The 139,194-nt window shown below is 39.4% G+C and overlaps 1 protein-coding gene across 1 annotated transcript; it reads right to left on the bottom strand.

Annotated features, from left to right (window-relative positions):
* Positions 1-25,516: 25,516 nt before the first annotated feature.
* LOC126280654 (elongation factor Tu, mitochondrial) lies at positions 25,517-75,408 on the bottom strand. The gene is made up of 11 exons (XM_049979782.1): positions 75,246-75,408; positions 73,581-73,633; positions 68,347-68,509; positions 68,096-68,262; positions 47,044-47,184; positions 45,615-45,759; positions 45,397-45,510; positions 45,200-45,304; positions 43,089-43,240; positions 39,043-39,188; positions 25,517-26,402 (listed from the first exon to the last, which is right to left on the bottom strand). The coding sequence occupies exons 1-11, from the start codon at positions 75,280-75,282 to the stop codon at positions 26,216-26,218; spliced, it is 1,410 nt and encodes a 469-aa protein (XP_049835739.1). The 5' UTR covers positions 75,283-75,408; the 3' UTR covers positions 25,517-26,215.
* Positions 75,409-139,194: the final 63,786 nt, after the last annotated feature.

Consider the following 139,194-nt stretch of genomic DNA (forward strand, 5'->3'; position numbering starts at 1 on the left):
GTTATGTTACTGGTATGTCTGTTCTGAAGCTGAAGAAAAACATTCTACCAGTGTTACATGGTTTGGTTCCGGTATTGCATTGTTTCGCTTCTCAAGCGTTACATTTTTGAAGAATAAGTAATGACGCGTATTTGGGTGCACGAACTTCCACCGATAGGACAAAAAATGGCCGCGATAATTATTGTGTTTTGCCGACCGCTGGTGGCCTAGCGGTTCTAGGCACTTCAGTCTGGAACCGCGCGACCGCTACGGTCGCAGGTTCGAATCCTGTCTCGGGCATGGATGTGTGTGATGTCCTTAGGTTAGTTACGTTTAAGTACATCTAAGTTCTAGGGGACTGATGACCTCAGATGTTAAGTCCCATAGTGCTCAGAGCCATTTGAACCATTATTGCGTTTAGAGATCTCCTTGACAAGGCCACACCGCAACTGTTTGATTGGAAGAAAAGTACTTTTGCTTCAGGCAGTGTCAAAAACTGGGCGCATGGTGCAAGTAACAGACGTGAGAGAAAATGAGCGCCGCCATTGCTCAGTCAATTGACATGTTGTAAACTACTGCAGAGAAAGAAGATGAGTGTTCGGCAATTACACTCCTGGCCATTAAAATTGCTACACCACGACGATGACGTGCTGCAGATGCGAAATTTAACCAACAGGAAGAAGATGCTGTGATATGTAAATGATTAGCTTTTCAGAGCATTCACACAAGGGTGGCGCCGGTGGTGACATCTACAACGTGCTGACATGAGGAAAGTTACCAACCGATTTCTCATACACTAACAGCAGTTAACCGGCGTTGCCTGGTGAAACGTTTTTGTGATGCCTCGTGTAGGAGGAGAAATGCGTACCATCACGATTCCGACTTTGATAAAGGTCGGATTGTAGCCTATCGCGATTGCGGTTTATCGTATCGCGACATTGCTGCTCGCGTTGGTCGAGAGCCAATAATTGTTAGCAGAATATGGAATCGGTGGGTTCAGTAGGGTAATACGGAACGTCGTGCTGGATCCCAACGGCCTCGTACCACTAGCAGTCGAGATGACAGGCATCTTATCCACATGGCTGTAACGGATCGTGCACCCACGTCTCGATCCCTGAGTCAATAGATGAGGACGTTTGCAAGACAACAATCATCCGCATCAACAGTTCGACGACGTTTGCAGCAGCATGGCCTATCAGCTCGGAGACAATGGCTGCGGTTACCCTTGACGCTGCATCAGACAGAAGCGACTGCGATGGTGTACTCAACGACGAATTTCAAAACGTCATTTTTTTCGGATGAATCCAGGTTCTGTTTACAGCATCATGATGGTCGCATCCGTGTTTGGCGACATCGCGGTGAACGCACATTGGAAGCGTGTTTCGTCATCGCCATACTGGCGTATCACCCGGTGTGATGGTACGGGGTGCCATTGGTTACACGTCTCGGTCACCTCTTGTTCGCTTTGACGCCACTTTGAACAGTGGACGTACATTTCAGATGTATTACGTCCCGTGGCTCTACCCTTCATTCGATCCCTGCGAAACCCTATATTTCAGCAGAATAATGCACGACCGCATGTTGCAGGTCCTGTACGGGCCTTTCTGGATACAGAAAATGTTCGACTGCTGCCCGGGCCAGCACAGTCTCCAGATCTCTCACCAATTGAAAACGTCTGGTCAGTGGTGGCTGAGTAACTTGGCTCGTCGCAATACGCCAGCCACTACTCTTGATGAACTGTGGTATGGCGTTGAAGCTGCTTGGGGAGCTGTACCTGTACACGCCATCCAAGCTCTGTTTGACTCAATGCTTAGGCGTAATAAGGCCGTTATTACAGCCAGTGCTGGTTGTTCTGGGTACTGATTTCAAAAATGTTCAAAGGTGTGTGAAATATTATGGGACTTAACTGCTAAGGTCATCAGTCCCTAAGCTTACACACTAATTAACCTAAATTATCATAAGGACAAACACACACACTCATGCCCGAGGGAGGACTCGAACCTCCGCCGGGATCAGCCGCACAGTCTGTGACTGCAGCGCCCTAGACCGCTCGGCTCTGGGTACTGATTTGTCAGGATCTATGCACCCAGATAGCGTGAAAATGTAATCACATGTCAGTTGTAGTATAATATATTTGTCCAATGAATACCCGTTTATCATCTGCATTTCTTCTTCGTGTAGCCATTGTAATAGTGTATTACGCTACAAGACGTCAGCCATCACAACAGTTCTATTCACGTCATTCAGCTGCAGATGATTATGGTCGACCTGTGGAACGAATCCCATCACTGTACCCTGGACGAGGTTTGTCCCCAAAACACTGTAATCGTTTGCCGTCACTGTACAGAGGTACCAACCGCACACCTAGTTGCTGAATTCAGGAAAACTAAGAGAAGCAACCATATACGGAGGTGGAGCTGCCACAAATGAAAATCCTCCATGGACGGCAGTTACCAGTGTAACGACCCAGCCTATTACAGGATGCTACGCAGCAGGATGGTTCAGGGAGAGGGCAGATTTACACAGGCATGTATAGTTATACAGTGGTAGTATTGACACGCGTTTATTCTAGCAGCCTTATACAGCACTCCGACTGTCCTCATAGCCACATTGGGTGTGCTCGCAAAGACAGCCGATCGCAGAATGCGCTGACGCCCCGATCCATTGGTGATATCCATTGTCTTGGGTTGCGACGCCTAGTAGCCCACCAGCAGGCGCTGCCATGCGATACACAGCCGGTGCAGAAGGAGCGGGGGCCGTCCAGGTCCTCTGGAGTCTTGCCAGCTACACCCCCCCACGCTTACTCGTGGCCCTCGTGTCGTTCGCATGGGTGCAGTAGGCGACACCAGATGTCCGTTGCCGAGCAGCAATGCCATGGTCAACTGGTCGACCCCCACTCCCGCTCAGGGCACGACTAAGACGCGATGGCTGATGGTGTCTAGATGACTAGAAGGCCACGAGGGCGCACCTCAGCCAGAGGGATTCCGGATCGTAGACAATTTACTGACCGTCGGCCGAAGTCCCTCAGAGGGCTGATGCTGGCCGCTACGCCACAGGTAGGCACACGTCGCCAGAGTTCGAAGAGTCAAACAGCGTGTAGGTTGTCAGCCGGTCTAATTCACCAAATGTGGATCGTGGTTTCACAGACAGTCAAAAGCCTGTCATTGTCTCTGGTCAAAACGCAGTCAGAATGGCGGCACGACTGAATGCTTTGAGCCCCTAAACTCGATTGTTTACATCCTTATAGCTATACTTCTGATATAGTCCTACTGGAGGGGGATGAGTAAGTTTTCTTCCTATTACTTGTCCTGTCTGCTTTTCCTAGCTCGCCCTGCCCCGCGCACAGATGTCTCGGCCCACTTACATTTGCAACATGTGAGTTTCTCACAGAACGCAAGGGACTACGTTACAAAATATTACTTCACTCTTGATCATACTACATTAGCGGTCTCGTGCACTCGACTGTTGACTGGTGTCACAAACCCAGTCAGGCCAGAGCGTTTTGTCGTCTTAATGTTAACAAAACCGTCCATCAGTTTACTTGATTAAAACATCGGTTGGGTTGGCCACTACTGCCTAGCTGCAGTACGAATAAAACTTCAAAAATTGACGATTCGTGCGCCGAACTTTCCCGGACAGGCCAATTTATCACGATATCGCATCGACATCATTAACGACGGCCAGTCTGTCCAGGCTGTAGTCGACTCGGGGGCTTCCTTTTCAGTTATGTCGAATGCTTATCGTCATCAGCTGAAGATGGACGGTTTTTCTAGGTTAGAAGGCCTCGGGAAAGTACGGGATGGGCTGCAATCTCAAAGGGTGCATGGCAAACACAGGACGGGCTTGGATCAAGGAACAGTCGGAATTCTAGTTGTAAATTGTTGTAGTTGTGCTCGGAAAGTCCCTGAGCTTCAAGCGCTGATAGAAAGCACAGAAGCTGAAATTGTAATAGGTACAGAAAGCTGGCTAAAGCCTGAAATAAGTTCTGCAGAAATTTTTACGGAGTCTCAGACGGTGTTCAGGAAAGATAGATTAGGCAGAATTGGTGGTGGAGTGTCTGTGTCTGTCACTAGTGGTTTATCTTGTAGTGAAGTCGAAGTAGATACTCAGTATGGGTGGAGGTTATACTTAACAGCCGAACTAAGTTAATAATTGGCTCCTTCTACCGACCCCCAGACTCCGATGATATAATTGCTGAACAGTTCAGTGATAATTTGAGTCTCGTAACAAATAAATACCCCACTCATACGGTTATAGTTGGTGGGGACTTCAACCTTCCCTCGATTTGTCGGCAAAAATACTTGTTCAAAACCGGTGGTAGGCAAAAAACATCTTCTGAGATTGTCCTAAATGCCTTCTCCGAAAATTATTTTGAGCAGTTAGTCCATGAATGGTTGCGAAAACACACTTGACCTCTTAGCCACAAACAATCCAGAGCTAATAGAGAGCATCATGACTGATACAGGGATTAGTGATCACAAGGTCGTTGTAGCTAGGCTCAATACCGTTTCTTCCAAATCCACCAGATATTTTATTTAAAAAAGCGGATAAAGTGTCACTAGAAGCCTTCCTAAGAGAGAATCTCCGTTCCTTCCGAACTGACTTTGCAAATGTAGACGAGATGTGGCTCAAATTCAAATATATAGTAGCAACAGCAATTAAGAGATTCATACCTCATAAACTGGTAAGAGATGGAACTGATCCCCCATGGTACACAAAACAGGTCCGAACGCTGTTGCAGAGGCAACGGAAAAAGCATGCGAAGTTCAAAAGAACACAAAATCCCGAGGATTGGCTAAAATTTACAGTCGCGCGAAATTTGGCACGGACTTCCACAACGAAACATTGTCTCTAAATTTGGTAGAAAATCCGAAGAAATTCTGGTCGTATGTAAAGTACACAAGCGGCAAGACGCAGTCAATACCTTAGCTGCGCAGTGCCGATGGTACTGTTACCGACGGCTGTGCCGCTGAAGCGGAGTTATTGAACGTAGTTTTCCGAAATTCATTCACCAGGGAAGACGAATGGAATATTCCAGAATTTGAAACACGAACAGCTGCTAGCATGAGTTTCTTAGAAGTAGATACCTTAGGGGTTGCGATGCAGCTCAAATCGCTTGATACGGGCAAGTCTTGAGGTCCAGATTGTTTACCGATTAGGTTCCTTTCAGATTACGCTAATACAGTAGCTCCCTGCTTAGCAATCATATACAACTGCTCGCTCACCGATAGATCTGTACCTACAGATTGGAAAATTGCACAGGTCGCACCAGTGTTTAAGAAGGGTAGTAGGAGTATTCCATCGAACTACAGACCTATATCATTGACGTCGGTTTGCAGTAGGGTTTTGGAGCATAAACTGTATTCAAACATTATGAATCACCTCGAAGGGAACGATCTATTGATATGTAATCAGCATGGTTTCAGAAAAAAAAGTTCTTGTACAACGCAGCTAGCTCATTATTCGCGCGAAGTAATGGCCGCTATCGACAGGTGATCTCAACTTGATTCCGTATTTCTAGATTTCCGGAAAGCTTCTGACACCGTTCCTCACAAGCGACTTCTAATCAAGCTGCGGACCTATGGGGTATCGTCTCAGTTGTGGGACTGGATTCGTGATTTCCTTCCAGGAAGATCGCAGTTCGTAGTAATAGACGGCAAATCATCGAGTAAAACTGAAGTGATATCAGGTGTTCCCCAGGGAAGTGTCCTGGGACCTCTGCTGTTCCTGATCTATATAAATGACCTGGGTGACAATCTGAGCAGTTCTCTTAGGTTGTTCGCAGATGATACTGTAATTTACCGTCTAGTAAAGTCATTCGAAGACCAGTATCAGTTGCAAAGCGGGATTTAGAAAAGATTGCTGTATGAGCCGGTACTGTGTGGGTCAAATCTGATCCAATGGATCAGTTTCGTTCTACAATGCTCTACCCGCTCAGTGCAGCAGTCGAGCCGGCCAGGAACCCTACTAGCCAGTTGTGCGATGGATGTTGGAGTGATTTTAGTAATCGTGTAATTGGCCTTGGCCTGCTACGTGTTTTCCGGGTTGTATCCGAGACGACTGTACCAGTAATGTTACGAATTTTGCTATGCATCTTTTTCACAATGGCTTGGAAACGACAGTTATATACACCCGAGGCAGTTCTAGCTGTGTTCCATCGCCAGGAGCATCATTCAGACCCAAGAGGACAGTGACCCAGACCTAGAACGGTCTGTCTCAGTATCTGAAGATGGGAGTCTTACGAACAGTGGTATGGAAGAAGAAGATACAGAAGAAAATATTTTCCACTGTGATGAAGTGGGTGAAAGATGTAGGAGTGAAGAAGAAGGAACAGGGAATAAAAGTTAGGTATGGACGAGCAAACACTCTGAACCGACGAGCCTTTACGTTCAAAATATTCAGGAACCCCTTCTTCAAATGTGATTACTCACCTGCGTGGACCTAAAGGGAAGGCGCCAGGGCTTACAGACGAAAAAACATTATTATTACTTTTTAAGAGCGTTGAAATTATAGAAAACGCCGTTCGCCATACTAATAACGAAATAGGACACTCAGAGCTCAAGTACAGTGACCCCAGCATACATCCGACAGACATAACTGAGATAAAAGCTTTCGTTAGTTTCTTGTTCATGACCAGTGTCTTGAAAGATTCTTGCTTATGCCAAGATATGTTTTCCAAGATGTTGGGACCACCGATCCTTAGTTTTGCTGTATCGCAGACAAGATTTACATTCCTTCTACAGAATTTGAAATTGAATGATAAAAGTAATGGGGATTTGAGGAAGGCTACAGATAAATTTGCTGCTTTTTGAAAAATATAAAATACTCTTGTAAGTCATTGTTTGCAGTATTATAGCCCCTCAGAGAATTTGAAGTGGATTGAACATTACTGTTTCCGTGGTCAGTGTACCTTCAGAATGTTTATACCATCAAAACCTGTTAAGTACAGTCCAAAAATAGTTTCATGGTGCGACACCAGAGCGTCCTATTTCATTTCAGGCGTCCCATATATTGGAAAATAGCGAACAAACAGAAAGGATGATTTATCCATACCGACTCAGTGTATTCTTAGACTTACTGACTCAGAGACAGGGAGCAGTCGATATGTGACAATTGATAAATGGTTCACTTCACATGAGTTGGCAGAGAAACTGTCTTGAGAGAAAATTTACGTTAGTCTGTACACTACGTAAAAATAAGCGTGAAATACCACTATCCATGTTGTGGAACTGAACAGCCCGTCTATCATGACAACAAAATGTTGGTTTCTTTCACCCCTAAAAAGATTAAAAAAGTTATCCTAATGTTAACAATGTACCACAATGGAACAATAAGCGATAAGTCAAGCATGCCAGAGATTGTTGAATTCTAAAACCTAACAAAATGTAGAGTGGACTTGCTGGACAAACACTGCAAAGACAAGACTATCAAGCTCGAAGCACATTGCATCTGTGAACAGTTTAGTTTTATTCAAAAGTAATACGAACCATGATTCATTCCCAGTACGTGCAAGAGCAACGTTTCTAGAAAATCTCGCGTTGGGTTGGATCAGAGGTAGAAGTTCCCAAACTTTTTTCCTAGTAGACCACTTTCAAAGTTTTACTTTTTTCGGTAGACCCCCTGCTGCTATATTTCTACTATATTCCCAAAACTCCTAAAAATGTCACAGTCGAGTCCCAACCCTAAATTCGGAGTGGTAACAATAAAAAGAAAAAAAGCACATTTTCTTGTGTCCTATTTAATTAAATAATACTTATGATTATATACTAATATGATAAAAAATAAACATTGATAGCGTACTAACCAAAAATCGACAAAACATCAACAAACAGTTTAAACAATAGTCATAATTTTGATGAGACGAATGTACTTGACCAATTGACAGCACATTATCAATATTTGGCTTCAGTTTTGTAAGGAATAACGTCAAATCTCCCCGTTCTGTGATGTTCAATCTACTCCTTTTTTTGTTAATAGGTTGGTAACTAAAACTTTTTTCAACCAGATATGATGAGGGGAACACTATCAAAAATTTTCTCGCAGTTTCCCACAGCCCAGGATATTTTTCGGGTATTTCAGCCTGCAGCCAAAATGTTTGATAGCAGTTCTTAAATTTCACCTTCAGCTCCTCGTTGCTGTGAAGCTCAAGTAGCCTCTCTTGTAATACCACATTCGCCATTTCCGTTTCATCAAACGGATTTATGATCCATGGTGGTATTTCCATTGTCAGAATATTTTCAAAACTATTTTTGAAGTCATCATGCAGTGTAATTTGTTGAGCATATATCCGAATATCCTCATCAAGACATTCTGCCTGTAAGAAGTTTGGAACCTGGGAGAATTCGTGCCGACTAATATTTTGCTTCATAAATTTCAATTTATCAAGAAAAGTCGAAATAACACCCTTCGTTTTTATTAAATTTAGGCTGTCCCCTTGTAACTGCAAGTTAACGTCACTAAATTTGTTGCACAAATCTGTCAAATACGCAATGTCTGCTTTAAATTTGATCAAATTTTCTTTTAAATTTGAGTCTATAGGTTCCATAAATTCTATAACAGATTTGAAAAGTGAGTAAAATCTTGATAAATATGCACCTTTCGACAACCACCGTACTTCAGTACGTAAGAGCAATCGTTGGAAATCTTCATCATTTTCATCGCACAATAGCACAAATAAACGTGTATTCGACACATTGCTTCTTATTTTGTTAACTGCGTTAATCACAAATTGTACGATTGGTGCAATTTATTACACAAATTTTTTGCTACAAGGTCTTGTCGGTGGGCGACGCAGTCTAGTTAGCCCTGGTTATTATTCTTTTAAGATGGCTTATAAACCCAAGATGTCGCTCGAACGTGGCAGGAGCTCCATTTGCTACCACCGAATGAATGTTTGTAAATGGAATCGATTTTTCCTTGAAAAATCACTCAGGACATTAAATATTGATTCGCCTTTAGTGTCCGTTTTCAAAGATTTCGCGGAAAGCAGCTCTTCATGGATTTCTTCATCCTTAACAAATCGAAAACATGCCAATAATAATGCTTCTTTATCAGGTAAAGTCGACTCGTCCAGCTGAATAGAAAAATGATTGGTTTGCAGATCATCACACAATAAGTTTTCAATAGCAGAGATCATTTCATCAATATGTCTTTGTACAGCGTTGTTACTTAAAGGAATTCTTTTGAGTATGTCGGATGGGGGCTTGTGCATAATAGTTTTTAAAATCTTTTCAATAGCAGGTAAAATTAACGGTTCACCGATGGTGTGTGGCTTTCTGAGATGTTGTTAGATACCTGCATGCCATCATCGTTACTCTGAGATGTCGAAACGAACATACTGTCCACAGCGGGTCTCTTTTATTATTTTACCTTCAATGTTGAAAAGTATTTCAAATCTTTACCTATTCATCAGGATGACACCTTCTGAGCTTCGATGGTTTCATAGAGTCATTGTTCAAAACATTGTTGCATAAAAGACATATAGGCAATCGTTTGTCTGCTGTTGATGGAAGGAAACCAAATTTCAAATAATCAACATGTATTGTCGACATTTCTTCTTAGATTCGTCCATTTTTCGTATCAGTTGTAATCTGTAAGGAAAAAAATAATTGTGTACGTAATCATGAGGCGATTTTAAAAGGATATAGCTATTTTAACAGAATAGAATAGAATTAATTATTGCAAGGAAGAAACCAAAAGGCCAGCGGAAAAACTGTTTTCAATTATAGAAAACAATAAACTGCGAAGACTCATTGCTTAATCGTCAAAGCTTTAGCAGCCACGAGATTAAATAGCCGGTTTTTAATTAATGATTAAAGAAAATATATACCTAATTCACGAGACCAATGCTTCGTTTCATAAGCATAGATTCTCCTTATTAGTGGACTGTATTGTTGTTTACTTGTACTGCACTCAATAAGGGCAACGCCCTATTGTTTAGTACTGACTCTTATTGTTAATATAAACAATAGGACTGAGAAGCTTGAAAAGCTATTTATTATAAATTTAGTATATCCCTAAATTTATGTAACAACCCAGTATTCAATAAACTGGCATTGTGCAAGGCATATGTAAACGGATATGACCGTCAAAAATGTTGAGCGTTACGTGGCGTGATCGACTACGGTTTGTCAACTTGGCGGGGCATTCGTTAACTAGCTTAGTCTTTGTGTCTGCTAATGGTGGGAACATGCGTTACGTTGCACTTGTGCTTTAACACCCTATAGAGGTTTTCACAAAAAGGCTAACCTATTTTATTGTAATATAAAATATTTTTTGATTAATTACGTTTTAATACATTTACATATATTTTGTGTCGTTTAGCATTAGCAACTACGAGGACACTGACATATGTAGAAACATGCAGATCAATCATAAATATCTCTTTTAATGGATCGCCACTGTCGCGTAAATAAACATTTTTATAATAAAAAGTACTAGAAGTTCAATCTTTCTTGGCTTTTTGTTCTTTTATAGAAGTATCGAATAATCGCTCCTTCCAATATTTACTTTTTGTTACGTAGCTACTACACGCAAACAAATATAAAATGATAAAAATATAAAATAAAAATATGAATAACAAATGGGCAGGTACTTACTTATTTCGGCACTGGCAAACACTGACATCGATTCACTCACACTTTTATTCTCAAAATTTCGGAAACAAATGAGTAACGTTTTATCGTTGACATTCTTGTTTATATTAGTGAAGCTTGCAATTACAGTACAAATCGTATTTAGTCCCTTTGCACGTCTAAGCTGTTCGAGCTCTGATTTCTCTTATTTTATTTTGATGATCATTCCTGCCTATGTAGGTTGGGCTCAACAACATATTTTCGCATTCGGAAGAGAAAGTTGGTGACTGAAATTTCGTAAATAGGTCTCGCCGCGACGAAAAATGTCTTTGCTTTAATGACTTCGATCCCAACTCGCGTATCATATCTGCCTCACTCTCTACCCTATTACGTGATAATACAAAACGAGCTGCCCTTTTTTGCACCCTTTCGATGTCCTCCGTCAATCCCACCTGGTAAGGATCCCACACCGCGCAGCAATATTCTAACAGAGGACGAACGAGTGTAGTGTAAGCTGTCTCTTTAGTGGACTTGTTACATCTTCTAAGTGTCCTGCCAATGAAACGCAACCTTTGGCTCGCCTTCCTCAGAATATTATTTATGTGGTCTTCCCAACTGAAGTTGTTCGTGGTTTTAACACCCAGGTACTTAGTTGAATTGACAGCCTTGAGAATTGTACTATTTATCGAGTAATCGAATTCCAACGGATTTATTTTGGAACTCATGTGGATCACCTCACACTTTTTGTTATTTAGCGTCAACTGTCACCTGCCACACCATATAGCAATCTTTTCTAAATCGCTTTGCAACTGATACTGGTCTTCGGATGACTTTACTAGACGGTAAATTACAGCATCATCTGCGAACAACCTAAGAGAACTACCCAGATTGTCACCCAGGTCATTTACATAGATCAGGAACAGCAGAGGTCCCAGGACACTTCCCTGGGGAACACCCGATATCACTTCAGTTTTACTCGATGATTTGCCGCCTATTACTACGAACTGCGACCTTCCTGACAGGAAATCACGAATCCAGTCGCACAACTGAGGCGATACCCCATAGGCCCACAGGTTGATTAGTAATCACTTGTGAGGAACGGTGTCAAAAGCTTTCCAGAAATCCAGAAATACGGAATCAATCTGAGATCCCCTGTCGATAGCGGCCATTACTTCGTGCGAACAAAGAGCTAGCTGCGTTGCACAAGAACGATGTTTTCTGAAACCATGCTGATTACGTATCAATAGATCGTTCCCTTCGAGGTGATTCATAATGTTTGAATAGTTTATGCTCCAAAACCCTACTGCAAACCGACGTCAATGATATAGGTCTGTAGTTTGATGGAATACTCCTACTACCCTTCTTAAACATTGGTGCGACCTGAGCAATTTTCCAATCTGTAGGTACAGATCTATCGGTGAGCGAGCGGTTGTATATGATTGCTAAGCAGGGAGCCATTGTATCAGCATAATCTGAAAGGAACCTAGTCGGTACACAATCTGGTCCTCATGACTTGCCCGTATCAAGCGATTTGAGTTGCTTCGCAACCCCTAAGGTATCTACTTCTAAGAAACTCATGCTAGCAGCTGTTCGTGTTTCAAATTCTGGAATATTCCATTCGTCTTCCCTGGTGAACGAATTTCGGAAAACTACGTTCAGTAACTCCGCTTCAGCGGCACAGCCGTCGGTAACAGTACCACCGGCAATGCACAGCGAAGGTATTGACTGCGTCTTGCCGCTTGTGTACTTTACATACGACCATAATTTCTTCGGATTTTCTACCAAATTTCGAGACAATGTTTCGTTGTGAAACCTATTAAAGGCATCTCCCATTGATGTCCGTGCCAAATTTCGCGCGTCTGTAAGTTTTAGCTAATCTTCGGGATTTCGCGTTCTTCTGAACTTCGCATGCTGTTTCCGTTGCCTCTGCAACAGCTGTAGAGCCTTCTTCTATGACTTTAATAATTTTAGAGCCATATTCTTCCATCTTCCAAACATACCGTGATAAATTCACAATTTCCAGCTTGTCAGTTTTATAGGCTTTGTTGAAACCTCTATCTTTCTGACTTGTGTTACATTCATTCTGCCAACAAAACTCAATGGGTGGCTGGCAAATGACATTTGATACAAATGTGCTGCTGTAATCTGGAATATTATCATGTTTCTTATGAAGACTGCTGATAGGATTTATGAAATTTTCATTATATTTACTCAAATGTATGTTATGAGGTAGTTTTCTCCTTAACTGGACATGTGGTGCCTGTATTTCTGCGAATTTAGATTGCCCAATTACAATTTCAGCGTGTTCCTGTTTGAATGCCTCTCATGTTTCCATGATGGACATGACTAAGTTACAAATATGAACTGTTGTCTTCTCATTATTTTCTCTAATCACTATTGTGTCATTCCCACCTGGTGACTGGCAACTAACGTGGCTGCAACGGTAGATTCCAGTTAGCACCTGTCTAGGAAAAACTTAAGTACACGAAAGTGCCTCATGTTACATAAAAGTTCTTGCTGTTGTACTATATTATTTATCCTAACCTATAATTTACATACTTCAGTTTCATATTGTTTATGCAATACATTAGGGTACATAACTGTAATACAAATAATGATATACTAATTATTACCTGCCAATTTTGTGAAATAAAGATCCAAAATTCACACTCTTATCACATGAAAAACATGTGGTCTTATAAAAATGCCTACAAATTATGGAAGGAAAGCAATAATGAGCAACAAATCATTTTTGCCATACAATAAAAGTCCAGCCCTTTTAAACAATATATCAAATGTAGCAAATTTTAAATTTTTAAAAATCGTTTGTCCTACTTTACATGGAATATCCCAAGCAATTTTTGGCAGATGGAATGTGGAATATTGTTGTGATTTAATTTGACAAGCTGAAATGGTGTTGATTCTGAAAACGAAAGCAATGTCCCATAGAATTATTTATTAACCAAATTCCGAAACATAAAATGTAATTATTGTTGAGTAGACTTAAGCTACCATACCTATGAATTTTGTATTAAGATACTATTAAAACAAAGGAAAAACCTATGTCTTCAGTTTGAATTTTTTGAGATGTGTTGTGCCTAGACAAGCATGGATCCATATACTGCTATTTCAGGCATATTGTGAGGGTAAACATCGCTTCCAACTTTTTTTTAAACTAGAAAAAAATGGACTACTATTTGAATAATTTGCCTTTTTCATGATGCACTGTTAGGTATTCATATTAAGCAGGTGGGAGTGAGCTTGGAAGTCACAGCTGAACAGGACTGCCAGGTTAAATTATAAAATTACCGAACATTGCCTGATGAAAGGATCTGCTTGTCTAAGAGTGAATTCAATAAAACAGTAAACACCAAAAATTATGTATGCTATTTACAGCTTTCAACATATTTTTATTGCCCTTACTGTCTTATAAGTCACAAATTTCAATGAATATATAATTTTGCTTTTACCATTTCGACACTAAGTTTGTTTCTAGAATCAGGCCATAAATAATACATGTGACTCTTTCCACATAGGCATTATTGCATGGAGTCACCATTATCGTTTTGATAATTTTGAAAATCACTGAATAAATTGGTAATATGAATGGAATTGTAAAAATATAGGACCACTCATACCTCAGTACTGAACACCGGGCTGAAATACCGAACAGTTCAGAAAAAGCGAAAACCTGGCAACGCAGCTGCTGTATGTAGCTAGCTTAAACAGTAGTCTTACTACTTGTAACTGCTACCTTGCTGCATATTTTTATGTAACCTTATGTGACCGCAGACCTCCGATATCCGCAAGTCTGTGTGTCAGCAAATCTCCGGACACCATTGTATCTACTGTGAGAATACCCCCAAGACTTATTTTTAGAAAAAGAGTACTGTAATTGAAATTTATGACTTGATTGAATATTTCTTTGTAGGGAAGATGTAGGATCTTATTTTGAATATGGGCTTGAAGGAAGTCTATGTGATTATTCGCAGCTGAAAAGAAAATGTCCTTCAACTGTTAAAGACAATGGCAGAAAATGGAATTTTATCTACTCCAAAATTGTACATAACACAGAATATATCATAGCGACAGGTTATTTAAGTATCAAGAGTGGGGGAGAGAGGATGAAATGATTTGCTTTCTAATATCTAACTTCCCACCAGAATGCAAATGCATTTTAGTGATACAACACAAATGTGTTTCACATGTCAGCCATGTTACACCCTTTAATGACCACAAGCTTTATTCTTGACTTTGAAACTTTTTCTGTTATAAAACCCAGATTCATGTACATACTTTGCTCTTGGTTGATAGCAGTCTGTAGATGCCAGCTTCACTACATCTTGCTTATCATACAGTATGACTAGTGCATCATTCCCATATTGTCCAAGTTCATTTTGCAGCTGTTGAAGCCACAGAGCTTCCAGTACTGCTAATGTCATTGACTGTATTCTGCTTCTGCCGTAGAAGCAAACTCCATGCAATACTAGCCATCCAGAACAGAAAAATGTAGCCAGTACAGGTCCTGTTATCTGCTGGATCACAGGTCGAGTCTGCATCACAATAAACAGTTATTTTTGTGGAGTCTTCTTCAGTGAAACACAGTTGTAGAACTTCGGTTCACTTAAAATGCTTTAAAACTCATTCCACAACAAGCTTTGTTGATTTTGTGGGTCACTGCAATGTTGATTTGTTATCATCATATGAAATATCTGCTCTTTCCACTTGTGAAGGGTTGTTCAATATAAAATGGAAATTAAAACACCTGCAGTCATCTGCACCAGTGCCCCTTATATCAATTTACTGTTTTCCTTGAACAGAAGTTCTTCCTGAGCAGAATGCTATTCTATGGGTCTTGTAAAAGCTTTGTTTTTAAATCTGCAATGATTCTTGCTTTCAATTACTATTATCATCAATTTGTACATTTCACACAAACTGGTGAACACAGTGTACCAAGCTACTCTTCACTGACTTCACATTTTATATTATTTTTTTTTTAAATTGTGAGCAGCTGAAATGATTTTTTTCAGATAGTCAACAACACTATTAGACAATTCTAAATAAGTGGCAATAAGACTGTTGAATAATCCCATGTGTGTTTATAAACCACTCCTTTAAAAGCTTGCTCTAACTTCTCTGAGATCATCTTGTCTTGAAGGTGTAACTTCTACATACACCTAAATGACTGGACGTGATAGTAAAATCAGCTTCGATTTAGCCTAAGTTTCTTTCTTTTGAATAGTGTTTCTACTCACCCAGTCCCAGAATTCTTGTTCTAAACACAATTGTACTGAGAACTTCCAACTCACTTAATTTAAACCTTTGGTAAGCTTCTCAATATGGAATTGATTTTGCTTTAAACTTAACATCTTTCTGTGTTAAATACAGGAAGAGAAAAAGCATAAAGCTTCACATTGCAGCTGAAGTTACATTGTCAGTGCCAACTCGAAAGACATCACATCTGATGCTTTTCACTAATCATCAGTAACCACAAACCACAATTTGCTACCACAAAGGCAATTGTACGCACGGTCATTTCCAACTGCAAATAAATGTTTTCTTTAAATGTTAAAGGGGACAGAAAATTTAACTTTATTTATTCCCAAGATGAAACATAATAAAGATCCTAATGTCACAGGCAATGAATATTTTTGTATACTCTGTAATTTCATGGTTGGTTACTTGGTTGATTTGGGGCAGATGACCAAGCCGCGAGGTCCTCAGTCGCATATAATTTCATGAGCAACTGCAATAGCATACATTGATGTGCATTTCATTATCTAATAAGAACCAATTGCAGATGCAAAATTAACTTCAAGCGTTACCAAGAAGAATGTGTTGGAGTCTTTGCTCTTCATGTTGTATAATAATGATCTGGCAAACAGTAGTAATAGCAGTCTAAAACTCTTAGGAGGTGATGCACTTACCAATATTAAGTGCAATCTGAAAAAACTGCACAAATTTTGTCAGATCTTGCTAAGACTTCAAAGTGGTGCAAAGACTGACAACTCGTTTTAAATATGTAGAAATGTAAAACTGCACAGTTCTCAAAACACAAATACAGTATCCAAGAATACAGCAAGTCATAATTAGAATCAGCCAACTAATACAAATACAAGGGGTACCCAAAAAAAACTGAATTTTTTAAAGCTATATATTTTTCAATTGTTTACAAAAAATCTTATCTCCTTCAAAATACTTTCCATTACAACTAATACATTTGACCCACCGGTGCTTCTGCTGTTTGAAACATTTTTTGTAGTCATCTTTAGAAATGGCTGACAGCTCCACCTTCTTTTTGACTTCTTCAATGTTGTCAAGTAGGTGTCCTTTCATTCCCCATTTTGTGATTTTGTGCATGGAAATAAGAAAAATGCACACGGAGCCAGGTAAGGTATGTGGGAGTAGACTCCTGCTGCCACAAATTGGGTCTTTATTGACAAACACCATTGCGAAATCTTCTTAAAACTTTCAAATCAAAGGTCAGATTGACGGTCTGACTGGAGGGACAACTCTGAATGAACTACACCTTTGGCATCAAAAAAGCAAATAAGCATTCTTTTGATGTGATTTTTGAGTTTCTCCTGGCGTATTTAATAGTCAAAATAACCACGGGTGTACTGCCGGTCTACAGTGTCCAACGGGCACAATATTTCGGTGAACTGACGGACTGAGCTCCTGTGGACGTGCCGGCACAGAGATCCGTATGCTATGGGTGCTCAGAGGGAACTGGGTTTGGTTGTGGCGGTGGCCGATTTAAATACCCTCCGCTCGCGGCGTACTCCATCGTCCACGCCCCGCACCACGGTCGCGCGGTGGAACAGGTTGCGACAGTGCCTGAGATGACGTTGGTGTGATAGCTCTCTCTGTTGTGGTCGTCACAACTATACGTTTGCTCGATTTACTCTTGATTAACCCAATCGCTGGTTCCCAAGCCTTGCTAAGATTATAGCCACAGTCAAGGTTTATGAGGTCATCATTGGTACGAATTTCGATGGCCTCTCTAACAGTGCTGACCCAGTATCTCGACGTCTTTACCAGAATCCTTGTGTGTTCATATTCCATAGCATGATTTTCCGAAAAACAATGTTCAGCGACCGCCGACTTGCTCGGATACATCAGTCGAGTGTGCCTCTGGTGTTCATGGCATTGATCCTCAACGGTACGCATCGTCTGACCAATATACGACTTGCCACATTGACACGGAATCTGGTACACGCCGGCCTTCCTCAAACCGAGGTCATCTTTGGTGCTCCCCACCAGTGCACGAGTTTTATTCGAAGGACAAAACAAAGTTCCAGTCCGGTGTTTCTTCAAAATGCGGGCGATTTTCCCCGAGAGTGCGCCTATATATGGAATAAACGCAGTGCCTACCTCCTCCCTCGTGATTTCATCCATCTCCACAGGTTGTCCTGTAGAGGTTGGGCAGAGAGCGCTCTGGATGTTTTGATCATTCTTTTGATGTTCGATTTGACTTGACGACATTTTTCTGGATTGCGTGCAGATAACATCTTCCACTGGCTTGTCTGTTGCTTTGCCTGTGGGTCGTATCCCCAACATTAAAACAGTTCAGCAGCATTTTTACCGAGTAGAAAACAAAATTTCACAGCACCTGTCGTTCACTTACACAAGCCATCATAAAAAGAGAAAACAATCACTGCAGATTAACAGTACAAGCCAGGTCAACAGAGGTGGCACTGAACTGACAAAGGGGTGGCGCTTTACGCAGTGGCAGAAATGCGTACAACACGAGCTCTGCCCACGGCAATGTTATTCCGTTTTTTTTTTTTATTTTTTATTTTTTTCTCCCCTTGCACCTGGATGTAACAGTTTGTGGAGATATTATCTGGAATGATCCAACAGAGTCAAAGCAAGTAGCCAAGTTGAGTTCAGTAATAGGATACTAGGGAAATGCAATCAACCTACAAAAAATGTTGTTTACTAAATATTCGTGTGACCCGTCCTAGAATATTGCTCAAGCATGTGGGACTCGTACCAAATAGCATTAACTAAATGTACCCCAGGATGGCTCTGTGAATGATCACTAGTTTGTTTAACCCATGGGAGAGAATCACAGACGCCAATTATCCTGTGAAAGCCTAGACACATAGTTTCAAGAACCAGTATTAAGTAAGGAATCCAGGAACATACAATAGCATCCTTCATATATATTTGCAGGAATCTTGAAGACAAAATTAATATAATTATTGTGTGCATGAAGGCAAAGTCATTCTTCCCACTTTCCATACACATTTGCAATGGGGAGAAACCTTAATGAATGGTACAATGGGAAGTACACACTGTTATGCTCATCACAGTGATTGACAGAGTATGGACGTAGATGAAGACCTTGCATAGTACTGATTTCTATAAAGAAATAGTGACTACAACACAATAAATGTAAAACAAAGCTTATATTTACAAGCAGAAAGTGGTAAATGAAGTTTCTGCATTTGTATGTTGAAAGGGCAATGGGTGAAGTATTCAATGACTAGTGTAATACACTGAAGAGGCAAAATACTGGTACGCCTTCCTAATATCGTGTAGGGCTCCCGCAAGGACGGAAAAGTATCTCAAAACTACATGGCATGGACTGAACTAATGTATGTGGTAGTACTGGAGGGAACTGACACCATGAGTGCTGCAGGGCTGTCCATAAATTCATAAGAGTACGAAGGGCTGAAAATCTCTCCTGAACAGCATGCTGCAAGGCATCCCTAATATGTTTAATAAAGTTCCGGGAAGTTTGGTGGTCAGCGAAAGTCTTTAAACTGAGAAGTGTGTTCCTGAAGCCACTCTGTACCAATTCTGGAAAATTGGGGTGTTGCATTGTCCTGATGGAATTACCCAAGTCCATCGGAATGCACAATGGACATGAATGGGTGCAGGTGATCAGACATCATGCTTAAGTACACGTCACCTGTCAAGAGTCATATCTGGACTATAAGAGGTAACATATCACTCCAGCTGCACATGCCCCACACCATTACAGAGCCTCCACCAGCTTCAACAGTCCCCTGCTGACATCTGTCTGCTCAATAAAATTTGAAATGAAACTTGTCCAACCAGGCAACATGTTCCCAGCCATCAACAGTCCATTGTCATTGTTGACAGGCCCAGGCAAGGCGTAAGCTTTGTGTCATGCAGTCATCAAAGGTACACAATTGGGTCTTTGGCTTGGAAAACCCATACTGATGGTGTTTCGTTGAATGGTTCACACTCTGACACTTCTTGATGGCTCTGCACTGAAATCTGCAGCAATCTGCAGAAGGGTTGCACTTCTATCATGTTAAACGACTCTCTTCAGTCATCGTGGGTCTCGTTCTTGCACGATCTTTTCCGCCTGCAGCAATGTCAGAGATTTGATGTTTTACTGGATTCATGATACAATGGTGAAATGGTCGTGCGGGAAAATCTCCACTTCATCGCTACCTCGGAGATGTCCCATCACTTATGCACCGATTATAACACTTTGGTGAGCATACTGTAAGACCTTCGGTACACACACCATCAGATTATTTGACTTGTCGCTCTAATGAAGTAGGCTAGTGTCAATAATATGTCTCGTGGTCTTATTGTGGTGTGTTTATCTTCTACCATTAGGTTAGACGATAGAAATGCCACTTGCACGCTTAGAGTAGCAGATTGATGGTGGCCAACTTTAAACAGAACTTGATTAGTTTTAACATATATTAAAATAATAAAAAACATAGACATTACGTAACTTATTCTGGATGCTATTTACAATTGACAATCTGAAGTTCCTTTGGTCTCGGTATGTTAATCTTATTCTCACATATCTCTGATACTTGACAAAATGTCTATACATTTTTCTTCATGGTTATGTACAGGAATATGATAATCTTATTAGGCGCAGACTGAAACTTGACTATAGACTGATACAGACAAATGCAGACTGGTACAAACTAATGCACACAAATGCAGACTGACTAATCAGATCCGCGAGGAGGAAAGGTTCTACGTGAGCAGCAATCTCATTGGCTGCGTTACATATTAATACGCGGATTGGTGGAAGCAGAATTTGGTCCGTCTCTAAGGCAGTACCATCTCGTAGTGCGGAGATGGACGAGCGCTGCACCTTCGCTGTTGTGCTTAGCGGGGCGCGCTCTAGTGGGAAAGTTGAGTATGCGCTGACTACGCGGAACTATGTACACAACAAACACCATGTTCAAACTCACTTAAATCTTGATAACCTGCCATTGTAGCAGCTGTAACCGATCTAACAACTGTGCCAGACACTTGTTTTCTTACATAGGTGTTGCCAATTGCAGCGCTGTATTCTGCCTTTTTACATATCTCTGTATTTGAATGTGTGTGCCTGTACCAGTTTCTTTGGCACTTCCATGTATAATACTACATAAAGACACACACAAAACGCAGAGACTGACAATATGTTACAAATGTTAACGGCATAAAAATACACTCATTGGTGCTACTGGAATCAAAGCAAAAGCAGAAATATTTTATTCCGTACATTCCTTGACAAAGGAAGATTCAGTACTACTACACCAGTTAAATTCTCGTACCACTGCTAGAAACTCTAAGATGTGATATAATAGGAAGCACGCTTGTCCTGGCATTTGAAAGTGATTTACAGAGGATGGCTGCAGATACACATCAATCTTAGTTGCTTCTTGAAATGGTTAGTGCATTGAGTAGTAATTGCTTCTTCCATAAAAATTTTGATTTGTGACACTAAAAAAAAAGTTTGACAGGTGTTGGTTACTACACAAGGAGTTTCCAACACACTGCACAACCTACACTGCAATGGCCGGGTTGAATGTGCAAGATGAGTTGGCAGATGTTAAGTATTGTGGAGGGTGCGGTGAGTATGACCAAAACACTGAGTTGTCTTCCAATGTGACAGTATCATTCTGTCACTTGGACAATTTTCAAAACCCCAAGAAATTCCAGAACTGTGTTATGAGTGCACTTCTCTGTTTGAACAAAGCAAATACGAACATCTGCATAGGTCTGATTGCAATTGTGTTTTACAAAGCTTAAATTACACTTTCTATTTAATCTGCCTAAATCTGTTGTTCATTCATGACAAACTTTGGCAGTTAATTTCTTACAATGATTATATTATAGGTGACTGGATACAATCTTACGTTCCTGCTCATAATGCAAAAATGGAAGCACGCAAATATCTCGGACATATTATTCACTGAAGTCCCAAAGAGGAATAACTTTTTATGCAGATCTATAATATCTAGTGAAAACCAAGGTATCTTTTCCAGCAAGCAGAGAGATGCTGCTGCAGATGATAGGTAATATCATTCTTCTGTTGCCTCTCAAAGAAGTGGGAATAAGGTTTGAAACTGGAGATACCTGTCGTCTTTCATTGTCATGAACTTGGTGAGACTTCATAGTTCACTTATATCTGTAGATTCTCTCATCACCACTGTTTTGTACATATGAAAATACCATTTGTTGGGGCACAACTCACAAATTAACTACAAAATATGCACAATAAAGAGGTAAGAACCAAAGTGTAAAGGTATCCCCATGTCTGCATCAATAACTTTAAAACTGAGATGTGTAAGTGAGCCACGAGTAGATTCAGCTGGACAGTTTTTATCTGAATAAGCCCTGTCAAAGAACCGACAGTAAAACCTTTTTATTTTGGAAAGTTTGCATGTTACTGGATATTCAGCACACACGGTGGGTTGGCTGCTGTTGCGGGTGCATTGCACATCGCCAGTTCCAGGGGCATTGAAATATGTCTCCATTGCAGTTTCAGGAGGACTCTGATGCAGCAGTTAGTAATAGGTAATCTTGTGTAAACATTTTCAGCTTCATAACCTGGTCTAACCACAATATAATCCGTTCGTCATAAGAATAAACCTGATGAAAACAAACAACCATGATGATTGGTCTGAAGCCATAGCGCACATACACTGGTGTCGTTACGCTCTTGGAAGTAGGTCCTACTTATACATAAGATATCTTATTACTACGTTATGTTCAATGAAACTTTAAGATACTCAAATGTATTACCAGCCATCAGCATTTTTCTTAGTCGCACTTTAGCTACATAGTTTTTATTTCAAAAATTGTGAACAGTCACAGCCTCTGCAGCGTTGTGCTCAGATTGTCGCACTGTTAATGCACAGTATGAAAATGGTTGAGGCTGCTTTCTGTTCTGTAGTGAAACACATGTGGAACACGGTTAAAAAGTGCTGAGAAATAGGCCGTTCTTAATATTTTTCATAAATTTACAGAGATAATCGGCTTTGATGCTATCACACGATTGTAAGTAATGCAGGTGATTAACAAACGTACATTGAACAAGGAGCGCAGTCGGTAGCATAATGGAATGTCAGCCAAATGTGGTAATTCATGTGTTGGTTCAAATCTCTTACATTATTATTTTTTCTCATTCAATTTGAAATACCTACATCTCGTAATTATTAAACTCATCTTTTTTTATGAATAATGCACATCATCTTGTTTCTAATTACATACTGGACGCAAAATTCCCGTTTCCATTTCATGACAAATTCTTAATTATCAATGTTTTATTAAAGACTGCTCATCAAAGTTGTTTAAATTAAGAAAATATAATTTAATTTTTAAAGCAAAAATGAAAACCAAATCCTCTATTTGTACTGTATCCACAGTTTCATACCCCAGTGGTAGGCAAGTACCGTAGAAACATGAACAATCATTTTCACAGCATCGACTACACCATACAAATGCTGCATTTTTACATTTGCAACTGTACTATTACAATATGAACCCAACAGAACTGATCTGGAGCCAAACTGTGGGATTCGGCCTGAGAAGTACCAAGACTGTTAAGCTGCCAGACATACTGGAACTAAAGCATGCAGTTTTTTCACACATCACTGCTGAATGCTGGTGAGATACAGAACGGCTCATCATAAAAGAAGAGAAAATGCTGCGCGTGGTTGGCTTTGTGGATTCTGTTGTTGGTAGGCTCATTATCAAAGTAGCAGGTGACACTTCCAGAACTGAAATGTATTTCTCCGATTCAAATAAGGAAGCAGCTAAGAGATTACCACACAACTGACTAAGTAATACCTTCAGTGGCTTCAATATTTAACTGTACAGTGAAACCCTTCAATACTTTCTTACGTTACTCACAGCTTATGCAGACAAATTACCCTGTGGTTAAGTCAGGAATTTTCATCATTCTTGTTTTTAATTACAATAGTATGTTAGCTAAAAATGATAACGTGTTGTGGTTTTCGTCTAGTTGTCAAAGGAACGTATTTTGGGAGATTTGCAGTGTATTATTTGATTCAAGCTGTATTGCTCCTCTGCTTGTCTCTCTCTGTGTGAACTGCAGTGGGCCACGTCACTGCATGCTAGCTGTACCAGCTCACTGGCCAGTGCTGTCCAAGTTAAATGCACCAGTGAATCTGTTGTCCCGTATTATCGCTAAGTCGATGTGCACATAATGCACAGCACAAAACGTACCCTTATTATCATACTCGACTACTCGACACAGCTTGGCTGCAGTCCCAAGTGAAATTGAAATCCAATGAGGTTCCAGCAAAAGCAGATGAATACATAGCGCAATGTTTACACCAGGTTTATTCTTATAATGATTTCTTTATGTCGACTTCTTTATTTTGAGAAATAACCAAACACATTACAACGCAAATAGTCATTTCCTTTCAATAGTACGATTGCAGACTGGTAAATCTAATAGAAAAGCCACCATGGCTATTTCTCAAAATAATATCCATTTAGTTCAATGCATCTGGTCCACTATTTCAATTTCTTCAATCGTTTAGAAAAGCAATCGAGCTCAATCTGTGCACACACTTATTTACAGTAATGACGATTTCTTAACATGAGAAATCCTTCCCTCCAAGCCACTAGTCGATTTCTTAGAGCATAAATGTCAACGAGGCTAAATCTGGGGAACTGTTCAGATGGGAATTAGTTCAAAGCTTGTGCACTTTGGCCATGCCAATGCCTATGTCCAAAAATACAGATGTACCATGCCACAAACACGTTTTTCTGATGGCTTTGATCATTTCTATTTTAATTTCATAAACGAACAGTGTTGTGTAACATGAGTCGTTGGAGCTGCTGGAGGTACATCTACATCTACATGACTACTCTGCTTGGCCGAGGTTTCATCGAACCACAATCATACTATCTCTCTACTATTCCACTCCCGAACAGAGAGCGGGAAAAACGAACACCTAAACCTTTCTGTTCGAGCTCTGATTTCTCTTATTTTATTTTGATGATCATTCCTACCTTTGTAGGTTGGGCTCAACATATTTTCGCATTCGGAAGAGAAAGTTGGTGACTGAAATTTCGTAAAAGGGTCTCGCCGCAATGAAAAACGTCTATGCTGTAATGACTTCCATCCCAACTCGTGTATCGTATCTGCCACATTCTCTCCCCTATAACGTGATAATACAAAACGAGCTTCCCTTTTTTGCACCCTTTCGATGTCTTCCGTCAATCCCACCTGGTAAGGATCCCACATCGCGCAGCAATATTCTAACAGAGGACGACGAGTGTAGTGTAAGCTGTCTCTTTAGTGGACTTGTTGCATCTTCTAAGTGTCCTGCCAATGAAACGCAACCTTTGGCTCGCCTTCCCGACAATATTATCTATGTAGTCCTTCCAACTGAAGTTGTTCGTAATTTTAAGGTAGTGGTCTTATGTGTTGTGCTTGTGCGTGTGCGAGAGAGAGAGAGAGAGAGAGAGAGAGAGAGAGAGAGAGAGAGAGAGAGAGAGAGAGAGAGAGAGAGAGAGAGAGAATGGCATAAAAAACCTCAACAACTTTCAGTCTGCAGAAGACTTTTTTTTTTGTTGACAAGCAGAATGTAACATTCAGGTCTCAAAAGCCACATGGTAGCACACAAGGACAAATATAATTCTATTACTAAATATAATCGAAGTCCCAGACAAAATAGGAAAGGGCAGAGATAGATAGCTCAGAAAACAGCTTATTGATAATAAAGTGGAAATTTTTATATACTCTGTCAAACAGTACACATGCCAGTTTTAACATTTATAGACTTGGAAAAGCTGAAACAAGGTCCATTTACTGTGACACAACTTAAATGTAAGTGCAATAACTACCACAGAAAGTAATAAATTCCATTACAAGAATAATATGAGTTCACATTACTTGATCAAAGAAACATATTTTCACAATAATGCAAGTTATTCAGAGATGAAAGTTTGTCATCAATGTGTAGCTAATACATCAACTGTTTTAATGGAAAACACAAAATTCTGAAGTTTTTCCTGATGTGATAAGTTAACACAATACATGAAAGAAATGGTAGCTAAACCATTCCTCACAAGACTTCGAATTTCCCAGGCTCATATAATCTTAATGTGTAGCTCAGAATCAGAGATGCTAATGCACTTTTAAACAAACATTACATGTAAAAAACTGTCAGTACACAACTATGATTCGTGAACAATTCACAAAAGAAGCAACAGGTAAAACACAAAACATTTCACAATATATGCACTCTTCAGAACATTCACTGTCTTTTGCAATTCTTTCTGGAACATTTTACAGTGACTGGAGAATTACGTAGTAATTCATATGTACAATGGCCACTTGAGACTGTATGTTTCAGTAGAATCAGTCTATTTTGAATCTACATTAATTTTATTAATGTCTGTGTTATTTATTTGCTTTCTTCTGCAAGCTTATCACGTGCCTTCTTTCCTCCTGTTAATGCCATCCTTTCTTTTTCTGAAAGCCGACTCAGTACTTTTGTGATAACACCCGTTCCCAGTGTTGCAGTTCCATCTCTGAGTGTGAACCGCTGTCCTTGTTCTAACGCCATTGGCCTGAACATTTTCAGCTCCAACCTGAAGAAGAAATCAATAATACATGTAATGCAATATAGTCAGTTGAATCTGTCACACACACACACACACACACACACACCACTCACACTCACACACACACACACACACACACACACACTTTTTCATGCTCCTGAGGGTACGTGAGAAGTTGCCTCGTGAAACAAACATGTAGTGTAAATGACACAAGCTACCAAAATGGTGTCAAAGATCTTCAGCAGGGTGGGAGACTCAAAACATTAATATTATAACTAACGGTAAAAATAGTTATACAGTCAAAACCGATGCTAATAACATCAAAGGGATGAACTGTTTACAGTTGATACAGTCAACAGTCACACGAATCATTTCTCCCCCCCCCCCCCCCTATTTTTTTTAAAAGGAATTTCATCATCTCCAAATATAAACTGTCCTTGAGTTCAGATAGTAGCAGAAATACAGTACACTTACAGTATATGTGGAGAGAGACTTAAGAGAAAGATGTAAAAACCTTCAATAAATGAAGAAAGCAGTAGCAACCATGTAAATTGTTCAACACTGTCGAATACTGTTTTGGATAATGGATGAGATAAAATGTTGAGCATCTTTCAAAACTTACTGTAAGTACTGTATAGCACAGTACTCATTCATGACAACTTTGTACCATTTACTGTTTTACAAAAATCAATTAACACTACTAAAAATGAGAAGCCAATATTTTATACATAAATTACATGAAGGTCTATGCTTTCTCCCATGTTTCACTTTATAATGTTGTACAAATGTGATATACTGTACCTAACACAATGGAAATATCTAACACAACCACAATACAATAACAAGTACACTATTATTCTACATCTGTACTCTGGAAAAATCATGTCATATGTACTGGACTTTAATTTTCTAGTTTTCTACAATCACAGCAAAGATATTACGAATAATACGGAGGTGCTGAGTCGCAATAGGCACAATAAAACACGTGTGTGTGTGTGTGTGTGTGTGTGTGTGTGTGTGTGTGTGTGTGTGTGTGTGTGTGTGTACACTGCTGACAAAGGCTTTAATAGCCGAAAGCTACGATTGTGTGAATCTTTTTATTGTGCCTATCGCAACTCAGCACCTCCGCTATATGGTGAGTAGCAACTCTCCTCCTCTCGTATTGTTACATTCCATTCTACATTTTCCCACTGTTTGACAGCAAAGATAGTGTTGTTTAGTTTTGTAACCAGTGGCTTAAACTTTAAATTGCAATACAGTAACACATCCTCAGATAGTTATCAATTTAATGTGTGTGTATGCATTTAGCATTTGATGATGCATTCATTTTAACATCTCATTATTGTCACTTTAATAAAATAATCTTTGAAAATAAGAACTTTTTCTAAAGTTTTCCTGCACTGAGAGCTTTTCGTTAAGTGATGGCCAACACACTACTGTTGAGCATTTTCATGTCCGTCAATCATTCATTTAATTTGATGTCGGCTCAAATTTCTTCTTCATTCTATGAGGCATACATGGTAAAATTATTGTCTATCTAGGTGAAGTCCTCTATTTCACTAGCTGACAAATATGGACAAAGTTCTTTCACTAATTCTGCTGTGGCAATTTCGTACCCATCTGCACCATCAGCTGTTGCTGATTGTGTCACCCTCACTGTGTTACAGAGAAAAAAGATCTCAGAATCCTATTTATTTAAAACAATTGGAACTTGTCTTTTGGGTGGTATTTTCCCGTGTTTCCAATATCAATAAAATTGCACGAAGGTGTTGAAAACTGCTTCTTTACCATCTCTGACTTTTTGTAACATGGTCATTACTTGATGTTTCCTGTACTGATTTGTTGGAGTTTTCTTTGGTCCATAGGTTTTATGGGGTCTGTTAGGAAAGTATCTGGCCTTTGGCTGTAGAAAAAAAGTTGGTTTACCTGGAGAATTGGACAACTAGCTACCCTCAAAGTTGTTCCCTTGGGACTCAACACATTTTACCCAGCAGTGCTCAAAAAGCTTCTTTTGGAATGAACATTACCTTGGCTCTCGCTGCTGCCATATTGTCCTCTATTGTCCAATATCGCATTTCTTTCAATGGCCTCTTGAGTCTGAGGAACAGCCAGAAGTTGCATGTATCATGAGTAAGGAGCCTGTTGAAGCAGAGGGATCTGTTGTTTACACAAAAAAAAAAAAAAAAAAAAAAAAAAAAAAAAAAAAAAAAAAAAAAAAAAAAAAAAAAAATATCTGTATCAAGTGGGAGGAATGTGCTGGAACACCAATTTCCTGTTGACTGCAAGTCCAGTCACTTGCACCACACAGCTTCACATAGGTGACGAAGGATATCCCTGTAGTAATCTCTGGTGATTTTTTTTACCCTGTGGTGTACCACACTGCAAGAGTCAAAGAAAGCAGTCAGTATCACACTGATGTTGCTACGCACTTAGCAGGCCTTCTTTGTTCCTGGTGACGAAGAATGCTTCCACTGTGACAACTGGGATTTGGCTTCTAGGTCATACCCATTATGGTGTTCACAAAATTGAGGTCACTGTTTGTGGAGTTCAGCATGTCCTGTGACATTTCAACGTGAAAGTACTTTTGCTCTGCCGTAAGCAGCTTTGGCAGGAATTTTGCCAATACACTTTACACAGCCAAATCTCCAGTCACAATGGAATGTGTTGAAAAAGTGTTGATGCTCAGCTCTCTGATAATCATGATGGTCCTGCACTGCCACAGGATTCACTTTGGCAATGACATGGTCATTTCCTCATGTTGATGGCCGACTAGAACGTGGCTTGTTCTCCACTCCATCTATATACAGCTATCTTTAAACCGCTTGCACCATACCTTGCCCATAACATCACCACTGAAAGATGTTTCAATCTTCCATCTTCCGAATGGTTTCCAACTGGTTGTTGCCCAGTTTCTGGCAAAAAGGGATGCAGTAGCACTGCTCTAGTTGTTTCGTTATTTCCCTTGCAATCGAAGACCAACATGAGCACTACATACTACCTAACTCAACTGCTGCTTGCCAGCAACTGACCCTAATGACATATGGGAAAAAATTCACGCATGCAGACAAAGGTTCAAGGTATGCTCCCATGCAGTCATCAACCACAAGGTAATTTTTAATTTCTTTGATTTCAGCTGAGAGTCCCAGTTACACTTTTCAAAAATTTTAGATGTCATTCCAGGTTTTACATTGTTTCCATCAACTACAACTAGGGTGTGAATGTTTTTAAACACTGAGGTTTTCTTGCTTTTCTAATCACCAAAGCTTTTCTTTACATGATTATCGTGTTATGGGGCAACCATAACTGATTCTCTGCCTTTAGACATTTAGACTTGTCCACCTTTAAATTTCAATATCTTATCTCGTGCCATGTAGCAAAACAAGCCAGTTTCATCAGCAATTAATGTATCATTTGTCTAATAATCTTCTCACAAAGCAGCCCACTTCTTAGATAGCCACTAATCTGTTATGCCATCCCGTACACTGGCAGCTTTGCTATAAATTTTCCCAGCAATATTATCACGACGAGCTCGGAAATGTATTGCAAGATAAAGAACAACTGAATTTCGAATTTCCCACAGACACTCAAATTCAGTGGATTTTACTTGAATAGGTCCACTGATGGTGTGTTATTTGATCTTTGCTTCTTAAACCATTAAGTAAAGTTTCATCAGTATCTTTGTGCTCAGGTGATATCGCTTACTTTATTTTTAAAGCACTGTGTTAAAAAAAGATTGGATTTCCTCTCTGTCCTTCCAAATCGTAGAAATTGTTGAAAGTGAACCACCCATTTCCTTTACGATACTGACATATATTTCCCCATTTTCTAATTGTCATATTACAGTATGTGACTTCTTCAATATTATATACTTTCCTCTTTTTAGCGACATCTTTAAGGTGGTACTTGGAGTGACTATTTATAACACACATCAATTTCAAACCAAGAATCTACAGAAAACGAGTTTGAAAGTAAGTTTTATATTGTTGTTAGTAATCCCCAAATATGTAACGAACAAAAATGAACAGTGGATATTATAGCCAATATACGTTGCTGACTATGTAGTAAAAAAGATTTTATACAAAAAGTTGCAATAAGTTGTTGGTGTACTAAATGATTCTTCTAAATATAGTATTTACAAAGGATTTAGACGGGGCTTATGGGTTTCACTGTTATGTTAACTCAACGGTTAAAAGCGATGTTACTATAAACAGAATCAACTGGACTTTCAAATTAAGTAACAGGCAGGTACTTTACCAGTTACCATAAGCAGCTTCCTTTGATGTTGGAGAACCAAGGCAAACATGTCTAACAAATCACTACCAGTTTCAAAACAGGAACTAGTTGCAAGAGTGGGGACAGGTCAAAGAGAGGGTTGTCACATGGGGTAGTAATGATGGTCTGTGTATTCTGTGAGGCTCTATACGCTGCACTATAATTACCATTTACTGGAAAATTTAAGGTTGTTTACAATTCTGACTGACAAAGTTAACTGTAATTCACTCGGTATCCACTGCTGGATGAAGACCTCTTCTAGACTTTACCATGCATTATGGTCTTTAACAATATGTATCCATGTTGCTCCTGCACACTTAATATTTAGTGTGTTCTGCCCACCACCCATTACAATGTCTAGAGTTTTTTCTTACCTCTGGTAACACAGCAGATTACTTGTTTGCACCACCCAGCATACATTTATACGGCTATGTCATGCTTGCTTCCATTTAATTTTCATTACAGTCATAATTAGGTCTTCCAATGCAGTTTGTTCCTTTATACTCTTAACATCAAAAACAGCACACAGAGAAGGGATCATCAAATTATAATTAAATTTATTACATATAATGATACAGATGAAACATTGACTTTATCCCAAAATCAAGACATGTAAACGTACAGTACATACAAGTAGACAGATACAGCACAACATGAATAACTGGCTGCACCATCTTTTGTTGCAATACATGCCGCAACACACTTCATCTCGCATTTCAGCTGGTCTCGCACATGCTCTACAGGGGGCATGTCCAGGGAGCATGGAAGAGTTGGAACATGGCATAGGAAGTCTTCAGCAACTAACTATATGAGGACGAGCATAGTCTAGCAGGAAAAGTGCCGCTGATAGACTGTGTGGGAAGGTCCCACATTGGGGTTGAAGAATATCCTCAACATAATGCTGGCCTGTTGAGGTTCCACATGACCCAATTAGACAGGACCGGCTACTGTGGGCTGTGGCCCTCCAGACCATTACTCAGGCTGTGTAGATCATGTGATGTGCGACAGCATGGGTGGAACTGTACTGTTCACTAGGTTGCCTTCACATCCATATGCAGTCATTATCCATCCCAAAATAAATCCGGATTCATCACTTAACACCATATATTACCAATCTGTGGCTGCCCAAGTCATTCTGCTGTGGTACTACTAGACAGCAGTTGTTGATGTCTCAGTGTTAACAGCAGTATACGACAAGGGCATCTGCATTGCCAATTTGCATCTGCAAGTGTCTGGAAATGGTTTGTATAACAACTGGCACCCGTACAGCTGCCTGTATTGTGGAGCAAGTCAGTAGGATTCCTAATCACTTGCTGCAAAATCCTTCAATCACCAACTTGTCTGAAGAAATGCTCCAAATGATCGACCTGATGAGCCACATAATTTGTCAAGCAGCATACCAATGATTAGACCCTTCTCAAATTGGCTTATCTGTGAGAAATGTAATCTACCATATTTACCTGGCATTGTGCACCACTAACATCCTCCAAGTTGAGTGCGATTGTCACATGTATGACTTGTCCACTATGCGCCATTTAAATAGGGGCCCTGCTCGATTGCAGTATCACTGCAGATTCTGTGGGCATGCACACTGGCACCAAACATGGATAAATTGCAAATTGAATCTCACAGTACTTATTTGCAAAGTTTAGCGTTTGTACCTTTCTTCCATCTGGGTGTGTTATTTTCAATGTCCGTGAGTGTATATTGGTTTTGCTGTGTCCCCTGGTAATCACACAGTGTTAATCTGTACTACTGTATTTTCTTTTCAATGTGCTTACTGTACATTTTAATCTAACATTTTTTCAGGCCTATTTTCATACTTTTTTAAATATTTTTTCTATCCATTCGTGAAATTTACCTGATCTAAAAATAAACAATACAGCATCATCTGCATGGTGAAGACGATTCAGATATGTTCCATTAACACATTTTCCTTCTTAATTTTCCCAGTTTATGGATTTGAAATCCACAAGGACTGCTTAGAAGGATTTTGGTGATATGGAATGTGCTTGTCTGAATCCATTTTTAGTTTTTATTCTCTCACTTTATTAAGAAAGTCTTTAATATACTGCTCTGTGCTCAGTGTCTTGTTTCTCAAGGCCTGTTAGCACGGTCTGAATTGAGTTGCAAGCCTTTTTGAAAATATATGAATCTCAGACAAAATGGTGATGTATACTCATAATTATGGTAATTATTTGCAAATACTCCATGACACTATAACTGTTCTAAAGCTCGCTTGCCCCTTTTGCCTGTTACAACCTGGTAATCCCATTTTTGTATGCAGATGGTGATAAAATGTTACAATATCTCTTACATTAAAATTGTTTGTCTCTTTTGTATTGTGAACTAGAATAATTACAGCATTGTTTGAGTTTTTGGAAATTTTCTTCCTTTTATATTACTTTGTCTTCAGCTTTAATCTTTCCTGTTAAAACACTATCACCTTCAGGTGTATTCACTACTGAACAGCAAATAGATTTTTATGAAATTTCTGGAATTGTGTTATTCTGATTATTCACTATCTGTGTTTCTGATTCATATCTTCAACTATACAAACTTTAAATGAAGCACTGCATGCTTGTACAATGTTGACAGTAGTCTTAGTTGCCGTGACATCTGCCTTCTTACATGGTTAACAGTGATGTCCAGCCAACATAACTGTTCATAATCTTATTGCTTTCAATTATTGCAGAACTAGCACTCCTGAAAGAAAGGATACTGCGGAGACATGGCTTAGCCACAGCCTGGGGGATGTTTCCAGAATGAGATTTTCACTCTGCAGCGGAGTGTGCGCTGATATGAAACTTCCTGGCAGATTAAAACTGTGTGCCCGACCGAGACTCGAACTCGGGACCTTTGCCTTTCGCGGGCAAGTGCTCTACCAACTGAGCTACCGAAGCACGACTCACGTCCGGTACTCACAGCTTTACTTCTGCCAGTATCCGTCTCCTACCTTCCAAACTTTACAGAAGCTCTTCTGCGAACCTGCAGAACTAGCACTCCTGAAAGAAAGGATACTGCGGAGACATGGCTTAGCCACAGCCTGGGGGATGTTTCCAGAATGAGATTTTCACTCTGCAGCGGAGTGTGCACTGATATGAAGAGCTTCTGTAAAGTTTGGAAGGTAGGAGACGGATACTGGCAGAAGTAAAGCTGTGAGTACCGGATGTGAGTCGTGCTTCGGTAGCTCAGTTGGTAGAGCACTTGCCCGCGAAAGGCAAAGGTCCCGAGTTCAAGTCTCGGTCGGGCACACAGTTTTAATCTGCCAGGAAGTTTCATATCAGCGCACACTCCGCTGCAGAGTGAAAATCTCATTCTGGAAACATCCCCCAGGCTGTGGCTAAGCCATGCTTTCAATTATTGTTCCTCCCAAATTTTAATGAATCTTCACATATTTTTAAGATATTTACAAATTCAGTATACTTTATCATATTTCCATTATTATTTGCTTGAAGTTTTCCTCTTTAATATCTAAGTTGTTCAATTTGAGATTTTCTAGTCTGTTGCTTCCTTCCAGATTTTTCTGTTTCCTTAAGCACCTTTTTATTTATAACTGCTCCTTTTATCTACATTTGTATAAACTGTGTTCCCTAAGATACTGAACTCGTGAATTTAACCTTTTATTCCCTCCTATTCTTACAGAAAGTCTCAATCTGTTCCTGTCTAGTAAGTTTATTTCTTGCTAGCTTTGTATCTTATATAAGTTTATGATCATTTTAAATTAAAAAATGGATTAGGTACCTTAACTGTCTTTTACTGACCGATAAAACTTAATTTCAACTTAATTTTCATTTCCATTTGTTCCTTGCCTCATCCACCTATTTGTTTTTCTGAGGAGAAATGTGTTAAGGCCAAACATTTTTTTTTTCTCATAAGATTCTTCTGACGTGATGTGACATTTCTGGTATTATATCTCAAGTTTTCCACTGAAACAGCTTTCATTACTTTTTGCCAAGCTCCTGCATAAAAATTGATCATTATGTTTTAGTGTGATTAACATCAATTACCTTATTCCTCTGCTGTAGAACACATCACAATTTTAATTACACCTGGTACGAATGTTTTACTGCACTTCTGATAACTCCACTCTGTTCAACCTTATTTTAACTTCTCTTTCAACTACACTAACCTATTTTCGGTATTTACAGTACTACAATTTATTTCCCTTAAAACAGAAGTTGCCGGATTTTCATAGGTCTCAATTTCTATTTAGCCAAATAATAGTTTGGCAGGCCCCATGGCCATAAGTCATTTCTCCAATTCTCTCAGTCCATTACTCCAGTATTTTTTGCCTGCTTGGAATACTAATTACCCAGAAATTTGCAGGGCCTCTGGCAACCCTATCTATGGTACACTACCTTGCTAGAGCCAGAAAGAGTATGGAAATAGACTGTTAAAACTTTGACAGAGCTACACTCACAGCTGTCTTTGTGCTGGTCTGAGGGGGTCCTAAATCTCAAAGATTCAGATCAACACAACCAGTTCACATGCTGATCATGAGCCAAGCCTCCAATAAATAATGTCATTCAACAGTAACTCAATATTTCTGTCACCTGCGATATAGCTATCACACTGATACACGGTTTGTAAGTAACATGAACAAGTGAGAAGCATATTCATATTTGTTCTCCATAAAGTTGGCCATCATTCTGTTGCAGCACACTATGATGACAAGGAAATTTGGTACGAAGTGTTCCAATTAAGATCTTGAAGGCAGGCAACTGTGACCCAGTCAACACGTGGATTAAGCCAGACATCATGTCAATGTGTGGCAAGTCTCCCATAACAAACCACTGATGCAGCAACGCACCAACAAGTGCTGCATTACTTCAGCCACAGATAGTCAAACAAATAGTCAATGGGGCACTGTTTATGTGCATCATTGCACCCACCAGGCAGAGTCAAGCTGGCAACTGATCAGTGCCCAGTGTGCTGCTGAACCATTCCAGCAGCTGTAGACCTAACTTAATGTTGTCATGTAAGTTCTTAGTTTAAGAGCTCTCCTATGGTCTTTAGCAGGAAAGTGGTTTGATGTCCACAGAGTGCCTGAGTTGTGTCAAAAGTTTCATTTTTCCTTTCTGTTTCTGCTCTGCACTCCTGCAACTTATACTACTTTCTTGTAAGGCTGTTGCAAACTGTAGGACAGCACTGAAAGTGCAATGTACATCAGTATTACAACATTACCTTATGGTTTGGGTTTTTTGTCTTTGTATCATGTGACACTGACTAGAAAGCCAGCTAAGACACTGAAGGCATCATGCGGATCTGATGTAAGTCACTGCCGGACTTCATCATTTGAACCGCTCCAGGTCTGTCGAGAAACAGTGCTCGTGATAACAGAAAATCTGCCTAGTATAACTGTCAGAAACAGTATAAGGAGAACATACCATGTACTAGGGAATTTTATGGAGTATGACAGGTGTGCTAAGAGAGGCAGGCAGTAGCTGGGTGAATGGCTGTAGATCTGTAAGTCTATGATATCAAAGAGCTCCTGCAACGCGATGCATTGGATTAGTCTTTCGAGATGTGAGGTACATTTTAAGGTTTAATTGATAGTTCTCTGTTCTTTTGGGCAATATAACATAACTATAGTTACTTTGTTATGGCTTGCTTAATTTTTGTAACTAGTTTAGATTAAGCTGCTCTTCTGAATTTGTGTGTATATGTTACGGGTAGGTCTATGGATGCATTTAAGAATGATGAGATTCAAACTGTAGATTGTGTTTGCATTAACGCAAGAAGCCTGCCTAGGAGCATATAGGGCACTTTTCCTACAGTTAAAGTACGTTAAACGAAATGCTTGGTGTGACGTCCAGTTACGGGGAATGCATTATACTGCAATGTGCATAGTGTAAACTTGGCATGCTTAATTTTGTCTGGTAGGGAAGTACTGATGTTACATTTTGCAACAAGTCAATCATTTTGCGAAGTGTGATAACTAGGTTACCTTAAGTGATACTTTTTGCAGGAAGTATAAGAGTCAAAAACGGTAGCACACGGCAAAGAGTGGGTATGTAGTTTCACAATAATGTATGATGCCTACCAGAGCTCACCACTGCTGCCCTTATGATATTGTTTACCGCTTTGCCAAATGGACATGTGATTGTCAAGGATTGTAACTGCTTTATGTACTAGCTTTGCCTAGAGATGCAGTGGGACAGCGAAGGAAACATTGCAAAAGCAGTGACCAGACTTTGAAAAGTAAACCGAAGCATAAATGGTGTGGTCAAAAGTAAGCAATGGACATAATGTGTAATGGCATATATTAACTATCCTAGTGTCACCTCATAGGAATTGTGCATGGTTTTCAGAATGAGCCAGTGAAGCCAAACTAAATTTGGGGACCGATTTCTCTGAAGAGGAAAGATGTGTTGTGGCACACTGCAACATCAACAAAATTTGGAACTTGGTGTTCCAATTACAGTCCCAAAGGTGCACAACTGATGACGCAATCAACACATAGAATGCGCCACACATTATGTCAATGTGTGACGAGTCTCTCATAACAAGACATTGACACAGCAATGTACCAACTAGTGTTGCATTCTGCTCCAGCACCCTCTGGGCAGCTGTTATCTGCCAACAATTTGTATGTTGAGATCCTGAGTTCGGACGCTGCGCCACTCTGTCTCTACACCACATGGCACTATGGGCTTCGCTAGCCACCACCAGTTCTCAGGGAGGATGCCCTTAGTTACCAGCAGCCAACTCCGCTCCTGATGCACCAATATCACCGGGTCATCATACTGCCCCCAGACAACACACTGCCATGCAGCATCGCTTCCCTTGTGCTGTGTGATTGATGCCTGATCACAGATCAAAGCTATGGAACGTGGATGTCATGATCTACGCTGCCCTGCAGCCATGGGACAAGGGCAAGCACTTGTAACTGCTCTAACTTACTGGATTAATAAAGCAATTACATGCACACCATCTGCCTTGCTGCCATCACCTTCTCCTTTTACTGGCCTCCTGTAGCCCTTGACAACCTTTAAATCCCCAATGCCCAGATGGGATACCCGACCACTAGAAGAAAAGTCTCTCATCCCTCCATAGCAGTCACTGCAACCTCTCAACCCACTGTATATTGGGTTCTATCTAGTTGTATCCCTCAGTCCTCATTAAGATGTAATTAGGTGCTCAACCAACACAGCTTACAAGAATCAGCTTAAACAGCTGAGTTACTATTACTGAGACATAATACAATGGTGTTGGGTCAACAATTGTTTGAGATTGTGTTAACCTACTACCTCCGTTCAATGACTGTTCCATGTCACTGAACATCTTGCCAAAACTGTTCAATAGTAAAGAATTTTAAAAGAGTCAATTACCATCCCTTCAATTCCTCTAAGTCTACCTCCATACTACTTGCATTACTACATCACGTCTGAAATAAAAATCTGTTCCACCTTTCCCAATATAACTGAAACAAAATTCTGCTAATATGCAAATTTGCATGTAAACGATATTTACATTACAAAGCAACAATAAATTAGCTTTAATTAGACAGCGAAACAGTGTTCTCTTTAGAAGACAACTATATGCAACAAAGCATTCAAGACCTCCCACCTGCTACTTATTCTCTACATTTCAGCATAACTGCTGTACCCTTCATGATCAACTACAAGCCTTATGTACTGATTTCTAAATTTATTCTCACAATTCTTTCCTTCCATCATTCCCTCATTTACAGTTTTCAACAGCAACACACAAATATGTGCACAAACATTTCATTTCTTTAATTATATTCTTTATTATGCTTTTTTCTCATTGTCTTCATTCCTTATCCAACCAATCCAGCTGATCATCAAAACCAAGTTTTGCTGTCTTCAATTGCTTTCATGTCCTTATTTTCGATCATCTATGCTCCAGAACCATCGGGAACTGACAAAGTATATCTTGTAGCTGCAGAATTCGGACATATGGTCTAAACATTACTCATCTATGGAACCTGTGCAGTTCCTTCACGAGTGAATGGGACCGAATCTGTCTGGTAACAGGCTGAGAAATTAGACTACAAATTTGCTACGTGCTGTCATAACATGAGAATAAACAAAATCAATTGTGGTTAATTGCTTACTTTTCATTATTTCTTAAATTCTCACAGGCTATCCGACCTCTACGGATAAAAACGATGACTTTATATAATGCTGTAGAAAGACACTTTTCTCATCACTGTCAGGATATGATTTAAAAAAAAAAAAACTCCAAACAGACGAAGAGAAAAATCAACTCGACATAGCCACATTAACAGTATTTCAGTGAAACAAAAATGGGAGTTTTGCAGGAAGTTAATCTATTATATTTTAGAATGGAGATATACTATGTGCACCATTACAATCACAAGACTGAAGAAGAAAACACTGAACAAACATTCTCACTTATTACTTACTTTGCGTCCTCTCCTGGCATTACCATTTCCTTTTCGGGTATTACAATTTGTGATGCAATGTCCCATGTCTTTGAGAACATCTGCAGTTGAATATATGACATAAATGGCTTATGTCTTCCTCCTTCCTCTTTGCTCAGAATGTAAACCTGGACATCAAAGTTCATTCGATTACCAACTGGACTATATTAGAAAGAAACAAATATCCATACTAAATGTAGGTATTTGATAGATAACTGATGAACAGCTGGCCAAGCATCAAACATAAAAAGTTGTTACAATCCAATCATACATTTCATAATCTCCTGCAGAAATGAGCTGTCATAAAACGCTGATGCAAATAAAAGCTAGCTCCTTTGAAGAACTTTTGTCATGAGATCTTTTTACTTTTGGAAAGTTATACAGGGTGTGATTCAAAAGTTTCAAGACTTAACTCAGAGCTCTAAATTTATTGGACATTACAGCAGACTAAAATTCTTCAAAATATGATCCTTCGGCATCAACACAGCACTGCCAGCACGTCTTCCACCATTCGTAGCCCTTCTGGAAGGCCTCGGGTGTTATGCTGTCTAGGGCTCTTGTCAAAGCCTGCTGGATGACATCAATGGAGTTGAATCACTTCTCTTTTAGGCCTGTCTTGATTCGAGGGAAGAGGAAAAAGTCACCTGGGGCCAAGTCGGGGTTGTAGGGTGGTGGCATCAGTGTTGTAACGTTGAACTTAACCAAAACTTCGGCAGCGGCGCACTACGTGTGAGCGGATGCGTTGTCATGGTGGAGAATCCAATCACCCTTGATCGCTGGGCAGATGCAGTGAACTTTATCCCTCAAGCGGCAGAGCACTCACACTAAGACGACGCTCACTGTTTGAAAGTTCTTGCACTCTCTCCACATTTTGATCCGTTTGGCTAGACGATGGTCTGCCAGAGTGGTCATCGTTTTCAACATTCCTGAGGCCACCTCTGAAACGTTTGTGCCACATGAAAACCATTACACAGGACATGGCTTCTTCTTTATAGGTCTCTTATCATATTGAGAGTCTTTGTGGCGGTTTTGTTCAGTTGCATGCAAAACAATCACATAACGCTGCTCCAAGTGTTGCTCCATTTCCGCCTCTCCCACTTTTCGACCGAGGTCAATAACACGCACTCATGCTGCAAGTGATGCGCACTCTCCAGGGTTCCGCAAGCAACTGCAGCAGCGTCAGTTCGTTCCCTGAGACCCCCTACTACTTCCCCCACCTGGCGGAACCGGTCCACACGCACTCCCTACTCAGAAATGAATCAGTCTTGAAACTTCTGAATCACGCCTTGTATACATTAGAACTGTTGAAGGTTACAGATTTTGCTTTCAGAAAATGGTCATAAGAGATAGACAGAAGTTCTACAAGTAACGTAATTCATTTCCTTCCAGAATTTTTGTGACTTCAGCAAAGGCCCTGCTACAGTGTGGTGCTCTCTGGTAATAATTGGGGACCTTTTCAGTAATGCAAAGTCTTTGGAAACTTGACCACACATCTTGAGAAAAGCTTATTATGTTTTATCTATGCAGTATTTAATTGCTATAGCAATAAGCAAACACTAGCTTTGGAATTTACAAAACAATGTTAGCTGTTATTCTCTTATTTTCTTCTTTCCCTTGCAAACTGTGCCACATGAAGTATTTTCAAACAGAACTCCAACTTAGTTGACCCTCTGCCTTCTTTTAATTCAATAACTTCTTTTATGTCTCCTCCAGCTTTCATGTGGATACCAAGAACAAATTAGAAAGTTGTACTAATTGTAAGAAATGTTTCCCACACACACACACACACACACACACACACACACACACACACACACACACACACACACAGGCGTGCGAGGGGCGGGGGTGGGGCAAATGGTAGAAATACAATAATTTTAACTGTTTATAGAGACTTTCAAGTAGGAAAAGTGTATGTGAAGTTATGAGGAATCAATACATATAATCCCAATACTTAGAAAGCTTTAACAGGCCATGATGTGGAAAGCAACAAGCTTTGCCCTATACAAAATAAATCATCTGAACAGCTGCTCAACAGACTTACAAGAATAAAAAAAAAATAATAATAAAATATGGGATCCAGATTTGAGATTTTGAGCCTCAAATTATAGGTATGGAGCCTTAACAATGCACCACTTGATTTGGTGGTACAGGTAAATCTTGTTATACGCACCAGCTATGTTTCACAGAATCACCACACGTATTGATTTCACGTGAATCTAGAGTAATTATATACGTATATTGAGGGGTTTGATTCACAATTACTCACAATTACCATTACAACTTTCTGCAATACATTTTAATGAAAAGTTAACACACTTAAAAATATGACACACACACAGTAATACATTAAAATCATTTCCGTTAAGTCCATCTGCAACCTAAATAGCCTCTGGATCATCTACATTCAAAGAATCTAATAGTGCTGTAGACAATTCATTCTCCATAATGGATTTCCTTACATGGCTATCTTAGTTGCTCTGATTCTCGGAATGAGCATTTAGGCTGAGGTCACAAACATTCTCTTCGTCGTCATCAGTGATCCAATCTGCTGTGCCGTGTCTGCAATTTCTCTCATTGCAATAGTGGGATCACTTCATCTTCTAGGTCTGATACAGCATCAGGCCACAGTTTCCTTCACATTCACAAGTTTTGGAGTGGTATTAGTTCATATGTTTACAATGGCATCAGTTACCATCTTAATATTAAACTACCGCTAGAAAATCTCAACAGTAAGTTCAACATTAAGATCACATCCTTCTATAAGACGGGAGAAGGTTTTATTCAGATAGTATGTCTTTAATGCAAAAATAAATCCCTGATCCATGGGTTACAGTACATATGTAGTGTTTTTGGCAGAAATGGACTTCAGTGTTTTGATTTCTACCAATAACGGAAAGAGAGGGACTGAGAACATTATCAAAAATGAGAAGAATTTTGAAGAAGATTTTTTCTTTCTCAATTCTCTCTTCAGTTCATTAACAAAACAGCCACAGAAAATAGCAGAAATCATTCAAACTATTTTACTCCATCCCAGCTTGCCCACCACAATCTTAGGATTCTGACAGTAGAAGACCATGAAGGGCTTGACTTTGTAATCCCTTCAACAGTTCCTCCAAAAACAAGGTTGCATCAGTCCATGGTAGCCTTAAATCCAGGTGATGTTTTTCTTCAGTAGAAATGAATGTGCAGCTAGGCATTACTTCCCAAATACACCCATTTCATCAAGGTTTAAACCATGCCTCACAGTTGAGCCTCTTTAAAATCCTTAGCACCAACTTCATCAATATAGTGGCCTGTCCTATTATTTTAATGCTGTGAAAGCCAAACACTGCTGGAAACAATCAAATCGACATGAGCTGGCCATGACATGTGCTGGATCTTCCTCTTGCGTTAAATCCACACACAGGCCCTTGGCTGTAATTTGAGTTGCAGTTCCAAGGAGAGGCATGTGCTGTTGGATGTGATGCTCAAATGGCTTAGCATTTTTCCCAGTCTTTCTATCACTTCTGGGTGAGATTTGCGCACTTGAGATGCACTGAAGTTAGTTGAAGATTGATCACTATTTGAACACATTCTGCATTGTGTGGATTCACTTAGTCCAAAAGCAAGCTTAATGTCAATAGTATGCTCTCCTTTCTCACAGCAATCCAGAACTTTTGACTTTATTTCTAATGAGTAAGACTTTTGTACATGCTTCTTTCCCTTGAGAGGGACACCTTCCTTCCTTCCACCTGATACTTTAAATACAGACCCTGTCAAGTGAAACTTCACAACAGTATTAACTATTACATATTGAAAAACACAACTTGCACTAACGCATTAGGGCTTGCTTACAGCTTTTGTGTACTGTTGACAAATGGCAGCACTGGACTTAAACTAAATTCGCATAGATTAAAAAAAAAAAAAAAACCATTGCAGATAATGGATCCGTGTGTATGGGGTCTAGCTGTACTGATAAGCATGACACTGATGATGGCAATTATCTTGAGATTATCATTGCGTTTTTCTGACATCAGTTACTGTACCTGAGCTTCCACATGATCCTCAGCCTTCATAGTACCAGGTTTACACATTATCATCCCACGGCGAAGTTCATCCCTCTTCACACCTCTTACCAATGCACCAAGATTGTCTCCAGCTTGAGCTTCTTCCAGTATTTGATGAAACATTTCAATGCCTGCAAACAAACAAGTATTGACTAAAAGTAAAATATGAATGATCAAATTTTATAAACATATGAGAATGAGGAATTGATTGGGAGTAAGAAAATGGCAATCCACTTCAAAAATTAATTTCATTTGTCTTTCACCTTAACGTGATGTTTAGAGTTTTTTTTTTTTAACAAAATGGTAGTTAAAACAATTGTTTTGGGCATTGTAAAGTAGTTTGAAAAACAATTTAAAGATCTCTTGATGTGCTGCCACATCCCCACATGTTACAAGTTGTCATTTTTGTTATTAGATTAGGTATAGTTGTTACTGTATTTAGAGTTGGCAGTCCTGTTAGAAGATCCAACTTGTGATAACCTTATTTCTTCCCTTGTATATCTTTGGTTCTTCAGCATTTTCTGGTTATAAACTTTTCTGTAGTTTAAGTTGTTGCTATATTTTATCATCCTCTAATTTCTTGCTACACACTGGCATCCTTGAAAGTTATTAGGGCTTCAAAAAAGTATTTTCGGTAATGGAAAGAGAGGGAATTAGTTAATTTTACCAGGAAGTAGAGATTGTGTAGATACATCTACAAACTGAATGGACGTCAAGTGACACCATTGAGTGCCTCAAGACAGAAGCTGAAATATTTAGAGATAAGCAAACACTTCTAAGAGACCTGATCAAGATAATGCAACAGAATGCAGTTCCATGACTGCTTAACTAAATGCTTTGTATAGGCTACCAAAGGATGTTGTTGTGTGTGCACTCTGTGGAAAAGAGGCCATTAAAATTTACAAGCTCATGAGCCACGAAATATGTGGCCAGTAAACTTCAAATGTTTTGCAATTTCTGTGGAGTAACTAAAACTGGGTATTATTCTGGTTTGTGCAAAGGAAGAGTTAATAATACAAACATTAGACTAGCGTATGGAATGAAGTATACTGAGAAGGATGAAAGAGCAGCTCAAACCTTTTGTGCTACCACAGATTTGCCATCACCTCCAAGACTTATGAAGTATACACAGTTACTTTTTGCCAGCTTTAGTCAAGAGATATCTGTCTATGAAAACACTGTGGTGTGCAATGAATGTGAAACTCACATAGTTGCAAGAGTGTAACTCTGAATTGAATTTCCTAAGAATTAAATAAAAAAATTTATGCATAAAAAATTTATTTGAGCTAGAGTTCTGAAACTTTTTGGAATGTTTTAGGATACTTTTTGGATGAAAGCAGACTTCAGACATGGATACTTCTAGAATAGAAACTTGTGACTGAAATGACATGATTTCAGACAATCAAGTAGTTAATGTGTACTTAAAAGTTTATTCATTTAATTAAGACATATATTCAGTGCACGAATTTCAAGTAGGGACCATCAAAAGAAAAATGAATTCACTGTTCTTTACAGAAAGTGAATTTGATATGTGAACTAATGTGAACAACTGTGTACCAAAATGTTCAGCAAGAAACACTCATGTTGTACTATAATTTGCATCCTCCTAAGGTTTCATATTTTTCTGTTAGAGCTGTGTAAACTTTGTAAAAATTGTTAGTACTTTTACAGGCTTTCACAGGCAAGTTACCTTAAAGTGATTCGCATACACGCAAAGGCTTAATCTTGAGTCATTCAATCACAGGTGTACGACAATGAAACAACATGACTATTATTTAATATAGATTATGACAACATAAATTCTCTGGGTCTTTGGTGCCCAATAAATCACTGAAATATGAGTGCAGTTGAAATACTGCAATGTTAAAGAGCTTACACACACACACACACACACACACACACACACACACACACACACACACACACACAAGGACTTGTGATTACATACTGCAAATATTTTCAATTGCAACAGCCCAAAAGGTAATTATGAATTTTCACTGTCACCTTGCATAGGCTTCAGACGAGCACAAATGCAGCACTACTGACATTAGAAATCTAATGATGTAATATGTTTTTGTTCAGTTACATACCAGTAACAGTAGTTTTGACACTTTTGTTGTGGCCTATGAATTCTACATCAGCACCTTTCTTGAGTGTTCCTCTTTCTAACCGTCCTGTGACTACAGTGCCACGGCCTTTGAAAAGAAAAGGAGAATTACTGACAAAAGTAAAAAAGAGCAATTTGAATAATTACGGCAAACTGTATGAAATGAAACAAATTCTGTACCAGGTATAGAGTAAACATTCTCCACTGGAAGCATGAATGGTTTATCCAGTTCTCTTATGGGTGTAGGTATGTGCTTATCAATTTCATCCAGAAGCTGCAAAATTGGCTCGGCACCTATTGAAGTACAATTCAATATTCAGTCCTTATGATTTAACAACAAACTGAAGCATGGAGAGTTTCATACAAAAAGCTTCCTATAACAATTAGCATTTACCTACCCATTTCAGGATTTCTGCCCTCAAGTGCACAGAGTGCAGAACCCTTTATCACTGGTATGTTATCACCATCATATCCCATTTCCGTCAACAGCTCTCTCATTTCCATTTCAACTAATTCTACCATCTCCTTGTCTGCAGCATCAACCTTAAATATTTTAAAAGCTTATTTTTGCAAAAAGCCATACACGTGTATCAATACATAAAGGCATTTATAAATAGTTATTTTAACAGTCTCAGTTGCAAGCTGGGAAAAATCTGATGAAAATTGAACAAATCTTTACATGAAATTTTTAATTTGAATTTCTCCAGGCTACTGCTTCCTGAAATATGAAGCATTCCACAAGATGTACAGTGTATATCTAGTTGCAAAAAATGTTTTTCTATGTTACTTCGAGGTGTTCAAAAAGTCTGTCTGCCGTGTCGTATGATTGGTAGCCATGCCTGCTGTAAGCTGCAGTGAATATACTGAAATGAAACTCAGTGAAATAAAAGTTATTAATTTATTGAATATTCATTTTTACTTACAAATTTTCACATTAAATGTTGAAAGTATCCCCCCTTGTTGTTCAATACACAATTCAATTCATCTAATCATACGGCACGCATGGCTAACAATCATACGGCACTGCAGAGATACTTTCTGAACACCCCATATAATAATACATAAACAAGAATTCCAAAACAAAATACTTTTTCAAACTACCACAACATCACACTACAGATACCTACACAGCACTCAAATTTTACCCATACAAATGTACAATTCTGGTAAATGGTATAGACTTATGTTACTGATTCTTCTATCACTGCTTGGTAGAAAAATATCACTCGATAAACAGAAAGCACAACAGTGTAAGTGTATTATACACTACTACTACTAACAATAATAATAATAACAATAATAATATGATTATGAGCTTGCAAGCTCACTAGCAGACTATTACTGCAGTTTAAAAGTAACATAAAACAGTCTTGACTGCAAGAAACCTTTATTTTTGCGGTTACTGTTTCAATCAGTTACTGACCATCTTCAGACCTCGTATCCTGATGGTAGGCAATGGCGGAGAATGGAGCAGGCACTATGAACTCCACGAGTGTCTACTGCTGACGTTCATGGAGTTCCTAATGCTTTTGCCATTCTCTGTCATCACCTCTCATCATGGTATAAGGTCTGAAGATGGTCAGTAGCTGACCAAAACCCGTAACAACAAAAATAAAAATTTCTTGTGGTCGAAACTGTTTATGTTCATTTTAAAGTACTAAGAAAAATGCTGTTTGCCATGAGAAATGTTCTCAAAAAATTAAATTAATGTTTTAAAACATCCGCACTTTTATGATTTTATTTATTTAAGACAGAAATTATACAAGCACCAGAAAGGAAAGTTTTCTTCTCTCAATGATGTTTCTGGCATATTTGTGTAGAACTGACCTTATTTATAAAGACCACTATGTGATTTACACCAATCTGCTTTGCTAAAAGGAGGTGCTCCCTTGTCTGTGGCATGGCTCCATCAGTTGCAGCAACTACCAGTATTGCTCCATCCATCTGTGCTGTACCTGTGATCATATTCTGAAATATTGTAAAAAGAAATTTCAGTATGAAAGAGTGTAAAACACTAATCAAACAAAATTTGATGGTTTCTCTGTACACTGGCCTGAAATGCAAAATAAGAAATGTGTACCAGAGATATTTCTCTCAAAGGCAGCAAAATATTTTGGAATCCCTTGTTTTCAACTATAAACAGTCATATTTAAACTTCCGCAATCAGCAAGTTATCTGTAACAAAGGGTTTGTTTTTCCAGTGTACTCTGAACTTATTCACTGTTTGGGTAATATTAATTAATTAATGGTGAACCTCTAAGCATACAGCTGGGTTACTGTTTCAATATTAACTTCATTCATCATGATATAAAATTCAAAACGGAACTTGATGTGTTATTGAATCACAATGTATACAGAAGACCTATGCACAGAGATGCCTCAAGGCATCACCCCCCCCCCCCCCCCCCCCACACACACACACACACACAACACACACACACACAAATGGTGCAAAAGACTCCAGTCTACAGAGCCCAATACTTTCACTCAAGAAGAGCCACTGTAGATTTACATGACCTATAAATAGTATTCTGAAGGAGTGAGTACTGAAATTGTCAAATTGAACATGCATTGCAGTCAAAATGAAGAACAGCTTGAGAAAGAGGTTGAAACTAAGAGCAAGGAAGAGAAGTCAAAAATCACAAAAAATCTCCTTGTTGCTAGCCCAGAATTTAGAAAGATCAGAAGATTCCAGTGCATTTCACTCACTTTAACTAAGAAGTAAAGTTTTCTATGTAATGTTAAAGATTATCGAGGTCTCCAACAGCAGTGTGTGTGTGTCCATGACAATTTGACTTGTCTTACATGGGGCACACTATCAGAGCAGTCGAGAGATGCAAGGATCATCAGTGACAAACTTGACTAAGCAAATCAGCTATTTCCAAGCAATACCTTGAAAATAATCATAAACTGAAGTATGACAACACCAGTATTAAGGTGCAAATGCCAAGTTTTTGAGACAGAATTAAGGAGCCTATAGAGTAAGTACGTCAGAAAACCCAATAAACAGGAGCACAGGTTTCCATTTACACAAGACTTGGGGTTCAGCACTCAGTTTATTACTATCTCACTGGCCATCACATTCACCAAAGCTGGAAAACACTGAGATGATTTGTGCTTTGCAGATTGACAGTGCAGGTTCTGGAAAACAAAGGAGCATGAAAGGGAGTACAGACATTGGGAATCAAACTCAGCTATAAATAGTGGTGCAATGGCAACAGAACTTCATGATCTTGTTGGAGTTCAGGCAGCAATTACACGTAATAACAAAGTCACAGCACCAGAAGTAGATGGCTGGGTTGGTCATCGAAATTTTGCATAAAATGGGAACAGTGTATACCTGGAAGCACATTATTGATCAATAATACTGACAAAACCTGATATGACAAATTAACTACTAGTATGTGCCCATAAAGTATAATGAAGTAATACTTGCCCCCTAAGAAAGTCTGAGCTGCATCACTGTGGGCCATTAGCAACATAGACCAGGCACATGCCCAACATGGTTCCCCACCTATGTCCATAGCACACAGTACACAAGCAACATAACACATTACGCACAACACACAGAGATTAGACTTAACATAAGGTGCAGTACTGATCTTACGAAGTGACCATGGCAGAGAGAGGAAGTTTTAACTGGGAAGAGAAAATGATAAACCAATATACCATTTTATATGCAGTCAAATCAATAAGTCACAATGGAAAATTAATGAGAGAAGATCAGTTTTGGTTGATTTTAGTGCCACAGTGTCCTCACAAAAAGATCCAGCATTGTTTCAATGCAGTTATTAATTGACTGGAATAGAACTCCCCAGCACTTAAGGGGGGGGGGGGGGAGCGTTTTTAGAAATATCTTCCATGTGCAGCAACAATTTTTGAAGCACCGACATCAAATTGCAATGTGCCTTTGTAAGCCAATCATGGGTCATGTCACATGATCTCGCAAGCCAATGACAACACATGTTCAGACCATAGGACACATGATGTAGTCATCCAACAGCAATATCACTGTTAAGTAGCACTAACACACAAATAGGAAACGTTAATGGTTTAAATTAATATGTACAGTGTAGCTGCAAGAAAATCTTGTCTTTCACATATAATACTGGTCACACAGTGTAGCTGCAAGAAAATCTTGTCTTTCACATATAATACTGATCACTAAGATTAATAAGCTAAAGAAAAGCTAAGCTTTCACATTTAAATTGTTCTTTCTTGCATGGGTAACATTTTAAGATACATCACACAAATGTGCCAATAAAATTTTAAATAATGAAATAAATTTCTAGCCTTCTGGGCTTGAAATTCTTGTAAGTGGCTGGTCCTCAAAGTATTCAAGTTTTAAATGAGAGTCTAAACACTCTGTGGTTTAAGAGTGTCATCACATGTTCTCACATGTAACTTAATTCATTTTACTTAAAAGGAAATTTCCTATGAAGGAAACACTTTTCAATCCACAATATTTTCCCGCAACCAGTTAGAAATAGGTTCATTTAAGCAATTGCTAGAGTGTGCCAGAAAAAAAGCGTCAGTCACGGTACGTGTGCAGCTACGATGAAGTGGGAAGCCCATACGTAGGTATGTGCAAAGCATTAAGAGAAGCATTAAGAGATCTTGCATTACATCATGAAAGAAACGGGACATCATAGGATACTTCACGAGCATTGGAACATCGTAAACCATAGTAAAAATGCATAATTTTGCTTAAAGTGCACATTAGTATGTCCAGATTCACAAAGAAGTAGGCCCCAACCTCATATTAACCCCTCGAGCACCGCAGACCTGAAATCCCACCGTGCTCCAGCTTTCCGCAGAGGCTATGGATGTCATCAGCCTCGACAGTGGCATTTTGCATGGGCGCTGCAGACGGCATTCACCGTCACAGCCTGGCCGGTGCCTGAGTCCTAATGACAGCTTTTACAGTTAGCCGGTTCTGCTACCCGTGGTCCTGTGGATATCCACAAGCGACCAGCAGTATTTCTGTTCGATTCCATAGTCGTTGTTCAACATTTGTGCATTCTGCTTATGTGGTGTCATTTAACTTTCTGCCTCATCAGGATTTTTAGACTGCTATCACTTTTGAGTTCCACAACAAATGGCATGTCGGTGAGGTTGCACTGATGAAGAGATAATGCAGATACTCACAAGGACAGGCAGTGACAGTGAGTGTGGCATCTTCAATATTTGTAATGATGATTCTTCAGAAGAATCCCATAGTAATGTGTGTCCATGTACTTCACCTAGTAGAACTCAAGTATGGGCGCAACAGACCACTCTGACATGCTATGAAGCTCAGTTGGATCTGTGTGTGAACCTGTTATGGTACAGAAAGTTGTTTTTTCATGTAGTGGACCTTTGTGTTTAGAAAACCCACACTCTTCACAGATCAGTGACAGGGAGAAAAATACCATCAGCAGGTTTGCATTTACGTCTGGAACAAGAACTTGTGGAAGCATTTGCTACAGAATGGAGAAGAGACAGGAAAGGAAGAAACTGACAGCAAGAATCCTCTACTCTTTACTCGAAGGCACTTTCCAAATGTCACTCCAAGTGACCAGTCCAAGAAATGCGGACTGTGGTGTAGATGTGCATTCTGCTCGAAACAGAATATGAATGCAAAACATGCAACATACCCTTCTGTGTTATACTATGTTTTGAAACATACCACACAAAGAAAAACTTTTAACCAAAATGAAATTAACCCCTTACTTCTATAAAAATTATTTAAAATTTAAAAAATAAAAACAAAATAAATGAAAAATAAGTATAAAAATAAAAAAAATATTTTTAACTTTGCAATTGTTGGTCCAAAGCTGAGATGAAAATGGACAGCAAATATTACCATGCAAAAAATTAATAAATAAAAACATTTATTTGGGCTTGAAGAGTCTCTACAGATGAATTACTGTACTGACCAACACTTCATGTACTAACATATGAAACATCCAATCTGCGATGACAAACACAGACTGGATGCTTCAAGTCCAAGACCATAATGAACAAATAAATAAATAAAAAAAAGAATTATTTATATAGATTGAATCAACTGTGAATAATTAAAATCATGAAAATCCCATAGAAAAAGCTCTTTCAGTATTTCCAGAATTTTTAAATGTTCTAGACAACTTTTCCAAACTTTTCTTTTAAACAAACCTTCCCTTAATTATCACTAACGCAACACAGAAAGAGTCACCCAAATTGGTTAAGCCATTTTTGAGTTTTAGCGAGACTAACGGACAGCATTTCATTTTTATATAAAAGGAGACTGCCCTGGCTCTAGAAATACTCAGCATAGGGCGAAGTCGGCCGAGCGAAGAGCTCAGGCACAGATAGCAGTCCGTGGAGATAAACACGGATTAGGCTACCAAGAGAGCGCCCCAGATGGCCAACCGGCCATGCAGCTGCAGCAGCCAAAAGGTTAAGCTTTTCAGTGTGGTTTCTAGGATGTAAATTTTCTTGGAGTACCAGTACTGTACTATCTCACGTTTAGTTCTTTATTATGGCGTAACACCATACATGCCAGAAGATGAAAACGTGCACTCTAAATTCAGTGAACTGTTGAAATTTGCCGATAGTGTGGAATGTAACACTTCGTTTCAAATAAATTTACTGGCACAGCGGAAAAGATTAATAACAGCCAAATTTCTTTAGCAAACGGACAAAAATGACCTCATTGTTCTGCAAGGTGGTTAATACTAGATTGCCAAAAAGTGGAAATAAAGCAAAAGTCAGGGAACAAATTAATAACTTATTTAAGCCTTCCGTAATTATGTGAATGTGTTTTAGATCACCTTCCATAATTATGTCAATGTGTTTTAGATCACCTGATAGCTCCTGGCCACAGAAATTCATTTTGGTTTCATTTGATGTGAGAGCAGTATACAAAGGGGAAACAGCAAAATCACTAAACATTAACATGGGTCACGTAGTGTGTGTGCCGCCCGCCCGTTACAAACCAGATTGCTCTGTGCATGAGTGAATCTGGCAGCTAGTTACTAGACAAATGTCTCAGAACAATCCTCCAAAGCATGTACTTTACCCACAAAAGAAGTTGGTTACAAAACCTTTATTTGTCAAATTACTGAGTAATAGTGTGAGATTGGGACTCATTATTCAGTATCTAGTAACTAGTGGTCAACAAAGAATATTGTACAATAGCAGCTTTTGACTGAAGATGTATTTTTTATGTGTATGTGTATGTTCAAGATAACATACATCTGAGTACAAGCTTTCAAGGATTTGCCCAATTTTATTGTCAAAAGATCTGACTCTCAAGTACCTCTTTCTGTACACAAGCAAGTCCAGCTTACTGCAGATGGAATGCCATCACCTAGAGTCATGTGATTGACAAGCACAATAATGGAAAATCAGAATGAAGGTGGCACAACATGCCACACCATCCCTGACCAGATTTCATAGCCTCATGTTTCACTACTGTGGACTTTCTGAAGTATCTGAACTTTAAGTGCTGTGTCTGTTCAATGCAGCACTCAAGTTTGGTGTGTATTGTCTAGCAAATGTCCAGAATTACAGAACAGCTGAAGATCTTTGGCCTTGCCCGATACACAGTCTTATGCTTCCACTGCCCATGCCAACAAGACTGTTGTTTGCCAAAATTACATATTTATGTCATACTACCAAGACGCTCCATCAGTGCTATGGGTTGCTTACTTTCTGGGTCGCGATGTATTTTATTAAGGTAATGGTGCTTAAGACTGGCCTTTGTAACTATCATATCCATAGCTTTAAGATGAACATTAAGCTCCAAACTACATACCATAAGCCTAGATATTGCGTCTTTATTTACTAAGATGATATTAGCAAGTGGGAACCTATCAGTAAACCACTTCACATCTGGATTCACCAAACCCATTTAACATATTCTGGTGACTATTTTTTGTGCAGCATAAATCACTTATTACACAATGACTTACTATAACAGCCACGAATTCTACATTATCTCCAGCAACTGATGGCTACGTCACACCTGACTTTAAGAAGCAAGCTTTGAAGTCTGCTCCCCTCTGTACAGCCAGTGTCTGCCTACATACAGATGCTTTTATATTACTTTTGGAATGTCAGCTGTACTGATAGGATGGTCTGCAGAGTAGCCCAAGATCTAGGTTGTGTTAGCAAGTAACAGTAGTTTTATTACAAGTTGGCAAAGCCAGCAAATATTAATGTGGAAACTTATCTGTGGTGAATGTACCTTTTGATAACATCATGAGTCAAAGCAGAAAGTTGGTATTAGCAGGTTGCCACCGTTAAGTCAGAATAATTCCTTGCTAAGGATTTTAGTATACAAAGCTCAGACTATTCCAGATATCAACAATCTCAGTGAAAATACTTGAGCTTGTGTTCAGGAAGAACCAGATACAAATATAATTGTATTAGACTTCTTTTTACTGACCCAAAGTGTAGACACATTTAGCTAAAGAAAATATATCTACAGTTTTCCTTCCACCCCGTAACTCTACCTCAAGCAAAACAGCACATTAACTAGGCAAACAATACATTAGATCAGTGCTCCAACTCTACAGAAAATGAAAATGGTGCATTCAGTCGCGTGTGCACATGATTTGACAGAAAATAAGATGAGATGTGCAAAAATTTTGCACTAGTAAGGTTTTTAAGATGAGTTTTGAAGATAAGAAGGTCCTATTCCACAATCCAGTGTATAGGGATAACTTAAGTAAAAGAAGCAGTAGAAATTAACATGTGCTACAGTACACTTCACAAAGAAAGTAACTGTAATCTTAGAAAAGCCAGAGGTAGGTAATACATGGGTCATTCCCTGTCAAATCGCCTAATTTCGGAACATATCCTTGCTCTGCCATCATGGATTTCGATGAAATTTTATGTGAACATTTGTCCATGTCCCTGACGAACATTGGTAAAGTTTGACGTTCACCAAGCAACAATGGGTTGATGTAATGACTTGTTTTACGCCACGTGTGACTTTGCATAGAGAGAGAATAAATTTCTCGTGAGTTTGAGCTATTGTACCTCGGGCAACAGGTTGCTGAAAGAAATAAAATTTGGCCATCTTGTACAACTTTGTGTTTCCTTAAGAATAATAATGAAAAGAATATTACAAGCTATATTCACCCAGAAACTTTTAGACAAAATTGCACAAACAAACTGGCACCCAAAAAAATTTCAAAATTTGGCTTCTTATATCTTGGGGAGCAAAGGTATGACAAAAAAATTAACCGTTTATATAGCACTTTCCCACACAACAAAAATGTAGTGCAAAATTGAAGATACTCTAAAAAGATAAATGCGGTACTTTTGATCTGATTTTTGTAAAAAACTATGTTCTAGAAAACTTTCCGAACTGCACTCATTAGGAATACCATGATTTTAACCACTAAAAAAAGGGTATCTGACTATCAAACACAGGCTATAACAAGATTAGATAATTTAAAACGTTAAGCACGAAAACAGCAGCGTGAAAAAATGTTAACTTTGGATTCTTATATCTCACAGAGTAAATGCATACTGAACATGAAACTAACTATGCAACAGGTCAATAGCACTAGGTTGTAGAATACAAAATTTCATTCACCAACTATTTTCCAGTAATCTGCCAATTTATCAAAAGATGAAGATTTTTGTGAAAAGATGAAAATACAAATTATTTGACACTTATTTTATAGGTAAAAGCTTCAAAAACAGGCTAATTTTAAAGATGTTTTAAGGTCCTCCCCCCTTCCAAACAGTACGTGTAATTTCCAACATGGGCAAACAACACAACATAAATTTCAGCAAACCATTAGGACAAATCTCACTGTGAATAAAGTTTTGACCGTTGTTTCTTATATCTCATTGATTAAAGGCACGATAAACTTAAATCTTTGGACAACAACAACAACAACAACAACAACTTAGCAACATAAGGTTTTACAATATAAAGTATCATTCCCCTATTGCTTTCTAAATTTTTACCCGAGTTCACTGGGGACATGGATGAATGTTCACATAATATTTTATCCAAATCCGTAATGTACCAGCAGGGAGGCCTAGGTGAGCTGACATGGACTGATCCACATATGGAGTATTCAAACAGAAACAAATATTAAGAACTTTGTATCAGGGAAGAGTGTTGGGTGCTGAGGTAAGGACACAGTCCTTCCTTTATGTAATTCTAGTCTCGGAGGGACTGAGAGGGGCTACGTGTAAGTATTACTTCAGTGTCAACAATTTCCCATCTTTGCATGTGCAAAACTTGCCTCTCAGAAGGTATCACTTTCCTGATTCAAGGCCAACCAGTTATGTACCAGTCACACACTGGTTCCAGCAGACCGTCATGTCCTGTGGAAAATGGTGCAAATCTTCAAAAGCTCATCTTAAAACCAGCATAATTTCTTTCATGGAATGATCCAACCATTAAAAATGTTGTGGCCTATCTTAGGAGACAACTGAATTTAATCAAAAATAAGGTACACACACTACTTACCTGACTACGCATTCAACATCAGGTCTGAACAAAGGGGTTTAAAAAAAGGAGCAAAATGACACAAATATATTCCATAATAATTTAACCTGAAAAATATTTGGTCTTGAGCATTATACATGTATCAGGATCTAATGACTTCTGTGATGCAAAGATGCATTACGCATCTGAAGCTAAATAATGTACAACTTTAGGCCTCTTCCACACAATTCTGATTAATCTGAACTGGCTGCAATCAATCAATATTTTGGTCAACGGAAATTACTTCTAAATGAATTCCTGATTGAAAAAGGCCGTTATTGACAAAAGATTTACATGGCATATGGAATTCTACATGGTGGAAAGAAAATGTTGAAGGGGCCCAATAGATATTTTCAGCTGCCAGATTAACTAAACTTACCTTGTAAACTGAGTGACATGACAATGCACACTTTCTCCTTTCTGTTCACATGGTTTGAGGGTATACAAATACTAGCTAAGATAAACCAAGAGTCAGAATGAAACTACATATGAGGAGGTAGAGATGAGAAAAGAATACTGGCCTAGAAGTAAAATATGTAAAGCAACTGGCAAGGTATAAGGCTGGCATGATACAGTCTAAAGAAAGTAAGGACAAGAACAGAAAATGAGCTGAAACATTCTATTTGCATTCTCTCATATTTTGTGTGCAGTATTTTCTGTTTGATCTAAAATGGGAGCCCAACTCTGTGAATCAATGTAGGGAGAAAGAAACAATTAGACCTTGAAGCTCAAAGAGCAGTATTTGCAAAGCTTTCCACACAAAAGATACAACACTTCAATTTCTTACAAAAACTGAAATTTATTTTAAATCTATAACATTCTTAAGGCACTAATCCACTACCTTATGACAGAATATTGTGGTATGGTCCCATTTAAGTATCCAACAATGAAAAAAGAAAAGCGATTATATACAAATGTAGCAAATTAAGCCCATGGACACACACATCTAGCAAATTATGACTATGCTCATGAAGGTAATGTCTTCTATTTTGACACTATACACTTCACACTTTACTTCACAAACCTTTGAGACGATCTCTGAGACCTCTGTTCACATCTTCTAAAGCTGGTATTGCCACCTCTTGCACCAACGACAGCCTTCAACCTGCAGGCATGATCCTGATTAATGCGGTCATGTCCTGTTGATGAATCATATCCCATCTTCCAGGCGGACATTCTGTAGGTCCTGTATAGTCTCTGGATAGTGCTGATGGGATCTTCTACCCAGCCAGCCCCAGACATGCTTAATAGGATTCAAATCAGGGCTTCGAGCAGGCCAACCCCTAGTATGAATCCCTGTTTCATCCAAAAATCCTTGCACAATTCTCACAACATGTGGGGATCCATTGCCATGCAATAGTACAAAATCACCACCAATAAATGAAACAAAAGGTACAACATGCTCCAGAAGGATATCCTCCACATAACGATGTGTGGTAAGGCTCCTACACTCCACGAAGACTAAATCCATCCATGCAGCTGCACTGATTCCAGCCAAAACCATCAAAGAACCACCCCGAAAAGGACCCTGATGAGAATGTGCAAGATGGAACACCTTTTGCCTGCTCTTCTCCAGCTCCTCTCTCTTCCGTCTAGTGATAGGCCAAATTGTGACTCATCGGAGAACACCACTTGATCCCACTGTTTTACTGTCCAGCCAAGATGTTCCCTCATGAAACGTAGCCGAGCTGTGCAATGCTCTCTGATGAGTTCCGAACCTGTAGAATATTTCCTGGACTGAGTATTATCTTCTTCCAGTCATTGTTGAACGGTTTTCTCACTAACATTCACCCCTCTAACCTGGCAGAGTCTCTTTCGTGCTTCAGCAGGGGTGGGGTGACAGTTGCAAAGAACTTGTAGTCATAAGAAGCAGTCGTCTCTCTCTCCAATGTTGCTCTTCTCTGACCTGTTCCTGGTCTACTTGCAAAGCCTCCAGTTTCTGTGTACCTTCATATGATTCTGGAAATCCTGGAAGGTAAGGTCCTCAACACTTCTGCAACGTAACGCATGCTGCAACCATCTTCCACCAAAGCAACAGCTTTCACAGCTTGTTCAGCTTAACAGCATGTTTCCTCCAAAAAGCTGATTACAACAATTGCAGAAAGATCCTACAAACACGTGTGATTGAAAGAGGAACAATTCACAGTATAAGAATAAGGTCTAAAAGAGTGGGAAAACATTATTTGCTCACATTCAGCAATGTGTTTTCCAGGTTGCTCGGGAAATAGTAAGTGAAGCTAGTGCAATAAACAATCAACACTTTGTTGTTTGATCACAAAGCAATGCCAATAACCCCACCTCAAAAAGTGGATTAGCGCTTCACATTGACTAAATAGATAATTACACATTCTTATTGGGTGCTGCATTTTTTGTGCCAATCACTGTACATACATTTCAAATTTTCATTCTGTTCCATTTAGTACTTCAACATAACACATGCATTTTGTGACATGTTTAGACCTGTGTAACAACAGTTATCAAAAGAGGACATTCATAAATATGTTGGCATAGTAATACATTAGCATAATTATTACAAGAGGAGGGCCTTAGAAGCAGCCAGCTGATTCAATTCATGTTTGGCAGGTGATATTAAGTGAAGTTCTCCGAGATATTTTGGCCCACCACCCCTTATTTCAAGGAAACCACCTTCAAGACACGCAATCACCACAAAGTTAGTGGGGTGGGTAGATAATTGAAAATTAAGCATTTTTGATCACCATATAGTGTCCACCAACATACTATTTGAGAATTATAGAAAAAAAATTATACAACTGCCACTTACATACGCAAAAGATTAATCCTTCACACTGAAAGCAGTGCTGGCTCTTTGATGGAATCACCTGGTTGGGGAGCGAAAGACCTTTAATTTTTACATCTATTCTACCTTCCACTGCATCTACCGGTCGCTGCTGCACCTTATTCTTGAACACTAATCTGGCGGTAGTCAACTGCAAGCGCGCTTACCCCCTTCTGCACTTTTGTATATTAACACGTTCTTAGAAATGGAAATGGGCTTTGTCTGCCCACAGAATGTTCCATGCCATTCACTGCCCACTTCCATGTGAGCAAGGAATTGAAATGGGAATGTTTGTGTTGCTGACAGATAGCAGGAAGCAATTCCTGAACACAAGTGATCTTGTATGGACACAAAGCAGAATGTTTCTTCGGATTTTATGCACCATGCTCACAGGCATTCCAACATCCAGGCAATTGCTTCTGCAGTGCAATTGTGTACGCAATAACTTGACCCCTCCTGCAATACTGTGGCCACATCATCTACAGACGGATCAACTGCTTTCCTTTCTTGAAACACTGCACTTCAAAAGAACCTGTATTTTCGAACGTTGTAATAATTTTCTCCAGATCCTTTGCAGATACTGAACCTATGCCTTTTTTCATACCCTTATCTGTCCAAAACTTGTGCAGGGCTACTGGCACACAGTTATCCTTCTCATAAAGAAGCTTTACTAGTAGTGCACGATTCTTCGTGGAGACAAGCCATGTTGGGCATCTCAGACACATTGTTGGTGTTCATATTCCGACACATATAGCCCCATCTATTCAACAAATTCTTGTTGCAACCCCCCCCCCCCCCCCCCACCCCCAAAGATGTTTCCCTCTGCATCAGTAATATGCTGTTCAAACTTGATGTTTCTAAAGTGTTTTGAAACTGTAAATTTAATTATGGGCACCCTGTATTTGCTTCAAGTGTTTAAACGGTAATTGATATTATGGAAAGGATAGATTCCTACTCATCATATAGAGTCTAAATAAAGGTTTTTTTATGGTTTTAGGGCACACAACTACAATGGTCATTAGTGCCCAGACTAAGATAGAAATGCACCGCGAGGCACAAGGTTAAAACATCAACTAAAAGGGACAACACTATAAAAGACGTATTAACAGGCATAGAATTTAAAAAAAAAAAACCATCATAATCAAACGTCCTTTAACAGGTTTGTCAAGTTGATAAAACGAAGAACGCGAGCAGCAGCTCCTGGGTCATCCACTAAAATGGCATCCAGAGTACATGGCAGGCCAAGATCAAGACGCAGTGTAGTAAAATCCGGACAGGACGTTACAATGTGGCGGACCGTCAGCAATTGCCCACATGGGCAGAATAGCACCGGCGCAGCCGTCAGCAGATGGCGATGGCTGAACCGGCCGTGTCCAATTCGTAGCCGGGCCAAAACGACCTCCTCCCGCCAAGGAGGGAGTGAGGAGGACGTGCAAGCCGCGGGAAGAGGTTTAAAGGCCCGAAGCTTGTTGTCTGTAAGTGCAGCCCAATCGGCATGCCACAGCGATAAAATGCGCCGACAAATGACCCTGCTACAATCTGATGAAGGGACACAACAAGAAGCCGCCCGAGCCTGGAGAACCGCAGCCTTGGCCGCGGCATCTGCAGCTTCGTTCCCAGGGATACTGACATGGCCAGGAACCCACGTAAAGCTAACCGGAGAACCACCGTCCACCAGCTGGTGAAGAGAGCGCTGGATCCGGTGCACGATAGGGTGAACTGGATACGGATCACTGAGGCTCTGGATGGCACTCAGAGAATCCGAGCAGATGACATAAGCAGAATGTCGGTGGCGGCAGATGTAAAAAACAGCCTGGTAGAGGGCAAAGAGCTGAGCTGTGAAGACCGAACAATGGCCATTTGGCCGGTATTTGAAACTTTGTGCCCCGACAATAAAAGAACACCCAACCCCGTCATTGGTCTTAGAGCCATCTGTATAAATGAAGGTCATATTAATAAACTTCGAATGAAGTTCGACAAAACGGGAGTTGTACACCGAACCGGGGGTAACCTCCTTTGGGAGCGAGCTGAGGTCAAGGTGAACGCGAACCTGAGCCTGGAGCCAAGGTGGCGTGTGGCTCTCACCCACTCTAAAGGTTGCAGGGAGTGAAAAATCAAGGTGTTGAAGGAGGCGACGAAAGCGAACTCCAGGGGGTAGCAGGGCAGAGACATACAAACCGTGTTGATGGTCGAGAGAGTCGTCAAAAAAGGAACGATACGACGGGTGGTCGGGCATTGAAAGTAGCCGACAGGCGTAACGACAAAGCAGTATATCGCGCCGGTAGTTGAGTGGCAATTCACCGGCTTCAGCTTGAAGACTCTTGATGGAACTAGTATAAAACACTCCGATCGCAAGACGTAAACCCCGATGTTGTATGGAGTTGAGGCGATGTAAGATGGACGGCCGTGCAGAGGAGTATACGAAGCTCCCGTAATCCAGCTTGGAGCAGACAATCTACCGATATAGGCGAAGTAGGACGGTTCGATCCGCTCCCCACGACATACCACTGAGAACACGGAGGACATTTATAGCACGGGTACAATGAGCAGCCAAATATGACATGTGGAGACCAGCTGAGTTTCCTGCCAGATGTAAGACCTAAAAATTTTGTTGGCTCCACGAATCGGAGAGCAACGGGACTGAGTCGTAAGGACGGTGGGAGAAACTTTGTAGCGCCAGAAGTTAATACAGACTGTCTTCTCGGCAGAAAAACAGAAGCCATTGGCGACACTCCAGGAGTAAAGACGGTCAAGAGAATGCTGAAGACAGCGCTCCAGGAAACATGTACGCTGCGTGCTGCAATAGATGGTAAAATCGTCCACGAAAAGGGAGCCTGATACATCAGCTGGGAGGCAATCCATTATTGGATTGATCGCTATGACGAAGAGAGCGACACTCAAAACTGAGCCCTGTGGCACCCCATTCTCCTGGCGAAAGGTGTCTGACAGGACAGAACCCACACGTACCCTGAACTGTCGATCCATTAAAAAGGAACGAATAAAAAGAGGGAGGCGACCGTGAATGCCCCATGGATGCATGATGCGGAGAATGCCCGACCTCCAACAGGTGTAGTAAGCCTTCTCCAAATCAAAGAACACAGCCGCGGTTGGGCGCTTTCGCAAGAAGTTATTCATAATGAAAGTCGACAAAGTAACCAGATGGTCAACAGCAGAGCGGCACCTATGAAATCCACATTGTACATTGGTAAGTAGGCGTCGAGATTCGAGTAGCCAAACCAAACGAGAGTTAACGATTCGCTCCATCACCTTACAGACACAGCTGGTAAGCGAGATGGGAGGCAAGTGCTTGTCCTTCCCCAGCTTAGGAATCGGTACAACAATAGACTCGCGCCCGCATGCAGGAACATGTCCCTCAATCCAGATGCGATTGTAAGCACGAAGAAGGAAACCTTTACCCACAGGAGAAAGGTTCTTCAGCATCGGAATATGAATAGACTCAGGCCCTGGAGTGGAGGACCGTGACCGGGCAAGTGCCTTTTCGAGTTCCCACATGGTGAATGGGGCATTGTAACCTTCACGATTCGAGGAGCGAAGTTAGGTGGCCAAATAGCCGGCACAGGCTACCCCAGACAACAGAAGGAATAAACTGTTGAAGGTGCTTGTGAAAGCAGCCCAGCTGGCTTTCTTGCTTTCTTTAATAATACGACGGCACTGCGCACGTAATCGTTTATAATTGATACAATTAACCACTGTAGAGTGGCGTTTAAAGGTGCGTAAAGCACGTCGACGAGCACGTGGAGAAGAAGTAGTGTGAGGGATGGAATATTCAGCAGCAGTGAGAATGACTTCCGTGAGGTGTGCGACCTGACTATTGCAGCTTGTGAAGGTTTGATCCTGAAAGGTCGCCCTGGGAGAGAAGAGCCCCCAGTCTGCTTTGGAGATGTTCCAACTAGTTGACCACTGAGAGGGGGTATGATGCAGGAGATGGGTAACACACGGGAAGTGGTCACTCGAATATGTATCAGAAAGTGCATACCACTCAAACCGGGGTGCAAGTTGGGTAGTACATAAAGAAAGGTCTAAATGGGAATAGGTGTGAGATGTGTCCGAAAGAAAAGTAGGGGCGCCAGTATTGAGGCAGACAAGATTGAGCTGATTGAAAAGGTCTGCTAACAGGGAGCCCCTCGGACAGGATGCTGGAGAGACCCAAAGAGGATGGTGGGCATTGAAGTCTCCAGTTAACAAAAATGGTGCAGGTAGCTGAGCAATAATTTGCATCATGTCTGCTCTGGTAACAACAGACGACGATGGAGTGTAAACGATACAAATGGAAAATGTAAAAGTGGGGAGAGTAATGCAGACGGCAACTGCCTGCAGGCCAGTGTGCAATGGGATGGGAACTTAGTAAATATCATCCTGGACCAGCAACATAACCCCTCCATGAGCCGGAATACCTGCCACAGGCAGTAAGTCAAAACGCACAGAGGTGTAGTGTGCCAACGCAATTTGATCACATGGGCATAGCTTCGTTTCCTGGAGTGCTACGACGAGCGGACGGTGCAAGCGGAGCAGCGGCTTTAAGTCCTCTCGGTTGGAGCGAATGCTGCGAATATTCCAGTGAGTAATAAGAAGAAGATGCAAGAAGGGGTCACCTCTAAGGCCGCTGAGGGCCTGGCTTCGAGCGAGCACTGCTGCCGCTAGCAGAAGGCGGACAGTCATCGTCCATTGGTTCTATAGGTTCATCGGCCATCTTGTTAAGATGGCTGGGAGGGGGAGCTTCCTCCGCCGGTGAACGGCCAGATGTTCGGCTACCAGCGGTGCGGCCAGGCGAAACGGATGACGGCCTGGGGCGGCAACCGCTGGGTGGCGCAGGAGAAGAAATGCGCTGTGGCGGAGAAGGAGAACTGTGCTTCCTATGAGCCTTCTAGGAAAGTCGTTTTGTTGAAGTATTGGTCGATGACTGGGAGTTCGAGGTACGCAGGAAGTCTGCAGGGGCTGGTTCATTCTTGAAGACCTGTGCATCTGACTTCTGGGTCTTCGTCTTGGCAGAAGCTGATGAAGGTGCTTGTGTCTGAGGGGTGAAGGGAGGAAGAGGAGACGTCAACCGGGCGAACTTAGCACTGGCCAAATGGACGACCGTAGTGCTGAAGGTCAAATCGCATGTCTGCGTCGCCACCTCCCTGGTAGTCTGAGGAGAAGCGAAGACAGTACTGTATTTCCCCGCTGGGAGTAGCGTGGGCTTCCTACTTGCAAATAGCTTGCGAGCAGCCGAGGTGGACACTTTCTCTTCGACCCGAAGTTCCTGTATACATCGTTGTTTCTTGTAGATAGGACAGTCGCGGGACGACGCTGCATTGTCACCCTGACAGTTCACACAACGAGGAGACGGAGGTGGACAGTCACCCTCATGGGCATCCCTGCCACAAGTGACACATTTAGCCGCATTCGAACAAGACTGGCGAGCGTGATTAAAACTAAGCTGCAGCCACTGTGCTGCATTCTATGTGGGCATGACAACCAACAAGCTGCCTGTATGCATGGATGGCCACCGACAAATTGTGTCCAAGAGACAGCTGGACCACCCAGTTGCTCAACATACTGCCCATCATGTTCTTCACTTCAATGACTGCTTCACAGCCTGCACCCTGTTGATCTTTCATATTATGAACACCAGCTTTTCTGAACTGCGCAGATGGGAATTCCCCCTGCAATATATCAATGCATACTCCTACAAGCAGCAATTTACTGACCCCCCACTCCTAACCTGCTAACCTCTCCTGCTTCAGCCTCCACCTTACCCCCAGCACCCAGATTACTTCTCCCACCATGTGCAGCTGCTTGCAGTCTGGCTTTAGTAGCCAGAGACAGTGGTCATGTGCATGGAATTTTGTGTGTGTTGTCTATTTTACAATAAAACAGAAAGAAACTTCCACATGGGAAAAATATATTAAAAATAAAGATTCCAAGACTTACCAAGCGGGAAAGCGCCGGCAGACAGGCACATGAACAAAACACACAAACACACACACAAAATTACGAGCTTTCGCAACTGGCAGTTGCTTCGTCAGGAAGGAAGGAAGGAGAGGGAAAAATGAAAGGGTGTGGGTTTTAAGGGAGAGGGTAAGGAGTCATTCCAATCCCGGGAGCGGAAAGACTTCCCTTAGGGGAAAAAAAAGGACAGGTGTACACTCGCACACACACACACATATCCATCCGCACATACACAGACACAAGCAGACATATTTACAGGCAAAGAGTTAAGGGCAGAGATGTCAGTCGAGGCGGAAGTACAGAGGCAAAGAAGTTGTTGAAAGACAGGTGAGGTATGAGCGGCGGCAACTTGAAATTAGCGGAGGTTGAGGCCTGGCGGATATCGAGAAGAGAGGATATACTGAAGGGCGAGTTCCCATCTCCGGAGTTCGGATAGGTTGGTGTTGGTGGGAAGTATCCAGATAACTCGGACGGTGTAACACTGTGCTAAGATGTGCTGGCCGTGCATCAAGGCATGTTTAGCCACAGGGTGATCCTCATTACCAACAAACACTGTCTGCCTGTGTCCATTCATGCGAATGGACAGTTTGTTGCTGGTCATTCCCACATAGAAAGCATCACAGTGCAGGCAGGTCAGTTGGTAAATCACGTGGGTGCTTTCACATGTGGCTCTCCCTTTGATTGTGTACACCTTCCGGGTTACAGGACTGGAGTAGGTGGTGGTGGGAGGGTGCATAGGACAGGTTTTACACCGGGGGCGGTTGCAAGGGTAGGAGCCAGAGGGTAGGGGAGGTGGTTTGGGGATTTCATAGGGATGAACCAAGAGGTTACGAAGGTTAGGTGGACGGCGGAAAGACACTCTTGGTGGAGTGGGGAGGATTTCATGAAGGATGGATCTCATTTCGGGGCAGGATTTTAGGAAGTCGTATCCCAAAATTCACAAACCCAAACATCCTGGCCGCCCCATTGTAGCTGGTTACCAAGCCCCCACAGAACGTATCTCTGCCTACGTAGATCAACACCTTCAACCCATTACATGCAGTCTCCCATCCTTCATCAAAGACACCAACCACTTTCTCGAACGCCTGGAATCCGTACCCAGTCTGTTACCCCCAGAAACCATCCTGGTAACCATTGATGCCACTTCCCTATACACAAATATCCCGCACGTCCAGGGCCTCGCTGCAATGGAGCACTTCCTTTCACGCCGATCACCTGCCACCCTACCTAAAACCTCTTTCCTCGTCACCTTAGCCAGCTTCATCCTGACCCACAACTTCTTCACTTTTGAAGGCCAGACATACCAACAATTAAAGGGAACAGCCATGGGTACCAGGATGGCCCCCTCGTATGCCAACCTATTTATGGGTCGCTTAGAGGAAGCCTTCTTGGTTACCCAAGCCTGCCAACCCAAAGTTTGGTACAGATTTATTGATGACATCTTCATGATCTGGACTCACAGTGAAGAACAACTCCAGAATTTCCTCTCCAACCTCAACTCCTTTGGTTCCATCAGATTCACCTGGTCCTACTCCAAATCCCATGCCACTTTCCTAGATGTTGACCTCCATCTGTCCAATGGCCAGCTGCACACATCCGTCCACATCAAACCCACCAACAAGCAACAGTACCTCCATTATGACAGCTGCCACCCATTCCATATCAAACGGTCCCTTCCCTACAGCCTAGGCCTTCGTGGCAAACGAATCTGCTCCAGTCCTGAATCCCTCGACCATTACACCAACAACCTGAAAACAGCTTTCGCATCCCGCAACTACCCTCCCAACCTGGTACAGAAGCAGATAACCAGAGCCACTTCCTCATCCCCTCAAACCCAGAACCTCTCACAGAAGAACCCCAAAAGTGCCCCACTTGTAACAGAATACTTCCCGGGACTGGATCAGACCTTGAATGTGGCTCTCCAGCAGGGATACGACTTCCTAAAATCCTGCCCCGAAATGAGATCCATCCTTCATTAAATCCTCCCCACTCCACCAAGAGTGTCTTTCCGCCGTCCACCTAACCTTCGTAACCTCTTGGTTCATCCCTATGAAATCCCCAAACCACCTCCCCTACCCTCTGGCTCCTACCCTTGCAACCGCCCCCGGTGTAAAACCTGTCCTATGCACCCTCCCACCACCACCTACTCCAGTCCTGTAACCCGGAAGGTGTACACAATCAAAGGGAGAGCCACATGTGAAAGCACCCACGTGATTTACCAACTGACCTGCCTGCACTGTGATGCTTTCTATGTGGGAATGACCAGCAACAAACTGTCCATTCGCATGAATGGACACAGGCAGACAGTGTTTGTCGGTAATGAGGATCACCCTGTGGCTAAACATGCCTTGATGCACGGCCAGCACATCTTAGCACAGTGTTACACCGTCCGAGTTATCTGGATACTTCCCACCAACACCAACCTATCCGAACTCCGGAGATGGGAACTCGCCCTTCAGTATATCCTCTCTTCTCGATATCCGCCAGGCCTCAACCTCCGCTAATTTCAAGTTGCCGCCGCTCATACCTCACCTGTCTTTCAACAACTTCTTTGCCTCTGTACTTCCGCCTTGACTGACATCTCTGCCCTTAACTCTTTGCCTGTAAATATGTCTGCTTGTGTCTGTGTATGTGCGGATGGATATGTGTGTGTGTGTGTGCGAGTGTACACCTGTCCTTTTTTTTTCCCCTAAGGGAAGTCTTTCCGCTCCCGGGATTGGAATGACTCCTTACCCTCTCCCTTAAAACCCACACCCTTTCATTTTTCCCTCTCCTTCCTTCCTTCCTGACGAAGCAACTGCCAGTTGCGAAAGCTCGTAATTTTGTGTGTGTGTTTGTCTATTTTACAATAAGGCGTTTTGGCCAAAAGCTACCATGTTCAGCAGTCTTTTGTTGTGCTTGTCTGTGACTCAACATCTCCTCAATATGGCGTGTAGCTATCTATCCCTTTCCTAACACTGTCATTATTCCATCCAGGATTATTCCTTGTTTGTTTCCAGAATTTATTTTCCTACCACATTAGTTTTACTTATTGATTTGTTTGCCTTATTATCCCTCTTATTCTCATCAATGTCAATGTGAAGGAAAAACTACAGAATGCATCTGTGACTGGGGCACTAATCTTAAGAATATTAAGAGACAGTTGTAAGAGTCTCTTCTCAATTTCTTAGAAATATGGGTTTGCACACCACATATACACGATGGTGTAAATGTTTTCATTTATCGATCTGTCCTGTTAATTTTGAGTTGATTGCACATCATGACAGAATTTCAGTGTAGGTAGTACAAAAGGAACTTACCAACTGTGGTCTAGCTTAATTTGGAATTTAAAGCATGTGCAAAATAAAGGTAGTGATAAAGCTTAATCTGTAGCATAGCGTATGGTCTACACTAATACCATATTTAACATTCTTTTCATAATGAAAGCTGAAACTGCAGGTAAAGTCAGGACATCTACATTAGATAATAGAGAAGTCTTAGACAAACATTTTGATGCATATATGTATAAATATCATGCATAATATATGAAAAAAGCGAGGGGTGTAAACTATGTAACGTTTACCCACATACCAAATCAGCTGGGCATGTCCAGTGTCTTCTGTTTGTTAATAACATGTGTGAGGTGAGTAATCCAACAATTATCACTATACCTTGATATAGTCAGCATGACCAGGACAATCTGTATGACTATAATGGCGACTGTCGGTCTGGTATTCAATATGCGCAACATTGATGGTGATACCACGCGCACGTTCTTCTGGGGCATTATCTATTTCTGCATAACCTTTCGCTTGAGCCAATTTCTTGTCAGCAAGAACTAGAAGAGAAAGCAATAATATCACATGAGTATATAATCATATTTGCACTGAAGTAAATCGAAATCTTCAAGATCCACATTAACCTTTTGTAATAGCTGCTGTTAGTGTAGTTTTTCCATGATCAACATGTCCAATAGTTCCCACATTACAATGTGGTTTGTCACGTGTAAATACTTTCTTCTCAGCGTATGACCTAGTAAACTGTGCTGATGGTAAGAAAAGTTTCTTGACACTGACATGGCAATGCTGAAAAATAACAATACTGTTTCAGATTTTGAAATAATGTAACACTTTGGAAGTAAGATTAGTATAGTAGTCTTATTGACAACTTTCCTGATGCTCTTTGTTCAACAGTCAAACATTTCGTCTCTCTCTCTCTCTCTCTCTCTCTCTCTCTCACACACACACACACACACACACACACACACACACACACACACACACACACACACACACACACATTCATTATCCACTTACTGAAGAGATATATATATATTCAACCCAACAAATGTGTAAGTGATGCATCGTCTGTTGACTTTTGTCTTAGGAACTTTGGCCAAATTGTTTAATAATTTTTCCTGTGTAGTGCCAACATGAACGGTTAACTGAAGATTCAACCTCCATTACAGGTGACAGAGTCCGCTGTGCACCTAGAGGTGAAATGTACCTGTCTTACCAACCTCCAAGAGCTTTTCCGTACATTTGATACTGTTACTTGTTACATAAAATGCTTGTTTATTGTAGCACAAGAAATCCATGATTATTTACGTTGAGATTTCTTCTTTCTTGTTGAAACTGTTGTCATGTTTGTGAATTTGGAGTAGCATCCTAGCTTCCCATCCACGGGGTCCTGAGTTCGATACCCAGCGGGGTTAGGGATTTTCTCTGCCTCGCGATGACTGGGTGTTGTGTGTTCTTCATCATTGACTCACAAGTCGCTGAAGTGGCGTCAACCAAAAAGTACTTGCAATATGGCGTCCAAATTTCCCCCATGAGGCCTTCCGGCGAACAATGCCATACGATCATTTCATTTCATTTCTATGGCTTCCCTGAACAAAAGGCTGAGAAATTGCGTGTCAGCAAATTGTGTTATGTGGTTAGTCTCACACAGAGTGTGCTCTAGCATGGCAGATTTTTCCACCTGTCCCAACCTGCAATGTGGTTTATGTTCAATGGTCCTGGTGTTGATGGACTGTCCAGCCATTTCAACACAGCTTTCTACATGTACTCAGGTATGCAGTATATTTCAAACACTGCCAGTGGGCCCTTTTTCCTTTGCCAGCCTGACACACATTTTGATCTTTTTGGTCCATTCGTAAATAGTCTTTATGCCGTGTTTGCTGAACATATCACCAATTTTGTACGTCACCCTAGGGATGTATGGCAGAGTGCCTGTAACCAACATGTAGTCTTCATATGTGTCACTCTGTAGGTTTTGTAGCACTGTGTAGTACCCACTGGTCCTCAGAACACGGCCCAGGTGCTGCATCTCGCTTTTGAGGTGCTGCAGCTAATAAATTTGTCTTCCAAAGGTTTTGAGAATATTAATCACTCCTCTTTTCTGGCACCAGAAGCGGTTTGAGAGAGTGTGCAGGCATTGGTCGATGTGTGTTAGTTTTTGATACAAGATGTGTTCGTTTAGAAAGGGTAGCTGTTGATCCATTCTTAGTGCCATAGCAAGTCTGCAGTTGGTGTGGTGACTGTTCAAATGCCTTACGGAGTCACTGAGTTTTTCCCCATGACCAAAGTGATTTCACTGTACCAGTACCGTACATTAAATTAACTTATGGCTGAAAAGGAGTGGTGAAGTATCCTGCCAATTTATACATAAGAGAGCGATAAGCGTTGATGACAAACTTGGTCAGTTGGTTTCAGCCACACAAGGGAAAGATCGTCATACCCACAAAAGACTAGACGTTTCCTTGAGAAGATGAAGAATCTAAAACTTGGACCGAAGAAATCCTGGTCAGCTTTGATGGTTGGAGACTTCCTAAGACAGCTGAACAGCCTCCATGCCAACAATCAAGATTATTATGGGGATAGAGAAGAATTAACAATTACCCCTTCCACATGTGCTCGTTACCAGGAATTGTGAGAATCTGGGCCACAGCATTTATCAAAATCTGACACAAATGGAGCAATATCTTTACAAACTCCTGCACCATTATCCAAACCTGGAAAGGGGCATGATTAAACCTTCACCTATGAGCAGCATGCAATGTGCATTCAACTCTTTCCACATGAATCTGTGTGGCATGCTGTTATGTCGGGTATAATTTCTGGGATATCTGAATGTCAGAAGTAACTATAACTCATCGAATATTTTTCTGTTATTCTATAGCATCACGAGTTGTGTTGCATTTTAATGTTCTCAGGATTCACGGCCGATGAAAATGACCAAGTTATGATATGTCTGATCACATTGTAGAATATACACCAGGCGTCGTGCAGTTTTAAGCAACGAACTGTTGAATTTTACAGCCAAGCACCAAGAAAAGTCTGTAAACACGATTTCTCACCAAACCATGGTAAGTCATCTCATTAGTAAGAGCGTATTTGCATGCACATTGCATCAAATTACTTCATTTGCAGTACAACTAATTATGTTATTTTCATCTACTGGATGTCACTTGAAAATGAATGTGGTTGACAAACTGCAAATGACAAAGTAATGGAGCTGTGTTCACATGTTCCTTCAAATATTCAACAGCTGCATAATCTCAACAATGGAAAAGAATAGCAATTTATATTCACCTGTGCAGCATCAGTGTTGACAGTGAGCCTGTATTCTCAATATGTCAAAACGTGCAATAGATTCTGGTGATGAGATTGACAATACTGAATATATAGAAGCCACTAAAGATTCTAGAAGTTTGGGAAGAGAGAGTAACATTTTCAGAAAATCTTCAGTGATAGCGATGGACAATCAGAAAGAAAAAGCAAAAAGTGACGAATAATGAAATTAAGATGATATGTGACTATAACAATACAGTGGGTACTACTGACAAAGCGCATTGAGAATTTTCTTACTATGAGACCATGTGGAAACAGCAGAAGAAATATCACAAGAAAGTATATTATTTCAACACCTTATTGATCAATTTCTGTTCAACACATTTATTATAATCCAAAAAAAATTCAAACGTGAAGAAAACATTTTCGGAATTTATAGTGGAAGTAACTGAAGTGATTTTCGAGAAATACATACATGCATTATCTCAACATGTACAAGGAGATACAAGTACAACAAGATTGACAGAAAAGTATGTTAATATCTCACATACCCCTGAATCCAATAAATAAGGAACCTCATAATGTGTGCAGTTCCAGAAAAAATGCTGATGCGAAAAAAATGCAGAAAGAAACAAACCTGGTGCAAGGAAGCAGCATGAACTTGTGTATCTTGCTTCAAGATATACCACACTCAGAGAAACTATCACCAAGTTTCTCTGTGCTTATGATGATTAACCATATTTGCACGTTTCCCACATATGTCAATTAAAAATCACTTCTAAATTCCAATTTTAATTTGCTTGTTACATTCCTTTCATGCAATCTTTACAGCTATTCTAATTATTGAATGAAATTGGTCTATGATTTAATACCTGAAAATTACCTTATGTTGGAGAATTAATATGCTTGTAATGCATGAAAGACATGTCAACTGTAGCATCTTGGATGCAAGATAGAACACCTGTATTGTGTTTTCAGGAGCATGTACACCCCACCACTTTTTTTTTTTTTTTTAAATGGGGGGGGGGGGGGGGGAGAGGGAAGGCTCACAAAACACTACACCTCGTGAGGTGACATGTGGGATGAAGAAATGTTGGATACAGTCTTCCTGCTGTACATCCCCAGGTTGACAGACAGGATTGGCTGTATACTGGGGGAAAAAAGTGTCTCGCAGATTTTCAAAGTGCAGAAAGGAGCCAATCGCAATGTCCGGAATATGCTGCATACCTTAATACATGTAGAAAGATCTATGTTGGAATGACTGGACAGTCCATCAAGACCAAAATCATCAAACATATGTGGCCTTCCAGGTTGAGAAATTGCCACTGGCAGAGTATGTGCTGTGGGAGACCGACCATATTACACAACATGCCAGTTTTCGTTGTGGAGAAGAGCAACCGAGCGAACTTATTAAAGAAGCCATAGAAATTTACAAATTTATAAAAGATTAAATAATAAAGAAGAAAGCCTCAAGGTAAAAAGATACCAGGAGTACACATCTCTGGTCGCAGGCTTAACTACAGTTTACCACCAGCTGTGGATACTGAACCTACTGCTCATCCTGACAAAATACCAGAAGAATCATCAAACATCAGCTGAAGATCCTAAGACAAATGTCAAGAAATGACCACAAAAGCTTTAACAATTTGTAACTGTGTAAGTATTAACAGTAGTTTTTTTTATTTTGTTTTATTTTTAATATTTCTTAGAACGAACGAACGAAAACACACACACACACACACACACAAAATCAAATTGAATGAGTCGTTATTTAGGGAGAAAAATAACTGTCAGTGGCAGAAACAAAAATTATATTAAACAAACACTGGCAGTAAAAAGAATAATTATAGCAACAGGCAGACATGTCTTAAAATCAAACAGACTACAGTTAAGGCTTAACGTGTCTTTCCTGAAAGTATTTGACAGAGTGCAGTCTGATATGGAAGTGAATTATTGATTATAAACAGCAACCAACAGGAAAAGGGAAGATTTTTCACATGGCGCTACAGGAAAATGCATATTAGATATAGGTCTATAAATCAAGTATCTAACGAACAGGTACAGAATCAGACTGGGGAGAAAAGAGTTCTATGTTACAACCTGACTAAAAGAAGAGAGGTTGATATGGCATATCAAGGATTAGTTAACTTGGTAATAAAAGGAAGTGCAGAGGGAGGGGTTCAAAAAATTGTCGAGAGAGACAGCAACCTAACAACAGTATGCAGGTCCAAATGGATATGTTTCAGTAGTTATGCAGATATGGACAACACAGCATACAATGGACCAGCATGGTGAAACTGATTAAAGCAGTATTTGGGCTGAAGACCAAAAATAAGCACTTTATACAGTGTGAGTCACAATTATAGCCTATTTACATTCCTTCCTGACTCTCTGGTGGAATAATTATTTGTCTGTAATGCCCTCCCGTAACTCAGATAACTCAGCTTAAAACTGCCATATAAATGGATACAAACTTGTGGTACTCAATAGGCTACTGAATCTTGCACGATGAAAATAATGTATATATAACACTACATTAAAGATACAGTTGAGTCATTAATCGTGGTTTGCAAAATTCACATACCAACTGACGTGCTTCTGCTGCAAATAGAACTTTCTTGACTGTCTGTCGAAGAACTGAAATCATAAAAGAGTAAAATATTAAATATAGTACAATCACATAGCTATTTATCGAAAAATTAAGAGACATAGTTTGCACTTTCAAAGGCAACAAAAAAGTTAAAAAGTAAATCCGATTATGCTGTAAATAAATTCTCTAACCCAAAGTTGAAAAAACTTTGGACTACACATGAAAAGTGTGGCAACTTACACTATGCATCAAAGACAGATTTTATTTTATTTTTTGCATAAAGGGGGTGGGGAGACCAGTCTGACTCATGGACAAAGTCATCTGAGAAAGTGAACTATTTCACGCATGTTATGAAATCAGCCACAGCCATGTCAAAATTATCCTAACATTTGTCTATTTAATGTAAGAAATCACACAGAAACATCAGCATGTTGCTCCGAGATTCATTTCCCTGTTGGTATGGAGCATTCCTGTGTCTTAATCACTGTCACCATAATGTTTACTTCATCTGCTGATATGACCATTATATGTATCATGTCAAATGTGTTCGATACACGTGGGAGAGTATATGTTAATATGTCCAATAAACTGCAGTTAGCAATTTCATTTAGTGAGTTGTTCTGGTGTATTACTCGTCATCACCAGTGCACAAAGTAGTGACCAGGATTGTGGTTTGTTGTTGTATTATACATCTGAGCATAACTAAATCAACTGGTGTTTTCCTATTCCTACTGCACCCGTAACTGAGTAATGATGTGACGTTTATTCCATAAAATTGAACAACATTCATGAAAGAACACATTCTACCCTTGCGCCATCAGCACTATGTATTACTAATGCTGTAATCAAGCGGGAATTTCTACAAATGTTTGCTGTTATAAATTTTGAATACTGACGCTGCAGTACAATACTAAATGACACACAGTATACGTTTCATTCAACTAAAGGAATTTGACATCTGCGTAGTGTGTAATGGTGAACACGTTCCTCTCTGCTGTTTAAAGTAACTAATCTGTAGCGTAAACTGAAGTCTACGGTCGCACCAAACTTCGTGCAAGTGATACATTAAGATAAATCCAGAAGAACTATGTTACATAATGGGCAGGTCTCGGATTTTGATTGCTTCTATGCACAAATTTCGTACATAATCTTCGAAAAAGCCAAAGAGGGTCCATGATGTAACTGTTACTCGTACCCAATATCTTAATTTAGCTTCATAAGGAAAATGGATTAGTCAAACATAAAAACGAATTTGAAATTTGATACTGTCCGTCCTACTGATCAACGAAATAAGAAGAAATACTGTTCGCGAGATTATCGATTCTATATGTAACAAGAGTCTAGGACCAGAACCGCTGAGGATATTTTGCATGGTATAGACACCGGCAAAGCCACTGTAGCCAAATATGATTTCTGCGAAACAAACAAAGAATGGGACTGCCCTATTATATTCAGTTAACAGCATGTCTCACACCTCTCTTCACAACAAAAACATTTTGTGGATACTTAATTTAAACGATATATATTTTCGAACATAACCTAAAATTGTGTGTGATTGTTGGATTTTATGTGTTGTTACAACACGCAGCATGATTTGTCCATCTTTCTCGATTTCAGTCACGAAAAAGACTTTTCATACTACATCATTTACCAACTCACTTGGACTAAAAATAATTCTCGTCGTAACCCACGCCATTTCCAGGTACTTTGCCACAGATCTCTTAGTTCTTCTGTTTTGTTTGTTAACGCAAGGAAGTTACACACCTAAGCTCCTTGGACCAACGATAGTGCTGTAAGAGGTTTGGCACTTCAGTATTGAGCTGACTGCATCCAACAAGAAGTTTACAATTCTAATCTCTTTGGCATCCAATACATCCTTTCAAAAGGAGCCTGCACACGTTCAGATATTTATTGCCAATACTAGTTTCTTAAACCTTCGATATATTGAAGCGACATCTCACTATCAATAGCATTGACAAAAATTGTCAGTCGACAACGCTTTTTACAAGAATTGGGTCACTTGTACAATCTCTGGTTAAATACAGGGATAGCTAACCGTGGAAAAGGCTAGCCACTAGTTAACTTGGAGCGCGCGTTGTTCACATCACTTTATTCCCCGGTTAGTTATTCCCGGAATAGCGTTCCCGTCGAAGTACACTGGCAACAACTAAAGAGCGCACTGAGTATTTTCATGTACGTTATTTCATATTTATTATTTTTATTTATATTATTATTCATATTACTGTAGGAGTCGTCTGAAGAAATAGCGCTTCTAACGTGAGCAATAAGCAAGCAAAAAGGTAAAATTGTGCGTTTGAGCATATTTTGAGGTTGATAGATATGTAGACGACGTCAAGAGAGTAGTAGAAAACACGAAAAGTTCTGTGGTTTCAATCAGTGAAAGCATTAGTTCAAAATATTTGATTAAGTTTGTAGGATAGTTCCATGTATAACACTACAACGATCTCTCATAAAATTAGTTAAGGTTCAGGTATTTGTTGTTTGAGCAGTAAGACATCTTTCTAGATTTCCAAATAAAGTACAAGAAAAAATATACAGCAGTTTCCATTCACAAACATCTTCACACAGATCGACAGAGCACATTCAACATTCAAAGATTTTTTTTCTCCAAGAAAGAAACGCATAAATATTATGTCTAGAAAATGTAGCAGTGGCGCCCCATACATGGAATGTCAGTTCAAAGTTGTGTACAATTAAATTACTATTTGATAAAGTTGTCAAGGGAAGCATGCCACAGTCCAAGTAGTGATAACACAGACATAATTGAGATTGATATGACTGACAATTCTCAGGAGTGTTACTGGCTAAATTGCTGTTGTATTTATGTCTTAGAATAATTAATTCATTACAGCAGCAAGGTGTTTCTACAGAAAGTACCTTTGCTGAATTACAGACCACTGTTCAACCCCTTTGCAGTGACTGGTCTTATATAAACGTTGTTTCTAAGTTGTGATTATTAATAATTATATTGAGTGTATAAATGAATAATAAGATGTCAACATTTCAATAAACAACCATAACATTTTTTGTAAACCTGGAGTAGAAACGTACCTATGGCACATATCCAAACTGAAAGCTGATATATTTCACTGTAATGTTTGAGGAACATACATAATTTTTGCTTTTGCAATCATCTTCAGCAGCTGTATGCAACCTGGGGGGGAAGGAGAAATAACTGGAGGCTTGACACTTTCACTGTGTTCCTTTTTTACTGTCAGCTTAAGACCATCAGATTTGTTTTCAGATTAAAAATACCTGTTCTCAAATGTGGAAGAACTAGAAGAGTTGCAGATGGCGCTGCTTCAAAAGTAGTATAAGAACCAGAGCAGAGAGGTAGAACTGTATTGGTTAAAAAGAAAAAAAAGAGTGTAAAGTTCAAAACTAGAATCAGAAAATACAAGTTACACAATGGGTTTCAGAATAAAAGTATATTATTCCATATGCACGCATTTATTCTATTTTCACTTAATTACATCAAAGAACTGAAATAATTAACAGGTCTGTCTGTTCTATATGTTGTTCAGTGTTATACACATTCCTTTAATAATCCTACTGCCTTTCCCCTTGTCAATACCAATGAACTTTCCAATGGACAGAAAAAATCACCAGAGGCAAAACATTTGAGTGCTAATTCATTAGTGGAGCAGAGTCATCTCTGAACGAAAGACAATGAATGGCATGAGACAGTTTGTTTACCAATTCAAGATAAATTTAAAAGCATAACTTGCTAGTCACTCCTTCCACTGTTATGATTATGGAGATTAAAAACTAAAGATTCCCTGTTAGCTGAATGACAAGTACCTATGTTCTTATGACACACAGATAACAATTACTTTATGATAAATATGTATGCAGGTATGTTGATAATACTAATGACTGAGAAACATAACAGCCATACCCTATAGCTTTCTTAAAAAGACCGACATTCCTGTTAATTGCTGTTTTAAACCTAACTTGAGTAGGCATAAATAATTTATATGCTTATAGGAATAATTTTATGTGGAGTATTTTTGTTGTTGTTGTTTCTCGGAATACACTAAAAGGTGGAAAATTGTTTGCCCAGTGGGAGATAAGAGCGAACAATATTTTGTGCTATATATGTTGCTGAATGAACTCTGGACATTAATTAGTATACTATCAAACTTTTTGCTACATTAAATAATCGTAATAAGCCAGCAATTTCAGTAAACTGATACTTCACAGAAATGTAATATAAGATATTTCAGTTTAAGTTACCTTCAGCTAGCTACAGTCTAAAATAAAGAAGAATACTGAAAATAAAATTAAATTCAAGAAAATATAAAAGCATAGCATCCAGGCACTCCTTCCACATGCTAGAACTATGTAGAATCCTTAACTTGATTCCTGTTCTGTTCCTATAATGTACATATATAACTATTATTTTATGATAAATATTGATGGGCTTATGTGGATAATACTGATATTGAGAAACACAATGCTATGTTCTGTAGCTGAGCAGACACCATTTTTTTTTCAAATACTAACTTTCCTGTAAATCTTACTATGTTAAACTTAGCTCAAGTAAGCACATATAGTTCACAGTCTTCAGTGAATAATGATAGGTAGGAGACAATGCTGTTGCTCTGAAGCATTAATGGGCCTGTAATGCTAATATTTTGAATAAAAGGTGAAAGTTGTTCAGCTACTGCTGTGATGTTTACTAAAAGGGTCATTCCTAATAGAAAACAGAATTGAACATCATTTTCTGCTTTTGGAGTAATGTAGCTGATTGAAACTGGAAGGTTACTGTTTTATCAAAACGTTTTGCTACATGGAAAATCAATGTTTTTTGCATAAAACTGAAACAGCTGTTAATACAAATAGTGTCCATAACTGGTGTGATTCTTCACTTTGGTTTACTCTATTAAAGAGCTACTAAATAAAACGAAACAGTCCTTTCCACTACTGCAACAGTTATAACAAACACCAGACAAATAAGAATATTTTAGTATGAATCATCATTTTAATGAGCCTGATTTACATAAATACCACTATGGAATCGAAAAAGTACTGAAATCAAATGCATACTGCTACAAATAAACAGTATTATTTTAGAAAACAGAGAATAGTCTCACCTGACCGTCATAGGCTACAGTTTCTCACGTACAAGACTGAAAAGACGAAGTACCGGTTCGTTTAATAAGCAAAATCAGGATATAAATTCGCAATCGGCTTGGTCTCACTTTGTTTTCCTTCCTCATTCTCATAAACAGTTCGCACTAAATCTCGTCATTGCCGTCTGCAACTGCGTCTGTCACTATTCCTGCCATCTTGAAAACGTATTATGCGGTTAAGCTCGCTAACTTCCCAAAAATCGCCGGTTAGGCTGTGGTCACAGTGACTCTGATGTCGGTGGATTTCACCGAAGAGCGACATCGACTGGAAATGGCCGATCTTTTCAAATCAGCGAAGCGGTCATACTGTAGCCAATCCTATCTCCCGAACACACAGATGTCGGACGACAATCGGTGGGATTCGAATCAGTTTGTTTTATTTGATCAAATCGACCGACGTTCTCACACTCGACATACAGAGTAAGAAACGTAAGTTAAGTCCGAGAAAGAGTGAGTTCCAGCATCCTGAGGATGAAAATATCATAACAGAAATTTATGGACTGATATCGCAAGTTAATTCGAAACCTCAGTGAGGTAAAATATTTATTTGCAATTTTAGGCATAGATTATAACCTCAAAAATTAAGTTGTTCAAGTGAAGACGGTGGCATATCATACATGCTTATAGCTGCTGTTCTGGATCTTTTTTGCGATAGGTTGTCAATAGCTGTCTACAAATTATTAGTATTTCTTACTGGCGTTCTATGCCAGTAGGGTGGTGATACTGTTAATACCAAGTGGTTTGCAATTGCAGTGTACAGTACATATTTCCACATTAAGTGCTTTAGGTTTTCAGAGTCCTTATGCTATGCTTTATGCTTGTCTTTCACTTTCATGCTAAACGACAATCACTAAAGGTTAATTGATGTACGTCAGCACAACTTTAAATACATGCAGTGAAACAGAGTGTTTGTAACTTGCATTTCGAGGTCACCACGAATTATCTCGGGTATGTAACAGAAAGTTTCTCCTGTCCTCTCATATACCTGTAAAAGTTGTATCTAAGTAGTCAATATCGAATATTCGGTGATGAGGGCGAAGATGTGGAGAAAAAATGGGAAAAAATTCAAAGGCATCGTTCAATATACCCTAGACAAGTATGTTCCTAGTAAGGTTTTAAGGGATGGGAAAGATCCACCATGGTTTAATAGCCATGTTAGAAAAGCGCTACGTAAACAAACAGTATTTCATCTCAGATTCAAGAGAAGTAGAAACCTAGCTGACAAACAAAAGCTGAACGAAGCGAAAATGAGCTTAAGGTGAGCAATGAGAAAAGCGTTCAATGACTTTGAAAGAAAGTCGTTGTCAACAGACCTGAGTAAAAACCCTAAGAGATTCTTGTCGCATGCAAAATCAGTAAGTGGGTCAAAATCATCTATTCATTCTCTCCGAAACGAAGGATAACAGAGAGAAGGCCGAAATATTGAATTCGGTCTTCTGAAGTTATTTCACCTCGAAAGATCATAATCCTGTCCCTCCTTTCAACCGTCGTACGATTGTCGAAATGGCAGATACTGCGGTAACAGATCGCGCAATTGAAAAATTGCTTAGTAGGTGAAAGGCGTCCGGACCAGATGAGATATGTATCAGATTCTATAAAGATTGTGCGAAAGAACTTACTCCCCTTCCAGCAGCGATTTATCGTAAATCGCTTGAGCAACGAAAGGTACCTAACGACCGGAAGAAAGCGTAGGTCATTCCTGTTTTTCCGTAAGACAGATCCTCACAATTATAAACCTATATCTTTGATGTCAATTTGTTGTAGAATTATGGAACATGTTTCATGATCAAGAATTCTGATGTTTTTGGAAAATGAACATCTACAAAAATCAACTTGGATTCTGCAAACAGAGATCCTGTGAAACTCAGCTCGCTCTATTCCTCTATGAGATTTTCAGCACAGTGGACAGGTTGGTGCCGCATTCCTTGATTTCAGTAAGACGTTTGACAGCTTCCCGCATTGTCGTTTAATGAAAAACAAAATGAGCTTATGGAGTATCAGAGCAGACTTGCTACTGGAATCAAGACTTTCTTGCAGACAGAACTAAACACATTGCTCTTAATGGAACAAAATCGACAGATATAATGGTGATATATGGAGTACCAAAGGGAAGTGTGATAGGACCTTTGCTGTTTACAGTATACACAAATGATCGAGTAGAAAGCATCAGATAGTCTTTAAGGCTATTTGCAGATGATGCGGTCGTCTGTTCCAAAGTGGCAATGCCAGAAGATAGTAGGAATTTGCAAAACGACCTGCAGAGAATTGATGAATGGTGCAGGCTCTGGCAGTTGACCCTGAACGTACATAAATGCAACATATTACGCATACACAGGAAAAGAAATTAACTACTGTACAACTACTCTATTGATGTGAAGCATCTGGAGACAGCATCTGCCGTAAAGTATCTGGGTGTAACTATCAAGAGCGACCTTAAATGGAATGACCACATAAAACAGATAGTGGGAAAAGCATATGCCAGACTCAGATTCAGTGGAAGAATGTTAAGGAAATGCAACTCACCCATGAAGACGCTTGTTCGCCCGATTCTTGACTATTGTTCATCTATCTGGGATCCCTATAAGGTAGGACTGATAGAGGAGACAGAGAAGATCCAACGAAGAGCGGCGTGTTTCGTCATAGGATCGTTTAGCTGGTGAGAGAGCGTTACAGAGATGCTATACAAACTCCATTGGCAAACGCTGCAAGAGAGAGATTGTGCAGCACAGAGAGATTTGCTATTGAAATTTCGAGACAGCACTTTTCCCCAAACAAATCTCACCTATTGACCACGAGGAGAAAATTCGAGGAATTAGAGCCAATACAGAGGCTTACCGACATTCATTCTTCCCACGCACTATTAGTGAGTGGAACAGGTTTAGAGCGATCAGATAGTGGTACCGAAAGTGTCCTCCGCCACACACCATTAGGTGGCTTGCGGAGTATGATGCACATGTAGATGTACTCGCCACCTTCTTTACAAGACAGGAAAGCTTTTTTAGGTATGGGATTATAACCCAAAAAATAATTTGTTCATGTGATAAAGATGGCTTATCTTTTTCTTAAAGTTACTATAGTGGATCTTTTCGGATTGTGGTAGGTGGACACTGGCTGTCTACAAATTATAATTACTGCTTACTGGCCTTGTTTCTATGGCAGTAGGGTGGTGATTCTTTTATGTGAAGTGCTTTGCAAACGGTATGTACGTATGTGTTCCAATTTTCAGTGCTTAGTGTATTCAGAGTACGTTACACTAAACTTTATGTTTGTCTTTCTCGCGTATTCTGAATGACAGTCATTGAAGGTTATTTGACATATACCTGCACAACGTTAAATAAATTCAGCAAAACAGATTTCGAGTAGGCACCTACAGGTGTTTTACAAATATATGAGATGAAGGGGAAACACCATGCCACATAAATTAAAAACGCTTTGACTCGCCAGTAACTAGCGTCATAAGGGACAACCCCGTGGAAACTAGCAAGCTGTAATTGGTGTTTTTCATATTTATACGCTTATTACGAAAATATGTAGTTTCACTGACATGCTGCACTAATGATCTCTCCTAAACACGTTGTTCAGAGTGTGGTTTATTTAGCTACAGTGACAGGATGTGTGACTTCAGTCTGAAAAAGTTTTTGCCAGTGAGGTTATGAGATGTTGTTGTTGTTGTTGTTGTTGTTGTTGTGGTCTTCAGTCCTTAGACTGGTTTGATGCAGCTCTCCATGCCACTCTATCCTGTGCAAGCTTCTTCATCTCCCAGTACGTACTGCAGCCTACATCTTTTTGAATCTGCTTAGTGTATTCATCTCTTGGTCTCCCTCTATGATTTTTGCCCTCCACGCTGCCCTCCAATACTAAATTGGTGATCCCTTGATGGCTCAGAACATATCCTATCAACCGATCCCTTTTTCTAGTGAAGTTGTGCCACAAACTCCTCTTCTCCCCATTCCTATTCAGTACCCCCTCATTAGTTATGTGATCTACCCATCTGATCTTTAGCATCCTTCTGTAGCACCACATTTCGAAAGCTTCTATTCTGTTCTTGTCCAAACTATTTATCGTGCATGTTTCATTTCCATTCATGGCTACACTCCATACAAATACTTTAAGAAGCGACTTCCTGACAATTAAATCTATACTCGATGTTAACAAATTTCTCTTCTTCAGAAACGCTTTCCTTGCCATTGGCAGTCTACATATTATATCCTCTCTACTTCGACCATCATCAGTTATTTTGCTCCCCAAATAGCAAAACTCCTTTACTTTTTTAAGTGTCTCATTTCCTAATGTAATTCCTTCAGCATCACCAGACTTAATTTGAATACATTCCATTATCCTCATTTTGCTTTAGTTGATTTTCATCTTCTATCCTCCTTTCAAGACACTGTCCATTCCGTTCAACTGCTCTTCCAAGTCCTTTGCTGTCTCTGACAGAATTACAATGTCATTGGCGAACTTTAAAGTTTTTATTTCTTCTCCATGGATTTTAATACCAACTCTGAATTTTTCTTTTGTTTCCTTTATTGCTTGCTCAATATACATATTGAACAACATCGGGGAGAGGCTACAACCCTGTCTCACTCCCTTCCCAACCACTGCTTCCCTTTCATGTCCCTCGACTCTTATTACTGCCATCTGGTTTCTGTACAAATTGTAAATAGCCTTTCGCTCCCTGTATTTTACCCCTGCCACCTTCAGAATTTGAAAGAGAGTATTCCAGTCAACATTGTCAAAAGCTTTCTCTAAGTCTACAAATGCTAGAAATGTAGATTTACCAATTCTTAATCTAGCTTCTAAAATAAGTCGTAGGGTCAGTATTGCCTCACGTGTTCCCATATTTCTGCGGAATCCAAACTGATCTTCCCCGAGGTCGGCTTCTACCAGTTTTTCCATTCGTTTGTAAAGAATTTCGTGTTAGTATTTTGCAGCTGTGACTTATTAAACTGATAGTTCGGTAATTTTTACATCTGTCAACGTCTGTTTTCTTTGGGATTGGAATTATTATATTCTTCTTGAAGTCTGAGGGTATTTCGCATGTCTCATACATTTTGCTCACCAGATGGTAGAGTTTTGTCAGGACTGGCTCTTCCAAGGCTGTCAGTAGTTCTAATGGAATGTTGTCTACTCCCAGGGCCTTGTTTCGACTTAGGTCTTTCAGTGCCCTATCAAACTCTTCATGCAGTATCGTATCTCCCATTACATCTTCATCTATATCCTCTTCCATTTCTATAACATTGCCCTCAAGTACATCGCCCTTGTATAGACCCGCTATATACTGCTTCCACCTTTCTGCTTTCCCTTCTTTGCTTAGAACTGGGTTTCCATCTGTGCTCTTGATATTCATACAAGTTGTTCTCTTTTCTGCAAAGGTACCTTTAATTTTCCTGTAGGCAGTATCTATCTTACCCCTAGTGGGAGAAGCCAAAGGACATTTGACCTCTAGCCATGCCTGCTTAGCCATTTTGCACTTCCTGTGGATCTCATTTTTGCGTCGTTTGTATTCCTTTATGCCAGCTTCATTTACTGCATTTTTATATTTTCTCCTTTCGTCAATTAAATTCAATATTTCTTCTGTCACCCAAGGATTACTACTAGCCCTCGTCTTTTTACCTACTTGATCGTCTACTGCCTTCACTACTTCATCCCTCAAAGCTACCCAGTCTTCTTCTACTGTATTTCTTTCCCTCATTCCTGTCAATCGTTCCCTTATGCTCTCCCTGAAACCCTGTACATCCTCTGGTTTAGTCAGTTTATCCAAGTCCCATCTCCTTAAATTCCCACCTTTTTGCAGTTTCTTCAGTTTTAATCTACAGTTCATAACCAATAGATTGTGGTCAGAGTCCACATCTGCCCCTGGAAATGTCTTACAATTTAAAACCTGGTTCCTAAATCTCTGTCTTACCATTATATAATCTATCTGAAACCTTTCTGTATCTCCAGGCTTCTTCCAAGTATACAACCTTCTTTTATGATTCTTGAACCAAGTGTTAGCTATGATTAAGTTGTGCTCTGTGCAAAATTCCACCAGGCGTCTTCCTCTTTCATTTCTCACCCCCAATCCATATTCACCTACTACGTTTCCTTCTCTCCCTTTTGCCGGCCGCAGTGGTCTCGCGGTTCTAGGCGCGCAGTCCGGAACCGTACGACTGCTACGGTCACATGTTCGAATCCTGCCTCGGGCATGGATTTGTGTGATGTCCTTAGGTTAGTTAGGTTTAAGTAGTTCTAAGTTCTAGGGGACTAATGACCACAGCAGTTGAGTCCCATAGTGCTCAGAGCCATTTCAACCATTTTTTTCTCTCCGTTTCCTACACTCGAATTCAAGTCACCCATGACTATTAAATTTTCGTCTCCCTTCACTATCTGAATAATTTCTTTTATCTCATCATACATTTAATCAATTTTTTTGTCATCTGCAGAGCTAGTTGGCATATAAACTTGTACTATTGTAGTAGGCGTGGGTTTTGTGTGTATCTTGGCCACAATAATGCGTTCACTGTGCTGTTTGTAGTAGCTTACCCACACTCCTATTCTTTTATTCATTATTAAACCTACTCCTACATTACCCCTATTTGATTTTGTATTTATAATCCTGTATTCACCTGACCAAAAGTCTTGTTCCTTCTGCCACTGAACTTCACTAATTCTCACTATATCTAACTTTAACCTATCCATTTCCCTTTTTAAATTTTCTAACCTACCTGCCCGATTAAGGGATCTGACATTCCACGCTCCAATCCATAGAACGCCAGTTTTCTTTCTTCTGATAACGACATACTCCTGAATAGTCCCTGTCCGGAGATCCCAATGGGGGACTATTTTACCTCCGGAATATTTTACCCAAGAGGATGCCATCATCATTTACCCATATAGTAAAGCAGCATGCCCTCGGGAAAAATTACGGTCATAGTTTCCCCTTTCTTTCAGCCGTTTGCAGTACCAGCACAGCAAGGCCATTTTGGTTAGTGTTACAAGGCCAAATCAGTCAATCATCCAGACTGTGGCCCCTGCAACTACTGAAAAGGCTGCTGCCCCTCTTCAAGAACCATACGTTTGTCTGGCCTCTCAACAGATACACCTCCATTGTGGTTGCACCTATGATACGGCTATCTGTATCGCAAGCATCCCCACCAATGACAAGGTCTATGGTTCATGGGGGGTTATGAGATACAATGTTTAGTTTACATGGTGAAAGTACATGTGTCTACTATATGATGCATGGGAAAAATTTGTATGTATGGAAGAAAGTATTATACAATTAATGAAAGGTAGATTTGTGGTTTCAAAGAAGCTCACTTTATTCTAAAATGGTGAAAATTAATTAGTACTGGCTGGATATTAAATTTCTAGTATACTTCACTACTCTTTAAACACTTACCCAGTGAATTTGAGAAAAGAAGTAAGAAAATTCCTGGTGGCAGTATTATTTCAGATTGAATGTTGCTTTTAATAAAGAAAATCAACATTAGTGTTTTTAGTGCACTTGTACAGCTTCAAAATTCGGTTTAAAAAAATTAACGATTTCGTAGAACAGGTATTTGAGGTGCAAGAGTGAAAATATTAGATTTTAAATTAGTATTATTGCACTGTAAATAATATGTAACACATCACACAAAGACTTTGAAACTGTACTTTTCAGAATGTGGTATATGCCTAATTATTAGAAAGATATAATTGAAAGATGTCAAATATCAAATTGTGACTTTTGGTTTTACTTGGACCAGAACTGCATGTTTAAGATGTGAATTGAATTTTTTTAATAGACCTCGAATCACACGTGTTCATGGTGTGTTCATTTGATGAGATGCTTGTGCCAAACAGGGAGGAGTTTAATAACTGTATTACCTGTAAGCATGCAGATGAGGACTGTGTCCTTAGCTCCCTACATGAAGATTGGAAAGGAAAGACACTGGAGGAGCATAAGCAGAAAAAGGCTTTTCAACAGATAATGGTTATGGAGCGACGTGGGTTGAAGATGCATTTCACAACTCATGCAGATAGCTGCTTGTGCTGGAACTATCTTTCTTTTTTGAAATGGCCAGTCAATTTGTCGAAGAGATGAATGTGTATCCTTCAGCAATCCTAGACATGACTGAGCTAGTTCACAATATCACCACCAGAGGGCATCTGAAACGTGTTTTGTCCCCCCCCCCCCCACCTTCATTCTGACAGTGATGGTTGTGTTGAGTTAGAGAGTGAAATGTGTCGAAGAGCGTTAAAGTGGGGCTTATGGAGTTGGAATGGGATTAACTGTGTCATGCAGAAAACGACATCAATCAATACAAAACTACTGGGTATTATCCATCTTGTTCACCCCCAGAAATCTACTGTTCTGGTCGGATGCATTGTACAATGATGCTGTGCTCTGGCTGAAATCAGGGGATATGTCCATCAATCTTCATCACTCCACCATTATGCACTTATTTGGACTAAGGATGATATAACCTCTTTTGTTGGAGAGACTGAATCTCTGCTGTGTATTCAAGCTGTGTACAATGATGTTGTGAACTCTCTGCATGTATGTGGAGGATGATTTTGAAAAGTGTTTCACTTCATGTAACAAAGCAGTGCCAAAGTGGAGCCGTTGGACATGGAAGACATTCATGCTAAATTTAAAGCAGAATGCATGCATACAAAGAACCGTTGTTTGCTAAGTACTGTGCTGGAGGAAGACAAAGAATGGAACAGTGGATTTTTTTGATGTTGATGTACTGTATCCTATGTATGATTGCTGAAGTGTAAATAAAATATATTATAGTAAATATTTCATGTTTCTCACTTCATAAACCTCTCATTGTAATGCAGCCATTCTTGCTCAGTGAAATGGCACTGATTGCACCATAGTGGCTAAACATTGTATTTGTTTTTCGATAAAAGCCCATTGCACATCAGCGCCTGATGTGGTCAGCAAGGTGGTGCCACATGCAAACTACAAGTTTCTTACATAGTAGGTCTGTAACCTCACAATGACATCGTTTTATTTAACTATCTCTGCAGGAATGCTTCTCACATAAACCTTATGCTTTAACATTTAACAAGAACAAAGTAATTAGGATTGGCAGCCAGCACCAGTATACTTTAACTCTCTCTTGCAAGAGTTTCATATTTTTGAAAGGATCATTTTCGAAAAGGTACCACTACTGCAGCATCAAAGCTTACACATAATGCTTTAGCATTCCTGTTTGCTAGACACTTTATGAACTTAATGGGCTTGAGATTGATTGTGCACTTAATGTAGGTCTAAGAACAATTCTTAAAACAGGTCTGTGCATCCTCCTCAGATTTCAGTAATTTAGAAAATGCAGACAGTGGAACTGTGGAAGATTACAGGAGATTTACTGCATGTATACCTCTAAAAATGCCGGTGGGCTACTCTGAAGATATTAGGAAAATTATTGTGAACGCTAAATAGGAACTTATCATGATACAGAGTGCAACAGATAACAACTCGTACATTTAAGGAGCTGATAAAGAGAACTAGATCACCATCAATAAAATAGTATGGAAAATGCCACACATCACTATATTTGATGAGCAGCATTTGAAGCTTTTAAAAGTTCTCAATGCAAGCTTATTTCTGCTATTAACTTTCCTTTCACAGGGGCTTTTTGAATACTCTATGCTTCTGAGTGCAGGCATACATTACATGGGCTATTAAAATGGCTGTTCAAGTGGAGGTACCAAGATTCGTCATACTTGCGTTTCAGACCTACAAAGAGGGAAAATAACAAATGGTTCTACCATATTTGAAATTGTGGGTTAAGTAATTAATGTCAGAGTCTACCTGAACTCTGAATTCTACCCATATGATAATTTACACCTACAGTGGGATGCAAGTGCGTGCAGTACAGCATTTGACGTGTATGCAAGGTTCTGTGCTTCTTACTATGAAGAGAATGTCTGCTTTTCCATGGGAATTCAAGGAGCTGGCACTGGTCATCATAATAGATTGCTCAAAACTGAATCAGATAAATAAATATGGACCTATAGATGTATGAATTGATTATGAAGTGTCAGCAAATTTCCGAACTCCTGCTGCAGCTTACGCTCTATTCCACATGACTGTGGTTAACTGTTGCTGGCTCACTGGTGTTGTGCAGCGAGCAGTATAACTGAACAAGTGTTATGTTATACGAAGAACATTTCACAGTGGTATCTCAAGGTGTGAGCATCATTGCAGACAATGAGCAAAGACAGTTCATCTTTAAAGCTGTAGCTTTTGTAGCATACACAGAAGATGCTCATATAATAGAAACATACTCATCAAACATTGAATCGCTGAGGTCTTTCAAGAATGTGAAGTGTGCTTAAATATGGAGGAGTGCAATGTGGTCTCTATCATAGAATTCACTGGGACAATCCTCATATACCATATAAAGATATGGTGTCATCACTTAAGTTACTTGATCTCCCAGTACCATCATCTATGTCAATGGCGAGGGGGCGATCACATGGATGTGTTGAATCTTGACGTTTGCAGCTATTCAAGACCTAGAATTCTGTGGGTATCCTGCTCTCCATGAGCCCATGAAGTTGTATCAAAAAATTGTGTTGTGTTTGCTTATGAAAATGTAAAATTACTTTTAAGTTGGATGATAAACAAATGAATTATTTGTCTGAGTTGTGTGTACGTTTTTGCACTATATAGTTTTGTCCAGATAGCATGTCTGTGGTTTTCCTCAAGCATAGGTGATAAATTTTAAACATGCTTGCTGTACATCTTTGGAAGCGGACATGGTTATGTGCCACCTCTCCCACAATGAATTACGTGCTGCACGATAGGCATATTCCCATATAACCATTACACATATTTTGTTATTCTCCATATTACACCTGACAGCAGCATTCATGCTTAGAAAAACTAACGCCATTTCTGTGTCTTACACACTCTTAACATATAGAAAGCAATGGGGGTAGGTTTCCTGTAAATAACAACAAGGACATATGATAATAATAAATTTTTTGATTTATTCACTTACCACAGATACAATTTGATTCAAAGATTCAATTTGGTCCTTTTAGACACATGGCCACAAAGGCATGTTAATGTTCAGTGATACAAATCGGTTTGCTTATACACATTGGTTCCTGAGATACAGTTCACAGATTGAATTTGGTTCTCTGTATATAAAAGTTCAGTGGTAGAGTTGGGTTCTAAATACGATTTGGTTCTTTCAGAAAAAGATAACTTTTTTATTCTTTGCGAAACAGCTGCTATCCGATTCTTTGTGATTCTGTTAGGAACACATGCTTTCATATCTTACAATGATATTGATCAGTCAAGCAGAGGTACCTTTTATAACTATAGGCCACAGTCCCACCAATTTAGTGTTTCACGCTAGACTGGGTATGATATGGAACAGTCAAAGCAGGCGTAATTTTTCCTTGCATTAGAACTATTACTAATAGTAACTATAGTTACAGTCAAAGCACTCTCACGCAACATAACAAATTTTTTTACAATGTACTATCTATCCATGGACAATATTATGATGTATTCAGGAAGATGGCAGCGCTGGGATTATCTGAAATTTCTATAAGTTGCATTGTATTGATAAAAGAATACTGAAAACTAAACACACTGGGAAGATTAGTAGCAGGTGAAGCTTAAAAACAAGACTATTTACATTTGAACCTGGTACCTGTTTTTTTATATGTTGCACAGTCAGATAGTTTACAAAATAAAATACACAGTAATTTATTTTTCGTACAGATATCTTCTACAGATTTTGGTAATTTTTTTATATTGATTTTGTTATCGATTTTGATTTTTTACTACATAAAGTCAGACACCAAAATGACACTGAAGAGCCAAAGAAACTGATACACCTGTCTAATGTCATGTAGGGTCCCCGCGAGCATGCAGAAGTGCTGCACAAGGTTTGGCATGGACTCGAATAATGTCTGAAGTAATGTTGGAGGGAATTAAGACCATGAATCCTTCAGGGCTGACCATAAATTCGTAAGAGTATGAGGGGAGTGGAGATCATTTCTGAACAGCATGTTGTAAGACATCCCAGATATGCTCAATTATGTTCATGTCTGGAACGTCTGGTGGCCATCAGAAGTGTTAACTCAGAAGAGTGTTCATGGATCAACTCTGTAGCAATTCTGGACGTGTGGTGTGTCGCATTGTCCTGGCGGAATTGCCCAAGTCCGCTGGAATGCGCAATAGACATAAATGGATGCTAGTGATCGATGTGATGCTTATGTACATGTCACCAGTCAGGGTCGTATCTAGATGTGTCAGGGGTCCCAAATCACTCCACCTACACACGCCCCATACCATTACAAAGCTTCCATGAGCTTGAACTGTCTTCAGTTACAGGCCACATTTCCTTTGGATACACGTTGTGTCTTTAATGCAGTGGTTTCCATTGACTTTTGCATCCTTAAGCCCTTTGCTGATTCTTCCACCTTTTGGCGCAGTATCCCACCCTAATGGTAAGAGAGTGCCCTGAACCTCTGTCCGTTCAAATGGCTCTTAGCACTATGGGACTCAACATCTGAGGTCATTAGTACCGTAGAACTTAGAACTATTTAAACCTAACTAACCGAAGGACATCACACACATACATGCCCGAGGCAGGATTCGAACCTGCGACCATAGCGACCTCGCGGTTCCACACTGCAGCACCTAGAACCGCACCACCACTTCGGCCGGCTATCCACTTGATACAATTTGAAACGAGAATCGCCTGGCAAGGCAACATGTTTCTAGTCATCAACAGTCCATGTTGGCATTGATGAGCTCAGGAGAGGTGTAAGGCTTTGTATTGTGCAGTCATCAAGGATACATGGGTGGACCTTCAGCTCTGAAAGCCCATATCGATGATGTTTCATAGAATGGTTCGCATGCTGATACTTGTTGATGATCCAGTTTTGAAATCTGCAGTAATTTGCACTTCTGTAACGTTGAACGATTCTGTTCAGACGTCGTTGGTCCCGTTCTTGCTGGATCTTTTTCCGGCTGCAGTGATGTCGGAGATTTGATGTTTTACCGGGTCCTAATATTCACAGTACACTCCTGACATTGTCGTACAGGAAACTCCCCACTTCTTCGCTACCTCTGAGATGCTATGTCCCATAAATCATGCTCTGACTATAACACCACATTCTAACTCACTTAATCTTGATAATCTGCCACTGTAGCAGCAGTAACCGCTTTAAAAACTGTGCCAGACACTTGTTGTCTTACATAGGCGTTTCCGACCACCTGCACCATACTCTGCCTGTTTACTCTGTATTTGAGTAAACATGCCTATACCTGTTTCTTTGGCGCTTCAAAGTATATTTAAGCCACACATGGTGTGCAGGCAAAACAAAAAAGAAATATTTACATGTGTGATGTGTGAGGAAAAAACTATTTTCACTACAGCACATATAGGGAGCAATCACCTACTAATTACACTATGATAAATGAGTCATAGTATTCCACATGCATTATTTCCTTTTACACCTTGATTCACTCCTTATCAGTCCCTCTACCCATGTCATGAAATGAATACTGTGAGTATGGGTGGGTTTCAATCCCATGTTCACAAATAACCTACTTATTGTCATGAGGGGACAGGCCAATTTTTAGACTACATCACAGCAGGGGGGATTCTAGAAGTCGGTCAAGGGGGGGGGGGCGCTAATTGGAGGGGAAGGGTTTTGGGAGAATGGAATATCGCTCAACAGAAGGAGAGTTGGGGTCCTTCATCGACAAACTGGTAAAATTTGGTGTTGCTTAAAGTAGTTTTTGGTAACAGTTTTGGAGTTCAGGGGAAAAAATGATTATTAATAAATAATAAGACGCCCATTTAAGTTAAATGATGTTTATTCGTTCATATAGTAATCTATTTGCCACTCTTATTCTTTTGTTAAATTGTGTTTGAAATACGTTGCGACCTATATTGCTACAAAATTATAAAAGAAAGATTGAATCTGTTGGAGTAATATATTTGTTGATTTATGAAGTCATTTTATCCAGTGTTATATGATACTCCATTGGGGGGGCCGGGCTATAGCCCCCATAGACCCCCCCCTTTACCACCACCTCTGCACCACAGTGTACATCTCATGCCCTCGTGATTGTACTGATTTGCTACCCCATGTGCCTTGGCTACAACAGAGTACCTTGAACACCACCATACAGGCACTGCAACTAACTTTCAGTCATGAGAGCCCTTTGTGAAACATAATGCTCACCCTTAATACGCCTCTGGATGGCACATCCCAATCTGCAATTCCCATACAACTTGGATCTTAAACCTAAAAACTCCACAATCGGCAATTCATTCGCCTTGTCTTTCATTAGGCCGATAACCTTCCAGTTTTGCGGAACTTTACCTTAAGGATTAGTGACTGGGTATGAAAACATGCCCAATTCATTACTGTACTATCTAATCACGTAATGTGGATCACAGTTCTTCACCCAGTAGATGAAGCTATCTGTTTCCTTCTAAAGCAACATCGGACTAGCGAAATGAGTTTTTGCGAGCTTATAATGGAAGCAGGACATGTGAAGTTTAGATAGGCTTAGTATGGACATTTCCACTTAGATGGGTTTTGGGAACTCTACTGCAACCTTCGTTGTCTCCACAGCGACTAAGTTCTTTCTGGGTATGGTGACCTGTTTGATATTTGGTCTGGTGACGCATTTAATTACGCCATAAAGCCAATCCCATTCGGTTCTAATAAGAATATCGTGGTGTTTTCTTAAATTCTCCATAATTTCAACAAAAACTGCATTATTCATTAATTTAAAAAATCTTTTTCAAAGTCAAACGTTGTGGAAGCACTCTTTGCGGCATTTAAATCAATATACCTCGTCAACCAGGGTTCATGGTTGATGGAGACAGTGTGCCTAATTCCATACAGTATGATCCCCAACTGGAGACACTATTGGAGGTTACAGTAAAAAATGACGTTGCTCTGCTTGATCCCCAGTGTTTTCATCAGTTTTGGGATGGAACCTGTGCCTCGCATAAATAATCACTCTCCTCTGGACATAGCAGCAAATCAGCATGTGCACTATGCAAACTAATAGGATATGCAAGGTATGCCTCCACAACGTACTCTACATCAGACTCATCCTCCATGCCACTTTTTTTTTAATATCTCACTTAATCTTTCGAGATCGTCTTTGGGCACCCATTGAAACCCATGAATCAGAAGAGATTGTCGCTTGTCGTGCTCATGTAAGTTATTTACATCCAAATGCGTAACTAGACTCATTGGATGCGTTGAACACCTCACCCATCTGTGGGTTATTTGCCTTGGTGTGCCCATTTGCACATTGGCAAAGTCCCCAATGGATCCCTCACTCAAAGAAAAGAAGTATAGTCAATAGCTCGATGGTTTTCTTCATTTTCTTGAGTATTGCATCCCAAGACAACCGTGATGCTGTGTAACCAAAGGCAGAGTCGAGAATTTGTGTGGTCATGCATACAGTCCGGACCATGTACAGATTTATGTAATCGCCCAAAATTGGGATATTGAATTCCTACCAGACATTCAAGACATGCTCATACTCAGTATCCATTATGGCATCGCCCATAAGATTACTGGAAAACGCAGTTATGTCAGGTAGTCTTGTTTCAAAGAGTTTTGCTATACTATCCACATATAAGGGAAAACCCCCTTCCTAGTCACAAGTTGAAACTTTGGATCATAGGGAAATGCACGTCACGTGTTTATGCATATCCTGCATAGGTAGATTTCCAACAAGTTGCTGGAGTGGTGCCTGCATAAAATGTAGAGAATAAACAAAACGGAACATTATTCTTGGCGTTATTCGTTTAGAGAACGAAATGTATTTCTCGACCATCTCACGCAGGACACTAATCTCATTTTCCTCCCACCCGAAACCAGCCAAGTTCTCAAAAAGAAAGTGAGCTTCATACACACTTACATTAAGAAAAAGATGAGCATATGTTGTGTTAATTAATGCTTCAACTGCATATATTGTGAACTGCACCATGACAATGGTTCCTACGAGGAGTTGCCGCTTGTCTGTCTAAAGGCAGCCCGCAGACTACCACACTGTTGTACAGATCAGTATTCCCCTGCATTTCAATCACGGGTTCTTTCTGGGCACATGGAAGTTTACGAGGACAGTGAGCAACCAAATTGCAGGATTACCCCCAACATAATATCTACGATGGTTAAAACTGGAATCAAAGGTATATAACACCTGGCACGCTGCGACAAACCATGGTGCATGTTTTTCAGTGAAGGTCGTATGTGAGGCTGTGGGATCCCCTTTACCTTGTGTCATCAGAGCGAGGAGGCGCTCAAAGTCGTCATGCACTAGAAAGGGACATCACTTCTGATGGTGATGGTTCTTAAACTTTAAGAATTTGGCCGGACGCGGTGGCCGAGCAGTTCTATGCGCTTTAGTCCGGAATCGCGCGACTGCTACGGTCGTAGGTTCGAATCCTGCCTCAGGCATGGATGTGTGTGATGTCCTTAGGTTAGTTAGGTTAAAGTAGTTCTAAGTTCTAGGGGACTGATGACCTCCGACGTTAAGTCCGATAGTGCTCAGAGCCATTTGAACCTTTTATAAGAATTTGTTTTCCTCTGTCGGTATTTCAATGCGTACCGCTTCCTTTGAAAAAAAAATCAATAGCATGTCTTGCAAACGACTTGCTTGTGGGGAAGTAGTTGAGATACCTGTAGCAAAATTGATTTTTATTTTTGGGTTTATTCTGTTGGGATGACAGACGACATAATAGAACATCAGCAAGTCTCTTCGAATATTTTAGAGTCAATATTTACATTTATGTACATTCAGCTCGAATGACCACCAATCCTCAATCATCTGCAAAGTGCTGTAGCTTACTGTTGTTGCAATTCTACCCTATAGACAGGAGCTGACATCTAAATATGTATTCCACAAACCACTGCACGGTGTGGACTATGTCGTAACAGTATTATCAATTTCTTTGTTCCTTTTCCAGCCACATGCGTAATGACTGAGTAAAAATGAATGTCTGTAAGCCTCTGTCTGTACCCTAATCTCCTCTATGATTACTATGCAACATGTAGGACTTTTAATAGCCAAGGAAGCCTTATTGCTGAATCTTGACTGTATAAGGAATACACAAAAAAAATTTGGTACATCTGGAGTTCATTGTTATCGCATGATGGTCTACAAACATGTCCCTGTACGTATCCTAATCTCTTTTATCATATTCCAGCGATCACTACGCTAGATATCCGATGGCATAATGGTATAAGAGCCTTCGTTGGCAGCACAGTGTTTCATGAGAAATATATCGTCAGGTTTCCAGTTGGGCTATACCTCTGTAATATAATTCTAACAGCATCACAGAACTTCCTACACACAGACTATCCACTGAAACATTTAAACATTTACATTGGTGAAACAGCCTTGCAGCTCCTTGAAAAGTTTAGAGACGGTGCAGGAGTAGGGAAAGACTCGGGGTTTAATCATAGTGTTGTTCATTTTTCCCTCGCGTGCTCTTCGAGAGTGGAATCACCATGGTACCATATTCCATACTTCGAACATATGCAGTGTAGTTGTTTATTTAGAAGCAAACCCAGTACCTACACGTTTATCCGACTTATCGTATATGGAGTGCCAATCAACTAACAAGTACAAGCCAGACCAAATCATTGTCGATGTTTCCTCCAGCAACAGCAGTCTTCTTTTTGTCTCTTACACCTCGATCAGAATTCCAATGCCACAGTCTCCATGTGATGTGCCACAGGAATTGCGGCCACTTGCCTCCTACACTCTTACTTCTTAGTGGATGGATTACACCTCCTTGAAAACCCAGGCAAATGAATTTGAGTGTGACATAATCTTTTGCTTTATCTCGCCAACCTATCAGTACTCAATGTTTGCGTTGCTTCCCTTAAGATTCCAGCAAACTAATATGACTCCAATATACGCATTCTTCTTCATCTTGCTTCAGATTCTTATTGCTAGGAATTGTACTATGGTTAATGGCTCCTATGACAATTTAAAGGATTTTTAGTCCTATTAACGTGCAATACATTTAGGTATGTTCAAGTTAACTAATAGCCCACCCATAGCTCTTCCCGCCTGTTTGCAGGTAACTCCATAACTTGGGAACATTGTACATTTAAAATAAATACGACACAAGCCACTGAACTGTATGCGAGGGGAGGACACATCACACCATTTTCATCAATTATTTTTCCATCCGAACCTGACGCGCTGATCGAATAATAAAAAAAAAGATTGTCCGTTTGTCTGTGTACTTCTATACATACCCCAATCCACTCTTATGCCTACAGAAGAAATAGGTCTTTTTACTCAGATCTCTTTTTTCCTTATATGTTTGAACGGAGTATGCTGCCAACCTATATCATCCTAACAACATCCACATAACACTTTTGCTTCATGGATCACCTGCTTAACATGAAATGATGTGGGCTTACATGGTTGTCGGATAGTGACCATGCAGTGGTGAGCTGACAGATAGAGTTACCGTTCACAGTCCATATAATTTAACCACAAATGGGTCTAAGCATGTTAATGTTGCGATAGCAGCTGACAGTGAGGTCAGAGTTATAATGTATGTTGAAAATATATGGTGAAATATGAAAATGAGGTTCGTTAAAATACGAGTTTGTGGGAAAAGCTGTGCACCAAATTGACCTCTTGAAGAATTGAAATTCTTCAAGGAGGTGGTGTTGTAGGCCTGAAGAATAGGGAGGAGCGTTGTCCGTAACAAGCAAGACATGGAGCGCAGAATCATCTCAAGCAAATATTTTTTCACCGTAGGACCAAACACTTCATTGATACAATCACAAAAAAGATCACATGTCACCTAAGTCTTGTTGTTTGACCGCCACATCACACTGAACATGCTCTTCTGTACTTTATCCTACTTGAAGGCTCTTGGAGTTTCTGAATGGTGAACAGTAGCGGTTTGCTTTTCAAATCGCCGCCTGCACTGGCACAGAATGACAGTGTGAGACGGTCTTTCATTGGCTTGTGACCAGGCAATGCATTCTCCTCTGTTGTTGTAAAGATACACTTCATCATCTTTTTCCAGAATATATCCATCTCTTCACAATTAAAACTGTTGCAGCAGATAACTCTCAGAATCTAAGAGCATCTTGAAGTTGCTGTTGAGGGTCTCTTTGTGTTTGAGCTGGCTGCTTCGTTGTGCTGTGCTGTGCATTCTTCTCTTTCAACTTTCCGAACCACCCAAGGCTTCTTCGGCTGCTGCTGATGATCCTGGCGTCTTCCTAACTAAGTCGGCGAAAATTGTCCTCACCTTCTCACAAATGATGTTTTTGTTAATAGTGTCGCCTTGTAATTGGTTTACATTTATCCACATAAAGAGCAACATTCCGACATCGTCCAGAATACGAAATCCTTCTTGAGATACTGTTGTCACTCCCTTTGAATCATCCAACTCCTTAATCTTGTCCTTGTTCTTGAGGATAGTGCAAATAGTTGATGTAGGCCGATTGTATGTACAAGCAACGCTCACACCACATTCGTGATTTTCAGTGATGTTACTATTCATTCCTAAGGTCATTTTCTTCCTCTTCTTGCGGCTTTATCTTCGGGGATATTTCTACGAAGGTTATTCAATTTGCACACAAAAACACACTGTGTGAACACAATTTTAGAAAAATGTATGATCACAAGCTGCACTAAGATGACTGCAATACGTACTCAAGCCATTTTTCGTAAGCCACTGTCGTCAATGAAATATGTTCAGATTGTTGAACGTTTCCCCCAACACTCACGAGTGACTGGTGACGTCACTCTAAATCACCGTCATCCATTGTGCGAAACATTGCTCGTTGAGCGAATCACTTTTTTTTACAATTTGTTTTCTTGTTATGCAAATTTGTGTTAGGAGGGTGCTCATTAAGCAAGGTTGCACTGTACTTTGATAGGTGGAACCCTATGCACTCGAGCGATATTTCACCATTTCCATAGTCAGGAGCATGGTGTATTTAGGAGCAATTGGTATGGATGCACAGGGAATATAAAAGTAACCATCTAAAGCAAAAATGGTCGACGTTGAAATTGAACATCAACCTGTAATATTGCAATGGACTTCTATAAATAACTACTTGCTTATGGTTTCTGATCAACAGAGAGGATATGTTCGACTACATAACGTTTGGCAGATACTATTACATCTTCCTACACTCTTAGTTTTTAAGTTCTGGTTTTTAACTATAGAAATGGACTGTTCGAATTTTATGCTGTCCAAATGTTAGCGATAAGAAAGTATATTTTAAAAATCAGTATGCTATTTATAATGCATAGAAGACAGTAGTTTTAATGGGTCATTTGTTGATTATGGAAGGGAGTAGCACACACAACATCACTCTAGTTAAACAGCCTGACAGTGGATTGGGGACTATGTTACATGCATCTCATCCCATTGCGCCACTGGATTACTGGGAACTCTTTTCTCCCTAAGCAAGTTACATTTCGAATCAGGAGCATTCTGTATGGATGTATATAGTTCATAAGAGTATAGTATTAATGGAACATTTGTTGATGGTGGGAGTCCACATACAGCATCGCTGTACTTAAAAAGCACTGACTCATGTTTGGAGACTATGCAACAGTATTTCCCAAATATATATTTTTGTACTCTAGATGTATTGCATGCAAAACCTGTTGGTGTGGGCATACCATAAACCTTTGGTTTATCTTAGAATGACTGAGTGACCTAAATCACAAATAGCCCTGCTCCATCTCAATGCTCCCATTATTTTAACCAAGACAGTACCACAGATCTTCTCTCGCTCCACTGCAGCACATGCTTCTTCCTGCAGACCACGTATGTGTATGACCCTTTGATACTTAAGGAATTCATTCTGCAACGCCTCTCGAACTTTTAATTTGAACATAGCAACACAAAGCACAATGAGTGATGATGTGCTAACACTGTTGCTGTCAGAGACAGAAATGCCAAGACAGAATGTGTTGTACTTAACCATCAAATACTCTGTGATGTGTGAGGTCCCTTTACTGCATGGCTTTTCCCACTGTCGTATTTGAACGAACCTCACCTTCATACCTCACCATACATTCTCAACTTACATTATAACTCTGACATCACTGTCAACTGCTATCGCAACATAAAAATGCATAGACCCATTTGTGGTTAAAATATACGTACTCTGAATAGTAACTCGATTTGGCAGCTCAACACTACATGGTCACTATCCACCAACCATGTGAGCCCACATCAGTTTGTGTTATGTGGTTTATCCGTGAAGCAAAAACATCATGTGGATATTGCTAGGATCGTACAAGTTAGCATAAGCTATTTGAATATGTAAGGCAAAACAGGCATCGGGGAAAGATAACCTATTTCTCTCGGAAACATAAGGGTGGGCTGAGGTACGTATAGAAGCATATAAACAATTTTTTTTACTCGATCAGCGCGCCAGATTGGTGCAGAATGGTAATCGATAATACTGGTGTTTTACATGTGGGCTGTTCACACGTGGTGGAGTTCCCTGTAATTAGACGGGAAGACCTAAGGTGGGGTTGGTAGTTGACCTGAAATAACTAAATCTATTGCATGTTAATAATACTAGAAATTCTAGACTCTGTCATTGAAAGCATTATCACAGTAAAATGCCTAGCAGTAAGCATCAGAAGTGGCCTAAAGAAGAATGATAAGTCAGAGTCAGATCAGTTTGCTGGAATCTTAAGGGAAGTAACCCAAATATCGAAGAATGACAGATCGATAAGCTATAATTCATTTGAATAGATTTTTAAGACAGTGTAAACACGCAAACTACCCACTGAATCATTTACATTGGTGCAACAGCCTCACAGCTTCATGCAAAATGTAAGCCTCTGCAAGAGTAGGAAAAGTTTCTAGGTGTAACCATAGCGCAGTTCATTTTTCTCCATGCACTCTTTGGGAGTGGACTTATGATGATACCATATTCCATCTACAACAGAGTATACCCACACTGTAAAATTCACATGCGTGTAGTTATTTATTTAGAATCAAACCCAGTACCTATACACTTATCCTACTGTTGTACATCGAGTACCAATCAATGAACAAGTATAAAATGGTTCTGAACACTATGGGACTTAACATCTGAGGTCATCAGTCCCCTAGAACTTAGAACTACTTAACCATAACTAACCTAAGGACATCAAACACAGCCATGCCCAAGGCAGGATTCGAACCTGCGACCATAGTAGCAGTGCGGTTCCGAACTGATGCGCTTAGAACCGCTCGGCCATTTCAGCTGGCCGAACAAGTAGAAGCTGGGCCAGATTAACATTGATGTTTCTTCCAGCAACAGCAGTCATGTTATTGTCTCTTACACCTTGATCTGAATTTTAGTGCTACAGTCTCCAGGTGACATGCCACACGAATTGCAGCCACTCGCCTCCTATACTGCTACTTCTTAGTGCAAAATGTAACAGTCAAGAAAAACTACAAGTGAACGATTGATGCACCTTACCATATATGCATACCCACACTGTTTTTGTAAACTATTGAAAAACAATATAAATATCTTATCCATTTAGAGTGTAGAAATAATTAATGTTCTCATTAGTTAATTGATTTATGACTGTGGAGACATTACATTCAACATCAGGATACCATTTAGTTAGAAAATATGAAAGTGTTAATTTTCTCATTCTCAGTGTACACATTTATACATAAACATTTTTATTACTAAAAGTAAAAAAATTAGTAAAAGTTATTTCCTTTAAATGGAACCAACTCGAAGCACATCTGTTTCAGCTGTCACACCATTATGAATATATTCCAGAATAACAACTGAATTGTTTATAACAGTAAAGAAATCATTTTGAAATTCATAAAGAGAATAACCCTTGGTTTAAAGGAAATGATGTCACTGAAACAATAGACATAAAGATATAGGTAAAACAATAAAAAATAATGTTAACGAAGAAGATAAAACAAACTAGGGGAAAAATTTTTGCACCTGCCTCTGAGGTAGGTCGAGCATAAACGAAACAAGAACTATATATATTAATGAACCAGGTTTGAATTCATTAATTTTTGAATCACAAAAAGAAGTGAAATTATTCAAAAATTGGGTTACATACGAAGTTTTATCATCAATCAGAAATTGAACACTCACAAGAACAAACTGGCGATTTAGAAATTGATAAAGAAATGGCTATTTGTATGGTGAAGAGAAGAAGAGGAGAAATTCAAAACTTCAAAAGACAAAACGAATTTCTTGGAGAACAAATGATCAAACTGCTGCCACATGTCATTGTATTAATCAAAAATACTCATTTGAGAAAGATGCTTGGTATCCCACCATGATTTGATAATGAATCTGAGTATGCTTACTATGTGATTAGATATCAAAGAAGAGAGTTATAAACTCGATTGTGTGTACTTGAGGTAGACATCCAGACTGTGAAGAAATAATAATAATTGAATTTAATTCTAATTAAATCAACTAGTATGATAAAATGAAAGAAGAACTGAATCAGAATATTAATTTTTACAGAAATTACTTTACATGAGACTTTGGGTATATTGAGCAACAGTATTTACAAGATGTAATAATGTTTTATAAAATGTGTAACATTTTTTTTCACATAATGGATATATTGAACATCAACTTTTTTAACTGTGTGATTTGTCAAGAGGGCTGAATCGTCCTCCTTCAGATATTTAACAATATCTTAAAACGAGTGCAGAAGAATGGCTAAGGAGTGACCACCTATAAGGTGTAAAATATATTGAGACTCTAAATTTGCCTAGCCTACTTTATAATAAAAATACATCCTAAAATATAGAGTGATATCTCAGTGAACGAATAGTTCACCTCATAATATAATATTTGGCCTCAAAGCCAATCATTTACACATAAAATAGAATTATCATTACTAACTCACCTTTTATATGAATTATCAAATCCCAACCATTTAACATATATTTTCCTTCCTTTCTGTCTTGATCCCTTTCAAGAAGGTAACCACCAGAATGTCTTGTTATCTGTAGTTCATAGTCGTAAAAACTTCTTTTTATTTTTTCTCCATTCAGTGCCTTTAATTTAAATGAGATTCGATTAAAATGAATAACATCTTCAATTTCAAAAATTTCAGTTGACCAATGGGCTATATAGCCTTATCAGAAAATTCCTTTAAGTTAACTAATTCTTATTTTATTACCAAATTTGTATATAAGGTTATCATTAGATTTAAAGATAACTGACTATATTTTTTTCACGAACTTCACTTGGCTTCATTTTTATTCTTCGATATTTTGTATTATTCTTTTCAGCAACCAATTTTTCAACCCATTGATTCCATTTATAAGTACCTTGAAGAGCAAATTTTTTCAACATAATTTCCTTAAGGCCCTACTTAATCTTACTACAACACATGATTTTAATTCAATAAAAGCTGAATAGTGATTAATATTATATTTTTCATAAGTTCTTGAAAATCTTGGTCATAGTATTCTTTACAATTATCTATTTGTAAATTTCTTGGACATCTTGCAACAGCTAAAGTAGTTTGCAACCTGCATCCTTGATTTTAAATCTTTTCAAAAGAATCAGCAACATTTTCACTGCTTTTATTTTTACCAGGAAAAGATAGCATTACAAAAGGTAATTTATAAATTAATGTGTTAACTAATCCTTTTCCATACTTTTCATTTTTTCAAAATGTGTGTGGCAAGTTATCCAAAATTTTATTCAGATATGGGATTCATTCGGGACTGTTGATAGCGAAATCACTAAGTGTATTTGTTAACATTTGTATATTCCCACTTTTTCATTATGATAATTTTCATTTCCAGCTAATTCATCTTGACTAGAACCTGCTATTCTATGGATTAAATCTCATTCATCCTAATATATTAAATTGATTTTTCTGTATATTTTTTAATTGAGTCTTCATCATTTTTTTCATCTTCAGGTGAATTAAAATTTACTGGCAATTTTTTTGAAAAAGAAACTTCAACCACTTCTTTAGCCAAATATTTACATTTATTAACCTTCCTTGGTTTTATTTTACTTGACATATTATCAGAATATAATGCTCCCGAGTTGAATAATATATCTGTATAATCTGATAAATCAACACCATCAATCCGTAGTAATCTGTTTTTTAGCTAACAAATTCATTATCCATCTGAGTCTTCATATTATTTTACCCTAATAGTTAATATATATCTGTGATATTTTAATGGTAAATTACCAACATATTTTAGCATACTAACATGTTGCAAACCAAAAACATTATCTTCACTATGATTAATATAGTTTGACATTATTTCACTTACATTTATTTTTCTGCTTTCACCTTCAGCTTGAGCTACCTTCTTTCTGTTTTTAATCTCTTCATCATATTGACTCAACACGTTCTGGATTTCTGATTCACTTAAAGAATGGTCATACTTAGTAGGATGATCATCAAACTATTCCTACTTCAGATTTGAATCACTTGTACATCTCCAAATTCTTCTGAATGTCTATGTAAATATGGAACCATTTGTTTTTCAACCTCTCTATTGTCTTCAATAGCTTTCAGTATATTATCATCTAAGCTTTCGATTTCGACTTTCACTTTGTCTATTGCATCAATAACATGTTTGTCTTATTTTTATATTTTTTATCTTGTGTTCTTGGTTGTCTTTTTTTAACTTTGAATCCTCTTTCAATTCTTTAATTTTTTGCTTTGCTTTTTTAACAACCTCTAGGTAATATTTCGAAAACATTTAATAAGTACAGGAAAACATGATATCTGTTTTCATGTACTGAGTTATGATAATGTATTCTGCTCTTACACTTACATAAAAAAGTAGCAACCACATCTATCTGGCCCACATTAAGCTTCTGTACTCGCTCATGAACAATTAATATGATGTTGATCAATTTTTTCCAATTTTTCATATTTTATTAGTCAAGAGGTTCTTTATGTGTTCAAGTCCAATACTATCATCATAGTCTAATAGACAAGCAATATAATCTTTTAAAGAACTTATTTAAGAAGCAAATCTTTCAAATGATGTCTGTATTTCCCTTCATTAGGTTTTCAAGTTATATCTATTGTAAAAAATTCAAGCTGATCATTCAAACATTTACCACATATTTCTTTCTATTCGTCAAATTTTAACTAACCACCTGCTAACTCATGATAAATGTGGTTTAAATTTGTATCAAATTGTCTAAAAATATTTAAAGATTTAGATTACCTTTACTAATTTATTTGGTATTTCTGAAAATGTCTCAGCTGAATTTTAAAAAAATCTGTACCTTTATGTCTTCCTCTAGAAAAATCTACATACTGATTTTGAAGAATGGGATCATCAAACACTACAAGGAAATATCTTGGAATTGGTCTGGTGGTCTAATTTCATCATTGCTTTCAGTAAATATAGTATTCTTCTCATTATATTTCTTTTCAACTTTTTTACACATTTTTATAAATTTTTAATGTTTCAGTTGATCTAAATGTTTTGAATAGACATACAACTGATTTATCTTTTCCAGTTTAAACATGTTGTAGCTTGAATATAATTAGCAGCCATTAATGTTGTCTTTCCATAATAAGTTGGACTTATTATAGCACATCAAATAGATTTATGTAAAGGCTTAATCGGTTTAGTTTTTGATTGCTTTTCTGGAATTCTTATTTTTGTTACCAATCTGTTGTCATTTAATGAAATAAAATTTTATAAGTATGATGATTCACCTATTTCAATTGAGTGGTAAGTCATCTGCTCTCGAAAATAGATTGACAGTAACTGTACAAGAAACTTTTAATAATGTTGCATTAGTTGGTTTTGTACAGAATTTCTATCTCCAAATATTACACAAAAAATTATAGAAATGATAGAAATTCCTGTTGGCCAATATAGTTTTAAAAGTTTGGAAAAGTTTATTCTTAATATTCACATTAAAGCATATGTAATTTTTAATAGGATGATGTTAAATTATGTATGGTTGTAACGTACATTATTGGAAGTGTGCTCGGATTTAGGAACCAAATTATTGAAGCTGATAAAAACAGTTGCTAATGATTTTTCTAAAATTTATTCTCTTCAAATTAATCTATGTAAGTTTTAGTCTGCCTGATGGAATGTTCATGAGTATATTGATCACTTTCATCCAGAAACTAATATTATTGCTTCATCAAGCCTAGTGCTCAACTTAGTGGACCAGTAACTCAAGAAACACGTTATCCTCTAAATATACCAATTTTTGTTGCTGTACAGGAGTTAGAAATAACTTCTAACTGATGAAAATGTTAATTTTATTGAATTCAATGGTGCTACTGTAACAGTTTTTAGGAAAGTCTTAATAAATGCTTATCTTTATTAAATAATGAAGAAACATGGAGAGCTATCAATTCTGCACATTCCCTGTGATTGAGATTTTTTAAACTTTTTTGATATACCTAACAAGGTTACAGAAATTAACATAAGTATAGGAGACAGATGGCTTCATCCTAATCATGCTCTTTTTTACATGAGCTTCAGTATTACTGGTGGTGATAGTACAGATTATGCCATTTATGATGGAAAATGTAACAAAAAATTAATTGATAATTATGTGGGAAAGCCATTTGATTTTATAACCATTAAGAAAGGAAATAATGTTTTGTCCAGAACAGTGCATCCTTTTATTTCAGCATTAGGTTTGCTATATTTGACTTCATCTCTTAATGACAAAATAAGTATCATAGGACATTTACTTAATAATGGTAAAGTAAAGAGTGAGTAAAATGAAGTGCTTTACCCACTGAATATGCTTGGTTGTTTCTCTAGGGACTCTAAAGAAATGTTATGGCAACTGGATCTTGCTGTAATTTTTGTTTGGAGTTCGAGTGCTGGAGATGCTCTTCTTAGATTGATTGACTTCTGTGAAACTGGAGTTGAACTAAAAGGTGCACTTCCAAAAGAATGTAAAATTGTAGAAAAATATATGGAAATTCACGTACTTATTGTTCAATATGAACTGGTGACAAAACATACTGAAAAATTCTAAAATACCAATATCTTTCTATGAACTGTCAATAGTTGAGATAGCAGAATTAAGTAGGAAGAAAAGTCTTGAGCTAGATCTCATGAACTGGTATGACTCAATAGAAATTGATATTTGTTATTTTGTTTTTATTGTGTTTCAAAGTAATCGAAAAAATAACCAACTGGCTGATTCATCAATATATCGTCACGTAAAGCTATGTAATATATATTTGAAAAACATATGAAACAAAACATTTCCCCAAGAAACATAGAGTTTAGAACCAGTTGATAATTATCTGAAAGCTTATGACGCTTTTCTAGATTTTAAACTAGTTACTCAACTGGAAGGAGGTGTTGATACAAAGCCCTATAATTTCGTGTCCAGTTATCCTATATTTTGATTAACATGACATGTAGAAAAATTATAGTTACCATTCAAAAGACAACGATGTAATTGGCCGGTACATCTACCAATAAGGTACCATTAGACACAATTCTCTAAATAGCCATGTACAGCAAGAAAAATTTAACATGGCATTCTCAATACAGAATATTAAGTGAGACTAAAAAATTGTGTATCCATAGCCTGTGTTATGTAGAACGGAACTTCTGCCCATAGAGGTGGAGCGATAGGTAAGCATGGAAGGGATGAGTTTTTCACATGCATGGCAGTGGAGGGCGGGCGAAGTCCATGTTGCTGAACTGTGTTGCTGCAGACAACAATCAGGTTCACCTGATTTCGATACATTGTATAATACATTCAAATCTATGAGGGATTAATACATTTTAAAACTGATTTAGATCAGTTGTCAATATGAGAGAAATCTTACTTGACGTCTTGAGCTTGTGTCCACTGCTCCACAGCAGTTGTCTTTGTAACATCATAATACCAGAACAGTTGACACAGCTTTGTGAAAACTTCAAGTAAAATTTTTCTCAAAACGACTTTTGTCTAACGACAAGATCATTGAAAATGGTTGCAATAATTGTCGTTTATTGTGATGTGGACTATGTTATGTGCAAAATACTCAACAAAATAATCTTCAAACCCAAACCGAAATCATTATATTTGTTTGACAACTGCAGCTACTCCATATAACTGTGTATAATTCGCATACATGTGTTTGTTTCACTGCAGTTCATTTTAAATCACTGTGTATAAAAAAGAATTACTGGTAGCAAGGACTAGTGCAAAAGACCACTGTGAAAACTGTCAGTATGTGATCATATTTTCCTGTATGAACAGGAATTATGAACTGAAACTAATTCGTTCGAGATTGCAGACGGAGAACACATATATGATCCATTGAACCAGCTAATAATTAACCATTTTTCGTCATAACTAGACGGAATGCTAACCAATAAGGTCGAAAGCCACCGATATCTTGACAGGTAACCTTCCCTTTCATTTTAAGGCATTTTCCAATATGTGCCTTCAAAATGACAGGTGTTAATGTGTCGAAATATACACATACAACACGCTGTGAAAAGCTTAACTTCTCCTTTAGCAATGTGTTGAAAACTATAGTCTGAATATTTTATCGCTACATATTCCTAATCAATAAAAACTAGGAAATTCTCATGTACTATGTATGACGAAAACATTTTTGAACCATGAGTCTTCAAAACCAAGAAAAATACTCACTTTCTTTTACAGTCTACATCTTAATCTCATCTGCTATCCAAATCCATCTACAAACAATCTGATTGTAAATTTTGGATGATAAGTTCAAGGCTTTTATCCATCTTCACTGCTGGCCAGAGTGGCTGAGCAGTTCTAGGTGCTACAGTCTGGAACCGCGCGACTGCTACGGTCCCAGGTTAGAATCCTGCCTCGGGCATGGATGTTTGTGATGTCCTCAGGTTAGTTAAGTTTAAGTAGTTCTAAGTTCTAGGTGACTGATGACCTCAGAAGTTAAGTCCCATAATGCTCAGAGCCATTTGAACCAACCATGCATCTTCACTTCCCTGTCAAAGTATTATTTTTGAAACTTTTCAGCACGCCGTGTGCACACGCTGAAGGGAGATGCTGTCTATGCTTCGTGCACAAGCGTTTCAGTGTCTGTTATCTTGAATGTTTTGTTTCTTTCCCCTCATAGCTTGTTTCCAGAGCGCAAATTAATTATATCAGATTACATTGACAGTGATATGTGGGTAAATGCAGAACTGTGTGACCACATTCAAATGCAAGAACATCAAATTTGTACATTCTGTCACGTGACTTTTATAAATTAATAGAATGCACGAGCCAGCACGAGTCTGGCTAATATTGTCTGGAATATTTTTCTTTTTCAACCAGAGCACACCGTCCCCCCTTTCCTGGTGATCATACTTGGTTATTTCTCTGCAACAGCTGAATGATAACTGGCATAATAATTGCAATGACCGACTTCGAAGCAAGGTATGGCAAGAATTGTTCAGTGAACCACTTCTTGTAAGCGGCAGCGTTCATTTCCCAATTGTAGTCACTACTGTTTTTCTTGCATCTAAATACAAGTTGACTCTCTCAGGAACCAAATCGGAAGAAGAGGATGCAGAATAAGTATCCGAGAACATTTTCCTGTGGGAACTTTAAATCCGCTATGTTACATCAATGTAATACACTGGAGAACTACCTTGTCCTCTTGTATCGTGCATCTTTGTTGGGGATGTGATTTGTGCTGCTTCTATGACACTTCTTTCAATTAATAACTCTCTCCTTATCATATCTGAAACCAATGTCTTTTAAGATTATTAACACTGACGAAGTGCTACCTCTGAAGCCAATCTGCTTAGGTATAATTGTAACAACTTTTTGTAATGTTGGGTATTCTCCTCTTACATCCATTTCTAACATGGAGTGCTTTAAAATATCGCTGTCAAAACCATCTATCTGTGTTCCAGATTTCTTGCGATTTCGATGCTTTCCAGGCGACATGAAAACAAAGTTTCCTGAGGTTTCTACAGCTCTGACACTTTTGCTTCCTATTCTCTTCATAATTCTCCTGCCAACATGTGCTTCTGCAGTTCGTTACTGCCTTTTCAGAATGTCAAAAATAGAAATATAGTTTTCAGATTCACATTACAAGAAGTTATAAATGTGGGAGATAAACCTCCTTCACTGCTTGCGAAGCATCTATGTTATTACCCTGCACCTCACAGTTAAGTGCCTGGCAGAGCATTCATCGAATCACCTTCAGCTATTTCTCTACCGTTCCACTCTCGAACAGTGCTTAGGTATCACAAACACTTTTAATCTTTATCTTCATTTGTTATGATGATCAGTCTTCTCTGTCTAGGTGGGCGCCACGCTCTGAGGAGAAAGTTGTTGACAAATTTCATGAGAAGATCCTACAACGAAAAACGCCTTTGTTTTGATGATTACGCCCCCCCCCCCCCCAATTCACATATCATATCCATGGTAGTCTCTCTCCTGTTTCGAGATAATACAAAACGAGCTGCTCTTCTCTGAACTCTTTCAGTCAATCCTATCTAATATCGATCCCACACTGGTCAGCAGTACAAAAGAAGAGGATGGAAAACCGTGGTGTAAGTAGTGTCTTTAGTAGACCTGATGCATTTTCTTAGTGTTCTACCAATAAATCGCAGTCTTTGGTTTGCTTTCTGCATAACGTTAACCATGTGATCGTTTCAATTTAAGTTAATTGTAATTGTAATCCCTAATGATTACTTGAATTTACACCCTTTAAATTTGTGTGTTTTAACGTGTAAACCGAAATCTGGCGAATTCTTTTTATGCCTCTTGTGGACGACTTCAGACTTTTCATTATTTAGAGTTAACTGCCACTTTTCTCACCATGCACATATCTCGTCTAAGTCGTTTTGTAATTTGTTTTAATCATTTGACGACTTTATAAAACGGTAAAACACAGTATCACCTAAGAGCTCTGCTCAGATTGTCTCCTAAATCGTATATCAGATGGAGAACAGAAGAGCATCTATAACACTTTCTTCCACATGCCAAATATCACTTCTGTTTTACTCAGTGATTTTCCGTTGATTACTACATACTGTGACCATTCTGACGGGAAATCATGAATCCAGTCGCACAACTAAGACGATACTCCATACGCACGCAATTTAATTAAAGTTGCTTGTGAGAAACCGCTTGTATTGCCATCACCTGATATATACATTTGGAAATCACAGTACAACGTTTACATATGCAACTTTACAGCTATACTGCTACATGAAAGTAACATAGACATCTTAATGAGTAATTCTGTCATCCTGTGAATGAAACTTCACTGTCGCGAAATACGGCAACAGCACAGCAGGTGGGAGAGAGATTCTTAACTCGCGGCTAGTCACTCGGAAGAAGAATGAATTTTATTGGCTGCTAGCAGTTAATGGTGGGGGATGTACAGAATGGTTGAAGATGGAGCCGGCTTCCCATATGAAGTGAACTATAATTATATCTAATTTTATTCATTATAATTTTTCTGAAGAGGGCTTTTCACATAGGTTATGTTAGCATTTTGAATTTTTACAATCGTTTAATATGTGGCTGAGAAAAACAGTGTCTTGAGTAGTAAATTTTCAACAAAAATTTATCGATTCCTTACATTAATATTCTTTTTAACGATTTTAATTATTTTGAAAAAACTTTTCTAATTTTTGAAATTAATTCTAGTGCACTCAGAATACCCGTTATTGGCAACTAAAATTTCATTTCATTCTCATTTCGTAGTGCACTCAAAATTGGATAGGATTCTTATGCACAAAACTGAAGCAACAAAGAGAAATTTTTCAAGGTTACATTTATTTTGCCACAAAACGGTATAATCAGGTGACAGTAAAGTAGAAACAATATAAAGAATACAAAACGTAAACAACTGCAACATGCCTAGTGGTAGACAAAAATTTCCTTAGTTTTTTCCAACTTTCGGATTTACACCCGCTTTCCAACAACTGGTTAATGCGCTCAGTGATATGTGGCAAATGGATATAATTCAGAGAACTAAATGAATGAAATCAGAGCTTGTAAGTAGGCTGTTTAGGTTTTTATGTTAGTAACGTCACCTAGCACTCTGTATGAAAATCACTGGCTGTGCTGTGTGCAGTCTGTGGCTGGTTGGCATTGTTGGAAGATTCGCCATTGTAGTGATGGGCACTTGGATGTGAACAGCACGTAGCGCTGCTCAGTTGGAGGTGAGCCGCCAGCAGTGGTGGATGTGGGGAGAGAAATCGCAGAATTTTGAGAGTGGACTATCTGGATGTGTGTCCATCAGAGAGAGTAAATTTGTAATATTGGATATCATGAACTGATAAATATATATGTGATGACTTTGGAACATTATTAAGGTAAATACATTATTTGTTCTCTATCCAAATCTTTCTTTTGCTAAGTATGCCTATCAGTAGTTAGTGTCTTCAGTAGTTAGAACCCTTTATTTAGCTGGCAGTAGTGGCGTTCGCTGTATTGCTGTTGTTTGAGAACGAAGATTTTTGCAAGGCAAGTGATTTATGAAAGGTATAGGTTATTGTTAGCCAGGGCCATTCTTTTGTAGGGATTTTTGAAAGTCAGATTGCATTGCGTTAAAATATTGTGTGTCAGTTTAGTGTTGATCAGAATAGGTAAAGAGCGAAATGTCTGAGTACGTTCAGTTCTGCTCAGCTGTTTGAAAATCAAATAACGTAAGAGGTTTATGAGCACAGTCATTCATAAATTTTTCAAAGGGGAGGTTTCAAGCTGATTGAATCAATTAAAATACAATTATAGAAAACAATATCCGTGAAATTTATTCAGAAGTGCTGAACCTGCAAGGTAATGAATATATTGCGACAAAATTTGTGTTGTCCTAGAGATTTGTTTGATGTGTTTAAATGTAGTGATAATGGAAGATATGACTTCGAATTCTTATTTGGCAGACATTATTATAGATGATTACATTCATTGGTTTCATCTTCGTATTAATTTGTGATAATTTATTTAAGTTAATATTAGATCGTTATTAATATTTATTGCTGTGCTAGTAATATATTTCATGAACATTATTGGTATAGGGCACCGTTATGTTAGTCTTTGAAGTCTTGAAACATTGGATACTGATTGCCAAATGTAGTACAATTAACAAGCACAGTTCTTCTCTATGCTTTAAGGTTATTATGTACGTAGTCATACACTTCAACAAACTTACCAATAAGTTTAAGATATCGTGAGCATAACAACCATCTTCACTCTTCTTCTAGGTAGAGTGTTTTACTTTTTCTCTATTAACTGTTCAGCACAGATTCTTTATCAACTTTTTTCGCTGTAGATTTCCTGATTAGCTGCGATGGCCTTGTATCTGGCGTAAGGCGATTGTTATGGTTCATACACTGAAGCCACAATCTCTCCTTCTTACTCCAGCGGTCTTAATTTTGCAGTCTGGAAGGTTTAGAGATAGTATGCTACTGAGTTGTGCTTAAAACCTAGTTATGCACTCAACTACTCATTGCTGAGCTATACCCTTTATTCCTTAATAGATAGTTTGATCTCTGAGATCGTCTGAAGATCTTTGAAAGGCTGTATCACCACTCTGTAGTCGACCCAGCCTCGCTGTTTGGAAACTGCTTTGCTGAGAATCTATTTGAGTGGCATTCTGACCGAGACTGTTCTGTTTTGAAGCTGCAACAATATGTAGAAGAGCTCTTGTAAATGTTAGTTACTGACCACCTACCATTAACAGTGGTTCATTGACTAGAATTCAGGGTGAAGAGGTCAGTGACGTGTTATCTCTGTTCGTGGAATAGATGCAGGAAAGTTTGCTCGCTTAACTTGCATTCAGTTTGTGATGTCCCATCGTATTGTATTTTGGAGAAACAAATCCTTATTAGAAAATTTACCTCAGACAACGTCAAGGTGGCACATAGTATTGGCTCGCAAATATTATGTTGGCCCTATCAGAAAATAAAGGAACCTTGATGTTGATATTCTAGCATATACAGTTCTGCATGGATTTTGTTGCCATTAACACAAACCTGTTCGGATGAATCTGCAAACAATGGAATAGGAAATGACCTGCACATGGAAATATATCTCCTTACTTTCTGCACAACATTCCCTATTTTCGTTAGATTTCAAACAGAAACGTAAAATGGAACGTCACACTGAAAACATTCAAAATCAGACAAGAAAGTATTTTACATGATGTTTCTATTTAGAACAGAGAAGCAGTACTAGACTATGTTTAAGAAATTAGCAACCTTCCATGACGTAGCAAAAAAGTGAATAAAATGGAATGATCATATTGGCTTAATCGTAAGCAAGTGGAAGACTTTGGTTCAGTGGCAGGATTCTGGGAAAATGCCTTTATGTCTACAATGGAGACTGCGTACGAAACATTCATGCCCGTCAGTGTTGCTGAAATGTGTAGTATCCACACCAATTAGAATAAGCAGTCCTGTACAGAATGTGCATGAAGTAGAGTAGCATAGGTTTGTTTGACTCTCGGGAGCAAAAGCTGAATTCACAGACATTTGAAGACAGGCGCCTATTACACAGCGGAAGCGTACTTACAAAGTTTCAAAGACCAGTTCTAATGAAAGAATCTAGGAATAAACTACAACCTCTTACGTATTCCACTTGCAGGGACGCCGAAGACAAGATTACAGCTAGTTGCATAGCGTTCAGAGGCATTTGTGCAGACATTCTTCCCACGCTCCGTATGGCAATCGAACTGGAAGAAATCCTTATGTATGGTACAATGGATGTGCTCTCAGCCGCACAGCTCTCATTGGTATGTAGTCTGTGAGTTTAGATGTACCATAGGCTTGTAAAGCCCATCACAAAATTAATTATTAATTTGGTTTGGTTTTTTCGATTTAAAATTACTTTTGTTATTCAGTTTATATGTTGTCATACATTGTATTACTGCTGCAGTCACCACTAAGGACATATGTCCTCCACGTTCCAAATAGATGGTGTAAAATTTATGCAAATACTCAAATTATTCTTTCAAATGTTTATAATTGTCATTTATTTTTGTATTCACATTTTATTTCCCAGCTTCAAAAAAGGCATTAGTTTTGCAAGGAATTTTATGTGGAAGAGAAATAAATGGGACTCTTATTGAAAAAAAGTTGAAAAACCATAGGTTAACATTACTGCCACAAGAAGAGTGATTGAAATCAGCACAGCTCACCAGCGCACATACAAATTGCGATCGATGGCTGGTGGTTGCGCTGATTTGCTAAACACATTCTCATGAAGCTACAGCTGTGGAGCCACCTTAAAATTTTAACATGTAATTAATAACAGTGTATTCTAATTTAATGACGTGCATTATCTCTGTACAGCACATGGGTTTTTGCTTTTTTACTGACGAATGTTCAGTTAATATAGACTTCCATTTTCTACATCCCGTACTGTTACCAGGAGATTTTAGTGGCAGATTAATTCATATTTAATAGAAAATAATATATCCAATAATAAAAATAAAGATAATTTGTTAATTTTGTAAGGTATTCAACAGAGTAAGGCCCCATTTAACGAAAGGTATATGAAATTTTATGGGAAACAGGACGTAATATATATTTTAGTGTCTAAAAATATGTGCTTACCTGTTTTCAGTGCCTTTTAGCGGTGAACAGATAAAAATCGTATGAAACTCTTATCTTTAGACGATAACAGTTGCCTTTTGTTTCAATAAGATGTTTTTTGTCATATCATTGAGCCCCTACTTAATATGGACCTTGTCAAATGCAAAGCACTTTGCTTAATTTTGCCACAGAAACTACTTGTGCTGAACAGTTACGACATTAATAACTAGACTTCGTGAGTGCGCAAACATTTCTGTCCAACGTTAGATACCAGCCAAGTTGCCAAAGCAATTGCAGCTGTCAGACTTTTACATCAATGGTATTTATTCAACTAAATGTCTCCATTTTAAACTACAAACATGATGGATTAATCCAGTTGCCGTATTGGCAAATGTCACGATTAGATATTTTGTAACGCCACGAAAATATTTAGTACAAGTAACCACCATATTCGTAACAACAAACTACTATCGTTCTTATTTTGGATTCTTTTGTAATGAAAAATTATATTCTACATCTACACTAAGGAACGAATCTCAACAAAGAGATGTTCTGCATACTTTTGAAGCAGAAGGATTTTACTACATCTCAATAAAGGGATGTTCTGAATACTTTGAACCACAACGACTTGACTCCAAAAAGAAAGCACAACATGCTGCAGGCATATTCTGTAGCATTCATGTGTTCTAGAAATAGTTGGTAGTTTGCTGCGGTTAAATAATTATTATTCCAAACAGCAATGCAAACACATTTCCTTCATGCTAACTTATTTGTTAATATAAGACACAGTAATGTTTTCTGTTTTACTAGTGCAATATGAAGCCTTCAAATATTTTTTCCCTGACATCATTTTTCGGAAAGCACAGGTGTGGCGACTGGAACAAGAATTATTTCTTCCCTTACAAAAGCATGAATCAACAAATACAGAACGAAAATATACGATGAATAAAATCATTTGAGCCATCTTGTCTCTTGTTTCATTAACAAAAACAGAACGATAACTGAAATGTAAAATAAACTCTTAAAGAAATAACAGGAATAAACTGCAACATGGCATTTGATGTTATTGAAAGAGATGGCTACTTTATTCAACTGAAGGAAAGATATGGAGTACTACTACTGGTGATCCGTCTTGAAAAAGACGTAATAAAGAGCAACACCCTGTTCGAATCTTGGTATTACAGTTGTAACGTAATTGGTGCACAAAACGCTTTCCTCAACAACACCATCATGTCTAAAAGGCGAGCTCATCGCTGCATGAATAGCGTTTAAATATTAAGTTGTGATAATACTTCTAAAATGATGGTAGCTAGAAAATCATGGAAGAGCAAAGATATCAGAGCAAGTGTATGCAGACAAAGAAGCGAATTTACTGACAAGTGTTTCAGGATAATAAAAAGAATGAAACATTTACAAGTATTTAAAGATTGGAAGTCACAAAGATGTTGTATGGACAGTAGTTATCTCACGAAGTTTCACAGTAATATAGAGGGTGAGTCAAAAACGACTTAACAACTTGGGCATGATACAAGGAATTTATTGAGATAACTCACAGAATCGACAGATGTGTAATTTTGTAGCAAACAACATCAAGTTTCACATAAAAGTGTCCACTTTCACTTTGTGACTACCATTTATGATGAGGCAGACATCCATTCGCCATTCAATTTCTTTCCACGCCCGTTATACCCGCAACAGCAGCGGAGATTAGATTTTTCAGCTTGGCTAAATTGTTCGGTAGTGAAGGAACATACACACGGCCTTCAACGAAACCCCAGAGGAATAAATCCAGTAGTGTCGAGTCTGGGAAGCGAGGTTCCCAAGCGATCGTTCCTTCAAGTCCAATCCATCGACCTGGGAAACAATTATCGAGGAAACCTCGAACTTTATTGTGGAAATGAAGTGGTGCATCTCCCTTCTGGTGGTAAATCATATCTCGGTCATCTTCATCCATCTGTGGAACTGATAAGTTTTCGAGCATCTCTAGATACACAATACTGGAGGCGATTTTCTCCATGACAAAGAAAGTAGCCATTTTAACTGTGCACTACACTGATGTTCCCGGAGGCAGAATGAGGTGCTGATGTACTATATGAATCAAAGTTGAGACTGTTTGGTACAAAATGACAAGTGTACCGATTTTGTTAGTTATCTCAATAAACTTACATATAATTCCAAAGTGGCAAACTCATTTTTGACTCATCTTTTATGAGTCAGGACACCTGTCAAAATTTCTCTAAATTACATTGAAAATGTGCATGGCATGACTATAACACACCTTCAACATTCATCGAAAAATGCAGTGGAACAGGTAATTTCGCCATAAATAACTGCACCGTTAACAACATATGAGATTTACTCACACTTAGGTAGGTACATTTACAGAGAAAGATAAACAAACTAACCTAACCCATGCAGGCAGAAGCAAAGACTGCTCTCTGTTTTTTTTAATATTTTTATTGGCTTCTAGCATACAAACGTTTTAGCCATCACACATAAATGTACTGACACACATAACAGGGTAACTTTTTTTTTCTTCGCCATTGCTCTCTGTTGTCCACGATAAGCCACAGCTACGACAATTGTCGCGAACCTTTAGATGACAAGAAACTGCAACGTTTTGAGTGAAGTTACAGCACGCCAACCACATGGAGCGCTAGCATCGCTAGCATTGCATCGAAAGTTTTGACAGTTGAAGTGATGCTGGCGCTCGAAGCGGCTGGTATGTAGAAACAGAAAAGTGGAATGATATAAACGGAGAACTTGCTGTTTTTGATGTGTTACTTCCATATTTATCAGTCATTAAACGTGACGGTGACTTTTCCAATACGAGAAGAAACTAAATTAAAGTAATATCCGATCTCCTGTTATTTCAACAAATAATAATGAAATCTCAGTGCAATTTAATATACAGGGTGCTCGGATACTCTTGTTACAAGCTTCTAGCACTTGTTGAGGGGAATGAGTACATAACATTTTGAATAGGAACCCATGTCTGGAAACTTACCGTTTCCGTTCTATGACCGTTTCAGTTCAGATGTTTAACTCATCCACTTCTGCTTCAGGAGTTGAATTAGCCGTGATTGAGTAACTTCGTTAGGTAACAATTCGAAAGCAAACATAAAGAAGCATCCGTTGGTCACTTAAGCACATTTATATTAGCACTCAGACATTACGTATTTACATTGCTCCAGAACAAGAAGAACCCAGCGTACTGTACGTACAGAACAGTGCTGATGCATTACAACAGCGGCTGGATGTGGCGATCCCCAACGTTGTTACATACGTTGTACCCACGAATCATGTTAGGGTACACACTCTCTATCCCACCTGGTGACCCTTCAGTCTCCAGTGCAGCGGCAAGAACTCGTGCCAGCATGAGTCGGCTAAACTGAACTTTGCGTACGACTCCATCTAGTCCATGGAACTACAGGTCATCCTGTCTACCCTATTGTATACCAGGACAAGCAGCTCTGCCACTTTTCTCTTCGCCTCAGCAGACACAGATGCGTTACGCATCGGAATTGAAACCCTCATAGAACGGACAATGGTTCCTACTGCAAATATTATGAAGTCACTCGCCTCTGCAAGTACTAAAAGCCTGTAGTGGGGATTTCCGAACACCCTGTATACTGTTCACAGTGGTAGCGTCGTAATCGTATCGAAAATCATTTAACATCTGATGTGCTTAAGCTCAAAATGAGCTGATATGAGTGTATAAGCGTGCTTGGCATGTGCACTTCTGGTGCTCTGCGCCGATTATACTTCTTTGCACAAGTTTCTTTACGGACTTCATACTAAAGTTAATATATTTGAAACTAAGTAAGTTTTTTACAATTTTGGAAATACTTGTTATTGCTGCTACAATTTATAGCACAACACTTAACTTTGAAATAGGATCTCTGTTGGGTTTTGAACATGCTTCTTCACTTCATATATCCAATACACAATCGTTTCGAAGTGTGTTATATGCTAGCAGCTTGGAAGCGCTGCATTAACGGTTGAATAAAAAAAAAAAAAAAAAAAAAAACTGCGGAAGCTGTGCGACTGTTATTCACACACAGTGGATAAGGTCGTTCAGTTTTCTTTAACATTAAATGTAAAATAATATCGTGTTCTTAAAAAACGCAAATGAACAATGAAACCAGAGACAAATACGAGCTCTCTTAGCCGGTAAATGGCAAACAAAAATTAAAAGTCAGCAATTAAATGACTGTTTCGTATACATACTAGGTGCTTACTTATACTTTTCATCTGTAAGAGACTAAAGTTAAAAGATTTGTTTCATATTCTGCATAATTAGGGTTTTCTTCAATTTGGTGAACTCAAACTATTCTGCCATAGCTTTGTCTGTCAGTCAAAAGGCAGATGGGTAAGCAAATGATAATTGTGAATACATACATTTATGACGGTAGCTGCAATTCGTGTCATACGTCAGCAAACTATTGAAGAATACGTCGTTATATCTTTCAAGGCAATCAAAGCTTCTTTCTTCAAAAACATATGAGTTGCGTGACTTTTCTTTCTTCTTTTAGATCAGAAATGGCGTGTAAGTAAACCATTAACTTAAAAGCCCCTAGAAATAGCAGTCGAAAAATAAAAGCAGTGTTTTCTCTGACAACCATCTCGAGAGGTAAGTCGCTGGAGGCTACAAAAGCTGTTTGCACAGCAAACAAATGCTGCCGTCTGACCTTAGACTCTTTATAGAAGAAACGTTGTATTCTCATCAAAAAGTCACGTCGGTCCTACTGGTTTTGCCGGCTTACAGCTCTTCTCCTTCAGTTTAACATCTCGTCGGAAATTAGATGACAGGTATATTACAGTTAGTTGAATTAGAGAGCCTAATAGACAGAGAGTGAAATAATCTGGCGACCTCTATATAATGCTGCTAGACTGTGCGCCTGTGCAGTTAGGTAATGCCCATAAGTGAAACACAGGACCTACTGGCTCTAACAAGAGATAACTGACATCAAAGCAACACTTTTAATCTATTAGCTGGTAGCAAATCAGAGCAAACGCCATTGCTGTATGGCCATGTAATTAATTGTGGGAGCAAAAGAAACACTTTGCCGCGAAGCAGTGTATATGAAGATCGAACGCCAGAGTTAGTGAATGATTACTCATATAAATCGACGTTGTGGTGATAACGATAACCGTCCAGGAAAAACCAAATATATCTGTTTTGTTTGATTTCAGTGAGGCTAGAACGATTTCCATCTTTCTTGTTTGGACATACACTCCTGGAAATTGAAATAAGAACACCATGAATTCATTGTCCCAGGAAGGGGAAACTTTATTGACACATTCCTGGGGTCAGATACATCACATGATCACACTGACAGAACTACAGGCACATAGACACAGGCAACAGCATGCACAATGTCGGCACTAGTACAGTGTATATCCACATTTCGCAGCAATGCAGGCTGCTATTCTCCCATGGAGACGACCGTAGAGATGCTGGATGTAGTCCTGTGGAACGGCTTGCCATGCCATTTCCACCTGGCGCTTCAGTTGGAGCAGCGTTCGTGCTGGACGTGCAGACCGCGTGAGACGACGCTTCATCCAGTCCCAAACATGCTCAATGGGGGACAGATGCGGAGATCTTGCTGGCCAGGGTAGTTGACTTACACCTTCTAGAGCACGTTGGGTGGCACGGGATACATGCGGACGTGCATTGTCCTGTTGGAACAGCAAGTTCCCTTGCCGGTCAAGGAATGGTAGAACAAAGGGTTCGATGACGGTTTGGATGTACCGTGCACTATTCAGTGTCCCCTCGACGATCACCAGAGGTGTACGGCCAGTGTAGGAGATCGCTCCCCACACCATGATGCCGGGTTTTGGCCCTGTATGCCTAGGTCGTATGCAGTCCTGATTGTGGCGCTCACCTGCACGGCGCCAAACACGCATACGACCATCATTGGCACCAAGGCAGAAGCGACTCTCATCGCTGAAGACGACACGTCTCCATTCGTCCCTCCATTCACGCCTGTCGTGACACCACTGGAGGCGGGCTGCACGATGTTGGGGCGTGAGCGGAAGACGGCCTAACGGTGTGCGGGACCGTAGCCCAGGTTCATGGAGACGGTTGCGAATGGTCCTCGCCGATACCCCAGGAGCAACAGAGTCCCTAATTTGCTGGGAAGTGGCAGTGCCGTCCCCTACGGCACTGAGTAGGATCCTACGGTCTTGGCGTGCATCCGTGCGTCGCTGCGGTCCGGTCCCAGGTCGACGGGCACGTGCACCTTCCGCCGACCACTGGCGACAACATCGATGTACTGTGGAGACCTCACGCCCCACGTGTTGAGCAATTCGGCGGTACGTCCACCTGGCCTCCCGCATGCCCACTATACGCCCTCGCTCAAAGTCCGTCAACTGCACATACTGTTCACGTCCACACTGTCGCGGCATGCTACCAGTGTTAAAGACTGCGATGGAGCTCCGTATGCCACGGCAAACTGGCTGTCACTTTTGGCGGCGGTGCACAAATGCTGCGCAGCTAGTGCCATTCGACGGCCAACACCGCGGTTCCTGGTGTGTCCGCTGTGCCGTGCGTGTGATCATTGCTTGTACAGCCCTCTCGCAGTGTCCGGAGCAAGTATGGTGGGTCTGACGCACCGCTGTCAATGTGTTCTTTTTTCCATTTCCAGGAGTGTACATCGACGAATTTAGCCTCCACTAAGCTTTGAAAATTTCTCCCATCTACATACAATGCATGTTTGGTGTATCTTTGTAACCCTTAATAATTTCTTGATGTATTGGGAGACTACAGGAAACTTGTTCCAGCACATACATTTCCAAATGCGACATAAAACAACAAAAGTGTAAGAATAATAGTTGTTGAAAATTTTGTCATTATGTGCATAGAAACGCTAAGAAAGGACGAAATGTAATTTTAGACTCATTATTCGGCAACAAAGCATTGATTATGTATGAGTTAAAGGGCGCTATGCAATAAATAAGAAACGTTTTTAGAGATCTATATTCTGCTAGGATAATGTATGTCCACAATTTACCATCATCAATATGGCATCGTTCTTTTTGTGTTGTAAGTAGTCTGCATGTGGCAGCGATTTAGACTGTGTCAATATCACTGACAGCGCTCTGCACCCTCAGCAAGAGGTTCTTTGGTTGGACGGACTAGCAGGTTGCGATTAGATAGGGAAGTGTATGGACATGATATTGTTAGTGGAGACTCTGTGTTGGTAGGACATGCACTGTAAAGTGAGAGGCAAGGAAATGTATGAGGATGGAAGTATGGTTGATAATATTTGGACAGTGGAATTATTGACAGGTATATAATTTTTGGAACTGGGTGTCACATGAATAAGGCAAAATTTTCTAAATACATTGTTTTCTCTTCAAGAAAATTTTTATTTTGTTAACCATTTGCCTCCTAGGAGTTAGAGTCTATATTACTTAGAATCTTTTTATTTAGTAGGCTGTTGTTGGTACTTGCTGTAATTGCTGTAGTTAGTGTTATGAAGATTTTCTGTGAGGTAAGTGACGTATGAAAAAGAATGTGGTTTCCACTGCCGGGATTCGTGACTGAAATGAGATTAGGCTATTAACAGAGTTGGAGGTAGTTTCATATTTCTTTAATTTCATATTTTTTGGATTTGTATTATTGTCAGGATTTCTTGCAATTCAGGGCTATTCTTTTGTGTTAATTATTGGAAATCAAACTGTCAATGTATAGTAGTCAGACTGTGTTGGGCTTGTATGTTGTGGGTAATAAATGAATAGGTTAAATATGAGTTGTCTTTCTCAGAGAAAATTTTTTTGGTCAGTGCTTAATAAAAAAAAGACTTAGTTTCAGTGTTTACAACACAAAAAATCATAAGCAGCAGGACCAACAATTTCTGTAGTAATAGATACTAAGAAATGTTATGGAGTGAGTGACAGTAATACCATATCAGATGAGACACTATTTCCTTCACACGGAAAGCAACTATTTGTAGTTTCCGCAAGCTGGCTTTATGATTTCAACGATTTCAGTCTCGCATATTAACTGTTTCACCTTTTATCTGCTGTAAATACTGATTTTACTTCTACAAGCCACAGAGGAAGAGCCTGGAATGAACCTAGATTAACGCACATAACTATGTAAGTCGAACAATTTATAATCAGTAGATCAGCTTCTGTCAGAATTTAGCCAGCAAAAACTACAATGTAATTCTGACTTGCAGACTATCACCACAAACCCGATTTACAGAAAGAGTGTTTATGGTGTTAAATCACGTAAAATGAGCAAAGGCATTCCAAAATGAGGTGATACGTGGCATATTTTTGTATAGAAATAGGATGTTACTTGATTTGTATTTTCATATGCCTAACAATCTACAATAATGACGCGAGCATAAGACGAGGTGCAAGACAGCTAAAACATGGCATCATGGCTTCTGAGCCAATCGGAGACGAAATCATCGCTGGCCAATCTCTGTCCATATAGGTACTGTAAGATTAGGTAAGATGAGGTAACATTGATTGACTTATTCCGCATAAATGAAGACCGTTCCTCTAGGGATCTGTGGAAGGAACATTAGCATACCTGTCAACAAGCTGATAATCCACAGTTGCCATAAGTTTCATGGAGGACATATTTATATAGCTACGCCATCAGCATCTGTAAAAAAACTTTTTTAAGTTTTCACGAGTTGGTCTACACATGGATCGTCATCTGTCACTGGTCAAATAATTCGTTGTAGCATTTTACTCTGTGTTGCATTACAAATTGTTGTCTTAATATTACATTAAACCAGCAAGCATCAGTGTTATCATTACGTATAGGAGATATCAAAAGTATGTTACTGACAAGTAACAACAATGATGCTAGACTATATAACTTAATAATAAGGCAATAATTTGTATTGCATCAGAAAGTAAGAGTTTGTCTAGGTGGTCACTATGGACCTCTTGTGGTCACGACGACTTTCCCCATTAGATTTACTATATTGGGATGATGGTCCCTGCAATCCACTGTATTATAAATTGGACTACCGACATCTTGACGGTTAAACATTTTTATCACAATCGCGCAAAATATATTGTGTCATGCACACGTTGTTGTTTGCTCTAAATTATGAAATAATTATGTATCACTGAAGATGTGGCTCTAACGCCAAAAACTTGTTGTTCATAAATAAAGATTCATCATACAGTTGAAGCTGTCTTATTCACCACGATAGGAAGCAAGAAGGTATAGCGAATTTTTCGATCAATGCCAGAATATGGTCTGTCTAGAGACCGAAGCTAGTAAAAACAAAATTTTTGACAGCAGCTGATGGTTAACCACAGAAGCACGCCTTTCATTAAATTAGCTTAATTTTTTTTGTATATCATGTATTCTTCTTTTATGTCATCCTCTACACGATTTACGATCTCCTCACTACAGATCTGCAGAATAAAAAATAACATCTCGTCTAGTCTTGAATTATCTGTGGAATAATTAATTGAGGTATACATCGCATCAGTTGGTATGCAAACACAACACATAATTCCATTGACTGAGGCTTTATGTACATTCTCTTATAAGTTAGACACATATTGTAGTATTATTTGTAACAAATATATCATTAAAATAGAATTAGGCTCAGGTATCAAGTAGGAATAATGGTAATTAACTTTTTAAGAGTGGTGTAACAGATACCACGGTTGTCTAGTTAATTTTTTTTGCGCTGTATCTTTGTTGAGTGGCATTCAGTAGAGTTCTTTTTCCTGGAACGGTGTTCAGAGAATACCTTCCATCATTAATCCTAAACAGCACAGATATAACTATTCTGTGAATAACTTGGGGTTTTTCTGGACCATCATTTAGAGTGGACTGAACACACGACTTTAGTCTTTACCAAATTATCAATATTACTTGACTCTCAATAGAAACAGAAAAAATTATTCCCGTTCGATAAAAATGAAGCCCGTAGAGGCGCTAATACTCCCCGTACTAAACTATGGTGATGCACTCCTGCAAGGACATCCCTGCAAAGCTGATGCAGACTGGAACAGGTGATGAATGCTTGTGTACGATACATTAGTGACGTACGTTTCTTCGGCGATATCACATCAGTCTAGGAACAGTTATCAACACCACGTGCCAATAAGAGTACAGTCTATCATACGCTATGTTTGCTCTATTGTCCTCTCAGTCATTGCACTACCTCTGTATTTATATTCAACTCTTACTCTGCTAACACTGCAGAAATACTCTTTCTCAACAGACCAAAATTACCTTAGTATCATCACATAGCACTTCTGTGTATGTATCAGGAACCCAAATTTGGAATAATCTTCCTCCAAATATCAAATAAATTAAATTCCTTCCACACTTCAAAAGACAGGTAATGGTCCACCTTCCGTCACAACTGCCATCTCTCCTACATTCCGAGCAGTTGACTCTCGTCAGTCTCCCTCCTCCAGAACTTGTCCCTACCCCTTGTCGGTAGAGTTCTCTGTTTACATCCTGATCCTTCCTAACAGCCATTGTCACAGTTATTTCAGTCTTCTCCTGTTCCTTTATCCATTCCGCTTCTGATAATACTAAACTTGGCTTCAAATGTGCTAAGCTAATCTGTATTATTCTAAATGCTCTTTACTGTCAAAACAATAACTATTTTTTATTATTTTTAATCTCAGTTCTTCTTCTTTTTCTTCTTCTTCTTCTTCTAATTATTATTATTATTATTATATGGTGGTTCATGGTGTAGGTTCCTGTAGTCATGTCCTTGTTCATGAACCATGGGCAATGTATGAGTGGCCAAGTAAGTGGTCCCGACAGTCGGGATACCAGTTACTTTGGAATAAGGCTCGGCATCTTGGACATATTCTGAGCCGTGGTCACCTTTGTGCTCATACAGCAAAGACTACCAAATCCACCGGTTAGTCCCTCAGCCGTTAGGGGTAAAACCCAATGGGACTCGGGGCAAGTAAGGCTAGCAACCTGCTTCCCTGGTCCTTTAAATATGATGCTGGCAACAATCAGAGCAAAATGCCTCGGACCTTTGGAGGTGATGGAGTCCCACCTCTAACTGACAAACCAGGGACTCCTAAGATACGACTTGGCAAGCAAAAGGTAATTAGATGGGGAGCTATTAATATCAATGGGGGCTACTCTGGGAAGAAGGTAGAGCTGGCAGAGGCTGCAAGTAAGATGGGGCTAGACGTTTTAGCTGTTAGTGACATTCGGGTAAGGGGTGAGAAAGAAGAGGAAGTGGGAGAATACAGGGTCTACCTGTCAGGAGTCAAAGCAGGAATAGCACAATGGGGTGTAGGGCTTTACATCACGAAAGAAATGTAACCCAGCGTAGTTGCAATAAGGTATGTAAACGAACGACTGATGTGGATAGATTTGACAGTGTCTAGCAAGAAAATTAGGATTGTGTCAGTATATTCGAATTGTGAAGGGACAGATCAAGACAAGACGGACAGTTTCTATGAGGCACTCAGTGATGTAGTTGTTAGAGTAAAGGACAAGGACAGTGTTCTGCTCATGCGTGATTTTAACGCCAGGATTGGAAATCGAGCAGAAGGGTATGAAAAAGTTTTGGGTAAATTTGGAGAGGATATGGAGGCCAACAGGAATGGGAAGTAACTCTTGGATTTCTGTGCCAGTATGGGCTTAGTAATCACAAACTCCTTTTTTAAAAATAAGAACATTCACTGGTATACTTGGGAAAGCAGGGGAACCAGATCTGTCATTGACTATATAATAACAGATCAGGAATTCAGGAAGGCTGTGAGGGACACACGTGTATTCAGGGGATTCTTTGATGACACTGATCATTATCTAATCTGCAGTGAAATTGGGATTGTGAGGCCGAAAGTGCAGGAGGTCAGGTCCATATGTAGGACGATAAGAGTGGAGAAACTTCAGGATAAGTAAATCATGCACAAGTACATAACAGCGATCTCAGAAAGGTACCAGTTAGTTGAATGTAGTCAATTACAGTCATTGGAAAAGGAATGGACAAGGTACAGGGACTCAGTGCTAGAAGTGGCTAAAGAATGCCTTGGAACAGTAGTGTGTAAAAGTAGAAGCAAACAGCTTGGTGGAATGACATAATCAAGGGAGCCTGTAAAAGGAAAAAGAGGGCGTATCAAAAATGGCTACATACTAGAACTCAGGTAGACAGAGAAAGTTATGTTGAAGAAAGAAACAAAGCCAAACAGATAATTGCAGCATCCAAGAAGAAATCTTGGGAAGACTTTGGAAACAGGTTGGAGACATTGGGTCAAGCTGCTGGAAAACCATTCTGGAGTGTAATTAGCAGTCTTCGAAAGGGAGGTAAGAAGGAAATGACAAGTATTTTGGACAGGTCAGGAAAACTGCTGGTGAATCCTGTGGATGCCTTGGGCAGATGGAGGGAATATTTTGAAGAGTTGCTCAATGTAGGTGAAAATACGATCAGTAATGTTTCAGATTTTGAGGTAGAATGGGATAGGAATAATGATGGAAATAGGATCACATTTGAGGAAGTGGAGAAAATGGTCAATAGATTGCAGTGCAGTAAAGCAGCTGGGGTGGATGAAATTAAGTCGGAACTCATCAAATACAGTGGAATGTCAGGTCTTAAATGGCTACACAGGATAATGGCCTAGGAGTCGGGACTAGTTCCATCAGACTAGACAAAAGCAGTAATCACACCAATCTTTAAACATGGAAACAGAAAAGATTGTAACAACTACAGAGGTATATCTTTAATCAGCATTGTGGGTAAAATCTTCTCACGTATTGTTGAAAGGAAAGTGCGAGTGTTAGTTGAGGACCAATTGGATGAAAATCAGTGTGGGTTTAGGCCTCTTAGAGGTTGTCAGGACCAGATCTTTAGCTTACGGCAAATAATGGAGAAGTGTTACGAATGGAATAGGGAATTGTATCTATGTTTTATAGATCTAGAAAAGGCATATGACCGGGTTCCTAGGAGGAAGTGATTATCTGTTCTACGTGATTATGGAATATGAGGCAAACTTTTTCAAGCAATTAAAGGTCTTTACATAGATAGTCAGGCAGCAGTTAGAGTTGACGGTAAATTGAGTTCATGGTTCAGAGTAGTTTCAGGGGTAAGACAAGGCTGCAACCTGTCTCCACTGTTGTTCACATTATTTATGGATCATATGTTGAAAACAACAAACTGGCTGGGTGAGATTAAGATATGTGAACACAAAATAAGCAGTCTTGCATATGTGGATGACTTAGTTGTGATGGCAGATTCGATTGAAAGTTTGCAGTGTAATATTTCAGAGCTAGATCAGAAATGTAAGGACTATGGTATGAAGATTAGCATCTCCAAAACGAAAGTAATGTCAGTGGGAAGGAAATATAAACGGATTGAGTGCCAAATACGAGGGACAAAGTTAGAACAGGTGGACGGTTTCAAGTACTCAGGATGCATATTGTCACAGGATGGCAAAATAGTGAAAGAACTGGAAGCGAGGTGTAGCAAAGCTAATGCAGTGAGCGCTCAGCTAAGATCTACTCTCTTCTGCAAGAAAGAAGTCAGTACCAAGACTAAGTTATCTGTGCACCATTCAATCTTTCGACCAACTTTGTTGTATGTGAGCGAAAGCTGGGTGGATTCAGGTTACCTTATCAACAAGGTTGAGGTTACGGATATGAAAGTAGCTAGGATGATTGCAGGTACTAGTAGATGGGAACAATGGCAGGAAGGTATCCACAATGAGGAAATCAAAGAAAAACTGGGAATGAACTCTATAGATGTAGCAGTCAGGGTGAACAGGCTTAGATAGTGGGGTCATATTACACCCATGGGAGAAGAAGGTTACCCAAGAGACTCATGGGTTAAGCAGTAGAGGGTAGCAGGAGTCGGGGCAGACCAAGGAGAAGGTACCTGGATTCGGTTAAGAATGATTTTGAAGTAATAGGTTTAACATCAGAAGAGGCACCAATGTTAGCACTGAATAGGGGATCATGGAGGAATTTTATAAGGGGCGCTATGCTCCAGACTGAACGCTGATAGACATAATCAGTCTTAAATGATTATTATTATTATTTATATATAGAGACTGGAGAAATGAATGAGAATTTGTCCCAAGGCCGGGATTTCAACCCGGTCTGCTGCTCACTAGACAGATGCGCTAACCATTACTACACCCTGGCGCAGTAGCTTTGCACAACTGCACGGACTACCCTAGCACGCCTCCCTATTTAGTCCGAATGCCCACTCATTTTCATTCATCACTTCAGTCTGCAGATGTTTTGAGACTTGAAAGGTCTCTGGACGCATGTAGTTTCATTTGATTGTTATTATTAATGCGAAGTTTTGTAGTATTTTTTGTATGTGTTGCTTCTGGATGGATGTAAGAGAGGGCCTTAACGCTTGATCTATTCACGAAAGACATGCACGTAAGTACAACGGATATAGTACGAGTCTGTAAGATAGAGAAGTAGCTTTTCCTGGAACGAATTCTATCGATTCTTGCTAGGTGATGCATTGGGTACGAGCGAGGTTAAAACACCATATGGTAATTATTATTTAGATATTCCATGATTTACCTAAATTTGTTCCAGGTGAATGCCCCGACTGTTCCTTCAACGAGGCGACATACAGTTTATTTCCCCATGCTTTTGCACTGATCTGATGCTCCATCTGGAAAGATTTCGATATCGACTGAACAATGAAATGAGATTGGTCTTTCCTAAAAATTCTCGCCCTAGCCAGTGTGGTGTGTGACTTACAGAAACTCACTCATGCGTGTCCACCTAAATTCCGCAATAATGGCCTCAGTTATTTCATAAAAGAACAGTAAACTCAATAAACAAACAGCACTATATGAAAAACCGCATAACTGACATAGGAATTTCGTAAGGACAACGTCCGTGTCTCACTCTCACCCTCAACATATTGCTTCAGTGTTAAGTGGCGAAGATGCGCATAAATACTGTTGATACGGCGTCTAGCATATTTTTGAATTTTCGAAACTTTGCATCGCCGCTTAATAGATTCCTCCTCCAATTTTTTGCATAATACGCCCTCTACAACATCTCGAGGATTTTGGAGAACATTCTAGGATACACTCTATCGGTATAGCCGACCGCGGTGGTCTAGCGGTTCAGGCGCTCAGTCCGGAACCGCGAGACTACTACGGTCGCAGGTTCGAATCCTGCCTCGGGCATGGACGTGTGTGGTGTCCTTAGGTTAGTTAGGTTTAAGTAGTTCTAAGTTCTAGGGGACTGATGACCTCAGAAGTTAAGTCCCATAGTGCTCAGAGCCATTTGAACCATTTGAACACCTTTGCTCGTGGTCCAGCATGGAACAGGTTAATGACAGCCCAAGCTGACATTCAGGACGCAACACTGATCTTAATCTGTGACGTGGTCGCCTTGCGATCACGAATAGCTGCTGGTCCGAAATGGTGGTCTAGGTTCGACGCCTGATGCCGTTACCGTTCACAACCAGGAGCATTTAAGTGAGTTTTTGAACGTGGTGTTACAGTCGGCGCATGAGCGATGGGACACAGCATCTCCGAGGTAGCGATTTCCCGTACGACCATTTCACGAGTATACCGTCAATATCAAAAATCCGGTAAAACAGCAAATCTCCGATACCGCTGCGGCCGGAAAAAGATCCTGCAAGGACGGCACCAACGACGACTGAAGAGAATCGTTCAGTGTGACAGAAGTGCAATCTGTTAGTAAATTGCGGCAGGTTTCAATTCTGAGTCATCAACAAGTGTCTGTGTGCGAACCATTCAACGAATCATTCAACGAAACATCATCGATCTGGGCTTTCGGAGCTGAAGGCACACTCGTATACCCTTTATGACTGCATGACACGAATCTTTACGTCTCGCCTGGACCTGTTAACACCGGCATTGGACTGTTGATGAGTGAAAACATGTTGCCTGGTCGGACGAGTCTCGTTTTAAATTGTCGTATTGAGCAGATGGACGTGTACGGTTATGGAGACAATCTCATGAATCCATGACTCTGCATGTCAGCAGGGGACTGTTCAAGCTGGCGGAGGCTTTGTAATAGTGTGGGGCGCGTGCAGTTGGTGTGGTATGGAACCCCTGATACGCCTAGACACGATTCTGATAGGTGACACGTACGTAAGCATCCTGTCTGATCACCTGTATCCATTCAAGTCTATTGTGCATTCCGACGGAATTGGGCAATTCCAGCAGGACAATGCAACCCCCCACACGTCCAGAATTGCTACAGAGTGGCTCCAGTAACACTCTTCTGAAACACTTCCGCTGGCCACCAAACTCCCCAGACACGAAAATTATTGAGCACATCTGGGATGCCTTGCAACGTGTTGTTCAGATGAGATCTCCACCCCCTCCTACTCTTACGGATTTATGGACAGCCTTGCAGAATTCATGCTGTCAATTCTATCCAGAACTACTTCAGACATTAGTCGAGTCCATGCCACATTGAGCTGCTGCACTTCTGAGTGCTCGCGTAACCCCTACACAATATTAGGCAAATATGCCAGTTTCTTTAACTCTTCCGTGTATTTAATAGAAATCTTTACAGATTCGCTAATTTTGTGCCGTTCATTACTTACGTCGTATGTGAAAGACAAAAAGGAGTCAGAACAGGGATTGAAAGATCCAAACAATGGGGCGTTCCTAGATTCGCCTTCAAGTCGCTTTGCGGGGGCTTTAGGCACTTGAAGTAAGTAATAGCTGTTAATGCAGAGTAGACGTAACAGGCGTGATTCAGACAAAAGCCAGCGCTAGTACGATGGAAATAGGATGCACATGTAATTGTGTGGGAAAGTAGGAAATAGAGCATGTTGTCATCTTCAGCTCATGTTGGAGGACCATTTGCATTCTAGCCGACACAGGGTGTCTCCGTCCTAATGGAGGGTAATAGTGGTTTAAAAACAATCATACACAAGGATGAAGCAGAAGTCCATCGACGAACTTTCATAAGTGGTAATATGGACTAAAAATGGGAAAAAATATCTAGTAAACATGGACTATAAAATGCATAGCTTGCGAGGAATGACAACGTGTTCATCTTCGCTACATGTCTTCTAGTGAAGTTCTTTGTTTCTATATTCTGAAGGTACAAGTATGGACCATAAGGAGAAAAAAAGTCCAGTAAACATGGGCTCTGAAGTGCGTACCGTGAGAGCTATGAGCACTTGTTCATCTTCTCTACTGAGGGACATCTGTTTTACTGAACGGTTTACATCACAATACTGCAGCCACTAAATACCGGCTTATAGCGTGCGATTTCGCTGTCAATTCTGATGACAAATTTCAGAAGTTTCAAATAACATCCAGACACAACACCACAATGAAAGCTCTGATAGCTGTAACAATGGTACAAAATGTTACTGTGTGTCGCACGGGATTAGCCGAGCATTCTAGGGCGCTGCAATCATGGACTGTGCAGCTGGTCCCGGCGGAGGTTCGAGTCCTCCCTCGGGCATGGGTGTCTGTGTTTGTCCTTAGGATAATTTAGGTTAAGTAGTGTGTAAGCTTAGGGACTGATGACCTAAGCAGATTTCACACAGATTTGAAAATTTTTTTGTTACTGTGTGAAATTTATTTGTAACTCAGATACATAGGCTAACCTGTCCTTTCTAAGCAGATTTTAGATTATATCTTCTTACTTATTCACATTTTAGATTTAAGAAATGTAAGTTGTAATACTGTTTTTTTTATTGCACAGCATTATTATGACAGGAGAAGGCGAGCTGTCATTACATCAGATGAACAATTATTGTATACTGAACCGCAAGAAAAGTAACAGTTGTGATAATGCGATTACATAGGATATAATTTTCAAATAGATATTAACTAATATCCAACCCACAATGTAAAGGCTTTGGAAGCTATCTGAATATTGATATTTATTTATACACAATAGGTCAAGTAAGACGGTATCATATTCGTCCACCTTCAATGTGTTATTTACAAGCAAATATATCAACAAAGATAACATCCACTCAAATTTACGGTCTGCTCACATTAGAAGCCAAGTCATCGCTAAACTATGTGTCAAGGCTCTATAGTTCATGCAGCACACAGTATCACGCTATTCCTGATCAATACTTTTACGGAAATTACAAAATAAGCGTGTTATCAATAGCAGCATATAGTCTCACAAAGAAGGAAAGGAACATTTAGAATGGATGTTCTTGCACCACAGTTCCCAAGGTAAATTTTACACTTTACAGGGCACTGGTACATACAGTTAATGAGCAGTTGAGAGACAGCTTTCACTTTCGCAGTGATAATGGTGACTATTCATTGTGAAATAGGTTTCATTTCTATGGTATAAGTGGAACAGCATGTTAGTGATTTAAGTCGTATCTACAGAAGAGGAAGGAAAAAGTTTGTTTATATGGTTTAAATTATTTAAGGAAGTTTCCCACTTCATTAAATTGGAGTGAAATTACGTTTGGTGTTCCACAGTGTTCATTCATGGGTCTACTTCTGTTCTTGATATATGTGAATGAACTCCATTCTTATCTGAAACAAGAAGATTAGCTGACACTGTTTGCTGACGATGCAAGCATTATTATTAATCCAGTAAAAGAAACTCTAATAGAAAAGATACATATTACGTCTTTGGAAAAGTTATTGATTGGTTTTCTGCGAATGGGCTTGCTCTGAACTTTGAAAAAATACAGTAGATTCAATTTTGTACTGCTAGGAGTACACTTCCTTCGATAAATATAACATACCAACAGACGTCAGTAGAGATGGTAGAGCATACTAAGTTTTTGCATGTGCATGTAGATGAGAATCTTAATTGGAAAATTCGTATTTTGCATCTCATAAAGCGACTACGTTCAGCAACTTTTGCAGTCAGAATAATTGTCAATTTTGAGGATGTATCAATCAGCAAGCTAACATATTTTTCATACTTTCTGATGTGATACGGAATAATATTTTGGGGTAACTTAAGGCTTAGGCAAAAAGTATTCACTGCTCAAAAGAAAGTGGTTAGAACAATGTGTGGGGGTCATAGTCGCACATCTTGTAGTCATCTATTTAAAAGGTTAGGAATTCTCAAAACAGCTTCACAGTACATTTACTCAGTAAAGAAAATTTGCTCTCAACAGCATGGACCAGTTTAAAAATAACAGTGACATTCATGATTATAATAGCAGAAGAAAGAAAGACTTACACTATCCTCTGCTTAACCTATCTTTGGCACAGAAAGGGGTCAAATATGCTGCTGTAAAACTTTTCGATAAGTTATGGGATGAAATACAATCTCTGACAGACAGCAGCAATAGTTTCAAAAATAAATTGAACCATATATCCTTGGTAACTCCTTTTTCTTAAAAAAAAACTTAATTAATGTGATCATTTCTTTTGCGCTTGACACGTTCCACATCATAACGGTCACCGTGAGATTGGTCAATGGAGCACTAACTAACTAAATAGATTCCACAAGACACTATAAGTAGGGGGCTACCTAACACATCATTGTTCAGCTGTCACCCACACCGTTATGAAATTGATCGGTCTGCGTTCCAGGAGCTTTTTACTTACTAAGAGCGATGTCAGATGACATGGATGCTACACAAGCGCCTTCGTATTTATAGATAGTTCATCAACAAGATCAAAAAAAATTCTGTGTGTGCAATTCGTCGTAGACTCTTTGCGAAACGTCAGGATAAAATCATAAGAAGTGCCTCGTATTAAAATGTAATTTTTTGCCAATCTCTTTATTCGAATGGTTAAACAGAATAGTATAATGGCCACAGAGCAGATAAATCACAAATTTTGAGTGCAGCTGGCCGCTGCATGTCCGATAGGCCAGCTACGTTTAAATTTCTTTGAGCAGATTTTTCATTTCCTTTTCGACGCTGCCGTAGCTCTCGCGTTCCGACGGAATGGACTGTTTAGGCTTTTGGATTCCCTTCGACGAGAACTTCCCTCTTATTTTTGGATTTCCTTCGACGAGAACTTTCCTCTTATTTGGGTTTTCTATAATTACGAGTGTATTAATGTACCAATCATGTGCGATCTCATGTTTCATTACTTCGTAATTTTCAGTTTTAAACCGGTTTTCAACTGCATTCCCGTGATTATTTTCACTGTCTCGCTATGGATCTTTGTAGGTCACCACGAGGCCTTTACAACGACAACCGAATCAGTGTCCTAGCTAAAAGCACTTACATTCTACACCAGTTTATAGCTTATCACAAAGATAATTCGTAATAGTCACGCACATGCACCCAAGCTGGTACCGTTATGTCATAGGCCAAACACATACTGCTGGACGAACACGTACATACATAATCTATCCGTTGCAAACCCAGACATTGTTTATACGTTATCAGTCTCATAGGTATTAGCGATTCGTTATCAGTCTCATAGATATTAGCGATTTAAGTCACTTAGTCACACCCGAAAGTTCGAGCGGCGAGCGAACAGGCGTTTTCACATCTGTAATTTTGGAGCTGTGCACTGGAACATCATCTTATTGAAGGTGCAATTACTGAAAATGAGTGATACTTTATTATTGTAATTCCCGTGGGTATGTTGACTTAAATTTGAGCCCTGTGTGAGCTTATTTTCAGTACACAAGAAAGCCATTCCTACAGATGAAGGATGGTGTAAGTACATTTGGGTACTGGCTGTATTTAAATTTTTACTTTTGATGACACAGCGAGCCTAGAAAATATGCACGTGTATCTTTTGCCATCTTTCAGAGTTTGACAAAGGCGAATCACTGGCTTGAGGAATATGGGAGCATCATAGTAGACAGATTACACAGACAGTTTGCTGCGTCCAATGACTGCAGAACGAGTGGTGGCAGGATGGACTCGGAGCAACATTGTGGAATCAAGTGTCAGAAGGACTACACCACAAGAAGGTGGTAGAATTGTTAGGCTGGTTCTGACAAGTAGACAAATGACGACAACTGAAGTCCCGAAAGAGGTTACATGTAGAGGGCGCAGATAATTGGAAGTTAGATAGAAATCTCCAGCTACCATACGTTGTTCACTGCCGACTCCATACCAGAAACAACAGATACATCCTTTTGTCATACCCTTCACGAGCACTGTAACGACAGATACAACCTCTTGTTACATCCTTCACGAGCACGACAACAAATGGCATATTCCAGGAGGATAATGCAAGACCCTACACTTCACACTACGAACGCCTTAGAACATGCACGAATCCTCGAATAGCTGGCCCAGTCCCCTGATTCTTCACCTGTAGAGCATGTATGGGATGTTAGGGGAAGATGGATACTCTCGTGCCAGCCTCCAGAAGCCATTATTCATGAACTAACTTGTATGGAAAGAATTCCCTCAAGGTGAGATTCAGAGGCTGTTTGCTTCCGTGCCATTACAAATACAAGATTGTATTTGTGTCCGTGGGCGTGACATTGCATAATGATATTGATAATGGCCATCAGCTCCGAACGGAAAGGAAGTTTAATAACTTAATACGTGTTATGTGATGAACATCTTCATATAGTTCAACAAATATTAGACGGTGTTTCATGGCGTAACACTTCCCATGTCTGTTAGTGTAAGTGTATATTACGGACAGAAGGTTCGTATAGTGTTCACTGGTGTGAAACGGTAGCAGATTTATCAGATGCCCTACTTCATCCCATGTAAGCATTGTCATGATGATAATATATTCTCCATCTGCACGAGAAGTGCTTCTGCTAGCAAACAGCACGCACGCTGCTATCGGCGTGTTCCATCGTGTGCCGTGACACGTCAGGCCACGAGACCTTTTACCACGCTTCGAGCTCCCAAGAGACGGTGTTTCTACTGCTCCCATGCTAATCTCTGCGTCATGCAGTGAACAGGCATACACAAGCAATGACTGTGGTTTACGTGTAGTAAATTCTTATGACGAAGTTACCAGCTTTCGTTCAAGTGCTCTATCTTTTACGGTGCTACTGGTGATTTTGTTAGCTTGTTTCTATATACTTTGGATTAATGATACACGCCCCCCACTAGTTTGACTCTGAAAGTTACTTGTTTCAATTTATTTTAGTGATAGTGAATCTGTAATGTTGATTGTGTTTGTAATATTAAATTATATGTCAGATGCTAAACTTTGGCCTTCTTGTTCTAAAGGGTGCGCATAGCGGACCTTAAAGGCTGATACCTTGCATAACGCTAACGGTTGGTGGCAAAATTCAAGGAGAATGCATAGAAAAATCAAACTACGAGAGTGCTGAGAAGATCATGCCCTATCTGAAACTTATTGTAATCACAAAATCAGACTATGAACTTTGAAGAAAAACTGATTGATTTAAAAGTAAAATTGGTCCCCTTTGAAATATAATTAACGAATTTGTTTTCTACAGTTCGAGTTACCTGGGTCGCACTGGATAACGCCGTGCAAGCTGTTCTCGTAGCTACAACGCGCCTCGATAACAAGATGTAAAATCTAACTATTGTACTGAGGAGCGCAAACGCGCAATGCATTCTCTAAAAAAAATTGCTATTATTCTTGGTTCACAATTTTTGATAATGTTTTGAAATAAATTGAAAATTAATTGACCCTTGTGATGCAGACAATGACCGGGTTAAATGAACTCAATAGAAATCTTATATCACTTGACTTAATAACACTTAATGAAACTTCAATAATAGTTGCGCTTTCTCTGGAATCGTGAAATTATAATCCAAAAAGTACAAAAATTAAACTTCATATTTATAAACTTACATTAACCAAAATTCCAAAATCTACTTATTAAACCCATTTCCTTCGTAAAAACAGGCAATAAGATTCCTGATGTGGATATACCTGACAAACATAGAAAGCTGAATCAACAAACAGCTGCAGCAAATAAAACAAACTTAATCTTTACCGTAATCCAATATTCACAAAGAATATAATCGTACCAACGTAAAAATCAATTCTTTTTCTCTCCACAATAAATTTTCCATTAGCCCGTAATAAAATTCCCAAAAATCTCCATTGTTTGCTACTTACTGCTACCGAATCAAATCTCGACTGTTCGAGTCTAACACCGAAGTTCGACTGTCTGTCTCCTCTTCTGTCCTCACGATCAACAGATAACTCCAGCGCGTCTTCACAGAGCGGAGGTCACCTCCAAATCATCTCTACGCAGCGCAGTTTCTCTACCGAGGCAGCGCGCGCATGTCTAAACACTTCAAATCTTACGGGTATGATACCAGACATCCAAAACAAGAAAAATTTACACACACGCCCTTTCAACGAAAGATCAGTCGACATGGTTGAGTCGCAGACTGGTGGTTATATCAGCGTCAAGAGCCATTTCAGTGACAATGCTCAGAACAGCTCTAGTATAACACAATATATAATTTTTGGGTGTCTCTTTTCATGTAGAGTAATAAAGTCAAATGGGTTTTCTTCAGTGTTCGTATACTGCAAAATTTCATTGATACGAAGCCGATAAATAAATAACGCTTCATCGACTGAAGATTTAGAGAAATAAAAATACGTAGGCGGGAGAATTGGTTTTCGACATGAAGGAAAGAAAATACGGATTTCAATGTCCCGTCGACACTAAGATTATTAGGGATTTCGTAAAGCTACCAAATAACGGAGATGTTGATTTCTGTATTTTGGCTGCCCTTCCAAATAGTCTTGGCGTATATTTGAGATTAAGACTGGGTGATTTAGAGAAATGCTCAAGGTGGAGTAGGGAGCCTGAGTGACGATTAAACAAGGAGGTATATGTGCAGCCCTATGAAAGCGGCTGTTGTCAGCTTGGAAGACGCACGTGTCCACAGCAAATTTATCATGAAGATGAAGAAGAATGGGCACGCTAGATCATCGAGAATGTGGAAATAAACATCTTGGTTCATGTTCACGGTAACGTGAGTGATGGGGCCCAAGTCATGGCACGAAAAACGCCCCCCAAAACCTGTGGCCTGAGCTACGTGCTCCACATACTCGCGCTGCAGGTTATACGCTTTATTGGGCCGCCAGTGCTCTCGGGGTCTTGTTCCATTTGGAAAGTGGTAAAATCGCATCTTGTCGGATGACATTAACCTACTGTCACGTACA

Source organism: Schistocerca gregaria, chromosome 1, assembly GCF_023897955.1.
Source record: "Schistocerca gregaria isolate iqSchGreg1 chromosome 1, iqSchGreg1.2, whole genome shotgun sequence".
Lineage (NCBI taxonomy): Eukaryota > Metazoa > Arthropoda > Insecta > Orthoptera > Acrididae > Schistocerca > Schistocerca gregaria.

Bases quoted from the DNA above. Each gene is read 5' to 3' on its own strand.
- LOC126280654 (XM_049979782.1), bottom strand. From the start codon at position 75,282: ATGGCGTGGGTTACGACGAGAATTATTTTTAGTCCAA. The intron at 68,510-73,580 runs GTATGTGAATTT...GTTATTTTTCAG, and splicing joins CAGCAGAAGCACGTCAGTTG to CATTGCCATGTCAGTGTCAA. The intron at 68,263-68,346 runs GTTAATGTGGAT...TTTCTCTTCTAG, and splicing joins AACAGCAGCTATTACAAAAG to TTCTTGCTGACAAGAAATTG.